General features: G+C 49.6%; 2 protein-coding genes, 1 long non-coding RNA gene and 1 pseudogene across 8 annotated transcripts in view; all 4 read left to right on the forward strand.

Moving 5' to 3' along the window:
• The first annotated feature begins 13,797 nt into the window (after positions 1 to 13,797).
• Positions 13,798 to 75,000, forward strand: MRAS (muscle RAS oncogene homolog). 3 transcript variants are annotated; one of them, XM_082624975.1, is made up of 6 exons: positions 13,798 to 13,898; positions 39,615 to 39,825; positions 63,226 to 63,379; positions 64,730 to 64,829; positions 69,921 to 70,000; positions 71,709 to 75,000. In XM_082624975.1, the coding sequence occupies exons 2-6, from the start codon at positions 39,633 to 39,635 to the stop codon at positions 71,806 to 71,808; spliced, it is 627 nt and encodes a 208-aa protein (XP_082481101.1). In that variant the 5' UTR covers positions 13,798 to 13,898; positions 39,615 to 39,632; the 3' UTR covers positions 71,809 to 75,000. The 3 variants fall into 3 exon arrangements, with proteins under 3 accessions (XP_082481101.1, XP_082481099.1, XP_082481100.1); XM_082624973.1 differs by lacking the exon at positions 13,798 to 13,898 and adding an exon at positions 14,191 to 14,349; XM_082624974.1 differs by lacking the exon at positions 13,798 to 13,898 and adding an exon at positions 14,356 to 14,591.
• LOC309806137 lies at positions 26,909 to 30,802 on the forward strand. Its single transcript, XR_014294354.1, has 3 exons — positions 26,909 to 27,556; positions 30,060 to 30,150; positions 30,490 to 30,802. It is a non-coding gene; the product is annotated as an uncharacterized lncRNA (long non-coding RNA).
• A 24,135-nt stretch (positions 75,001 to 99,135) lies between the features above and the next one.
• Positions 99,136 to 141,491, forward strand: part of ESYT3 (extended synaptotagmin 3) — a 57,292-nt gene continuing 14,936 nt past the window's right edge. For 2 of the 3 annotated variants that reach the window (XM_082625126.1, XM_082625125.1), the window contains exons 1-16: positions 99,136 to 99,648; positions 125,192 to 125,233; positions 126,599 to 126,733; positions 130,138 to 130,214; positions 131,792 to 131,858; positions 132,480 to 132,569; positions 133,051 to 133,106; positions 134,540 to 134,660; positions 136,585 to 136,755; positions 137,447 to 137,529; positions 139,314 to 139,362; positions 139,607 to 139,696; positions 140,122 to 140,184; positions 140,288 to 140,350; positions 140,908 to 140,976; positions 141,487 to 141,491. The exon at positions 141,487 to 141,491 is cut by the window's right edge and continues 82 nt beyond it. In XM_082625126.1, the coding sequence (XP_082481252.1) occupies positions 99,322 to 99,648; positions 125,192 to 125,233; positions 126,599 to 126,733; positions 130,138 to 130,214; positions 131,792 to 131,858; positions 132,480 to 132,569; positions 133,051 to 133,106; positions 134,540 to 134,660; positions 136,585 to 136,755; positions 137,447 to 137,529; positions 139,314 to 139,362; positions 139,607 to 139,696; positions 140,122 to 140,184; positions 140,288 to 140,350; positions 140,908 to 140,976; positions 141,487 to 141,491 (1,508 nt within the window). In that variant the 5' untranslated portion in view covers positions 99,136 to 99,321. The remainder of the gene's footprint in view (positions 99,649 to 125,191; positions 125,234 to 126,598; positions 126,734 to 130,137; positions 130,215 to 131,791; positions 131,859 to 132,479; positions 132,570 to 133,050; positions 133,107 to 134,539; positions 134,661 to 136,584; positions 136,756 to 137,446; positions 137,530 to 139,313; positions 139,363 to 139,606; positions 139,697 to 140,121; positions 140,185 to 140,287; positions 140,351 to 140,907; positions 140,977 to 141,486) is intronic. The other variant, XM_082625127.1, reaches the window with a different exon arrangement.
• Positions 107,086 to 109,164, forward strand: LOC309806358 (elongation factor 1-alpha 1-like; annotated as a pseudogene). The gene is made up of 2 exons: positions 107,086 to 108,073; positions 108,394 to 109,164. The product of its transcript is annotated as an elongation factor 1-alpha 1-like (transcript).

The raw sequence follows: 141,491 nt of genomic DNA on the forward strand, positions 1-141,491 counted from the left end.
GTAAAGGGGAGGAGAAAGCTATGCCATGCTAACACTGATCAAAAGAAAGCTGGAGTAGCTATATTAATTTCAGGCAAAGCAGATTTCAGAACAAGGAAATTTATCAGGGATAGAGAGAGGGCACTACATAATGTTAAAGGGATCAGTTCTCCAGGAAGACATAACAATACTTACTGTGTATGCACCTAACAACAGAGCATCCAAATACGAGGCAAAAACTGTTTGAACTGCCAAGAAAAAACAGATCAACCCACTATTATAATTGAAGACTTCCACACCACATCTTTAGGAATGAGTTGATCCAGCAGGCAGATAATGAGCAAGGATATAGTTGAACTGCGCAAACAGCATCCGCCAACCTGATCTAACTGACATCTGTACAATACTGCCTCTAAACAGCAGAACACAGATTCTTCTCCAGTTCACAGGGAACATTCACCAAGATAGGCCACATGCCAGGTCATAAAAATACCCTCACAAATTCAAAAGAATAGAAATCCTACAGAGTATGTCCTCAGACCACAATGGAATTAAACTAGAAATCAATAATAGCTGGTGAAAGACATCTAAAAGATTTATATAAATGGAGAGATATTCCATGTTTGTGGAGAGGAAGAATCAATATTTTTAGATGTGATCTATAGACTAAACACAGTTTCAGTCAAAATCCCAGCAAGCTATTTTGTAGATAACAACAAACTAACTCTAGATTTTATATGAAAAGATAAGAGACAAAGAATAGTCAACACAACGGTGAAGAATAGCAAAGTTGGAGAACTGACACTATCGGACTTCAAGACTTACCATTAAGCTACAATAAGCAAGACAGCATTTTAGGGAAAGAATAAATCTGTGGAATAGAATAAAAAGTGCAGAAAAAGACTTGTACAAATATAGTCAACTGATCTTTGACAAAGGGGCAAAGGAAAGTGATTGTAGAAAGAATAGTCTTTTCAAAAAATGGTGCTGGAATAATTGGACATCCATTTGCAAAAAAAAAAAAATCTGGACATAGACCTTACACTTTTCACAAAAATTGACTCAAAATGGATCATAGACATAAATATAAAATGGAAAACCATAAAACTTGAGAAGAAAACGTAGGAGAAAATCTAGGTGAACTTGGGTTTGGCAATGACTTTTTAAGACACAACATCAAAAGAATGATCCATGAAAGAAAAAATTTATAAGTTAGATTTTATTAAAATTAAAAACTTGTGCTCTTCAAAAGACTGTTAAGAGAATGGAAAGACAAGGGAGAAAATATTTGCAAAACACATATCTGATAAGGGACTTGTGTCCAAAATATACAAAACTCAACAATACGAAAACAACCCAGGCTTCCCTGGTGGTGCAGTGGTTAAGAATCCGCCAGCCAATGCAGGGGACACAGCTTCGAGCCCTGGTCCGGGAAGATCCCACATGCCACGGAGCGACTAAGCCCCTGCACCACAACTACTGAAGCCCGCGTGCCTAGAGCCTGTGCTCCGCAACAAGAGAAGCCACCGCAATGAGAAACCCGCGCACTGCAAGGAAGAGTAGCCCTCACTCACCGCAACTAGAGAAAGCCTGCGCCCAGTAACGAAGACCCAACACAGCCAAAAATAAATAAATTAAACAAATAAATTTATTTTTTTTAAAGAAAACAACCCAATTTTTAAAATGGGCAAAAGATCTGAACAGATACCTCACCAAAGTAGATATACAGATGAAAAGTAAACAAATGAAAAATATGCTCAACCTCTTTTGTCATTAGGAAATCACAAATTAAAACAATAATGAGAGACTTCTACATACCTATTAGAATGTCTAAAATTTTAAAGAAGACCTGTGTTAAATGCTGGTGGAGATACAGAGCAACAGGCACTCTCCTTTATTGTGGGTGGGAATGCAAAATTGTACAGCCACTTTGGAAGACAGTTTAGCAGCTTCTTACAAAGCTAAGCATAGTCTTACCATATGATCTAGCAATTGTGCTCCTGTATATTTACCCAACTGACTTGAAAACTTATGTGTACACAAAAACCTGCACGTAAATATTTATAGCAACTTTATTCATAATCACCAAAAATTGGAAGCAACCAAGATGTCCTTCAGTAGATGAGTCAGTAGTCTGTGTTACATCCATACAATGGTATCTGTAAGACACAGCATTATTGACTGGGTCTACTAGGTGCAAGTGATGTTTTTTGCCACATGGTGGTGGTTATTCTGGCTCTTGAATCGTTTGAAATCTCCCTTAGATCTTAGTTCCCAAAATAAAATTCAAACCAGGTACTAAACTCCTCCTGCCAGCATGCTGAGAGATAAAGACTTTTTATTCACTTTTAAAAGGTTAGATTTCTCATCACGTGGTCTCTGCTATAAACTGCAGTCACAACTTTGCCAGGCCAAACCACAGAAACAAATATGGGGAACAACATGTCTTTACACCCTGACCTTACTCTTACTGTCCCGTGTAATTATTAATAGCAATGCTTTTTACATTCAAAAGTGTACAGTTTACAGGACTTCCCTGGTGGCACAGTGGTTAAGAATCTGCTTGCCAATGCAGGGGATACGGGTTCGAGTCCTGGTCCGGGAAGATCCCACATGCCGCAGAGCAACTAAGCCCGTGAGCCACAACTACTGAGCCCGCGTGCCACAACTACTGAAGGCTGCGTGCCTAGAGCCTATGCTCTGCAGCAAGAGAAGACACCGCAGTAAGCCCGCACACCACAACGAAGAGTAGCTCCCGCTCGCCACAGCTAGAGAAAAGCCCCCACGCAGCAATGAAGACCCAACACATCCAGAACTAAAAAATTTGTAAAAGATGTGTACAGTTTAAACAATATGGAACCTCCTCAATTTTTCCCCAAATGGATCACTCCAACTTTTAACATCTTGGTTTAATGAAATTTCCATCTGTTACCTATCTTATGACATGGGTCAGTGATTTGATTGCTTTGCCCAGAAGTCAGATACCTTTTTCAAAGACACCTGTTTTAATTAAGCCCATCCTAAGGAAGGTACTTTTTCCGTTTGTTTGTTTTGCTTTGTTTACTGCAAAAACTTCCAACTTAAGTGTTACCGCTGTGTTTTGGAGTTTGAAAGACTGGAAACAAACAAACAGGCAAAAACCCTTCTTTCTCCTGCGAGTTATGTTCATTGCCACAAGGTGGTGGTTTCCTCAAGGGAAACACTTCTGTGATCCAAATTGAACACCAGGAGCATTTTCTCTATTAAAACTCTTCAGAGCCGTGATGTGACTGTGTAAAAGAAGAATGAACCTACTCGCTTTAACAGCAAATCACAAACCAGAGCAAATTATTTCCCCAGATAACTTCCAGTCTTCCATGTTAGATAAGAATGGATACATATAACACATCTTTGTCTAGGCTGACAAATATCTCTGCTTCTGGATATTATGTTTTCTTTTTCCATAAGTACCAGCATGTCCCTACTGTAACTTGGTCTGAGGAAGGCATCCAGGAGTCATAGAACTGGGAACTTTTGAGTCTAATAGGCTTGGGTGGGTCCTGGACCTACCACCGACTGCCCGTGTGAGCTTGGGCAAGTTACTTCAACTTCAACTTCAACTTCCTCAGCCTTGGTTTCCTCATCTTTAAAAGGAGGAGTATAATACCTACCATTCAGGGATGTTGTGGAGAGAGATAATGCCTTTTAAAGTTTCTGGACAGTAAAGTCGTTATTGGTATTGTTGTTAAAGTATCATGTTTGGAGTGTAGGATCATTGCTGGGAGGTAGCTTCCCAGTCAAGGATCAAGGTGACCGCTCCCTCCCTTGCCTACAGATGGAGCCATTGGATTAGTTTTCCTCAGTCAGGGTGGACATGGTTAGTGTTACTGGGGGGGGGGGGGGCCTAAGTGGTGAAGTATCAGATGTAGAATCTTCCACACTCTGCCGCCAGCTGCCAGCTTGATGTTACCAGGATGGCTTTAATGACCAGAAATTTTACATTTTTGATGAGATTTAATTTACCAATTTTTTATTCTGTTTATTGTTTTCTTTGTCTGAAGAGATCTTTTCCTAAGGACTCTTTGCCTACTCCCATGAAGACATACCTTTTATCTTAAAGTTATAATACTATAAATTATTTTTCAATTATAATAAAAGAAGTTATTTAAAATTCACATTTAGACTTATGATCCATCTCAAATTCACTTTTTCATTGAAATTTTTATTGAGATAATTATAGACTCACAACCTTGAGAAAATCATTGTATACTCTGCCGAGTTTCCCCCAATGGTAACATTTTGTAAAACTACAGTATAGTATTGCAACCAGGATATTGACATCAATACAATCCACCCATCTTACTCAGGTTTCCCTAGTTTTAGTTGTACTCATTTGTGTGCGTGTGTGTGTGTGTGTGTGTGTGTGTGTGTATTAGGTTCCTTAAAATGCTGTCATATTTAGGTTCATGTATTCACCACCATAGTCAAGATCCTGAACACAAGGATCCTCTGTGTTGCCCTTTATAGCCATAACCACCTCCCTTCTACATATCTCTCCCCACGTTCCTAACTTCTGGCAATCAGTATTATGCCCTCCATTTCTAAAATTTTGTTATTTAAAAAATATCTAGTATAGCACAGGGAATTCTGCTCAATATTCTGTAATAACGTAAATGGGAAAAGAATTTTAAAAAGAATGGATACATGTATATGTATACCTGAATCACTTTGCTGTACACCTGAAACTAACACATTGTTAATCAACTATACCCTAATATAAGATAAAAATTTTTTAAAATGATATCTAAATCATATCATACAGTATGTAGCCTTTGGGGATTGGCTTTTTGTCACTCAGCATAATTCCCTACAGTTGTTCCATGTATCAATATTTTGTCCCTTTTTAATTGCTGCATATCCCACAGTATGGTTGTACCACTCTTTCAGATTAATTTTTGTGGAGGATATGAGATAGAGGTCAAGGTTCTTTTTTTATTCCATATGGATTTCTGACTGTGCGAACACCATTTGTTGAAAAACTTTCCTTTACTCCATTGGATTGCTTTGGCACCTTTGTCAAATATCAATTGGTTGTTAAGTGTGAGTTTCTTTCAGGACTCTCTAGTCTATTCCACTGATCTATTTGTCTATCCCTACATCAGGACTCCTCTGACTTGATTATTATAGTTGCATAGTGTTACGGGCTGAATGTTTGTGTCCCCTCGGAATTCATATGTTGAAACCCTAATCCTAATGGGATGGTATTTGAAGGTGAGGCTTTTAGGAGGTAATTAGGTTATGAGGGTGATGCCCTCATGAATGGGATTAGCGGCCTTATAAGAAGAGGCCAAAGAGTTAGCTAGCTCTCTTTCTGCCATGTGCCATCCTAAAATTTGTGTGGACATCTAAGGTCTTAATTCTAAATGGCCTCTGAGTTCTCTAAACTTTGCTAATATTTATCTCAAAGATTTGTGTGTGTCTTGGAATACTACCATATCCATATTTGTTTTAATGTAAAAATAATGTTTTAAAATCCTAACCATCAGAGATCTAAAATTCTTCTGTCTTGTTTGTTGACGGAGTGATGCTATTGGATTTCAGAAAATTGGGCTAAATTGAAATGAGCCAACCTTGCATTTTCAGTTTCAAAATCCAAGCAATTTCCCTTTTTCTGACTTGGTATTATAATATTTCAAATACTAAGACATGAAAACACATGGCTACAAATGATGATCATTTTCCAATCATTTTGCAAGCTGGGGCTGGGCATTATTCAGAAGTGGTGCTGAGGATGGTGGTCCCAGCCTCTGAGCTGCAGAATGATGTTGAGGGCTGGCCACATTGTTCATGTGGCAGGGAATGGCTCTCACTCAAGATCAGCTTCTTATCAGCTGCCAGGAAATGGGTTTTTTTCATCAAAGGGTTTTTTTCAATGAAGAAAGATTTCTGACACTTAAAATTTTATTTTTTACCCTGCTGTCAACAATATAACTATGATGAGCCTGCGTGTAGTTTTCTTTGTGTTTATCCTTTTTGGAGTTCATCAAATTCCTTGAATCTATGGATTTATGTCTTTCACCAGTTTTGGAAAATTCTCTGCCATTGTCTCTCTGAATACAGTCATTTTCCACTTTTTGAAAGTTCACCTTGCTTTTATAAAAGACCTACATGAGTACATGTTTTCACTAATAGAAAGAAATCCATAGAGGCTTTTCACTTTTAAGGAAAAAGGCAAAAATCAAAAATAACATTCAGCATTTGTTTTGCAGGGAGCTGTTACAGAGGCAGCAAAGGTAGCATCGCCAGCTCCTTCCCAGGAACTGCATTCAGTGCCTCAGCATCAAGGCACCATAGCTTTGAACGGTGTCTGTGAGCGTGTACGCCTTATTTCAATTTATTCTGTGCATCTGTTAGCACAAAGGTGACTGCTATTTCATTTTATACTATTTCAGATTATGAAAGGTTTCATAAGAACATTCTACTTTCAGATGGTGGGGAAAACCTGTATTGCTTCTGTTCCATTTTCTCTCTCTCCTCTCCTTCTGCGACTCGGGTGATACGAATGTTAGACATTTGAATATGCTCCACATATCTTTTTGATACTATGATCTCTTTTTCTCTCCATCTTTTTTCTCCCTCTGTGCTTTAGTTTCTTTTGACTCATCTTCAAGTTCATTAATTTTGTGCTCAACAGTGTTCAATCTGCTATTAAACTTATCCAATGAGTTCTTGATTTCAGTTATTATACTTTTTAAGTTCTAGAATGTTCACTTTGTTTTTATAGTTTTGTTTTTTTGGTAGATTCCACTTATCTGGTGCCATTTTTCTCCATCTACTCTGTCTACATTTTTCTCCACTTTATTCAACATATTAATCTAAGTGGAGGTATTATGAATTTTTATTTTCTTTTTATTTTCTTTTTTTTGCGGTACGCGGGCCTCTCACTGTTGTGGCCTCTCTCGTTGCGGAGCACAGGCTCTGGACGCGCAGCCTCAGCAGCCATGGCTCACAGGCCTAGCTGCTCTGCGGCCTGTGGGATCTTCCCGGACCGGGACATGAACCCGTGTCCCCTGCATCGGCAGGCGGACTCTCAACCACTGCGCCACCAGGGAAGCCCATGAGTTTTTAAAGTACAGTTTACCCTTGAAAGGCACAGGTTTGAATTGCACTGGTCCACTTTTACATGGGTTTTTTCAATAAATATACAGGCAGGTGGCCCTTGGTATCCACGAATTCCACATCCACAGATCCAACCAATTCAACCAACTGCAAATCGCAAACTGAACACATGCTCTGAGGTTGGTTGAATCTGTGGATGCAGAACCAGCAGATACTGGAGGGCCGACCATGGGGCTTGAGCATCTGTGGATTTCGGTGTCTGCATCGGGTCCTGGAACCAATCCCCTGTGGATACCGAGGGATGACCGTGTAATACACATACAGTGAAATGTGTAAAGTGTGCTAATCATTAATGCACAGCTTATTGAACTTTCACATTGGTATATATTCATAAAACCACCACCCACATCAAGATACATAACATTTCTGGCACTTCTTTCCCACCCAAGCAGTTATCTTCCTCTCCCACAAGAGAAAACCACTGTTCTGACTTCAATCACCATCAGTTAGTTTTACATTTTACTGGACTTCATAAATGTCTTTTGCATGTGGCTTCTTTCACTTAATATAGTATCTGTGAGATTCATTCCTGTTGTTTTTGTATCATTCTTATTATTGCAGTAGAGTATTCCATTGTATGAATAAACTACAATTTATTTATTCATCCTCTAGTTAATAAACATTTGGATTGTCTCCCGTTTAGGGGCTAATTTCTCTTAGATATATACCTAGGAGTAGAAACGTTGAGCCCAAAGGTAGCTGTATGTTTAGTTTTAGTAGATTCTGCTAAAGAGTTTCTCAAAGCCAGTTGTGCCAGTTATCAATTTGTTACCTCTCAGATCCAAATCCATACTTAATTACCTGCCCTGTGCTAATGGAGATGGGCCCTGCAAACATTTCTCCTTTGCCATCTGGCACAGTGTTAAGGTTTGTCAGTAGGGAGCACTGGCAGTCACTGCAGGAGAAAGAGGACTCTCTTCCTGGTTCTGATGTTCTCACTTGGCAGATTCCTGCAGCATGTGGCAACCAGAAATACAAAACACATCTCCATGGGCAGCTTCCTCCACAACCCCAGAGGGTGACCTTCCAATGCATCACTTCTGTGGGAAGTTTTCCAGCAATTTCCACGGTGTGGCACCCTTCCATGGATGGCTTCCCTCAGCACCAGGAGGAATGCTTTCCAATGAATACCATCTGCATAGACCTTCAGCAAACCTCTTCATCATCCAGTGGGTCATGGCTACATAATCTCCGACAAGGTATGGTTCTCAGCCCCCTGGTAGAAGGTGAAGGTTGGGACTCATACAGACTTGTTCCTTCTTTGGGTGGTCTGTCTCAGCCCGAGAGGCTGCTCCCGACATCTGCCATAACTATATTCTTTAGAGTTCTCTTTTCTCCTTAGCAGGCCGTGCCCTCTAATACTTAATAATTCTTTATATTAAAATTTCCTGTCCAAAGTACTGTGTAGTTTCTGTATCCTGCATACACCCTGGCTGATGCATGGATATACCATTTTACACCCCCACCAACAGTGTATGAGAGTTCCAGTTCCTCCACAGTCAACGTTCTGTCTACCGACTCCAATATCTGAATGATCTGGGTGTCTACAATGTTTTCTCTTCCTTATCAATTATATGTTCATGCCTCTTCACAGGACTAGTTATGTTTTACTATACACACACATTGTAAATAAGAGGTAGAGAGACTCCAGATGATGTCGTTTGACCCACAGTGTTCCCTCTTTCCTCTGACAAGCAGGTGGGTTGAGGAGTGATCATCTCAATCCATTGAAGGATTGAGCTGGGTTGGGGCTGGGTTTCAATTTTTACAGGACTCAACGTATCTCCGGTTTACCCCTATTCCTCACATGTGGATTTTGATTGAGAGCCTTGCAGATCTCTGTCTCCTAAGCCATGGAGGGTTATGGAGAGTCAGCTCTGCCCTTCAGAAGTTCCCAGTCCAGCTCTCTGGACACTGTCCCCACGGAGCTTCAGAATCTGGCAAATCTCAGGAAGAGGCAGGAGCTGGCCTTGTTTTTGAGGCAGGCTCTTTCTTCTTGGGAAGGCTTTATTTTCTAAGCACTGTGGGACTTTGGAAGATTTCACTCTGCTTTTTAGATGCATTTAGATTCGTTCCAATACCATGTGACCAGTAAAAGCTTTACTGGTTTCTCTTTATTCCATTAGAAGTCTTCTTTCTGGACAAAGATTGATCATCAGCCAGTGCCCCGAATTAGCAAATGTCCTTGGGGAGGGGAGAGGGAACAGCTGGAGAGCCTCATCTCATTTTGTTGCAATAGGAGAATTGACCAGCCACAACCTACCATGTCCTACTTAGAAGAGGAAATCCCCTGGGCTTATGAAACTCAACTCTTTTCAAACTATTGCCCCTAGCATGTGTTTCAAAATCTTAGACTTTTCTTTCTTGACAAATTTCTATCATGTCACTACCCTGAGGCTATAGGTGTCAAAACACGGTTCACGGGCTTCGCTGGTGGCGCAGTCGTTGAGAGTCTGCCTGCCGATGCAGGGGACACAGGTTCGAGCCCTGGTCTGGGAGAATCCCACATGCCGCGGAGCAACTGGGCCCGTGAGCCACAACTACTGAGCCTGCGCGTCTGGAGCCTGTGCTCCGCAACAACAGAGGCCACGATAGTGAGAGGCTTGTGCACCGTGATGAAGAGTGGCCCCTGCTTGCCACAACTAGAGAAAGCCCATGCACAGAAACGAAGACCCAACACAGCCATAAATAAATAAATAAATAAATATAAAATGGAAAAAAAAAAACCCACGGTTCAGTGTTTTTCAAACTGTAGGTCACAACCCATTAGTGGGGTGTGAAATCAATTTAGTAGGTCTTGCTAGCATTTTCTAATGAAACAGAATAGAATAGAATAGATCAGAGTGCATGGCACATAGTAACAATAAGTATTGTTTCATGAAATTTTTGTTGCACTTGTGTGTGTATGTCTGTGTTCTGGTTTGCAATGTCAAACCTCTTTATTGCTATGGGTTGCAGGCCAAAATGTTTATTTATTTATTTTTTAAAATATTCATTTGGTTGTGCCGGGTCTTAGTTGTGGGTGGTGGCTTCCTTAGTTGCGGCATGCAGGCTCCTTAGTTGTGGCATGCCTGTGGGATCTAGTTCTCTGACCAGGGATCGAACCCGGGCCCCTGCATTGGGAGCATGGAGTCCTATCTACTGTGCCACCAGGGAAGTCCCCCCAAATGTTTAAAAACCACTGGATTTTAGTTTAAACAGAGGAAGGACAAAGTGGAGAAAAATAAATGATCAGAAACAAATGTTAGTTGAGTATGGACAACTCTGGGGAGAAGTTTGGCCATGAGTGGGAAGTCGATTGATTAAAAGCTGCTCTTCTGGGGGCTTCCCTGGTGGCGCAGTGGTTGGGAGTCCGTCTGCCGATGCAGGGGACGCGGGTTTGTGTCCCGGATCGGAAAGATCCCACGTGCCGCGGAGCAGCTGGGTCCGTGAGCCATGGCCACTGAGCCTGTGCGTCTGGAGCCTGTGCTCCGCAACGGGAGAGGCCACAACAGTGAGATGGACCACAAGCATCAGTAACCTTAAGCATCAGAGAAGAAACTCCTTTGAGGCCCAGCTCCTAGTGGGGCTGGGGCAGCTGTGGCAGGTGCAGAGGGGTAGCAGGGGGAGCTGAAGCTGAGAAACGGCTGAACCTGTGTTGGTAAAGACCATGACAGCCCTGAGAGAAGACCATGGAGTTCTTGGTGCCAGATCCCTGGCAAAAGGTCTTGTAGTTGGCACAGAAGAAAGGTCAGCTGAGGGAAAGGACAGGCCTGTGGGTGGGGTGAGGCTCTTCGGCTAACCGCTCGTTGGTGCATCAGGGTCAGCAAAAGATAAATTCCAGCCACAGGCCCGAGGAGACGGGGACTGGAACAAGTGCTAATGTTTTCTTCACCTTCTCCCTGCTTTCCCAACACCACACACACACACAACTGACCAACTGACCTGCCCGCCGAGGCCACCAGACATAGGGGAGAGAGTGGAGGCTCTGTGTTCAGAAGGCCCTGACTTTCAGTCCACTGGCTGGGTTGTATTGGGCTTGTGGTCTCCTATGCCTAAAGCAGGGCCAGTGAGACCTTCTGCCTGGGTCCTTGGGAGGCGTGCAGACCCATCGCTGTGCCCGTGTCTGGCACGCTATGAGTACTCCGGAGCCCAGAGCTGCTTGAACCCCCAGGGGCCGCACTGGGGCAGAGAGTTCTGGAGGAAGGTTGTGCCACAGTGACCTGGCTGGCTCCTGGCCCTGAAGTCCACAGGCCCCCCAGGTTTGCCTACTGAACCCCAAGACAGCAGTGTGGGTCTTCTGTGAGGCATGGCACTCAGCAAAGTTTGGGCAGAGAGGCTGGCATGGGACGCCCTGCAGTGCATCAGGCATGTTTGCTCTTGTCACTGAGCGGGGAAGTTCTACTCTGGGTCACAGCTCCGATCTTTGTCCTATTCCAGGAACTGTCTCCTGGCCTCGGGTCTGGCCTCGGACTTCAGGGCCTGAAATTTGGCCTGAGCCCTGCCTGGGTTCTTGACCTTCTATCATGCCCCATGCACACCTGGTCAGCCATGGGGATCTGCTGGAGTTTGGGGAAAGATTTCAGCTCAGTCATACCTCAGCCTATCAGGTTTTCTCCCTCCCTTCACAGCCTAGCTGATTGGTCTTTGTCCATCAAACCCTGGCTCCATCATCACCTCTCACAGAAAACCTGCCCTGGGCACTTGCCCCTCCCCACACTGGGTTACGTGCCCCTCCTCTGGGCTCCCTCTGCCCCGCTCCCGCCTCTTGATTCCATACCACTTACCCCTCCACTGCTGCTCTGAGTTTGCTTGGAGGTAGGACTCTGCACAGCACCGGCACATAGTAGGTGCTCTGGCAGCATTTACTGAGTGAATGAACCATCAATCCCAGGCCTCAATTTTCTGCTTAGTGGTCCTGTTCTCTAAAGCTCCTATTTGCCAGCAGCTGAGCCCTGCTTTATTTCAGGGCTCAAAGAGCAGAAGTGGCAGCCCAAATGGGATGAACACCCTGTTGTAAGACCCCAGCCATAACCTGCAGGGTCTAATCTCGCCATTAGAGAATCTCAGGTACTTGTGTGTGATTACTAGCTGGCTAAGTTCCATTTCTAAGGGAAACAGGTTCTTAAAGCTTTGTGTATGAAAGGGGTATAAAGACAAACCTTTGACTAGTGTGCAGAGACAAGCAGGACACACAGGCCCCTGCCTGCCTCCGCCAAGGCCTGTGGTAAATGGAAGGGGGAGGAAGATGCAGGTCCCAGGCCAAGACCAGCCAGTCAAGATGAACATCTGTCCCTCAAGGCCCCTCCTCAACCAGTTCTTTTACTCCCTACCGAGATGAGATACTCTTGATGGCACCCAAACCTTCCCCCGAGCCATGGGGACTCGAGGGGTCCACGGGGCCTTCAGAACAGCAGGTGGGAGTGGCTGCAGGGGGCACAATAGCTCTCACCAAATGGCTGCTTGGATGCCTGGGGTGCCAATTGAAACCACCGTGGCATGAATGACTCAGGGTAGCAAAGTTTCCTGAGACCTGGGGTGGTGGGCGAAGCTCTCAAAATGATAAGGGAATGAGTTCCCCAGATGTGTAAAGCTGGTTCCAAGTCATCATCAAGGTCCGTCTACAAAAAAGAACATCCTCAAAAATGACACTGATAATCTAAACTACAGTGAGATACCTGCCCCCCCCCCAGGATGGCTGTAATCAAAAAGAGGTGATAACAAGTGTTGGTGAGGATGTGGAGACATGGAATTCTCATACACTGTTGGTTGGAATATAAAATAGCACAGCTGCTTTGGAAAACAGTTCGGGGGTTCCTCAAAATGTTAAGCATAGCTAGCATATGACCCACAAGTCTACTCCTAGGTATTGCTGTATACCCAAAAGGAATGAAACGTTCATACAAAGACTTGTACACTAATGTTCATAGCAGCTTTATTCATAATAGCCCAAAAGTACAATCTGTCCATCAGCTGATGAAAGATAAACAAAATGTGGTGTGTCCACACAGTGGAATGCTATTCAGTCACGACAAGGAGTGATGTATTTCTACATGCTGCAACGTGGATGAACCTTGAAAACATCCTGCGAAGTGAAGGAAGCTGGGTCACCACATGTATGATTCCACTTTCATGAAATGTCCTGAGTAGGCAAATCCATAGAGACAGAAAGTGGATTAGTGGTTTCCAGGGGCTGGGGGAGGAGCAGGGAATGGGGAGTGACTGCAAATGGGTTCGGCGGTTTTTGTTTGTTTGTTTGTTTGAAGAGGGGGCATGTTATGAAAATGATCTGGAATTAGGTAATAGTGGTGGCTGCCACTGTGTGACTATGCTAAAAACCACTGAATTGTCCACTTTAAAAGCTGGAATTTTATGGTATGTGAATTATATCTCAATTTGTAAAATAAGGAAAAAATGACGCCGATGGAGAGGAGTTAGAGGAACTGAAACAATAAAATGGATCGCGAGTGTCGCCCGTCCGCGTCCGTCGCCTCCATCTGAACGAACTTTAGGCCCAGGAACCGGGCACCGAGAGGGCCTGGGAGAAGCAACGCTGGGGACTGGATCTAGGAAGAAACACGGCCCGGGATTCGAAGGGAACGCGGTTAAGGTGGCGGGCTGGGATCGCCTAGGACGGGGGAGGCGTCTGCAGGCTCAGAAGTTGGCCGGGCGGGAGCGGAGATTTAAAGGCTGGAGCGCAGAGGCTCTTAAAGAGGCCCGGGCGAATTCCCATTCGGCGTCCACTTTAAAGCCAGCTCCGCCGCGCAGAGGGTCGGACCTGGGTAAGTGCGCGAGGCCGCGGCGGGGGGGGGGGGGGCGGCGGCGGCGGGGTTCCGTGGCCGGGTCCGCTCGCCCTGCCGTGTCCGGGGCGCTCAGTGCGGATGGCCTGAGCATCGGGCCGCGCGTCCTGAGAATCTGGGGCCCGCTGGGTGTCAGGGTCGCGGCGCCGGGCCCGGCGCCCCCTGCGCCCACGGCGGCGGCGCTCTATTTTTAGCAGCCGCTGTTGCATTATAAGGAATGCGCGGCGCGCCGGGCGACCAGGGCGCGCGCGGGCTGCGCGGTCGCTTTAAGGAGGCGCCGGGGCGGGGACAGGCCAGAGCGGCCGTCAGGCCGCGGGCCGGGAGCCGTCAGTCCGGCTGCCGCGGGGCCCGGCGGGCGCGGCGCTTCTTTCTCGCCGGCGCGGGCATGGAGGAGGCGGCCTGAGGCCGGAGCCGAGCCGGGCTGGAGCGCGCGGTGAGCGGTCGGGGCAGGCTGGGAAGGGAGGGCACCCGGCCGGGCGCTTTGTTCCGGGCGGGAGGTGTGGCCGCCCCGGGCCCGGCCGCGCTCGCCACAGGCGGACTGCGCTGAGGGGCTGGCGGAGAGTGGCCTTTGCCCCCACGGCAGGCTCCAGCGTGACGGTGTGCGATCGAGAAGTCGGAGACGATCGAGACCCCAGTGAGAAGGGCCTGCCCACCGCGCAGAAAGCCCCTTTCATGGTAACCGCCCTTGGGTTCCTTGTCTGCCCTGGCGAGAACGCGCGGGGAGGTGGGCGGCGGGACTCGGGTGGATGGAGGCGGAGGGGGGGGAATCTTTCCCCTTTTAAAATGGCGTTAACGAGGGCAGGGATCGGCCGAGGGAGTTGTCAGATTCATCTGAAAGATAAAAAGCAGCTGCTGCATGAACCTTTGCTGCGCCGGGGGCTTGGGGCTCTGGTCACAGCCAGGGCCCGGCTCATTCACTGACGGGACCTGCAGGGGCGCCCACCGAGTGTAGGGCACAGTGCCAGTTACCGCGCCGCGAGGAAGGCAGAGGTGCAAACTGAGCGACAGCCCGGCGTGGTCGGTACTGGGGTCAGGGAAGCGCGGGGGCTGTGGGAGCAGACAGCGTGGAAGGGCAGGGAAGGCCTCCTAGGGGAGGTGACGCCTGGCGGGAGCGTGGGCACTGGACACCAATTAGACTTTGTGGCTGGAACTGAGGTCTGTGCTGGCCAGGGCCAGAGCCGAGGCTGGAGAGGTGGAGAAGGGCCACTTCATCCCGGCCCTGATCCCCAAGCTCTGGGATTGCCCCTCCTCCTCCCACCAGCGCCTACTCCGAGCAACCCTCCTTGGGCTTGAATGGTTCTTGCCCCTCCAGAACTCACACTCTATCCTGGACCTGACCAGAGAGGGTGACTGACAAGGCTCAAAATTGTGGCCTCAAAAGAGTGACCTCCCCGGCAGCAGGAATGATAAGGGAATCTGACTTAAAAGCCCTGAAGCTCCACTGTAATAATAGCTGCCGGCAGGGCTGACACAGACCAGGCACTTGACGTGGATATGCTTGCTCATCACTTGACAAGACTCCTGCAGAAGGGTTTTATTATTCCCCCCATATGCAGATGGGGAACAGGGGCTAGAAAGAGTAACTTGCGCAAGATCATATCTAGGGTCCATGATGTAGACCCCGCAGCTCCTCAGGCCCCTCTTGTGAGGGTCTGGCTGACCCGGCCTGAAGGCTCCAGGTGCAGCTTGTGTTAGGCTTTGGCTCTATTGCCTTTCACTGGTGGGGTGAAGTGTGGCGTGGTGAGCTGCTGGTATTAATAACTGACACGTGTCAGGGGCTTTGCAGTGAACAAAGCACTTTCACCAAGACAGTTCTTAGAGTTTCTCCTACTTTTCTTCCCAGGAAAGAAACTTGAGCTGGCTAACATTTTTGTAAGTCTCCTAATTTCCTGTAAATCGCATGTCCCTGCTGACTGGGGCTGAAAATGTTCCATGAAAACATTCATGGTTTTGACCCCCCAGTCTGTTCTCACTCCCAGCAGCCAATTAGCTTTTCTGTCTGTGGTTTAAGGTGTAGTTTGTCCTTTCTCTGCTAGGTCAGGAAGGTTGGAGCTTTAATGCTCTGAGGTTTTCGAGGCGCAGAGTCTGCCAGCCTCTTTGGGGGTGCGGGTGGAGGTTGTGTAAGCCGGGTGCTCTAATAGCAACTGCCCCCCGCCTCAACATTTTCTTATGGGGGTGCAGTGTGGCCCTCTGCTGAACCCTGGTGGGGCAGTGACAGTCTTCCAGGGCTGCCAGCTCTGTTTGTATTTGCCACTACTTATGTTTTCACCTACCTAAGACATCTTTGTGACAGGTATAACTTTTATTAGCTCTAACCACAGGTATTTCACACTTTCAGTTGATCTGAGCTGCTTATAGAGAGGCAAGTCCATTATCCCTGGGGTTGGTTCCTGAGCTTGAGTGATCACCTGGAACCAGGGAGGACTTCTGGGCTCTGATGGACTGAACTAGCTCCTGGGGTGCCTGGTCCTAACATCAGCCTGATTCACATGTTGACCAGCCTGCTGCATCAAGTGACTTCTCGGGGAAATGTGACCTCCCTTTTATATTTCACATCTGGTGTCATCATTGTCTACCAATGAAGTGCCCCCATATGGAGTGTGCCTCCCTGCAAGCGACTGAAAACATACCTGTTCATGAGCATCATGTAGTTTGCACAAACCATACACATGTGAACTAATTGGGAACACGTTCTTGTGCAAAGCTGGGAGTGCACAAGAGTGTGCACTCTTGCACTCAAGTGTCCAAAGAGTGTGCATTGAGTTCCAGAGGCTCTGTGCTTGCCTGGCCCGGGGAAGGTATCTGACTGGCTAGGAGGTAAAGCTACCTTTGTCTAGGGATGGGAGAAAGGAAGGAACTGGGTGAGCTCCCTGTGCCCTGGGCATCTGGCAGCTATGCATGGTCTAGAGGCTGAGCAGAGAGGTTGAGCTTTGAGAGGAATTTTGTTGGTGGTCTCTGAGGCCTTGCCACCCCTCACAGTCTCGGGTGATGCCACTGGGCCCTGTGGTACTGGATCAGTGCGGGTGCTTTTGGCTGCAAATAATGTAACCCAAGTAATAGTGGATTAAGAAGAGCTTAGATCTCCCAACGATGTTCTCAGCTTTTGTGAAGTCTCTGGACACAGGGATGGGGTATTAGTGCCACTTCCGGCAAGTTCTTGCATGGGACAGGCAGCCAAGAGGGCTGAGTGTTCAGAGCCATGATTTTTACCTTCTTGGGCCACTGCCTCTTTAACATGCCAGTGAGAAGCCCAAAGAAAAGTTCCCTGGATGTATGAAGTTGGGCGTTCAGTTTGGGGGATTTGTGGATCTCTGAAAATGAGCCCTGGATCCCAGGGTAGATCCCCTGCTTCTCTGTATTCACTGAGGACCTACCCAGGGGCTCTGCCCTCCCAGCCAGGCCAGCAGCCTGTCGCGGTAGAGCCGGTGTCAAGAGTGGAAGTAGAGCGGGACGGGTGTCAGTTCTCAGCTTGTGGGTGGAAATCCATGCAATCAGCGAGCGGGTCTGTCTTGTGGAACTCTGAGAGGGCAGTGCTGCCACCTCCTGCTTCAGACAGCAGAGGGCGCTGTCGAGGCCGAGGTGACAGCCATGCTGCACTCCTTGGTGTCTGCCATAAATCCCTTGGTGTCCGTCTCCAGTCTTCTAGGTAGCATTCCTGCTGCACATAATGAGGCTGGTCCCGCCTGTTCTGAGACTCCCCCGGCCTTCCACTGAGCCCCACCACTGAGCCAAGGGCGGGTAGCCCATTGGCATGATCCATGGCAGCTTTCTGCAGCCATCCCCCTTGTAGGGGTCATGAAGTAGCAGTGTGTATTTAGCTTTTTAATGTCCGTATCATTGTCCTTTAGTATTTTTTAAATTAATTAATTATATTTATTTATTTTCGGCTGCGTTGGGTCTTCATTGCTGCGCGCGGGCTTTCTCTAGTTGCAGCGAGCGGGGGCTACTCTTCGTTGCGGTGCGCGGGCTTCTCACTGTGGTGGCTTCTCTTGTTGCGGAGCACGGGCTCTAGGCGTGTGGGCTTCAGTACTTGTGGCGGGCGGGCTCAGTAGTTGTGGCGCGCGGGCTCTAGAGTGCAGGCTCAGTAGTTGTGGCGCACGGGCTTAGTGGCTCCGTGGCATGTGGTATCTTCCTGGACCAGGGCTCAAACCCGTGTCCCCTGCATTGGCAGGTGGATTCTTAACCACTGCGCCACCAGGGAAGCCCTCCTTTAGTATTTTTGATAGCTTTACTCGGTGGAGCCTGTTGATGGCCAGATGGCCAAATGACAGTATGGGTCATCATTGGTTATGAAATGACATTCTGGGTCTCAGAGAGGCATATTTTCATCTACAGAGCCTGGCATCTGGCCACCTAAATGGATAAAACATCGTGATTTGGATCTGGGTTGTGTTGCTAATGAGATTTTGGACAGTACCAGGAAGGGATTTGGCTGTGCAGTGTGTGGCGGTAGACGGAGGGAGGGGGTATGGAGAGTTCTGCGCTGTGATTCAGGTCCTCTGTGACCGTTGATAGGGCCTTGGGAGCGTCCTGCGCTGCAGGGGCCCAGGCTCCGTCTGTGACTTCTCTACCCCGCCCTCAGGGTTGTCATGGGGATTAGATGAAACACACAGATGAGGACATGCTTGGGAGACCAGAAAGGGCTGTAAGAATTAAGAGCATTATCAGTATTCAAGCAGCCTTCAGATAACAGAATCATAGACCGAGAAGGGGCCCCTGGAGCATATTTCGTCTCAATTCAGACCCAGGAGAGCACATTTCTCATAGTGACGAGGTAGATGGTTTTAGGTGGGACACATTTTAATAGTTATATATATGTGTGTGTCTATATACACACTTATTTATGTGTAGTGTAAAATACAGGTATGACATCAAACCCTTTTTTTTTTTTTTACTGGCTATTTTACTCAGATTAAGGCTAAGTAAGAATTTTAAGTTAAAAAGTATGGTGATTTTAAGGTAAAGATTAAACCAGTAATAGTTCAGTCGTAGACAAATACAGCCCAAATGGGAAAGTGACCCCTTGAGTGGAGGCTGGGAAACTTTCAGCAGGGGGTCCCTCTGGTGCAGCCTGTGAGGGACGAGTCTTAGCTGGACGCTTTCAGAGGCAGGGAGCTTGACGCCCCTTAAATCAGTTTACCCCATTTGGGGATTCACTTATCCCAGCAAAGTTCTTTTCTTTCTCCCTTTAACCTGTCCCGCTGGATCTGTGCCACGGTGAACCTTGACAATCGTGCTTTTCTCCAGCACAAGCAGCCTGCTTTCTCCAACTGCTCCTCAGATGGCATGGCTTAAAGGCGGCCTCTCTGGAGGTCCACCCTCTCTCCCCACCCTCCTTCCTGTCTCTTCCTTCCCTTCCTGCAGTGAAGACTTGTGGCCTGGGCTGGGGTAGATGCTCCTCATTGGCCGTCTCTAAGCCTCACAACAGTTTTGCTGTTAGCCTTTGACAGACGTGGAAACGGGGGCTCAGGGTGGTTAAGTAGGCATCCCCACGGCCATGGCCTGGGAGGCGCAGAGCCTGGAAGGAGTCTCACCAAGGTCTGTCTGGTCCTGGAGCACATGCTCCGTCTGTTACTCGGTGCTGCTCCCAGGACTGATGACTTTGGTCATTTGATGACACGCCCCTCCTCTCCTGGTGCTCATGGGACATGGCCCACAGGGTTCTGGCCATACATAATCAGTGCTGCAGTGGAGCGAAGGCCTCGTGAGGAGAGGGCACAGAGCAGTATACGCACAGCGACGCTGTGAAGCAGCAGAAGCCATGGAGGTGCAGGCGTGGCTGGTTGGCAAGAAAGGCAGAGGGAGCCTAGATGGAAGTGGTTTTCCCCGACTCATTAATCTCACTGTCAACCAGGAACCCCTCCATCATTTGTGCACTTGGTATATTTTTTAATTTTCAAAAATATAAAAAGATGGGGCTTCCCTGGCGGCGCAGTGGTTGAGAGTCCGCCTACCAATGCAGGGGACGCGGGTTCGTGTCCCGGTCCGGGAAGATCCCACATGCCGCGGAGCGGCTGGGCCTGTGAGCCATGGCCACTGAGCCTGCGCATCCGGAGCCTGTGCTCTGCAACGGGAGAGGCCACAACAGTGAGAGGCCCACGTACCACACACACACACACCAAAAAAAAAAAAAAAAAAAAAAAAAAAAAAAATATATATATATATATATATATATATATATATATATATATGAAGGATAATATATAACAAGCACCATGTACCCGTTACCCCAAATGAGCAGATGCGACCGTTTTGTCTGCACCTGATCCCTTTGGCAGGGCTTCAGCGCATCCCTGGTCAGGAGGCCTGGCTGGCTGGGCCTGCCCTCAGCCTCCGGCCGGCTTTTGGAGCCTCGCTCCCAAGTTTCCATGTCCTGGCTCTTTTACCTCCACGTCCCCAGCAAATTCACTGAAAATGCCACCTGGGTCTCCATCAAGGTTGTCGATAGATCCTTTTGCGGCCTGAACTCACCCCAGGGAGGAATGAGTGTGAATCTTGGGATTTAACCTTTTTCAGAAAGTTCCTCTATCCGAATACATACTTGCCTTGAGCACTGTGGCTTCAGGCCAGGCTGTGGAGCATCATTTAGTCAGAGCTGCCCAAAGCGAACTGTAATTTAAATGGCAAATGTACATATTTGGAAAAGAGAGAAGAAAACCCCATGATTTTCTTTTTACCATTAGATGACACCGATTTGTTAAGCTGCTCATCGTCAACAATCTTGAGCCAAATACATTTCTGGTCTAAAGTGCAGGACTGCTTTACAGGAAGGAAGACCGGAGTGCCATGTAGTACCTTTGTCACCCCTAACATGGCCTTGCCAGCTCTCCCTTTCCTCGGCTCTCACAGAAAGATGGTGACCCAGGTGTGTGGTCCCAGGTCCTCCCGTCTGCCAAGCTCTCCAGCGGCAGAGGGGGAAGCTCTCCTTGACGACAGGAGACAGGAGAAGGCTTCTCCCCCAACTGTTTGCAGCCTCCTGCTTCCCGTCCCGCCCCCGCCTGACTCCACTCCCGAGCTGGAGCCTGACATGGCCCATTTGCAGGTAGCTTGGGCTTGACTTAGGACAGTTAGCAAAGCACCACTTTTAAAGCTGCGCAGAAAAGTTGAAAAACCTTCTGGAAAAGCCTTGCATACCCAGGCAGATTCCATTTTCAAGGAGTCAAGGAGTTCAAACTGGGGGCAGACATTTGAACAAGTTTCGTAATAGAACACGGAGACCTGAGGCGGTCCCCGAGTTTTCTTTACTAAGTGGTGAGAATGAGCTGAAATGTTTTCCGTTCCTGAGTTGCCAACAAAGGCTAACACTGCCTGCGTCCTTTCCCCTGACTCCATGGAGATGCTGCAAAAGCCATCAAAGGCTGGGACCCCAAAGACCTCAGAAGGACCTGCTTTGTTGGGGTTTGTCTTGCAGTAGAAACGGTCAGAGACTGTACCAAGGAAGGCAATTAAGCATATTCTAAAGTCAGTTCCTATTTGTTTATGCAAAAATACACATACATATTATGTTGACGGCCTACTTTTTAAAGAAAAGTTTTGGTTTAAAAAGAATCTGCTCTACATACTATGTGTTAGGCCGCCCCTAGTATCCTAACTACCCAGATTAAAAGTAAAAATATTTGTAGGCATGTGGTGCTGTGTGGAGATTGCTGAAGATGTGCTGGAGTTGGGGAGGCCCACTCTCCCCTTATGGCTGACCATTTTGGGGGGGGCCTGGGGACAGATTCTTCCCTTCCCAAAGCATTATATATTCACTTCAAGAGCAAAATTCATTTTAACTCAGTTCCAGTTTTTTTTCTTCTTCTTCTTCTTTTTAGCCTCTAGAACTTTAACACACCTTGAAAATTCCCCCTTTTAGATGACCGCCAAATTCACCCCTTTATATTTTAATTCCACCGGGAATGGAGGTCCCAAGGCAGAGGCGGAGGCAAATGCATCTTTCCTGGCGAGCACCATTCTCTCACAAGGGCTCAGCAGCCCCAAAATAGCATCCATCATGTTCTTCTTTCAATGCCTGCTTTATTGTAACTGGAGATGATGGAAAAGGGTCGAGCCACGGTCCCAAAGCCTTGGGGGCATATCTTAAATAATAACTTGTAGGAGATATGTCTTCTCAGTGGTCCCTCCGCACCCACATTCCTCAGGTTGAGATTCCCCGGGCGACAGAGTCAAGAAGGCCTAGCAATCCCCATACGCTCCGCACACCCATTCTCTTCCCGCAAAGGAAGTCAGGCCCCGGTGCCCTGCTGGCGGTCCCTGGAGCTAAGGTCAGCTGGCATCAGAGCCTTCCGGGCCACCCCACTCAGTGACCCCCGGCCCTGCCTGCCCGCAGTGGCCCCAGTCCACTTATCTGGGGCTGGGTGGGTGTTTCCTGCATGTTTGAGATTTTAAGCAGGAAATCAAAATAAAGAAACAAAGCCTTTGTTTTACTTCTGGGCTCAAACTGGGGATGGCTGGAGGGATGGAAAAGGGGAGTGGGAGCAGGTCACTTAGCACTTCCATCAAATAACCATTCTAATAAAGCACTCAGCAGGGGCTGTTTTCTCCTTAGGGCTGGTGTGCTTGGATAGGAAAGCTGGGTGGAGGCTGGGAGAGCCTCTGTGTGGAAGGGAGGAAGGAGAGGGCCCCAGGCAGGGTCTGGCACCACCAGCGACTGGCAGCCAGAGGGGCCTCAGGGAACCCCAGTCCTGCCTCCCTTCCTCAGAAGACCCACAGGAGAGTGGGAAGGGGCCCGGCTGCAGGCCAGAGGGTCCCCCTGCTGAGTCTCTGCCCCCCCCCACCTGTCCTCTATGTGACCTTGGGCAAGTCCGCATCTGCCGTGGGCCTCCTTAGCGGTGTCTGTAATAGGGACAGTGCTGCTGTGACACATGTCTCAGGCATCCCCCCCGCCTTTCTCCTCTGGCCCGGTCATGCGGGGCCGGGCCCTCATCCCACATACGTGGAAATGGAGAGGTGCTCGCCCCAACAGATCTTCATTCTTCCCCAAGGATGTTCTCCCTGTGCCGGTTTTCTGAGTGTATCATTTATTTTTCTTTGAAGATTACGCAGTCGTTGATGGAAACCGTCCCCACCAGCAGTGTTTCTGGGGATTGCAGGGTGGGCACCATGCCAGCAGGCCATCTGAGCTCCGGGGTCAGCTGCCACACTTTGCGTGGGTACCATAGGTGTGGCTTCCTCGTTCCCTAAGCCCCGCGGAGCCACGGCTGTTGTACGTAACAGGCTGTCACCAAGGGCCTCTGAGAAAGGGGGCTGCCCGTAGCTTAGAACGGGGCAGAAGTTAAAACTGAGCGTCAGACACCCGTCCCTTGCCTGCTCACGCCCTTGGAGACTTTCTCCCCGGCTCTCCATCTCCTCAAGCCTAGTTGACTGCCATTTTCCAGGGACCAATTTTCCTGGACACTTTCCCCCAGAACTTCTGAAAGCTCCCAATTTCCATTACTTTTGACTATAGAGGAGTAAAGACATGGAGACAAGGCTGGGAGCCTACCCTTTTGCTCCTGAAAAGAGCCAATAAAGAGCTTGTCTGAGCAAGAGGCATGCACCCCAGACCTATACCGTGACCTCCTGCAGGAACCACAGCAGGAGCTGTGGGGTTGTTACTGTCACGGTTCCAAGCCAGGTCAGACTCTTGAGTCAGGCTTTCCCAATGACCAGAGCAAACTCAAGTGTTCATCTTTTTTCCTTTGTGTTAGGACAGTGTTCAGAGTAGCTGTGAGGCTTAGAGCTGATGTAGATCAGGATATTTATTGAGCATCTTCTTGGTGTCAGGCATGCGCTGGGCTCCAGAGATACAGTGGAGAATAAAACGGAGGATGGGCCCTGCCCTCCTGGAGCTGACAGTCTGGTGGGGAAGACACATTACATCATAAACAATTAGGCAACTGAGTGCAGCATGCAAAGTGCCGTCAAGACAGACAGCTGGGTGTCTTGGGAACTAGAGCAGTGACCTCACCTAGTGTGAGGTGCTGGTCAGGGAAGTGTAGCACGTGGTCAGGACGTGATAGACAGGCATTCTAATGACCGGCCCTGGCCACGGCACTCGGCCCGATTCCACCTCCAGCTGGTTGCTGCTACCCATTTACCAAGGATTAGTTTTGCACGGAGAGGTTTATACGTCATTTGTCCGAGGTCACACAGCTAGTAAGTGGCACAACCAGGATTCAACACCGGGTCCGTTGGAGTCATTTCCACGCTCCTGACATCTCTGCCTCCAGCTTTACCCTGCTCGGGCTCGTCCCCCGCCGACGGGATGTCGCTCCACAGTTCCTCCTTTCTCTGCACCCCCGAAGCAAGCCAACACGGACTGTGGGTGGGGATCATTCCTCAGATCATCAGGAATAGAATGTGCTTCCTTGCTGAGCCCTGGGGTGGCCCAGAGGCAGGAGCAGTGATCCTTCATCCCGCTGGGTGGCTGAGGTCTCCCTGTAGAGGAGGCTGCGCTGGGCGCCTCCGCGGGCTGAAGGTGGTGATTCAAAAGCAGCCGCTCGGTGCTTTGTGACCGCCTGGAGGGGTGGGATAGGGAGGGTGGGAGGGAGAGGGACGCAAGAGGGAAGGGATGTGGGAACAGATATATATGTATGACTGATTCACTTTGTTATAAAGCAGAAAGTAAAAAAAAAAAAAAAAACATTAAAAAATAAATAAAAAAAAAATAAAAAAAAAGCAGCCGCTTCCTTCCCCTCCTGCCCCTGTCCTGAGTGCTCTGGGGCAGCCTGGAAAGCAGCCTTGTGTGGCCCAGAAACTCTTCTGTGCAATTTGGTGGAGGGGACGTTGGAGCGAGTTCCCACAACATACTTATGAGGAGGATGAGGAGGAGGACAGTAATAATAACACTTTCTGTGCCGGGCACTGTTCTAAGCACTTGAGTGTACTGGCTCATTCTGTTCGCAGAGAAACGCTGGGAGGTGAGGACGTGGATAACAGATGAGGAAACGGAGGCGCACACCCGGGTCGAGTGGTTTGCCTGACGTCACATTCCCAGCAGAGGGGCAAGTGCTTTGAGTCATGACTTCTTATAAAAGTGCTGTATATAGAAGAAAGAGAGGTGGGCGGCCGGCCCCCTGGCCAATGGCGGCTTCTAGGCGGCTCCTGCCCCTTGGGAACGGAGTAGGTCTGCCCACTCTGCCCTGTGCCCCCCTCTGCATCCAGGGCTCGCTGTCTGGCCTGGCCAGGCTGGGTAGGAGGGCAGGAAAGATGCAGCTACCCTTTAGGGTTTGGGGAGAGAGATGTGAAGAGTGGCCTCCTGCCCTTCCGGAGTGTGGCAGGGTCCCTGAGAAGACATCCCTCCCCACCTCCAGCCTGGTTCAAGCCTCCACGGCCAGGCGGCTGGACCCTCCCCCCCTGGTCCTGCTTCCCTGGACTTTCCCTTTGCTGAGGAAAACCCCACACCTCCCCGGCCGCTCATGGCCTTGCCCGCCTCGTGTTCAGGAAGTTTCCCTTTTGTTTTGCTCCAGCCCTTCTCTCTGCAGTCTGCTTACTCGTTTAGAACGAGGATTGGGTCGCCTCTCCTCACCTCAGGGAAGGGCCTAGATCCTGCTTCTTTCTCCTTTTGGGTCGAACATAAAATTTTTCACGTTTTTCATTTATGATGTTTAACCTTTGGAATACAAACAATGGAAACAAACCAAAGCAGCGGTCATTTTTGAATGTGCCTTTCCGCCCTCCTCCTCCGCGGGCTCTGCCGCGCTCCTGGGGTGGCTGTGTGCTCTCCCCCAGCTAAAGACGGCTAGACCGGAAGGTTTCCAGGCTGAGTAAGCCCTGCAGCTGCTCCGCAGTGTCGCTGTTACCTCCTCTAACCTCACACCTCTTCGCGGCCGAAGCTAGGCCAGGCCAAGGCAGCGCCAAGGGTCGTCTGCCTTGGAGTGGCCACACCACTCAGTGCTGGCATGCTCGAGGTGGCAGGGTAGCAGCAGGTGCCCTTATGGGCTGCCCCCCCACCCCAGGGAGGTGATTTATTTGGCTTATACAATGTGTAAAACTTTTTAATTGGTAGCCAACATGTAAAAAATCAATTTCACATAAAAATTCAGATTTCTGGCTACCCTTTAAAATTTTTGACTGGAAGCCCCGTTGCAGATATGCTTCTGTCATGGCGGTCAGGTGGTGGAAGGTACCAGTGGCCTCCTGTTTACCACAGGCCCCACTGCTCCCTATTGCCTGTGCCTGTCCCCTTCTCTCATTTATCGACCTGGCCTCTGCCTACACATGAGTTTGGGGTGTCCATTTGTCTCCTGAGTCCCTCTTTCTGCTACTGCAGGGTAAAGCAGTTGAGATAGTGGGTCAGGTAGGAGGCGGGGGGCTGGAGTTTAACCATTCAGCCCTGGCAAGAAGCATCCATCTCATAGGCAGGGGGTTGCTGACACAGAGGGAGGCCTGCCCCCGGCATCCAGGCCTTCCCTTTGCTGTCTCTCACCACCCCTGCCCTTTTCCTGGGCTGGGACAGCGCTGAGGGGCAGCCTGTGAAGCTGTGCTCCGGTTACCTCCACTAGGGAGAAAGACAGTATGAGAACCTCTGCCTTGATTCCATCAGGGCGTTCTGGGGGTGGGGTGTGGCATCCCCAGCCCGGAGGCAGGGATGGTCAGGGAACTGGGCCCTGGGAGCTACAGGGGGCTCAGTGTTTGGGAGTGTGGGTGACAGGGAAGGACCCCCTTAGAGTCACCCACTCCTCCTCTGGGCTGGTGCCCTTGTGTGTCCAGTGGGACTGCTCACATGGTATCTCCCTTGTGAGGGCCACCACCCCACTTCTCTATGTGGCCCACAGCACTTCAGCCTACCCGCCACCCAAGCAGAATCCCAGCCAACTCCCAGGGTCACCCCTGCATTTGGGGAATGCAGACAGCAGACACCGGAAGCATTTCTGTGTGGAAAGCTGTGCCAGGGCTCCAGGGTGACCCCGAGATAAGGAAAATGAAGCCCAACCTGTAGCCCCCAGCCCCACCCCTGCAGGGGAAATGTGACAATAAAACAACTCCCAGCCCCTAGATTTGAAGGGAGAAGAGGCAGCGTGGCCGTGTGGCTGAGCTGGGAGCTTGTGGTCACTTGCAGGTGGCGATGCGTGGCTTGGACAACCATGGAACCTTGGGGACCTCAGGGGCTGAACAGAGCCTTCTCCATGAGGTGGCTATGATGAATCAGTGGAATAGTGGCTGCAAAGCACACTGGCTGCCACCTGCCACCTGGTAGCACTTCGTAGACGCAGGCAAGGCGGCTCAGTGGAAGGAGGCCTGGGGAGCAGGAGAGGCCGGGAACGAAGGGGTGGCTTTGGGAGCCTGGGGCGCAGGGCGGCCGTGCCTCCTAGAGGGAATGTTTTCACAGGCCGGGAGAGTGAAGAGGGAGGGCGGGCAGACAGCGTTCCCGGGCAGACTCCGCGAGGCCCGAGGCCCTACGCATTGGGCACCGCCCCTGTCCCCAAGGACGCTGTACTAGGAATCAGTGGGAGAGAGACTCTGGGCGCCGGGGACGTGATGCCGGTCAGCTCAGGGAGGGCCCGTGGGGAGAGCTTCAGGCTCCGGGGTGGTTTCCAGGAGGAGCAGTGCGCCCGGGCTTGGTTGAGGGGTGGCCGCGCTGGAGTGGCGGGAGGGCAGCGCCCGTGAGGGGGGCCCAGGCAGGAGATGTGCCACGAGGCCTTGGCCTGGGATTTGAGGTAAAGGGATGTTGGAGCTGCGGGGGGAGGCCGAGGAGAGAGGGGTGGGGCGGGCTGGCGGGGGTCCCGTGTGCGGGGTTCAGCCTGAGCAGCCCAGGGAGGGGGTGGGGGGAGGGCTCGCAGGAGCCCCTCCTCCAGGCATGGGCCGAGGGAGCAGCCGAATCAGGATGCAGAGCAGCCTGCCAGGCTTTGGGGAGTCTGAGGGCCTCACTTTGGGGAGCCCCAGAGTGTCCAGAAGACGACCCTCTGCACTGGGGTGATGGCCAGGGTGACTTTCCCGATGGTGCGCAGATGCCGGCCTGAGGCTGGGAAGCTCCTCCTCCTCAGCTGCGGGTGAGACTGCCCGGCCCTAGGGAAGTCGGAGTGGCCCCCAGGACTGAGAATAAGAATCCAAGGATAAAGCCACTTCCTCCTCTCTGCCCCTCGAGGAAGCTGCGGGCCGGGCGGCAGCCCCGCCCCTCACCCCTGGACTGAGTGCAGCCCCAGCCTCCCTGTGGTGGCGGGACATGGGGACACAGGGGGCCGGGCATTGGGGTGCGACCTCAGCCCGTGAGGGCCAAGCGGCCAGTTGGCAGCACCTCCGTGGCCCGGGGACGCCAGCGGAGCACGTTGTTCTGAAGGGTCGTGCGGACCCTGAGACGCCGAAGCCCCCAGTAACCCCTCAGCTCGGAGACCCCCGCAGACCCACCCAGCCGCCTGGACTAGCTGGGCGGGGAGGGGGGCAGAATTCTAGTGTTTAGTTGTCAGTCTGGATGCCACACCCCAGCTTCGCCCTTTTCCAAGCTGCGCCCTCGGGCACGTGCCTTAACGCCTCGGACTCTGCTCCCCGCTGGCAAATGGGGAGCCAAATGCCACCCCACACAGCTCTGCCGTTGGGCCTTTGTGGCCAGGCCAGCTCCGCCTGCGTGACCTTCCCGCTCCCACCCGGCCCTGCAGCCCTTTGCCGTCTGCTTCCCCTCTCGTCTCCCCTGAGCTTCTGGAGCCCTCGGTTTGTCCTGTGCACGGTATGCAGCGTCCGCTGGGCTTTTCTGGCTGGTGAACTTCACTGCGGTCATCAGAAAGAGCTGTGGGCCTGCTGGGCCGCGCGGCCTTCCAGCGAGCCTGCATGGCGCGCCTGTGGGGAGGGGAGGGGAGGGGCGGGTCCGGGGGCCTCGGGGTCGTGCGGGGCCCCTGTGCTCCCCACTGCCGCGCCATGCAGCCCCTGCACTTGTCCCTTCATCATTCTGTGCTGATGAGCAGCCACTGCGTGCCAGGCACTGTGCTGAGTGCTCTGGATACAAAGACAAACACCCCCAGTTGTCAGGCAGCCGGCAGGGACTCCTCCCACTCCCCTCCCCACCACCCCGCACCCGTCACACATTCTGCGCTCCAGTCACAGGCGCTGCTTGCAGAACTGAGCACCTTCTTGGTTTTTCACACCTCTGTGCTTTACAGCTTTGCAACTTCTGGTCCTCACCTAGGATATGCTTGTCCCTATCACTTACCTTAGCTGATACCTACTTGGCCTTCAAGACCCCATTTTGTCATTGCCTCAACCGGGAAGCTTTCTGCAATGCCCCCAGGCTGGGTGAGATGCCCCCCGCTGCCCCTGTGCTCCCACTTAGCCTTGTATACTGTAGTCCTCTGTCTGTCTGCCCCTCCCCCCCCCACACACACCCCATGAGCCCCAAAGCCGGGCGCTGGGGCTCATTCATCTCCATCTCCCCAGCTCCGAGGGCCAGGCACATTGGAGGTGCTCTGGGAGTACTGACTGGACGTGCAAGTCTTCCGGATCTGACCCTCTGTGTGCGCTGGGGGAAGGGTGGCCAGCACCGGCGGCCTGTCCACTTTACTCCTCCTGGATCATTCTCCTCTGGGCTCAGGAAAAATGGTCCCTTTCTCATGTCATGTGTCCTTAACAGGTTTTTCTTTCCAAGGATAAATCCACCAGAACAGGAGGAACCCAGAGAGGGGCTAGGTTTTAGGATGGAGAGCACTTCTGGGTTTAAAGACCAGAGGGAGAAACCGTTTCATGCTGACTTCCCAGCAATTTGGTATCTGCTGCGCAGTCTGTTCAGTGAACAAGCAACTCCTGAATATTTGGGGAAATGTCTTTGAGGAGCTTAAATCTCCTTCATCATTGGGTCAGCAGCATGCGGGGGCTTGTTGTCCTCCAGCATGGCTGCGGGAGGCTGCCCCCCAAGGTGGAATGGGGGAGCTGAGACAGCCGGCAGATGGGCGTGAGAGCGCCCCGAGGACGGAGTGGCGAGGGGCTGAGTTCTGTTGAGCTGTCATCTGTGGAACCAGCCAGTTTGCAGGGCATGAGCTCAGGAAGGACTCTGGAGAGGCAGGAGGGCTTCCTGCAGGAGGAGGGACGTGGGATGGACTTCGAAGGATGCTGGTGATGGTAACTCCCTGATGTTTAGTGAACGCTCTCTATGGGCCAGACACTGGACCAAGCAAATAAATGTAGCCTATCATGACCACCACAAGTCACATGCTGCCACTGTCCCCACTTTTACAGGAGAGAAAACCGAGGGACAGAATGTCAGTAACTTGCCTAAGGTTGCAGCTGTGCGAGTTCCTAGCTCAGGCTCCTTGGCGAGGGGTTCCAGGTGAGGCGCGAGCCCCAAGGTGGGCGGGGAGCAGCCGGTGCGTAGGACCACAAGGGGACAGGCTGGGGCAGGGACCAGCACAGTGGAGAGGGCCCCAGACAGGGGTGCTGAAATAGGAGGTCTCAGAACCCCTCCCTGGCGTTCCCACGATGCTGGCCAGCTGCCTGATCCCTCAGCTTTCTCCCTGGTCCTCAGGGCAGGAGCACCTGGCAGTACCAGACCTGTGCCCTCTTTGGCAGACTTTGTCCCAGTTGGGATGGGGGGCGTGTCCGTTCCCAGTGACTAGTATTTACCCTGGGTTCCCCTTGGGCCCTGACCTCTCAGCTGCTTCTCCCGCAGGGGCAGCGGTCCGGCCTTGGAGGCCTCCCTGACTCTGACACCACCTCCCCAGCTCACTGCTGGCCTCTTCCCAGCACTTCTGGATCTCCTGCCTCTGGCCTGGCCCGACTCTGCACCCACCCACCACGCTGCCCGCCACGAGAGGTTGCCTAGCATGACGCACTGGCCACGGGCTCTGGAGCCACACTGTTGTGGTTTTAGATCCTGGCACTGCTGCTTTCTAGCCGGCTGACCTTAGAAAAGTTATTTTACTTCTTTGTGTCTCAAAATTTCTTCAAGTGTAAAATGGGGACAAAGTTATACCTCATAGGGTTGTTACGACAATTAAATGAGTTAATTTGGTAAAATCTTCCAACAGCATCAGACACATCGCCTACGTTAATTAAGTGCTCCTATTATTTTTAACATGATCACCCTTGTAATTATTATAGCAGGTCATTTCTGGGACTCATAGTGCGGGGTTGTAGATGGCTAAGCTCCAGGCTCTGTCAGGAGGTACTCACACACTAGCAAGTAAGACCCTGGTGTTAACAGTTGTGATATACGAAAGCACGTGGTACTTGGGGTTCGTGAGTAAGGTCAAGGGCCTGGCTTACTTCAAGCACTGGCCTTCGTCTGGATCTCAGGACTCCTGTCTGATATTTCTGCCCTGCTGTTAGCAGTCCAGGTGTGATCCTGGCAGAGGAACTTGGATTTAATGGGGTAGAAAAGCAGGGGGCTGATGTATTACCCGGAAGACTTGGGTAACAGAGTTCTCCAGAGATAGCCAGGCAGGCTCCCCGAGAAGGTCCTGAGCCCCTCCCATGGAACAGGATGGCCAGTAGGTGGGATGTTTTGGAGGGAACCTAAAGAGTAGCGGGTTCGATCTGGGACGGCAAACAAGTTTCCTCTCCGGACCAGTCACCCGGTTCTGGCTGCCAAGGGTGCTGCGTTGAAAAGGGTTGTAAGACTGAGCAGGAAAGAGGACCACGATGGACTGTGGTGTCTGCCATGGCTCTGGGAAAGTGGGGGAGGCACCCATGCCACATACCATCCAGACCTGATGATGTTTAAGGGCCTGTACAGCATAAAATAACACACGGTTGGATTGGTGGTTAAATCTTAATAATCCAGTGAGATGAATGCACCGGCTTCCCGGAGGGGTTGAGTGATGCAGTGACAGCGCTGGGCTGGGATTAGCAAAGGTGGGAGACAAAGGGCAGAGCAGAGTCTTAGGGAGGGGAGAGTGGAGCCTTAGGAATGCCAAGTGGCCTAGACCCCTGGCGGGGCTGCACGCCATTTTTGCACGGCCTGCAAATCAGCAGCCCTGGGGAAGCTGCCCATTTCTGGGAATTGTGCAGAAGGGACGGGCAGCTCCTGGAATGCAGAGCCATTTCCTCCACATGGGTTGGGTCACCCCCCAGTGTGTCCTCATCCCCCTGCACTGGGCACACCCAGACGTCACAGAGATGAGATTAGCTTCCCAGGGCTGATTCAGCTCAATGTGAATGAAAGTCCACTCACTCTCCCAAGAGCTGCATTAATACTGAATGTGTCCCCCTCTTCCAGCTTTATTTACCAGACAACTTGTAGTTTGACAGATGGGGTTAGGGGAGGTCTTTAAAATAATTAGTATGGAAACAGAGAAACAAAAAGCAGTGAGAACTAAACCTTCAATTAAGTTGGTAGCATCTTTGGGAGAGGCTCTGGGATGACCACTGCCACAGCGCCTACAGTCAGAGAAGATGAAGAGTGCCCTATGGGTTACGAGTCACAAAGACAGTCAAGGAAAAGTCCTGTGATGCTGCAAAACTAATGACCAAAAGAATTCTAGGCAGTGCAACACGACGGTTCCAAGCCTGACCTTCGGTGTCTGATCCACGCACTGCTGACGCCCACTAAATAGTGGGGGCTGTTACTGCTATGTAGCCTCTCCTGGGCACCTTTTCTTCTGACTAGGACTATGACACCACTTCGGAAGTGGTACTGGGGGGATGGGGAACATGGAGAGGCCAGGAAGCCCGTGAGCCCCTTGACAGTGTCTGCAGCCAAAGCCATTTCTTCTACCATGTGCCCACTTAGAAAAATGGGCAGTGTTCTGGGCTGTTCTTTTGGGAAACAAGCGCTACAGAAGCCCTAGAAACTGGGAACTTGGGGAGAAGGCGGCAGATTTGGTAAGAGATAATAAACACTGGGCACTGCTGTTTGGGGGGGCTGCTGGGGCCCACTGCTGTCCTAGGATTTGTTACTGTGTTGGGTCCTCCAAAAGCCCTGTGCGTTCAGGTGCTCTCAGGGCCATGGATGGGGCAAGCAGGGGTCCAGATCACTAGGCTCTAGCACACTGGAGGGAGCCCAGGGGCCCAGCTGCTTTGCACATCAGTGCAAATATGCCCTCACTGGGGGGCTCTCCAGTTTCCCCCCCGCACTGGGACTGTAATTACACATTCTTGAGGGTCCTGTTCTGTTTTATAGATGGGAAAACTGAGGCTCCCTGAAGTTAAGAAACTCGCTCCACGTCACACAGGGAGTCTGTGTCAGAGACACAAGTGGAACTCAAGCTGCCTGGCTGAAGAGTCCAAGGCTATGACTGACACTCCACCCCAAGCTGCCCCCCTGAGAACAGAGGGGGCTTTGCACAAGGCTTCCCAGGAGGTCTCAGGAACCCCCTCCAAGCACACTTTGAAAATTGCTGGGTGAAAAGGTTATTCTGGGGTCATGGGTCCACCCAGCCCCACCTTCCCCACTTCCTAGGGACACGAGCCTACCCCTGTCCGAAGGGAGGGTGTCACGCTCTGCTTATTGGGCCAGTATGGACTAGTCAGTCAGCGAATACACCCTGAGGTTCCCACATGTTGGGCCCTGCCTGGCCCTGTGAGAGGTCAAGAGAATGAGGAGACGTGGCTGTTGTCCTCTTGGAGCTCCCCAGTTGCTGGGAAGATGAAATCTGCCATTCAGGAAACCACTTCAAACCAAGCAGGCTGGTGCTAATCGTGGGGAGAGAAAGGGAGCAAAAGACAGCCACCGAAAAAGCTTATTTCTCAGCTGAAAGATGCCTAAAGTTTTCGTACACATGTCATTAAAATCGTCGAGGCAGTGATACTGCCTTTTTTTTTTTTTACATCTTTATTGGAGTATAATTGCTTTACAGTGGTGTGTCAGTTTCTGCTTTATAACAAAATGAATCAGTTATACATATACATATGTTCCCATATCTCTTCCCTCTTGCATCTCCCTCCCTCCCACCCTCCCTATCCCACCCCTCCAGGCGGTCACAAAGCACCGAGCTGATCTCCCTGTGCTATGCGGCAGCTTCCCACTAGCTAGCTATTTTACGTTTGGTAGTGTATATGTGTCCATGCCTCTCTCTCACTTTGTCACAGCTTACCCTTCCCCCTCCCCGTATCCTCAAGGCCATTCTGTAGTAGGTCTGTGTCTTTACTCCTGTCTTAGCCCTAGGTTCTTCATGACATTTTTTTTTCTTAAATTCCATATATATGTGTTAGCATACGGTATTTGTCTTTCTCTCTCTGACTTACTTCACTCTGTATGACAGACTCTCGGTCCATCCACTTCATTACAAATACCTCAATTTCGTTTCTTTTTATGGCTGAATAATATTCCATTGTATATATGTGCCACATCATCGTTATCCATTCATCCGATGATGGACACTTAGGTTGTTTCCATGTCCTGGCTATTGTAAATAGAGCTGCAATGAACATTTTGGTACATGTCTCTTGTTGAATTATGGTTTTCTCAGGGTATATGCCCAGTAGTGGGATTGCTGGGTCATATGGTAGTTCTATTTGTAGTTTTTTAAGGAACCTCCATACTGTTCTCCATAGTGGCTGTATCAATTTACATTCCCACCAACAGTGTAAGAGGGTTCCCTTTTCTCCACACCCTCTCCAGCATTTATTGTTTCTAGATTTTTTGATGATGGCCATTCTGACTGGTGTGAGATGATATCTCGTAGTTTTGATTTGCATTTCTCTAATGATTAGTGATGTTGAGCATTCTTTCATGTGTTTGTTGGCAATCTCTATATCTTCTTTGGAGAAATGTCTATTTAGGTCTTCTGCCCATTTTTGTATACTGCCTTTTAGAAAAAAGTTTCCAGTATGAGCCGGGGTTTGGGTTACTCTGGCACTGGGAAGGGCTCTGGGAGCGGTGGTTGCCATGGGAACCAGCGCTCAGCCGCCTCCTCCGCCCAGGGGCTGCGGTTCCAAAAGTCGGTTTCTGAGTTGAGCGGGCTGTCTGGAACCTCAGAGCCATTTCCCATGGAAACAATGTTCTAACCGATGGGTGACGTTGCCACACGGAGCCTGTTTAATCTGACTGCAAGGGAGCTGAGGTGGCAGCGGGCTTCTGATGGGGGCGGGGGAGGAGGCTGGGAACGGTGGAGCCTCAGGGTGGAGGGAGGGAGGGAGACTGGGTCCGCCTCTTCTGGGAACAAAGTAAACAAGGCGAGAGAACAAACATTTGAGCACCTTCTTTAAGCTGGGCTCGTCTCATACATTTTAATTTCCCGCTTAGAGCAATCCTGCAAAGGATGATTCTCTAACCAACTCCATCTTTCAAGTAAAAAAACTGAGGCTGTGTGAAAGGTTAACTCGCCCAAGGTCGCTCAGCTGGTGGGTGGGAGAGTATCAGGCATGGAAAATCGGTGGCGAGACTTGAAAGGGGGCCCCGGGCCCACCTTATTCCACCGTCCCACCTCGAAGGGGCCATCTATGACCCCCAAATGGTGAAGAACCAGCGTTCTAGAATGATCTCCAAGGTGCCGTCTAGTTGAATAGACTGGAGAGGAAAGGGAGGTCGTAAATGGAAACAGTTTGCTCCTTAAGCACCGACCAACTTTTTATCCTGTGGTGACTTTCGTCATAGCCTCTGGTGACTTTAAAAATTCTTTCTCCACACCACGTGAGATCAGCCGATTTTGTAGGAGTGTGGTGCACGCCCCTTGGCATTTTGACTGCCCTCCCTGTTTACAAAGACATCATTTTAGTCAGGGATTATTTCGGGGGAGGTTGAAGACTGGAAAAACATGTGCATCAAGAGAAGATCTGCCCGAGAGCCCTTACAGATTGAGGGGTTTTCTGGACTCATGGTCCCGCCTTTGTAAACCTGGGCTCACACTTGCTTCCAGGAAGGGTCTTACCTGTGTGATCCATCTGACTTGGGAGAAGGAGGGAGACGGTCCCAAGGCCTGGCCGGGAGAGCTGCGCCCGAGCCCTCTGCGTGGGGAGGGGAGGCCAGTGCTGTGGCTGGTGGGTTGTCTGACGGTTGTTCCGAAAGGCCATTGTTGGGCCCCCAGGTCCTCTAGCTGACGTCTGTCCTTGCTGATGTGGTGCCGGGCCTTAGTGATCCAGGGAGGGACGAGATGCATCCCTGCCCTGTTGTGCACAGTAAGTATAGAAGACTTCCAGTGTGGTGGTGGCCTCTGCACAAGGAACTGCGGGGCACGGGGTCGAAGGGGGTGCCTCCCGGGAGGCGATTCCTGGGCCTGACCTGTGAAGAGGTGTGCGCTCTCCCCAGGGCCCCAGTAGGAGGTGGGGCGGGCAGAGGGCTCCAGGGGACCACAGGGCACACTGGGGAACACAGAGTGGCTTGGGAGAGAGTAGTGTGAGCGGCTGCAGCATGGGTCCCACTGGAGAGGTCAGCGATGGCAGCCAGTGACTGCCTTGAATGTCCCGTGAAGGGACGAGGACTTGACCCATCAGCCGTGGGAAGCACTAAAGGGTTTCTCCCCGCGAGGGACCCAGTCCAAGGTTTGTGTTAACTGTGCATTCTAACCCTGTTCCATTGAGTCTGAGGTGGGAGGGAACCCCAAATTGGCCCCCCGTGGTCTCTCAGGGCCCAACTCCTGAGTGCAGGGCACTGTGAAAGGAAATCGGCCCTCATCTGACCACTTCCTGCCAGCTGCCTTGCTTGGCAAGCAGAGGGCGATTTTTTTCAAGTCCCCAGGTGATTCTGCTGTGGGTGGTCTGAGCACGGCCTCAAAGGTTGGTCCTCTATCATATTTACTAGTGTATTTCTCATCTTCTTTCATTTTGAGAAGAAAATCAAGGGAAACGATTTTCCTTCCCGATACCTTCCCACCCACTTAGTATTTTTTTATTCACATTGCTGCCAGCAAGAAGGGAAGAGAGTGTTGATTTTTATTTATTTTAATTTTTTTTATTGAGGTATAGTTGATTTACAATATTATATTAGCTTCATGTGTACAACATAGTGATTCAAATTTTTATCGATTATACTCCATTTAAAATTATTATAAATTATTGGCTATATTCCCTGTGCTATACATCATATCCTTGGAGCTTATTTATTTTATTTATTTATTTTTTAAATTAATTAATTAACTTATTTTTTATTTTTGGCTGTGTTGGGTCTTCGTTTCTGTGCGAGGGCTTTCTCTAGTTGTGGCGAGCAGGGACCACTCTTCATCGTGGTGCGCGGGCCTCTCACTGTCGTGGCCTCTCTCGTTGTGGAGCACAAGCTCCAGACACGCAGGCTCAGTAGTTGTGGCTCACGGGCCTAGTTGCTCCGCGGCATGTGGGATCTTCCCAGACCAGGGCTCGAACCCGTGTCCCCTGCATTGGCAGGCAGATTCTCAACCACTGCGCCACGAGGGAAGCCCCTTATTTATTTTATACATAGTAGTTTATATCTTCTTGGAAGGGAACTTTAAAAACAGCCTCTTTCATAGGCAGACACGTTCACGTGACTTAGTGTCACCATCCTCCCAGGCTAGCTATGAACAGCGGTTCATTTTTGTCTCCCTCACCTCCCCTCTGGCCCCTTTGGACCACCAGCTCTGTCCCGTGGGAGAGCTCAGTGTGTTGAAGGCTCAGCGTAACCCCACTGTCATCCCCACCTAGGGGGGATGGGGGAACCAGATGCTGGGGCTCAGCTGGCACCTGGTCCTTCTATCCCGCAGCAAAGGAGTTTTAAATCTCCACTCGAAGGAGAGGGAATCGCACATTTTCAGGTGGCCCGAACATTTTATTTGGTGGACATATTTCAATACTGTTCAGCTTTTCTGATACACAAGTAGAACACAAGCTTGTTGTAGAAAATTGAAAATCTGAGAAAGTGTCCCAAAATCTCCTGTAGAGACAGCTACGTGCCAATTCTCTCTATGCCTAGAACCACCCTAGACATGTAGGTTCATAGATGGTAGCTTCATGGAAGTATAATCATATGTACTTGCTGTTTTGCAGCCTGGCTTTTGTTTTCATGTATATTATAAACCTTTTCTAGGCTAGGGAATATCGTCCTTCTGAATAGCCGTATAGTATTGCATTGTATGGATAAACTCTTCTTTAACTCGCCCCCCAGTATTTAAGTTATTTCCATTTTTACCCCTGTTCTTAACATCTTTGTACGCTTGTCTGATTACCTCCTTAGACTACATTGTCACATGTGGTATAGCTTTGAGAGAGGATATGTCCGTTTTAAATTTTGATGTATTTATGCAAGTGTATTCTCAGTCCAGTTTGGACAGATTTACATTCTCACCCACAATGTATGAAAGCGCCTACTTCCCCGCCACTGCAGGGAAACCCTAAATGTCAACATCCAGCTTCAGTAACTGCAAAAGATTATGCAGTGACTCTCGCCTATAGCCCCATGAAAATCAGCGTGGCCACATAACCTACAGTTGTGTCTGACGTCCTTTCTGTTGAAATCTAGAATGTAGGACTCTTTTAGAGCTAAGAACAACGTGAAAACCCAGCCCTTTAATCTGTTAGGTAAGGAAACTATGGCTCAGTCAGTGGCCTTCCCGAGCAGCAGTGATTGCACACAGGACATACAGTCCGTTGTCCCCTGGCATGCTGCCCGCCCCCCACCCTTCTGTGAGCCCTGAAGCTACCCAGGAATGGCCCTACCGGAGGTGGTTTGTGCTTTTCCCTAGTTAGCAGCTTAGGTCCCTGGCAACACCCTCAAATTGTTCTTTAGGTGACTCTCCTCCCTCGTCCCCCACCAGTGTTTAGCCTTCGGTGCTGTCAACCTCCTCCTTCTGGAAACTCTGGGCTTCCATCACCGTGACAGATCCTGGTTTCCCTCCTATTTCTCTGCGTGCTCCCTCCATGCTCCCTGCCCGCCTCTCCTCTTTGGTACTTTGTGATGCAGTTTCCAAAGGTCACCCTTCACTTCTCTGCCATCACCTCTACACAGTCAGTCCTTATCTATTCAGGCTCAATTGCTCTTTGGGATCCTGGTCCCATATTTCCAGCCCCTCCTAGTCAGCTAGCTCAACGTTTCTCAACCTTGGCACTATGGACATTTTAGGATGGTTAATTATGTGTTCTGGGGGTGTTTTCCTGGGCATTATAGGATCTTTAGCAGCATCCCTGGCCTCGGCTGACTAGATGCTGGTAGCACCCACTTGGTTTTGGCAACCAAAAATATTTCCAGACATTGCAAATATCCCTGGGGGACAAAATTGCCCCTGGTTGAGAACCACTGCCTTAACTGGACTCAACGTCATCAAAATAAAACTTATCCCTGATCCTCCTCTTCTTCCTCCCCAACTAAAAGAGGGGTTGACCAGATGTCACGAGAGTCTAACACGACTTTCTGCATGATAGAGGGCAAGGAGATCAGAGAACAGAGCCAGGATCACAGAATTCTGAGAGTTGGAAGGGGCTCAGAGACGCTGAGCTCAGCTGTGCTAAGCTGTTGTGACCCTCTTTTCCTTTAAGCTCAGACAGCCTCCCATTCTTCTCAGCACCACAGTCCAATGACCAGAGTTGATGTGAAACGCGAACCTCCTTGCCCTCCCTGCTCAGACTAACGCCCACGTGTTTAACTGTACAGGACTAGGGCAGAATTTGATGGTGGAAAAACTTCGTTGACATGGCCTTTGGCTGGTTAAAGGCCGTGTGGCATTATATCCCCAAGACCGGGCCTGGCACATAGTTGACCTTCAGTAAATGGTTGAATAAATCATTTTAACAGTTACTGTCTCTGGGTGAGGGACCTGGGGTAGCACTTTTCTCTTGCATGTCTTCATTTTCAAAACTTTCTACAACTGGGAGTATTTGTTACTCTGTAAGGAAGGAGGAAACCCCGTGAATATGTTCCCCTGAGTCAGAGAAGCAGCCCCCTGTCTCATTCCACATATCTTGCCTCCCCAGGTCTGACCTACCAGCAACATGGCGACCAGTGCCGTCCCCAGCGACAACCTCCCCACGTACAAGCTGGTGGTGGTGGGAGACGGGGGTGTGGGCAAGAGCGCCCTCACCATCCAGTTTTTCCAGAAGATCTTTGTGCCTGACTATGACCCCACCATCGAAGACTCCTACCTGAAGCATACAGAGATTGACAACCAGTGGGCCATCTTGGACGGTGAGACTGGATGGCAGCCCTGCCTGTGGGTGGGGCGTTACGCGGGGGTCAGGGATAGTCGATAGGCTTCAGCAGGGCATGCCAGTTTCTTCTGTGTTGCCATTATGGGATGATTGGTATAAGGCTGTGTATGTTTTCCAGGGTGAATTCTGAACAACGTTGTGGAAACCAAAATGTGTATTCAACAAAGAGGCAAGGCTAGAATCAAGCCAACTCAGTGATGTCATGTTTGTTATTTCTCTCTCATCAGAAGCTCTGATTAACATTTATAGATGTCTCTAGCTAATTAAAAAGGGGGAAATCAATTTTTTCTCTTAATAAACATAGTTTATTTGATAATTGTCCCTGGGGTGGGGTGGGGAATCTTGCATCTGACATTGTGTTTCTAGTTTAGTCTAAGTTGGTCTGGAGTAGCAGTTCTCAAAGTGTGGTAGCCAGGCCAGCTGCAGGGGCACCAGCAGGAAACTTAATCAGAAATGAAAACCCTCAAGCCCTACCAGTTCAGACATTCTGAGGGTGGGGCCCAGCAACCTGTGTTTTAACAAGCCCTTCAGGTGATGAAGTTAGAGAACCACTGTTCTAGATTCTTACTGATTCTTACTTTATACTGTCTGAGTCTCGAAACAAAGAGCCATTAATCATAGAATGTCATTCTAGGAGGGGAGCTTTGTAAACCACTGGGATACAAGTCCTCTATGAGACATGTGATTTGCAAATGTTTTTTCCCAGTCTTTGGCTTGTTTTTTATTCTCTTAACAGTGTCTTTCAAAGACGAGAGTTTTTAATTTTGATGAAGTTCAGTTTATCAGTTTGTTCTTTTAGGTGACTCTCCACCCCGCTTCTGGTGTTGTGTCTGAGAAATCTTTGCCCGACCCAAGGTCACAAAGGTTTTCTCCTATGTTTTCTTTTAGAAGTTTAATGGTTTTAGGTTTTACATTTAGGTTTATGATCTACCCTGAATTAATTTTTGTATATGGTATGAGGTATGGGACAAAGTTCGTCTTTTTGGTGTATGGATATGCAGTTGTCCCAGCACTATTTGTTGAAAAGATTGTCCTTTCCCCACTGAATTGCCTTTTTTGTACCTTTGATGAAAATTGATTGTCCATATATTCTGTTTGATCTATTGTCTGTCTTAACACTTATAATAAGTCTTGAAATCAGGTACTGTTAAATCTCCAACTTCATTCTTTTTCAAAGTTGTTTTGGCTAGCCTAGGTCCTTTGCATTTCCGTGTGAATTTTAGCATCAGTTAAATTCTAAGATTCTAGATTTTGATTGAGATTGTGTTGATTCATATTCGTATGGGTGAATAGGAGGAGAATTGACATCCTAACAATGTTGAGCCTTCCAACCCATGAACACAGTGTCTCTCTCCATTTATTTAAGTCGTCTTTAATTCGCTTATCAGTTGTTTTGTAGTTTTGAGTGCATAGGCCTTTTACATATTTTGTCAGATTTATACCTACCTCTGTATTATAAATGATACTGTTTTTTTAATTTCAGTTTTCAATTGTTTATTGCTAGTATATAGAAATACAATAGAATTTTATATATTGTAACTTGCAGCCTTGCTAATTACTTATGGGTGCTAGTGGCTTTTTTGTAGATCCTATTGGGTTTTCTGCAGAGGTGATCATGTCTGTGAGTAAAGATAGTTTTACTTCTTCCTTTCCAATCTGGATGACTTCTATTTCTTTTTCTTGCCTTATTTCATTGACTTGAAGACATACTTGTCTTGTTCTTGATCTTCAGGAGAAAGCTTTCAGTCTTTCAGCATTAAGTATAATGTTAGCTATAGGGTTTTTATAGATGCCCTTTATCACGTCAAGGAAGTTGCTTTCTATTCCTAGTTTGCTGAGAGTTTTTATCAGGAATGAATGTTGGATATTGTCAAATGCTTTTTCTGTGTCTATTGAGGTAATCATATGGGTTTTTCTTTTTTAGTCTTTAATATGGTAAATTACATTGATTAGTTTTTCTAATGTTAAACCAAGATTGTATTCCTGGGATAAACCCCACTTGGTCATGATATATTATCTTTTTATATATTATTGGCTTTGATTTGTTAAAAGTTTTTAGAATTGTTGCATCTATGTTCTTTTTTTTAAAATAAATTTATTTTATTTATTTTATTTTTGGCTGCGTTGGGTCCTCATTGCTGTGCACAGGCTTTCCCTAGTTGTGGTGAGCAGGGGCTACTCTTCGCTGCGGTGCACAGGCCTCTCACTGAGGTGCCCTCTCTTTGTCTCGGAGCACAGGCTCCAGGCGTGCAGGCCTCAGCAGTTGTGGCACGTGGGCTCAGTAGCTGCGGCTCGCGGGCTCTAGAGCACAGGCTCAGCAGTTGTGGCGCACGGGCTTAGCTGCTCTGCGGCATGGGGTATCCTCCCGGACCAGGGCTCAAACCCGGGTCCCCTGCATTGGCAGGCCCACTCCCAACCACTGTACTGCCAGTGAAGCCCCATCTGTGTTCTTGAGAGATGTTGGTCTGTAGTTTTCTTGTAATGTCTGAGTAATTCTGGCTTTATAGAATGACTTGGGAAGTATTCTCTTTTTCAATTTTCTGGAAGAATTTCAATGACATTGGTATTACTTCTTCCTTAAATGTTTAGTAAAATTCACCTATGAAGACATCTGGGCTTGGAGTTTTCTTAGTGGGAAGGTTTTTAACTGCAAATTCAATTTCTTTAATAGATATAGGGCTCTTCAGGTTATCTATTTCTTCTCCAGTGAGCTTTTGTGGTTTGTGCCTTTCAGAAACTTGATCGGTTCATCAGAGTTATCAAATTTATTGGCATCAAGTTCATAATATTCTCTTACTATCCTTTTATATTCCATAGGATTTGTAGTGATGTTATATCTCTCTTTTTTTTTTTTTTTTTTTTGGCGGTACGCGGGCCTCTCACTGTTGTGGCCTCTCCCGTTGCGGAGCACAGGGTCCGGACGCGCAGGCTCAGGGGCCATGGCTCATGGGCCCAGCCGCTCCGCAGCATGTGGGATCCTCCCGGACCGGGGCACAAACCCGAGTCCCCTGCATCGGCAGGCGGACTCTCAACCACTGCGCCACCAGGGAAGCCCCCATCTCTCATTTTTGATATTGGTAATTTGTGTCTTCTCTTTTTTCCTAATCAGGCTGGCTAGAGATTTGAAAATCAATGTCATCGATTTTCACAAAGAACCAGTCCATTGATTTTTCCCATTTAATTCTATTGATTTCCATTCTTATGTTTATTGTTTCCTTTTGCCTTCCTACTTTGGATTTAATTTGCTCTACTGTTTCTAACATCTTAAAGTGGAAGCTGATGTCATTGATTTGAACATTTCTTCTTTAATAAGATATTCATTTTGGTGCTATAAATTCCCCCTAACTACTCATTTGGCTGTATCCCACAAATTTTAATATGTTGTGTTTTCATTTTCATTAGGTTAAAAATACTTTCTAAGTTCCCTTTTTATATCTTCTTTGACCCTTAGGTTATTTAGAAGTGTATTATTTAGTTGCAGCTATTTAGGAATTTTCCAGAGATCTTTCTGTCATCGATTGCTATTTTAATTTCATTGTGTCAGAAAACATACAGTGTATTATTTGAATTCTTTAAAACTTATTGAGGCTTGTTTTATGACTCAGGATATGCTCTATCTTGGCAAATATTCCATGTGCACATGAAAAGAATGTGTATTCCACTCTGTTGGGTGGGGTGTTCTATGAATGTCAACCAGCTCAAGCTGGTAGTGTTCTCTAAGTCTTCTGTATCCTTACTGATCTTCTGTCTACTTGTTCTGTCAATTATTGAGAGAGGGGTGTTGACTTTCACAGTTTAATTGTGGACTTGCCTATTTTTTTCCTTTTAGTTCGATCCGTTTTTGCTGCATGTATTTTGACACTCTGTTGTTAAGTGCATAAATGTTTAGGATGGATCATCCTCTTGATGAATTGACCTTTTTATTATTATAAAACGACATTCTTTATCCCTGGGTTTCAACACTGTGGCCTAGAAGCTCTCTCAGGGCAGTAAGCCGGGAAGCTGAACGTTCATAGGTGCCTTTCCCTGTTTTTTGTTTGTTTGTTTTGGCCTCAGCTTGCAGGATCTCAGTTCCCCAACCAGGGATTGAACCCAGGCCACAGCAGTGAAAGCCCAGAATCCTAACCACTAGGCCACCCGGGAACTCCCATGCCTTCCCCTCTTTTGTATCCCATCTCTCAGCGGTCACCATCCTTTGTTGCCTGATGTCCAGTGTCTTGAAATCCAGTTTCGTATATTTTGTCTGTTTTTTGGTTGTTTAGGTGAGAAGGTAAATCTGATCCCCAGTACTTCGTCTTGGCCAGAACCAGAACCAAATCATCACTCTAAAAAAATAGAACAACTTTGTGTATATACTGACTTGTACACTTTAAAAGGGCAAATATTATGGTATTTGAATTTGATTTAATTAATTTTAAAAAGCATCCCTTAGGGTTTGTCTGCCGCCCTGGAACTTGGAGCCGTTCCACCAGGTGCCAAGCACATTCTCCCTCGGGGATTTGTGTCTGGTGTTCTCTCTGTGCTCAGCACGTTCTTCCTTCATTCAGCTCTCCGTTCAAGTGTCCCTTTGTCTGAGAGGTCTTCCCTACCCTAGTACTCACCCCACCCCTGTCACGTCTGTCCCCTTGCCCAACTGTTTTTTTTTATTCTGCCTTTTACTGTTGAACATATATTTATATGTGTTCAATATATTTATTTGTTTGAGTTTTTGTCACTCCCCACTAAAAAGTAAATTTGTGAGAGCAAGGACTTTATTTTATTTACTGCTACGTTCTCAACATCTAGAATACTGCTTGACTCATAGTAGGTCCTCAGTAACTGTCTGTGGAATGAGTGAACGAGTGAGTCCTGAGCAATATATGTGCAATCGTAGGTTTGGTGGGCTAGCTATATGATTTGCCAACTGACATCAAAATAAATATATATAACCATTAAAATTAAAAACATTTATGCACTTTCTAAAATCATCTCATGCATCACCCATTTGAATATATACCACTCTTTGGGATATACTGGGTTAAAGAAATGTAAACAGTTTCTTTACTGCAGGGCTTGAAAGAACCTTCAATATACAAACATACATTATAAGTATATTGGAAGAATATATTGTCCTTAGAGTTTCCCAAAGGACTGCTTTTTTGCACATCATTCTGGGCTAGTTCCACAGAAGACATTCTGAAAAGCATTGCATAATGCATGTAAGAGAGTAACGTCATGCCTGGTTCAATAAATATTATTTCTATCTACTGCCATATTAACTTCTCTAACTTTTTTTTTAATGATGGAGATATTTTTTAATGTTTATTTATTCATTTATTTATTATTTATTTGGCTGCACTGGTTCCTTAGCACATGACTCTGAGTTGCTGCAGGCGGGCTCCTTAGTTGCGGCTCACGGGCTTCTTAGTTGTGGCATGCAGGCTCCTTAGTTGTAGCATGCAAACTCTTAGTTGTGGCATGCATGTGGGATCTAGTTCCCTGACCAGGGATTGAACCCGGGCCCCCTGCATTGGGAGCACGGAGTCTTAACCACTGCGCCACCAGGCAAGTCCCTCTAACATTTTTTAAAAGTAACTTTGGATATTAGATTACCCAAAGTTGTTTCTAGGAAAAATTTTTTTTCCTCAAGGGTGGTTTTAGGAAGATTTGGGGATAACATTTATAGCAGTGGAGGAAGCATGGCCACAGCATTACTTTATAAGTGTGAATTTGCAGAGCTTGTGTTCTGAAGTTCCTGGGCTCCCCTTAGGTGCTATGCCTCTGATCCTGCCCCCAGAATCAGGCCTGATTTAGGGCATTGCCCACCCAGGCCTGACTCAGGAGTAGTTACTGGATTCCCAGATTAGCACACTTCTCTACTCAATTAGGTCTTGTTTTAAGGAAAGAAAGGCTTAAAGCATTACAGCTAAATACTAATTAGTCTGGCATTTAAAAGGATGTCCCATATTTAGGGAACTTTAATCAAAGGCTGGTTGTATTTAGGCTTGGGTGTAACTCTGACCCCTACTGGGGCTGAACTCTTCTGGGGTTGTTGGCTGCCCTGGGATGGACGGGACTATCCCTGACATCCTGCTTCCCTGGAGGCCACAGCATCCTGGGGGAGGTGCTCAGCCTGGGATGCCTGCCAAGCACTCTGAACTCTGGGGTTTCTCTTCTTCCAAATTCAGAAAGAGCAAAACATGGCAGCTTGATAATGCTGAGGAACAGGAGGAGACAATAATGATACCTGTTGGGCGGTTCCCATGTGGAAGGCCCATGCTGTGTACTCTTCGTCCTTACAAACGCTATTGTGGTGGCTACTTTTGTTATCACTATAAAAATAAAGCACGGAGGGAGTCGCACAGCCAGCAATGCTTTCAACTCCCCTTTGTCTCCTGTACTCTCCATCAGTGTGGCTGCGTGGGAAAACCTCTCCCACCTCACACAGCTGGTCCCTGCGCCTCTGGGAGTGGAGCTGAAATCCCAGGGAGAAGGGGGCGTGGCCTGGATTATCAGGGTCGGCAGACACACGCACCTGCCCTTCCAGCTCCTTGCCCAAGGTCTTCAGAGGACCAGGGGCTCCAGTTCTGATCTGAATCTCAGAGCAGAGATGCTCAAGCTTGCTCAGGGGGCCTTCTCTGTGGTTTCCACGCTGAAGAGTCTCAGTCTTCCCACTTACAAACCTATTTCTTTTTTTTTTTTTTTTTTTTTTTTTTGCGGTTCACGGGCCTCTCATTGTTGTGGCCCCTCCCGCCGCGGAGCACAGGCTCCGGACGCGCAGGCTCAGCGGCCATGGCTCACGGGCCCAGCCGCTCCGCGGCACGTGGGATCCTCCCGGACCGGGGCACAAACCCGTGTCCCCTGCATCGGCAGGCGGACTCTCAACCACCGCGCCACCAGGGAAGCCCCAAACCTATTTCTTGTTGTCTTTCAAGGGGTCTCATTGCCCTGGTGCTCGCAGAATCTAAAAGATGAGATGGCCGACCTCAGGGGCCAGCAGCCAGGCTCCCCAGTGTCTGTGGGGCCCCCCAACTTTGGAGCAAGCCTGCTCTGTGTTCTTTCCCACGAGGGCTCGGGACCTTTGTCTCACCTTCCAGTGTTAAGGGCCCAACCCTGGGGACATCATCGCCTCCTCATCATCTGGGTCCCACCTCTGTGCTGTGGGGCTGCATCGGCTCCCCATCTCCCTCTTCGGGGGTCTGTGACTTTGGACCCCCGTCACCCTGTCTGTCAGCTGTATGACTCCCCGTACCCCAGTTCTCCGGCTTCATGAATCAGGAAGACCCGAGCCTTAGTCAAAGTCCTGGAGTTTTGTGTTTGTTTTTGTTTCTGTTTTTATTGTGGTAAAATATACAGAGCGTCAAACTGACCATCTTAAGCATGTTTAAGTGGACAGTTCTGTGGCATTCAGTACCTTCATACTGTTCTGCGACCATCACCCCCATCCATCTTCAGGACATTTGCATTTCCTCCAGCTGAAACCCTGTACCTGCCAAACAATAGCTCCCATTTCCCCATCAGCCCCAGCCCCCGGCAACCCCCATTCTACTTTCTGTCTCTATGGTTTTGACTACTCTAGGGACCTCGTACGGGTGGAATCATACAATATCCGTCTGTGACTGGCTTATTTCACTTACCACATGGTTCACCCGTGTTATAACATGTGCCAGAATTCCCTTCCTTTTGAAGACTGAATAATATTCCATTTTATGCATCTACCACATTTTGTTGAGCCTCTCATCCGGCAATGGACATTTGCGTTTTGGCCCTCGTGAACAATGCCGCTGTGCACGTGGGCGCACAGATATCTGCTCCAGTCCCTGCTCTCACTTCTTTTGTCCTGGAGTGCTTGCCTGCCTGTTCTTCCAGTCTGTTTGGAGCTGGAAGGCGCCTGAGCGCTGTGGTATCGGCCCCCTTTACTTTACACCTGAGGAAGCTGCAGTGCAGATGGAGAAGGGACTGCCGGGCTCAGACCTCTCTAGAGGCAGAGCCAGGCCTAGGGCCCCCTCACTCCGCTAAGGACGTCCCATCCTGTCAGCTGCCTCCCGCTCTGGCCCAAGCCTCAGGCCTGCAGGGTAGGATGTTGATCTCCTGCCCACTTAACAGTCTGGGCCTTCCCACCCACATGGCTGCCAGCCCCGCCCTCTGCCCAGCCAGCCCCTGGAAGCTGGCGTCTTTCTTCCGTCGACAGAAGACGGTGGCCTGCGGACACCCCTTCCCACCTAGGGGCTCTGGGGCCCCGCTCTGCAGCCGCTCCGTCCCCGGCCAGGGCTCAGTCTCTGCAAAGAGCGAAAACCCCGGCTCCCCTCCTGCACCCTCAGAAGCTGGGACGTTTCCACCCTGGCTTCCGCCCAAACCGCAGACACAAGTGCTGTTGTCTTCACGGAGGGGCCTGGACCTGGCTTTTCCCCGAACACTTGAATCCGCATTCTTTCTGGGGAGGTGGGGGGAGGAGGACGCGGGGAGGGCAGCAAGAGGACAGCAACACTTCCTGAGGGTTTTTTCGGAGCCGGGGGCTTTGCATGGTGGGCTCTGTGCTCAGCAGCCCTTAGGCCCGCTTCAGAGAAGACCCCTCCTTGTGGCCCCCGCTAAGAGGGGCGTACGGGCCGAGCTGGCCTTCCTTCCACCCGTCCTCCCCTTTCCCTGCCCACAGTGATGTGGGAGGGATTTCCCTCTTTCCTTTCCTTTCTGAGGGAGCACGGCTGCTGGCCTGGGATTATGCAACTCAGCCCCGCAGGCCTCTCTGCCTGACCCTTTATCTCACCTCCATCAGCCATCACTGCTTGAATGCTTCCAGTGACGCAGAGCTCACTGATCTCCTGGTGCCTGGGGCGGTGCCTGCTGGGAGAAAGCCCTTCCTGACCCTGAAGCCTGGTCGCTGTCGCTTCTTCTGCCCCCAGCAGTGTTAGCAGCTACTGTGGGAGCAGAAGGTCTGCGTTCCCAGGGGGAGGGCTCTGGGGGACACAGGGTAGCAGCGGTGGCAGCAATTTTCCGATGGTACCGAAGTATTTCACCATTTTACCCACGGGTGCAGTAGCACTGGCCGAAGAGCAGCTGTGCTCACCTGTAACGTGAAGACACTAATCTCAACGTAGCAGGATTGCCACAAGGATGAAATAAAGCAATCCCCGTGAAGCACGTAGCACAGGGTGTGGCCAGTACGCAGCAGTACTACCGCACCAGTGGGTAAAATGGTGAAATACTTTGGTACCATTGTAAAATTGCTGCCAGCGCCGCCACCCTGTGTCCCCAAGAGCCCTCCCCCTGGGAACCCAGACCTCCTGCTTCCGCACCTGTCCAGCAGCCCTGATTGGTAGGTCAGGGCCCTGCAGGGGAAGGAACTGAGACTCAGAGAGGTGAAATAACAAGTCCAAGGTCACACAGCTAATTAGCACCCCATTCCCTCTGACCCTGAGGCCAAGGACATCTTGCTCTATGCTCATCTTAGCCCCACTAGCCAGCCTGGGAGCTGAGGGACCGGCCACCAGCCAGTGACCTAGAGTCAGTTCGGCAGGGCTGAGTGATGCAGGTCTGAGTGCAGTGTGCACCCCTCCGCCTTCAAAGTCACAGCACAGCCTGGGGGTCATTCCAAGCTTGTCAGCACCCCAAACCCCAGGTTTTCCTCTTACTCACCTTGCTGACACTCAGGTCCTAGACTCCTGCAGTTAATTTTGGGTTTTGCCCTGGTTTCAGAGCTCCGAGTTAATCCCTGTTAGAAGTCATGTGACTGGTCTGTGCTAAGCGCACCAGCCCAGTCGGTAGATTTGACATCTCACCTGTCTGCCCTTGTGTTGGGTGACGCTGCCAGCTCCAGGCCGCGGCACAGCCGCTGTCAGCCTGTTGTCACCAGGCCCCAGGTCCGAGTGACTGGGGGCTCCTCTTTCCCTTGGGCACAGACAGCCTCTGGGCCAAGACCACCTTCTCTCATCTGTGGGGTCTGTGCCCAAATGGGAGAGAGCCTCATAGGTGTTGACTCCCTAACTATCCCTTGGGGAGTCTGGGATTGACACGTACACGCTGCTATATTTAAAATGGATAACCAGCAAAGACCTACGGTATAGCACAGGGAACTCTGCTCAATATCGTGTAACAACCTAAAGGGGAAAAGAATTTGAAAAAGAAGAGATACATGTATATGTGTAACTGAATCACTTTGCTGGACACCTGAAACTAACGCAACACTGTAAATCAACTGTACTCCAACATAAAATAAAAAGTTAAAAAAAAATGAAACATCACAAATTGTAAGCTCCGCCAGGAGAGAGACTTTGCCCACCATTGTACCTCTGGTGCCAGCAACGCCTATTAGGGGCTTAGTCATTGTCTGTTGAGGGAGGGAGGGGATGAAGCACCTTGTGAAGCTCAGCACATAGAAAGCCCCGGTAATGCTTTTGTTGCCAGGGCTGTTCTAATATGATTTATATTCAGAGAGTGGCTTGGTGCTTTCAAGAATAGGTCCTATCCCATGTGCCGATGAGGGGTCACTGACCCATCTGCCTGCATCTGGGGAGGTCCAGAGTGAGGCTTAAGCCCCTGACTTGGAGCTTCCACCTCTCCCCTTCAGTGTTGTGTGGATCGGTCTCCCAGACTTATGTATGTGGGACTGTTCACTAGTTCATTCTAGAAATACTTCTGGGTGCCTGTTGCTCTCTTTGGGGCGCTTTGCGTGCAGCAGTTGGCAAAGCCAGGGCCCTGCTCTCATGAAGCTTCTGGTAGAATGGGGGAGACAGGGCATGAACAAATATGTACTGTGTCAGGTCGTGATGAATGCTGTGAAGGAGAATGAGGCAAGGTAGGAGGGAGTAGACAGTGGGGAAGGGGTTGCTATCTCATCTGTGCCCATCAGGGAAGGCCTTCCTGATGAGGCGGTATTGGAACAGAGACCTGAAGGGAAAAGCTGTGCCTGTACCTGGGGGGAGAGAATCTTGGACAGAGAATCAGGTGCAAAGGCCCTGAGGCAGGGATGTGTTTGGGGAATAGCTAGGAGGCTAGAGTGCAGAGGAAGTGGGAGAGAAGCTAATAGGAGACATCAGGGAGATAGCTAGGGGGCAGTGATCTTCTAGGGCCTTGTAGGGAAATAAGCCACTGGAGGGTTTTGAGCAGAGGACGGGCACGGTCTGACTGATGTTTAAAAGGCTCACTCTGGCCGTGGTGTGGACAACAGCCCAGAGAGGAACCAAGGCAGAACTAGGAGACCAGTTCAGAGGCTCCAGATGGTAGACTAGGACATCGATAAAGGAGGTGGTGGGAAAGAGTTAGAGTCTGGGTGTATTTCAAGGAGGCAGTAACAGAATTTGTCGATGGACTATGTGGGATGGGGTAGGTGTGTGGAGGGAAGAACCTTTGACCTGGACACCTGGTAGAATAGAGTTACATTTATCAGGATTAGGAAGACGGATAAATCAACTATACTTCAATAAAATAAAATTTAAAAAAAGGTTAGAAAGACGGGTAAAAGCAAATTTGAGGGAAAGATTAAGAGTCTAATTCTGGATGTGTGAAATCTGAGATGCCTTTCACACACACAAATAAAAGTCAAACCAGCACCGGGGGTCTGAGTCTGGAGTAAGGGGAGGTGTGCAGGCTGGAGATGGAAACTTGGGAGTTGCCACATAAAGCCATGAGACAGGAGACCTCTGAGAAAGTGAACGTGTTTAGAGGCGGGGTCTCGGGATTGAGCTCAGGGACCCACTGATGCTCAGAGAGTGATTAGGGTCAGAGAAGAAGCAAGATAGAGTGACATACCAAGGCCAAGTGCAGAAGGCTCTTCAAAAAGGAGGGAACCATCCAGTGCATCAGATGCTGGTGAGTGACCCAGTGGGATGAGGACCACGAAGTGTCCTCTGGATTTAGTGACACGGAGGTCATGGTGACTTGACAAGCTCAGCTTTGATAGAGTGGCCTGATTATGGTGGGTTCAAGAGGGAGTGGGGAGGGGGAGGGAGGGAGACACAAGAGGGAAGAGATATGGGGACATATGTATATGTATAGCTGACTCACTTTGTTATAAAGCAGAAACTAACACACCATTGTAAAGCAATTATACTCCAATAAAGATGTAAAAAAAAAAAAAAGAGAGAGAGAGAGTGGAGGAGAGGAAGGGCAGGCAGTAAAACCAGATCTCTCAAGGAGTGTGGCTGAAAGAGGAGGAGAGAAATGCACAGTAGCTGGAAGGTGTGAGCTCACGGGGAGGGGTTTTTTATTTTTAATTTTTTCTTCTTTATCTTTGTTCATTTTTTTTAAGGTGAAAGAAATTATACCATGTTTACATACTGATGGAAATGAACCAATAGGGAAATGGATGAGGCAGGAGGGGGAGGGGACAAAATAGTAGCAATGTGCTTCCATGGGTGACAGGGGACAGGATCCAGTGGGCAGCTGGAGGGATGATGGTCTTGGACAGGAGTAGGCCGGGGCACCCACCGCAGAGAGGGGAAGGCGGAGCATGCATTTCAGAGAAGGGAGGTGGGTTTTTTCCCTCAAAATTTAGATATAATTCACATGTAAAATCCACCCCCCCCTTTTAAAGTGTACAGTTCAGTGGCTGATAGTATATACACAAAGGTGTGCAATCACCAACTGCTGATAGACTTCAGAGATCAGCGAGCACTGGAATCACCACTGTCTCCTCCTCAACATTTTCATCACCATCCAGAAAACTCACACCCGTTATCCGTCATTCCCCCCCACCCTCCCCTCCCCCCAGTCCCCAAGCCACTCATCTCCTGTCTGTCTTTATGGATTTGCCTATTCTGGACATTTCACATATGTGGAATCATATGACATGTGACCTTTGCGTCTGGTTTCTGTCCCCTAGCACAGTGCTTTCAAGGTTCATCCATGTTGTAGCGTGTCTCAGGATTTCATTCCTTTTTACGTGTGAATAATATTCTAGTACAGTTGATCCTCGAACAGCATGGTGGTTAGGGGTACTGACCTCCCTCGCAGTTGAAAATCTGCTTATAACTTTTGACTCCCCCCAAAACTTAACTACTAATAGCCTGCTGCTGATCAAAGCCTTTACCAATGACATAAACTGTCAATTAGCATGTATTTTATATGTTTTATATATATTATATACTGTATTTTTACAATAAAGTAAGCTAAAGAAAATGTTATTAAGCAAATCATAAGGAAGAGAAAATACATTTACAGTACTGTACTGTATTTATCGATACCATAAGTTTATGTCATCTGTTTATATCTGTCTGTCGGTACCTACATCACTTTTCTCTTATAGGATACAAAGCACTGTAGATATTATATGTGTTACTAACACTAAACATCAAAAATGAAAGGATAATATGAAAAAGAAGTTCATATTTATACACAGGTATAATGATTCATGCATTGATAACAAAGAAGCAGCGACATGAGCACTCTATGGTAGCCTAGTGTAACCGATACAGTTGTTTCCCAGTAGCCTAGCTTTAACACTAATGAATGAATCGTTACAAAGTTTTTACAGCATACAGTATTACAGTCATATTCATAATACAGTACTGGAAACACATTTTTTTAGAAACCACTTACTTGTGATGATAGACGGATATGCAGTTTCTCTAATTACAAGCTGAGGAGGGGAAGAGACATACTGTGCAGTTATGTAATTCTTTGAAAGCAAAGTTATAAAACAATAAGAAAACTAACAGATTAGTAATTTTAAATATCACTCACCTTATGCCTAATGTAAGGACAGGCCATCCACTTCAATACAAGTCTTGCACATGATGTTCTACACATATATTTTTGTATATTTATTGAAAAGAATCCCCATATAAATGGTATAAATAGACCTGCTCAGTTCAAACCCATGCTGTTCAAGGGTCAGCTGTACATGGAGGGACATTTTGTTTATCCATTCATCAGTTGATGGACACTTGGGTTGTTTCCACTTTGGGGCTATGATGAATAATGCTGCTGTGGGCATTGGTGTGCAAGTTTTTGTGTGGACATGTGTTTTCAGTTCTCTTGGGTACACCCCTGGGAGCGGAATTGCCGGGCCGCGTGGTAACTCTGTTTAACATTTTGAGGAACTGCCAAACTGTCTTCTAAAGTGGCTGTGTCATTTTACTTTCCTCACCTGCAGTGTATGAGGCTTCTGCTCTCTCCAAGGCAGGTTGGTTTGGAAACTTGTGGAGTTCAGCTCCTGATAATCTGTTTTTGATCCTCAGCTGGGGGTGGAGGCTTGAGGAAAGAGGAAGCGGTGGGAAATGGTGGCCTGGGAATGGAGGGACTGGATGGGGATGTGTTTAGATCTACTGGGTGTTCTAAGGGTACCCTGCGAGCTGCTCTAAGGGAACCAGGCCGGCTCAGCCGAGCTCTCTCCTCCTGGCTCCACGTGGCTGCCCAGGGGCAGGTGTGGAGTAGGTGAATGGTTTGGGGTGTCCAGGTGGGGGTGTGGGGAGGAGGCATAGCCTCCAGGACTTAGTCTTCCATCCCCACAAGCCTCAGGTGGTCCGTCCTCACCCCTCCTTTTAGGCCTGCCCCTCCTCACAGGCCTTGGGGACACTGCTGCCAGCTCCTCAGCCAGGCCGGGACCCAGACACGCTTGGTTTCAGATCATGCCTCTGCTGTTCATCAGCAGGAGGAACCTGAGCAGGTCCCAGCCCTACCCTGCCTCCGTTTCTTCCCTGGTAACATTCCCCCCGCTCCCCACAGTGGTTGTGAGGTGGAAACGGGGTCTCAGGCCAGTGCTTCGCCTCCCTGTTCCTCTCCATGGCCAGGCCCCTCCTAGGCCCCCATCTGTCTCTGGGATGCTCCTGGGTCCCCGGTTACACAGGTGAGCCCCGCTGCTGCTCTTTCCCCTCTTTCTTCTCTTCCCTCTCTGAGAGTGACATGGAGGTGGCATGCGGGGAGGTCCAGGCTCCTCTAAGAATCCCACAAAGCCACGGATGCCCTCCCTGAAAGGGTGTGCACCCACACATGCAATGTGCCCACCAAGTCCGTGAATCTGTGGGCCTCATGGAAACGTCTCCCAAGACCTCCCCCACTTTACCCCACTCCCGCAGCTGCAGCGGTATGGTCATGAGAACAAGTGTCCCCTGGGGCCGGTGGCCAGCACTTTTCCCCTGGGGTCAGCCAGTCAAGGTTGGGGCCACTGCCAGAGGGAATCTTCTCCCATCGCCAGGGAGCCAGCTGGCGCCTGCCACGGGATTTTAGCTCCCTCCCCTTAGAGCGGCCTGGCTCCCACACTGGGCCAGCACTTTGGAGAAGGAGAAAGCAGCCCTTTTTCTGGAAACAGTGCCTGGTCGATGCATCCAGCCCTCTGCCCGGCACCCAGCCTACCCCATACACACCCTCTCCCAGAAAGGGGAGGCTTCATCACTATTGATCCTCAACTAGGTGGCATTTCTTAATGGGAGTCTTTTCTTAGGAAGAGCATAGGCCTTGCTGCCTGACTGCCCTGTAAAATGGGCACATCCCTCCTGCCTTGCACAGTGGGCCTGTGCATGAGAGGGGTATAGAAAACACCACGCACGGTCCTTGGAGGCATATTATCTCCAGAAATTGTCATCTGTGTTGCTTCATATTCCAGAACCTTTACTTCACCCTGAAGGGTGAATTATAGGACTTTAAAAGTCTGTTTTTAGTGGTTTCCCTTACAGCTGGCGTGAGCTATTTGAACACAATAACTGCATTTCCTGTAGCGTGCGTGCGATTTGTCCAGTCATTCTGTAAATATTTTTTGAGCCCTTCATTGGGTGCTGAAGCTTTTGGGGGACCCAGGGAAATGAAAGCCAGACTCCCACACTGTGGGGCTCCACCACCTGGTGGGGAGCTGAGCCCGGCCTAGAGGCACAGTCTGGGAGGAACCAGAGCCACACACACCAGCAAGGGTTCAAAGATGGAGGTCGGAGGTCGGAGGCCGGTGGGGGCCCTCAGGAGAGGAGGAGGGCTGTAGCCCTTCTGGAGGGCAGCTGGGGGAGCCCCGAGAGGGCATTCTGGTTGGAGGCATGGCTGGGCAAAGGCCTGGAGCCGAGACACAGCCCAGCCAGATCCACACCCTCTGGTTGAAGCCAACAGCCTGGATGAGCTGAGGCATCTGGGCCTTGGGGAGTTGGAGCACCCTCCTCCCCAGCGTGTGGCCTTGAGCAGGTCCCTTTAACTCCCTGGGCCTCAGTTTTCTCATCTGTGCAAGGGGGACAGTAATACCTCCTTTCCAGGGCCATGAAAGGGAGGACTGCAAGGACGTGTGTGTATAAAGCCCCAGCACGGCGCTTGCTGCGTCGGAACAGTGAGCGGGACTACGCTTAGCCAAAGAGCTTGGACTGTACCCTGAGCTGTGGGCCAATGTCAGAGCCACGAGACCCCTTGCCAGGGTTTGCCTCCCTCTGGGAGCCCTGGAGGAGGAGGAGGAGGAAGGAGAGGGAGAGACCTAGGGAGGGGGATGGGGGAGGGTTCAGCAGGGACCCAAGCAGGTGCTGCCTTCATGCTGGCTGCCCGCCTGCCTGGGACCCCGTCCCCGCCAGCATGTGGGCTTGGCTTCTGAATCCACCAGAGCCAAGAACGGCTCCAGGGTTTCCACTTAAATCCTCCCCAGCAGCACTGCAGGGCCCGTCCACCCCCGGGTGGGACGATGGGGGCAGGGCAGGTGGAGATGCACAGCACTGGCCCCCTCTGTGTCTCTCCTCCCTCCTCCTCCAGTCTGTCTGCCTGCCCGTCCGTCCCACTCACACAGGCACACGTTGGCAGAACACCTCTCACGGTGACTCATGCTTTCTGTCTCAGGAGTCCTCCTGCCATCGTGACGTCAGGCATGGGGGATGCAGGCGGAATCATGAGTTTTCTTTGAAGCATCGCTGCCCGCGTTCTGCAGCCTCCCAGAAGCCCAGAGCTGCTGACCGGGGCCTGGGACCAGGCTTTTGCAGGATTGTGGAGGGGAGGGGTGGTCAAGGGGTGGACCCCAAACCAGACAAGGCCCAGCTCGGCCCCCACTCCTCCCTGGTTGAGCCTGCCCTCCTGGGGCCCACGGTTTGGAATTTCCACGGCGCCCTCAACCCTGCTCTCTCCCCTTGGCCCCCATTCCCTGTGTGCCGTGTCCTCGGGGTGCCCCTGGTCATTCTTTCCCCTCCCTCCGAAGCACACTGCCTTTGCTGACACCCTGGTAGCCTCTGCTCGGGGTCCTCCTCCACCTCTTCACAAGCACCCTCCTTCAGCCCCTCACGCTCTGGATGCCAAACTCTCCTCTGACTACATCTCTTTCCTTTCTGGACCTTCAATAGCTCCCCAGTGCCCACCAAGTTCTAACATTTTAGTGTAGGATCCAAGGTCCCAGCCTCTGATCTCCCTGTCTCCTCTTCCCAACACAGACCTTTTCCCCCAGCACACCAGCCTCCTCACTGCTCTCTCCTTTCCAGCCCCCGGGCCCTTGCTCATGCTGTTCCTCTGCCTATGAGGTCCTTCCCCAGGCCCTGTCTTTTTTTTTTTTTTTTTGCGGTACGCGGGCCTCTCACTGTTGTGGCCTCTCCCGTTGCGGAGCACAGGCTCCGGACGCGCAGGCTCAGCGGCCATGGCTCAGGGGCCCAGCTGCTCTGCGGCATGTGGGATCTTCCCGGACCGGGGCACGAACCCGTGTCCCCTGCATCGGCAGGCAGACTCTCAACCATTGCACCACCAGGGAAGCCCCCAGGCCCTGTCTTTTTATGTCAAATTCTATTCTTCGATAAATGTCCTCTCTTTGCTAAAACCTTCCATTATCCCTCCAGGCCGAAGGGACCCACCCCATCTCTAGATCTCCAGTAATATGTATCACTTTCTGTCCTGTGTTGTTATTTTTCTTTAAGTATCAGCCCAACTAGCCTCTAAGTACCTTGAGAGGGAGATGCATCTTATTCTTTAACCACCCAAAGTACCAAGCAGCAGAGGGGTTGGTACCGAGTAAGTGCTCAGAAAATAATTGGATGGTTGTACCTCTTAGGGTCACACCTGCAGGCTGCTCCTGTCCCCCAAAGGTGGGGCGGGCCTGGCGGTCACCACACACCCATGTGCTATTTCTGTCCAGGTTTTTATTAGGATTATGCTAGGCTCTTACAATGAGCTAGAAAGTTCCTATATTTTCCTTGCTCTGGAACAATTTGTAGATTACAAGACTAGCTTTGGGCTCCTCGTGGGGTCATTTTTGTCTCTTCAGTTTCACTGATAATTATTGGCCTATTCAGGTTTTATATAGTTTCTTGAGCCAATTTTGTTCATTTATATTTTCTTAAAACACCCATTTCATCGAGTTGAAAATATGTTGCTATAAAACTGTAGATCGTTTTCTCTAATTAAATATTTATCTATATCCATAGTCATAGGCCTTTTCTCATGCCAAATATCTTTTCTTTTTTTCCTCTGATAGGAATTCCTAAAGGTTTTTTTCTTAAGTGGTCTTTTCAGAGAATCAGCTTTTGATTTTTAGATATCAGCTACTTTTTCCTTCTTCCCATTTTCTTAATTTCTACTTTTGTTGATGATTTCTTCTTTCTTTGGTTTTATTTTATTTTTTCTTTTCTAACCTCTTGGTTTAAAATGCTTAGTTACTTTTTAGTCTTTCTTGTTTTCTGAAGTGCATTTAAAGCTGTAATTTTCCTCTAAGTACCACTTTGACCTCAAACCAGGGGGTTTTATTATTGTCTATTGTTGTACAATTCTAAATTGTTTGTGATCTCTGCTTTGCTCTTCTCTTTTACTGGAGAGTTGTGGAACACTATACCTTTTTAGATTTTCAAGTGGATAGTTTCTTTTATACTCATGTTTCTGTTCATTTCTGATGATCCATATGACTTATGCTTTCTGGAATTTGTTGAAATTTTTATTTATGGCCTAATATATGGCCAATTTTTATGACGATTTCACGTGCGTTTGAAAATACTTATTTATGGTTTTGAATGTAAAGTTCATTCTTTCAGTCTCTCAGATTACATTTGTGAATTGTATTATTTAATGATAAATCATTATTTTGGGAGTCACTTGTTCTATCTCTAAGGGAGGACTGTTCAATTCTCCCACAATGATTGTGGGATTTGTCAATTCCTACTGTTTTAAAAAATTAGTTTTTTATACATATATATATATATTTTTAGGCAACATTCTTATATGCTTCTGACTCATGACTTTGGCATTTCTTGATGCTGGACTTTTTCCTATTATAAATACCCTGGTTTGTTCTGTTTAATTCCTTAGCCTTGAATTCTGTTTTGTGGATGCATGTGGCTGGCATATCTTTTTTTATCTTTTCATTTTTCACGCTTTCTGTGTGATTTTGTTTTATATGTGTCTTTTATAGTAGCAGACAAGTGGATTTTGTACTGAGTATCTGCTTTTAATGGGTGAATTTAACCCATTTGCATTTACTGTCATTCATCATAGATTTATTTCTGCCATCTTATTTCATGTCTACTTTTTAAACTTCCTTATTTTTGTATAGTTTCATTGGATTTGTCCCATTTACTTAGTCCTGTTTTTCTTTCCTCTAATGATTAGGAAGGTTTGAGTTTTATTTCAGGTGGTTATTCTATACACATATGTGTGTATATACTTATGTTTTTCTATCAACATCTGGATGTAATCAATATCTTTAAACTCTTCCCAGATAAGGCAAGCACTTTAGTAACGACTTACTTTTTCCCAGCCCATACCCTCACATATGGATCAGCATAGATTTTAGTTCTAAATTGCCATTCATTTTCTCCAAGTTGTGTTATAATATTTATTTAAATTTAACTCTTAGGTTTTTCTGTTTCCTTTGCATACCATTGGTACCATTGTTTATAATACCACTCGTCTTTCTCTTTCATGGATCTATTTTTCACTTTGCTGGTGTATATCCTCCAAGAATTCTCTTAGAAACTGTGGGTATTGTAATTTCTAAGGCCATCAATGTCTGAAATGACTTTTTCTCTGTTCTAGAGGGTCCATTTTGATTTTCAACTCCCTGTTGAATCATTTTTTTTTAAGTTCTGAATGATCAGATTTTTAAATATCTCAGACCTTTAGTTTTTGTTTTGGATAATATACCCTCAAAATCTATGAGCATATTAATTACAATATTACCTGAATGTCTTTTGCTATTCAATTCAGGCCTCCCCATCCCCACTTCAGCCAAATCCATGCCATTTTCATCTGTTTTGTTGATTGCATTTCTGAGTGGGATTTACTTAGGACCAAAGGCTCCACTCCCTCTGGGTGAAGGTGCAGTCTTCGTTCCCCACCCCCTCCCGAGGAAACTGCGGAAACTGCCTCAGTCACCCCACTGGTTCTCAGCTGTAGATCTTATTTTCTTAGCCCCTTCATTTGATATCCAGACCAAAGAATTCTAGGATGTCAGAACTCAATCCTGAAGACCCAGGAGCCCTGCCCCGCCTTTCGTCCATGAGGAGACCGAGGCTCTTGTGCGTGGGGCACAGACTGGTTCCGTGTGTCCGCCGAGCCTTGCCCCTCTGCCATGCTGAGTGACTCAGGAGGACGTGCAGGGGCGACAGGCTGTGGGGACGAGGTCACTCTCTCAGGCACGAGCTCAAGATATCTCCTGAGGAGACGTGGCTTCCTGGGGGTCCTGGATAGCCCGTCCTGTGGCTTTCCTTGCCATCCACACACATGTAGATGGATATATCCTACATCTGTATCTCTTGCCCCTCTTCTAAGTTTCTGACTGAAGTCTGCAAATGCCTATTTGAAACCCACATAGGTGTCTGAGAGGTTCTGAAGTGTGTGTCAAAAACTCAGCCCTCCCAACCCTCTTTTTCACCGTCTTCCCCACCTCGGGATACGACACCACCATTCATTTGGCTCAGGCCCCAGACAGCCACTGTCCTCAACACTCTTCTCTCCCACTCCCACGTCTGTACATTTCCACCCAGAACGCCCCGCTCCTGTTGGCTCTGTCTTAGAAAGTGGCCTAAACCTGGTCACTTCTCACAGCGTCCACCCCATCCCACCATTGGTCCAGCCCTCCATCCTGTCTTGCTGGTTATGGCATAACCTCCTACCTAGTGCCGCTGCTTCTGCTCTTGGTCTGGGTTTTCCCAACAGCCAGGATAAACTTTTCAAATGTCCTATAGATCATTTCGCTCTTTGGCCCAGTCTCTGCGGTGGCCCGTTTCTTGCTTAGAATGAAGTCAGCCTTACCCCGGTGCAGCAGCCCACCCCCCATCACCTGCCCCCACCTCCTATCCTCCACTCACCAGTCCCTCCGCTTCCCCAGGCCAGCGGGCCTGCCCTTGCACACCTCCACCCACTGTGTTCCCTCTGCCGGGAGTGCTCTTGCCCTCGGCCATGTGGCTCCCCCTCCCCCATCATTTAGTCACTGTTCAAAAGCTTCTCCTAGAGACGCTCTCCTTCCCTATCCAAAACGACACCAACTTCTTCCAGTTTCCTTCAACTGGCACCATTGGTCTTCATAGTATGTACTCACTTTACTAGATATAATATTATCCATTCATTTCTCTGCCTTCCTATTAGAGTATATGTAAGTCCTATGGGAGCAAGGATTTTGCCCCGTTCCCCCTGTATCCATAGTGCCTAGAACACTGCCTGACACGCAGTAGGCTCTCAGATATTTCCTGAAGGAATGAATGGACGCATGAAGCCGAATAGACTTCACACTCATTTATTCATTCAACTACCGTTTGTGCCAGGCTCTGAGTAGATGAGTGACACACAGACCAGCTCCCTGCCTCTGGGAACTGACAGTCCAGCTGGGGGCCTTTTCATGGGCAGTGAGAACAGCGTCATGAAGGGTCTGTATGGGGGCGGTGAGAGTCATGGGGACTCAGGAGCAGAATTCTGTGGGTCAGAGCCTGCTCACCAAGCTAGGGGAGCAGAGAGGAGGGGTGGCTGGGGGAAGGGAGTCCCAGGCCCGGAGGTGGGAGAGGCGCCCCGGGTGAGGACCCAGGCTCACAGCAGACGCTCCCATAGGGCTTCTCTGTGCCAACACTGCTCCGAGGGCCTGAGTACATGCACTCAAAACAGCCCCGACGAGCCCCATTTTAGGAAGAGGAGGCACAGAGAAGTGAGCTTGCCCAGGATCACACTCCAGAGATACGAGGAGCCAGACTCAGCCCCGAACCTGGCTTTGAAATTGGTAACCAGCCGCTCCGCTGCGTGCAGGAGAGGGGAAGTGGGTCTGGGGCAGGGGCTTGCAGGCCGCTGAGGGGTTCAGATTTCACAGCGCCCACAGGGCTGGAGCCGGCCAGGCTTGCAGGTCTAAAGGGAGACACCCCCACCCCCTACGCCGCTGAGGCTGTGACCTCTCTCTGAAACAGTCAGGGAGGGCATTTTATCTCTGGAGAATAGCGGTGCGGGTAGTGGAAGAGATGGATGGGTTGGGGGGAAGAGCCTTTGCGAAGAGGTTCCCCCCGCAGCCTCCGTCTCCCCAGCTACCTCAGCTCCCACAACCCACCACCCTGTAGCAGCCGCATCCTAGGTGGTGAGGGCCCCGGCTCTCAGGGGGCTGCTTCTTCTCCTCGCCCTGCCTGGCGTTTGTCCGCACAGGGACTGAGGACCCTTCCTGACCTGGGGATGGCCTCTTGGGGCTTCCCTCAGGCTTGTCCCAGGGCTCTCCTCCAAAGGAGCTGCAAGGTAGAGGCATTGTGTCCATTTTTAAAAAAATTTATTTATTTTTATGTTTGGCTGTGTTGGGTCTTCGTTGCTGCGCACGGGCTTTCTATAGTTGCGGCAAGCGGGGGCTACTCTTGGTTGCGGTGCACAGGCTTCTCATTGTGGTGGCTTCTCTTGTTGTGGAGCACGGGCTCTAGAGCGCAGGCTCAGTAGTTGTGGCACACGGGCTCAGTAGTTGTGGCACACGGGCTCAGTAGTTATGTCTTGCAGGCTCTAGAGCACAGGCTCAGTAGTTGTGGCTCGCGGGCTCTAGAGTGCAGGCTCAGTAGTTGTGGCACACGGGCTTAGTTGCTCCGCGGTGTGTGGCATCTTCCCGGACCAGGGCTCAAACCCGTGTCCCCTGCACTGGCAGGAGGATTCTTAACCACTGCGCCACCAGGGAAACCCCACTGTGTCCATTTTACAAAGGGGAAAATGGAGGCTCGGAGAGTCAGGTGACTTTCCCAAGAATCAGCTTGTAAGGGCTGCAGCAGGGCTCTAAGCCTAGGTCTGGGGACTCCAGAGGGATTTTGCAGCAGAGTTGATCACTGGCTTTATGAGGCTTTTCTGTAGGCAGAGAATTAAGGCCCAGGGAGCACCGTGGGCTGGAGTCAGTGGGTCCACAAAAGAGTCAGTTAGAGCCTCACACTGAGGTGTCTGAGGCCCTGCTGGACCCTAACCAAGCACAGCCTGGAAGCTCTTGGGGGCAGCTCGATGGAGTCACCCCAGGGGCCGCAGGAGCAGCCTGGGGGTCCACAGGCCCCAGGGGCTCCAGGGTGGGTGGTGACAGTCCCTGAGCAGCCTCATCCCACCCCAGTTCTGGACACAGCCGGACAGGAGGAGTTCAGCGCCATGCGGGAGCAGTACATGCGCACGGGGGACGGCTTCCTCATCGTCTTCTCAGTCACGGACAAGGCCAGCTTCGAGCACGTGGACCGCTTCCACCAGCTCATTCTGCGCGTCAAGGACAGGTGAGGGCGGCCAGGCCGGGACCTCCCCATGCCCGGCTCAGGGTGGGCTCTGTCTGTCTGTCTGTCTTTCTCAGGTCTTCAGGTGAAAGCTGAGGTTCGAGGGGCAGAGCTGAATTCAGACCTTTCCACACAGCCAGAGGAGTCTACACGCAGCCAAGGCCTCGAGGCGTCGGCCCCCTCCCGTCTCTCCTAAGCTGTCCCCACCGATGAGTCAAGGAATCATAAATAACATCTGTTTTTCAGCTCCCATGTAACCAAATTTTATTACAGTCAAAGAAAAAGTGAATTTTCTCTCCAGCGTACCTTGTAACTGGTTACATCACATTTGACTGTGAGATTTCTAAGCCCCTATTAAAGGCTCATGTTTTCCTTAGCATAATATGGCGTAGTTAAATAATTTGGAGTCTGTTTTAAGCCCAACTGGTCTTTTCAGTTAATTGGCTCTTAAAGAGGCCATGTAAAAGTAAAAGGACAAGCTAATAGGAAAAGAGCAAGCTTTGAACAAATCTCGAAAATTCAAAATTTTCGAAAATTTCAAAATTCGAAAAATCCAGTTAACACTTATCTCAAAGGCAAAGTGTTAATAACTTGTCAAGGTAAAGGGACATACACTCACACACACATACACACATATACACATAGAGCTCCAAGAGACAAATGTGGGTTAAGCCCCTGACTATAGGAATCTCTAAAGAGAAAACGTACATGACACAGATACGGGAAAATATTCAACCTTCTTGCTCATCAAAGAAGTGCAAGGAAGAAGGATAAAGTACCACTTTTCACCCATCAAATTATAATTTCTTTATGAAAATACTCGATGCTGACAAAGATTGGCATTTCATTCACTTTGGAACAGCAGTTTGGCCCCGTGTGTCCACGGAAACCTTTAAGGAAGACATGCCTCTTGATCCCCCCCTTCCACTCTTGGGAGCCATCCTGATTTTGCAGCTGCTATTTCTTGAGTGGCAACTGTGTGCCAGCCCTGGCCCTGGTGCTCTTCACAAGTCACTGCTGATGGCCACAGCATGTTGGCCTGCATGGGTGGTGTGTCAGGGTGACTGGGAGATGAGAGGAAGCAGGTCTGGGAACCTGGCCGCTGGCCCAGTCAGTGCAGAGCCAGGGGATTCCCAGGAGGGCCTCCACTCACCTTGCAACAGGCCTGAGGCTTCAAACCAAGGCAGCCAGCAGCCCCCGGGTCCCTCTTCCATTCCAGGAGATGTGGAGGGAAAGACTCTGAAGTTAACCCAGCCCCAGAGGGAGGTGCTGTGTGCTGTGTCAGGCCTGAGGCATGGGTGCCCCGCCTTCACCAAGGGAAGCTCACGAGCTGCTGTTCCTTTTTTTTCCCAGGGAGTCATTCCCAATGATCCTCGTGGCCAACAAGGTCGATTTGATGCATTTGAGGAAAATCACCAGGGAGCAAGGAAAAGAAATGGCCACCAAACACAATGTAGGTGGTGTGTGTGTGTGTGGGGGGGGTGTCGGGGTGAGGGCTCAGGGGATGTCAGTGCCCCCTCACTCCTGCAGTCCTAGTCTACTGGAATGAAACACAGGCCTCCTAGGTAGTGGGCTAGATCCACATAGAGGCACATGTGATGTGGGATGTTTTGTGAAACAAGACAACAGGCCAGAGAGAAAGCACCTTCTTGGCAGTCATTAGAGGCCCTGCTGTTGAGAGCAGGTGCATTCACCTCCTGGCCCCGACGCAGCAGGTTCCTCGCTGGGCAGAGGCTTGGCTTCGTCCCTGTCTCTGAGCCAGTGCCTGACTATGTTCAGAATCGTCAGATCAGCCACCTTCACTGAGCCCTGCTCTGTGCCAGGCATTGTGCTGGGGGAGTATCTACTCCCGGCAACCACACGTTGAGGTAGGCACCACTGTCTTCATCAAGAGATCAAACCGAGGTTTGCCCAGGCCACATGGTGCATGTCAGCAGACATCTTTGCATTGCTTTTTTTTTTCAGTTCACTGGGATGCCCCTTTGCCCACTGGATGGTGGGGTCACTGGGCTTCTTCCCACCCCTCCCCCCGCATAGCACAGCCATGCCCCGGCCTCAGTGGTCAGTTATGTAGAAGTTCACCCAGCCTCCTGGAAAGTCTGCAGGGTTGCCCCTTCCCTCTGCCCGGTGGGCCCAGCTCTGTAAGTAGAGAGAGGGGCTCACTGTGAGTTCGTTTTGCTTGTCTCTGCCTTCTGTGTTTATTCGCGTATTCATTCAACAGTCCTAGGCCCTGGCAAACAAAACTCCTTGCCTCAGGGTGCTTGCTTCTAGAGATGGCAGCAAATTAGAGCGTGTCAGAAGGTGACATGTGCTCTGGGAAAGTAAATCAGGGAAGGGGGTAGGGAACGTGGAGTGGGGGGATGCTTTTACACATAGGTGGTCAGGGAAAGCCTTACTGGAAAGGTGCGTATCAGTGAGGACTGACAGGAGGTGAGGGAGTGGGTCCTCTGGATATCTGGGGAAAGAATGTTCCAGCAGAGGAATAATCAGTGCAAAGGCCCTGAGGTGGGAGTTTGAGGAACAGCAAGGAGGTGAAAGGAGGTCGGAGCGGCCAGAGCAGGAGTAGGAGGGATGAGTAGCAGGAAGTGAGGTCAGAGCGGGGGGTTAAGGCCTTATGGACTTTTGCTCAGAGTGGAGGGGAAACCACTGGAGGGTTTTTGTTTGTTTGTTTTTTTAAAGAAGATGTTGGGGGTAGGAGTTTATTTATTTATTTATTTATTTTTGCTGTGTTGGGTCTTCGTTTCTGTGCGAGGGCTTTCTCTAGTTGTGGCAAGCAGGGGCCACTCTTGTTGCGGAGCACAGGCTCCAGACGCGCAGGCTCTGTAGTTGTGGCTCACAGGCCCAGTTGCTCCATGGCATGTGGGATCCTCCCAGACCAGGGCTCGAACCCGTGTCCCCTGCATTAGCAGGCAGATTCTCAACCACTGCGCCACCAGGGAAGCCCCACTGGAGGGTCTTGAGTGAGGAGTGACATGGCCTGACTCATGGCTGAACAGCTTCCCTCTGGTGCCCGTGTGGAGAAAGGTCTCTGGGGGCTGTACCGTAAGCCGGGTGCCGGCCGACGTGGACCTGCGTGGTGCCCATGGAGGTGGCAAGGAGCGGGTGGATTCTGGTGTCTTTCTGAAAGCCGACAGGATTTGTCCACAGACCGGATGTGGGGTGACAGAGAAAGGATTTGAGGAGGATGCCAAGGTTTGGGGCATGAGGACCTTTCAGAAGACTGGAGTTGCACTAACCGGGCAGGGGGACTAGAGCACCGAGGACGTCGGGAAGACCAGGAGCTTTGTTTTAGACGCTTAGGTTGAGGAGCTGAGGGGAGAGTCAAGGGGAGGTGTCCAGACCGCTGTCAGATACACCATCTGGAGGTAAATACTGGAAATCAGCAGCATGTGGGTAGAATCTAAAGCCATGAAACCAGAGTAAATCTTAAAAGTTCTCATCACGGGCTTCCCTGGTGATGCAGTGGTTGGGAGTACGCCTGCCGATGCAGGGGACACGGGTTCGTGCCCCGGTCCGGGAAGATCCCACATGCCGTGGAGCGGCTGGGCCCGTGAGCCATGGCCGCTGAGCCTGCACGTCCGGAGCCTGTGCTCCGCAACGGGAGAGGCCACAGCGGTGAGAGGCCCGCGTACCGCAAAAAAAAAAAAAAAAGTTCTCATCACAAGAAAAAACAGTTCTGTAACTATATATGATGGATGTAACTAGACTTATTGTGGTGATGATTTTGCAATATATACAAATATCGAATCATTAAGTTGTACACCTGAAACTAGTGTATGTCAGTTCTACCTCAATTTTGTGTGTATATATAATGATGTATTTATGTATACACACACATAGAGATAGAGACAGAGGTATATACACACAAAAAGAAAAAAGCCCTGAAGCCCGGGGGAATGGTTGTCGATAGGGCAGGGGTCCCAGGCTTGAGGCTGGGGACACTTCGGTGCTGTGGGTATATGGGGAAATGAGAGGAAGCAGCAAAAGGGACAGAGAGGTCAGTGATGGGTGAGGCCCAGAGTGGGGTCTTGGGGGCCAAGGGAAGAACATGCCTCAAGGAGGAGGAAGTGATCAACCAAGACAGGTGTGCTCAGAAGTCTCCAGGTGAGCACTTGGAACTAACCTCTGGGTTTAGCATTAGACGCAGGCCTCAGACAGCAGCGTGCCCATGCCCTCCACCGGCCAACATCCTGCACAGAGAGAGGCCAGGAGCCATGGCATCCCACAGCCTCGGGCTCCGCACAGTGAGCTGATGCTAAGAGCCTTCACAGACCCCTGGGTGGGTGCGTGGCTGGCTGGGATGGGGGAAGGGTGCTGCACAGGGGTAGCAGCAGCCCCATTCTGCAGGTAAAAGGGAATGAGCCACAGGGGGCTGAGGGGATTCTGGGGGCTTCACGGCTGGCGAGGAGTACCCAGCCATCCCCACTAGAACCCGGGTCTGCAGTCTCTCAGCTGACGCTCCTACAGCGAACGCTGCTGCTTCATTGATCATTCGACCAAATGACCCTGTGAGCTCCTGTCCTAATTTCAGAGCTCATAAGGCAAGCTCTTCTTTAGCTGACCAAGGCAGGTCGCCCCCATCCAATGCAGAAGGTGGCATTTCCTGGCCCTTTGGTGGAGTCAAATAGTACTACCATTTATTGCAGGGTTTCCCTTAGTTTAAGTCTTGTGACTACAACACCCTAGAATTCTAAGAACCCAGATAATGCACATCCGTGTTTCTTCAGAAGCAGGATCCCTAGAAAGAAAGTGGAGGCGTCTGGGGACCTGGGCGTACTACAGCGGTGTGCCTGTGAGCAGGCAGCGGAAGTCTGAGGCCCCAGGAGCCTGGGACTTACGAGCTGGCAGGATTATAGGATGTGAAGAGCCTCCGGGGAGGTCCCAGCCCCAGCTGCCCTCCCGCTTCCCCGCTGAGTGAGTGTGCACAGGGAAGAGCGCTGTCCTGCCCTCACAAGGTTGCACAGGACTCTGGCTCCCAAGAGCTATTGGGGCGCCTGCCATGCCTAGAAGAGGCTCCGCAGCGGACCTCAGCACCTCTACCTGTCCGTGCAAGGCCCTGTGGGAAGTGCAATGTGCACTTGGTCCAGATCTTGATTCTCTGCTGGCCACCGTGTGGCCTTGGGCAAGTACGTCACCACTCTGAGCTCAGTGTCCCCAGCTGTGAAACGGAGATAACCGCTTGCCTCAGAGGGTTAACGTGAGGATGAGTGAGGTCAGGGACGTTGAGACCTGGGAGGCCAAACAGCCCACAGTCACCTCAGGGAGCAGCCTACAGTCCAACAGCCTACAGTGGGAGGCAGTTTCCTCTCGGGGTTATCAGAGGCTCAAATATTTGCCAAATGAAAATTTCGAAGGTCTGAGCCAAGTCCTTCGTGCTCTGCCCTTTGTGTCTGGGTCAGCTAGAGCAAGCCCCTGCTTGAAGCCACAGCGGTGTGTGAACATCTGATGTCCTGCGATGATCGTTGACGGGAAGATACTTTACGATGTGTTCTGGGCCATCATTTACGACACGCTCCTCTAAGATAACGACTTACCCTGTTACCCCGGACCCCCATGCATTTAAAGTGTTGATCGTTTTTATTTTCTTCGCTGAGCTTTTCCTTTTCAAGTGTGTTATAATGAAATGCCTTAATTTTGTAATCAGGAGAAGGTTGCGAAAAATACCAAAGTTCTTCAGTCTAATCGTGATTGGCTCACCTGCATCTCATCTAGGGGGCCTGTGCGTGTTGTCCGGAGCCCACACGCTCGCCACTTGTTGGGGGAGTGGGGATGAGCCTCCTGACTTTGTGGGGTCCCTATTAAAGGAGAAGACCGTGTCCTGACCTCATGGAGCCTTTGTTTTCCTCCCTGTGCCAGTCCGAGGCTTGGGGTAGACACGGCCCTATAGGGTCCCCTCAGCCACATCTCGCAGTGACTGCTGCCTTCCAGCGGGTAATGATCCTCAGCCTTAAACATGCAGACACAATCCTTCTGCAAACGTGGCTGAGCTCCGGGCTCGTAGATGCAGACCAAGCTCCGGGCTCATAGATGCAGACCAAGCAAGAGCTGGGCCAGGCAGTCGGTTGAGGTCGGGGTGGGGTGCATAGACCACCAGGGTTGCCAGGGTGCAGAGTCCTGCCCAGGGCCAGCCTCACCTCAGCCTTTCCCACCAGCATCCCCTCTGGAGGACCCGAGGAGAGGGGCAGAATCCTCTAAGGTAGAGAAATAGACCTCAGAGAGAAAACTGAATAGAATCCGAACATACATCAGTTTGATAAATGAAACAGTCTTTAGTCTTCAAGTGTCTGAAAAGATCATTTTTATTCTGTTTTTAGGGGGCTCTTAAATATCTCTGTGACTAGAGAACAAGAGAGAATCAGGAAAGCTGTCAGTAAAACTTTCCGACTTTATAGAGTGAGAAACCACTGAGGGCTTGAGGTTGTAGGAGCCGGGGTTCCATGGGGGCTTCGTAGGGTTCCTCGGGACCTCTGAGAATTTGCCTTTTTAGGGAACAGGACTATGTAACGCTGTTACAGGAACTCCGTAACGCTGCTTTCCTTTCCAGATTCCGTACATAGAAACCAGTGCCAAGGACCCACCTCTCAACGTCGACAGAGCCTTCCATGACCTGGTTAGAGTAATTAGGTGAGTGAGGCTCGCCTGCCTGGAAGCAGGGCCTCTGTGGCCAGACGGACACCGGGAAGGCTGGAGGAGCATGGCGCCGTGTCTGAGGCCCAGGCTGGGTGGTTCTGGGCCTGGTTTTCTTTTCTTTTTTTTTTTTTTAATTTAATTTATTTTATTTATTAATTTTTTGGCTGCATTGGGTCTTAGTTGTGGCACGCAGGATCTTTGTTGCAGCAGGCGGGCTCTTCGTTGCAGCGCATGGGCTTCTCTTTAGTTGTGGCACCCACGCTCCAGAGCACATGGGCTCAGCAGTTGCGGCACGTGGGCCTAGTTGCCCTGCGGCATGTGGGATCTTAGTTCCCCGACCAGGGATCGAACCCGCGTCCCCTGCATTAGAAGGCGGATTCTTAACCACTGGACCGCCAGGGAAGTCCCTAGTTTTGGATTTCTTACACTTCTGTCCATCTCTGTCCTTCCCACCTACCTTTGCTCTCCCCGACTCCCTATGGGTGAAGCCACAAGCTAAACAAAGTGCTTTCCTGCGTGAGGTGCCTCCCTGGCCTCCCCTCCACCCTGCAGCTCAGGCTCCCTGAGGGCAGCGCCTCCATCCTGCCCCCACTGTTCTCCCAACACCAAAGCTGCCAACACGGTAAAAAGTAGGCCGTTCTCCTCTTCCCTGATGTCAGAGCACCCCTTGACATTTCACCTGAACAAGCAGCATTCTGATCCCCAGGTTCCAGTCACAGAGGCTTTGTACATGTGTCTCCTTTCCAGCCCCTACCCACTGTCGGTCTCCAGGGAGTGTCAGGAATCCCAGGCTGTAGTCTCTTGTGGATTCCTTTGCATAGTCAGGTCCAAACCTTAATCATCTCATGCTTAGATGACGGAGACAGTGTCCTGGCTGGTCTCACTGTGCCCCCACCTTTCCTGTTGCCAAAATCTTCAACGTACAGAGCGGCCTAACCAGTGGTTCTCAGACCGCATGCATTTGGTATGTTGTCTTATGCTGACCTGTAGGGCTGTTGCTTAGTCATGGAATCGCCGTGCACTTCCCAACCTGCCGCCTCTCAGCCCCCACAGTGCGTGCACACACTCACACCCATACACACACCCAACAACCTCCTTGTCTCATCATTCCCCAGCGTGGACTGTGGTTTGCAGCCTTCACCTTATGCTTTAGCTGGCAGTCCTGCCCTCGGGAAGCGATTTTCTCTTGGGCCTTTGCCTGGAGTTAGGAGATGCTACCACACCAGGAGGGGGTGATGTCTTGGTTATGGACCTCGAGTTCCAAGGGCAGGTTTTAGATGTAGGAAAAATGAACAGGAAACACGTAAAAAGCTTTTGTGCTCAGTTGACCTGTCATTTTATTTAAAATATGAAACACAGACATAGAAGCCAACCCTGTATAACATATAACATAGCTTGTGATTGAAATAAACGTAGCCACAGCGTGGTATCAGGAAGTCTCACCAGTAGCGTGACAGGTTTTGCTCTGCCGTCTCTCCCTTCCCACCTCCTCGCCTTAGAGACACCGTCCAGGCCAGGCTCTCCTCCTCCAGCGTCCAGGACAGCGGCCCCGCCTCCCCTCCCCCTCCCCCTCCCCCAGCCCCTTCCCCTTCCAGAGCCAGAACTGGGCTCCCAGCCGCAGACCCAGGGGCAAGGGAGGAGAAGGCAGGGAGAAGAAAAGCCCTTTCTAACGTTGTTATTCTGACCTTCCTCGTCTCAAAAGGCAACAGATTCCGGAAAAAAGCCAGAAGAAGAAGAAGAAAACCAAATGGCGGGGAGACCGGGCCACTGGCACCCACAAACTGCAGTGCGTGATATTGTGATGGCCCGAGGCCCTGGGCACAGTGACCGGGAACTGGCCAGCCCTTGGGACCCCTCCACTGCCTAATCGCACTGAAGACCATTCTAACCATGACCCTTGGCCTGAGGACAGGGAGAGAGGGAGGCTGGGCAGGGAGGAGAGAGAGTCTGGTTTTGCTGGAAGGGCACGGGCTGCCCTGTGTCTCAGCAGCAACCAAGAGGCAACGGTACACAAAGCAGCATCCAAGTCCCTGCGCTGATGCAACCCGGTCCCTCCGCGCTCTTGATGGCTGTGTTGTTCCTTTGAACCACATAGTGTGGGTTTGATGTGGAAGTGTTTATCCACGTACAAAAACAAGCCATGATCACGCTTCCCCCACCCCAACCCCGGTCCACAGTGTCTGAGCTTGGGTGTCTTTTGTAGATTTTTAAATTATTTTAGGGATTATTATTTTATTAAAGGGGTCTGTGCCCACTGCCTGGTGAAGTTTCAAGTCTTCAGCAGACCTCTTCTATAACATGTCTGGAATATGGTGGTTTTTTAACTGAATTTTCCCAGCCGTGCCAAAACTCAACTCAACTTGAAAGCAGAGTGACCGAGAGACCAGAAGTTCACGGGGACCGTGGCTGGAGGCCCCGGGAGAAACAGACCCTACTCATGGCCTACTATAAACTGGAGAGAAGAGAGATGTGTGTACCCAGAAGGTTTTACTGTGGTTGAGGATGCAGATACTAGGAAACAAATTTTGTTTTGCTGAGGGGAGAGACGGGCACGTCAGTTTTAAAAGGGCTTCTCATTACCCTGGAAATATATAAATTTTAAGTAAGTTTATTGGAGTCGCAAAAGTGTTCGTGTATTTTTCAGGTGGTGTGGGTTAAGTTCTGTGTTCTTCGCAGCCATGGGAGAGGGCTTTCTCCCATCACCTGTGCTGTCTGGTGCCTCTGATACACACACACTGAACAGGCGTGTACGGTCTCTGCGTCAAAGTCAGCTAACATGGACACCATCTGGAAAACTCTAGTTCGTGCTAAATCTTAACCAAAAATGATCCAGTACTGTTCTTACTAAAACAGCACCAAGACCTGAAGCCATTTTCCCTTTGAGTCAACTGACTCACTTCTTAAGCCCAATAAATGAGCAAAACCCCTTGAAGCATTTGCAAACTTAGTATTACAGGTTGCCTTTCTGGCAGGAACTTTTATTAACCTCTTGGATCTTAACTACACTATGTAAGTGGAGGAGAAAGTAAGGTTGGGGTGACGACATGGCTCCCATACACCTGTTTCTACAAGGGGCCAGCCCCGTAGCTTCCTGACCACGCCCACCTGCCTCTCAGGTGCTGCTGGTGTGAGCCAGACTGGGGCGGGATGGATGGACAGCGCACCCTCGAGAGAGAGCCAAAAGATGAGGCGGCCGGCTAGTGACCTTAGTTTCCATCTGTTACAAATCAGGCCACCAAGAAAACTGGGATATCCCTAGTGAGTGGCCTGGCCACCATTTGGAGAAAGAAACCCGGGGAAAGTGAGCACTCAGCTGGACATCGAGGCACCTGGATTCTTCCCTAGTTTTGAAAATATGCTGAGTTCCTAACTCAGCAAGATCACCAGCAACGTGGTGGAAGGGGAACGCAGCCAAAGAGTGATTCTGATGCCGGAAAAAACAGTTGGGACTTCTGTTTGTTGGAAAATCAAACTTCTTTGTCTAAATGGCCCTTTTTTTCTGACCCTAAAAGGAAAGATAACGAAGAATATTCCAGATCAGGCACTTCAGAGCTTCCCAAGATCCTCTAATGTTAATGGGCCTTCTAAACACTAACAGGACGAGGCTGTTTCCAACCGATACGCTCCTCTGAGCCACACCCTAGCAGCCCGGGTGCAGTTCGGTGGTGCAAACTGGAGATGAGGAAGAGGCAAGACAGCGGGAAGAAGGAAGGATGGAGATGCGGTGATGGAGCGACTTGGAGGAGCAGGACAGGAAGCCCTGCACACGGGGCAGCGTCCACTTCAGAAAGGTCCCGGGCACGGACCACCACCAGCACCCCTGCCCACTGTGGAGCCTGCAGCTCCCTGACGGCACTGGACGGGGAGTCTTGTTAGAAACAGATCAGTTGACTGAGAACGAAGCCCTTAGCTGTGAATGTAACCAGACAAAGGGATTCCAGCTGCTTCTAGGCCCTCCACCCAACAGGGCAGCACATCTGCCCCACCCCCGGCCCCATCTGCCATCTCTCCTGCACTCAGCCCACAATGCCAGAGGGAGAAACTGGGTACGGGATGGCCTTCTGCAGCCTCCTTGTTGAGCTAATGGTCAGCCTTCGTCTCCCGTGACCTCATTTTCCCCATAGGTGAGATGGGTGGATAACACTTTTAAAAGGCGGTTCTTTGCGTTTTAGAGAACTGTGGACGCTTGTGGCAGTGGCGGCTTCTGGATAGGCCTGAGTGGAGCATACCCAAGGGCATCCCCGGTACACGGTCACCTGGCGGGGTCAGTCTGGAAAACCAGTTGGCCATGCTACTTCCTGACTGTGGAGCCCAATGGGACTTGTGTCTTTGGTGGTATTCTGGTGTTGCCATTGGTTTTCCATCTGAATAGTGCTCCCTTCATGCCCGCTGGAGCACACCCTTCCTGAAATCCTCTCACCCCATGCCTTTGCCACTGTGTGCCCTCAGATTTCCTTTGAACATTCTTCTGCCCCTCCCCCACTTAGAGGGCTCTTTTCTCCCCAGCAAGTAAGGCTAGCCATCCTCTCCACCCCCAGCCTGGGGCGATGGCCACTGACTTTCCCTCACAGGGGACACTTGGATGGCTTCTGTTAGGACTTTGCCCCCCCTCTTCTTGTGGAGAATGCCTGTCAGCCTGGTGTGGTCTGCCTCATGTTCCTAGGAGGAGTGACCCGCTAACACGTGGCAGCTCTAACCCAAAGGCCCCTCGGACGTGTTACAGAAAATCCGGAGCCAGAGACAGTTTCCCTCCATTCGCAGCCCATTGGATTAGAAAGTCCATGTCGGGTTTACTTAGAATGAAAGATACTTGAATTACTGAGCGCCCGTGAGCACCCAGCTTCTGTTACACAGTGTTAGCCATTGTCTACACAGGTGGCCATTGTCGTGAAATGAGAGTGATGCCTGAGGGTCTCAATGATGCTCGAGCCTTTTATGTAACTTTTATTAAGTCTTTGTGTATCCCAGCTCATTAATAAAGAAAAGAAGAGGAACACTTGTCTGTCTGATTTCCTCTTACTCAAATATTCCTGACGTTTCGCTGAGAACATTAAACGTTCAGTGTCTGGCCCAGAACACCGCCCTCTTGCGGACAAGCCAGCTGGTGACTATGAGGGTTGTCCCCGTCCTGCCGATCTCCTGACGTCCAGCAGCGCTGGATAAGGGCTCTGCCTCTGACTTTTATGTGCCTTTGAGCAAGTTACCTGCTTTAATCTTCAGCTGCCCCGCCTGTGAATGGGACCGTGGTGTGCGCTTCCTAAGCAGAGGAGGGCTAAAGCTAAGTGTGGGCGTTCGTGGTACAGATCCCAGAAATGATGCTCTTTGTAAAGGACACCGATTGGATTGTCTGATGTTGCTTTTCATGAAAACTGCCCCCTGCCCCCATCCGCGAGATCACAGTCTTTCCTATAATGTGATTACATTTCTCTTTTGATTGAAACTGATGGATCGTTGGCCAAGCTGAGCCTCTTTGGGTCTTTTTCCCAGGGAATAGAGGACCAAAGCCCTCTCTTGGTACTTCTTTGGGTGATGACAGCTGAAGCATGTAAACTTGGAGGCTAGGGGTGCTTCTCACAACCTCCGCGCTGGGGGCAGAGAAGGCCGGACTGCAGACTAGAGTAGGGAGGGGTGGTGTGGCTGCCTGCCCATTCATCCCTCCCATGCAGATTTCCTGGGCACCAGCACGTGCCAGGCACTGGGCTGGGTGCTGGGTGGTGATGAGCAGAGCAAAGCGTCTTCTGATAGATCTCCTTTAGTCCCGTCCTGACCTACTCAACCAAAACCTGCAGTTTCACAAGATGCCCAGGTAATTCACATGTGCAGTAAAATCTGAGTATCACTGCCCTACAACATCAACCCAGCACTGGAATGAAATCTAGCCTGGACCTGAGGCAGGAGATGGATGGGCCGCAGGCTGAGCCTCTGGAGTTGGTCCCCTGTGGACAGACACTCCACGATGAAGACAATAGCAAGAGGGAAGAGGAGCTGAGCCCTGCCCAGGTAAGAGACAAAGAGGCCACGTGTCCCTCATTCTGAGGTCAAGGAGAACTTCCTGACTACACATGCGCAGAAAGGCTCCTCGGGGACCAAAAGGGGAGGGGGCATCATCCCGTAGTAGGTGATGTCAACCTACCCATAGGCCTCTTCACTAGAATCCATCTTGGCTAAGAGATGCGCACGCACACAGGGGAGGACGCTGAGTTACACCAGATATACCGGATACGGACTCAGAGCCAGGCAAAGCAAGATGATTGGCCAGAGGAAACCCAGAAGAAATGCCCCGTACAAGTGATTCAAGGGCTTCCCTGGTGGCACAGTGGTTGGGAGTCCGCCTGCCGATGCAGGGGACACGGGTTCGTGTCCCGGTCCGGGAAGATCCCACATGCCGCGGAGCGGCTGGGCCCGTGAGCCATGGCTGTGGAGCCTGCGCGTCCGGAGCCTGTGCTCCGCAATGGGAGAGGCCACAACAGTGAGAGGCCCGCGTACCGCAAAAAAAAAAAAAAAAGTGATTCAAACTACCACGAGGGCACGACTCTCCCTCTGAGCCCGCCCATGTGAGTCTATTCACACGTACTCTTTTTACTCCTAATAAACACTTCATTTGTTTCACTACTTTCCATCTCTGTGGAAATCCATTTCTGTCTCTGGTGGTCTAGTGTCTGGGATTCAGCGCTCTCACTGCTGCTGCCTGACTTCAGTCTCTGGCCGGGGAACTGAAATCCCACTTCAAGCCACTGCAGGCCGAGGCCACCCGAGATCAGACTCACTGTGCCTCAAGACCCAGTTCAGCCACGTTCACCCAGGCACAGCCTCATCTGCTTTCAACTCAGCAATTAGAGTTTGTTCCTCTGCCTGGAACAACCGCAAGATTCTGCCTGGCCAGGCAGCGAACTCAGAAGAATCCCCACAGCCAGCAAGTGGTTTCCTTAATTAAGGGAAGTGTTTACACAAAGGCAAATTGGATCCCAGTTTGCTTCTCAAACTCTCTAGCATTTTTCTGAAAATGTGGACAACCACGTTCAATGCACGGAGCTCCGAATCCGGGCTGAGAACACATAAAGGCTCTGTGTTCTTGGAGCTGTCACTAAAGGTGGGTGTTCTGTGCCAGCTGGGGATACTCTCATCCCCCAAGACTTTCACTGTGCAGAGCTCCACCACGGTGCCAAATAGCGCATTATCATGCTAATGTGAAATTTTAAACCTAAGAAAAGATAACTGGGTGGTGGCACAGTGGTTGAGAGTCCGCCTGGCCTTCCGATGCAGGGGACACGGGTTCGTGCCCCGGTCCGGGAAGATCCCACATGCCGCTCCCATGGCCGCTGAGCCTGCGCGTCCGGAGCCTGTGCTCCGCAACGGGAGAGGCCACAACAGTGAGAGGCCCGCGAGCCGCAAAAAAAAAAAAAAAAAAAGAAAAGAAAACTGAGTTCCTACCAGCCAATAACTGATGGATGCTTTCAGTAGAACGTACATCCTGGCGATGATGTGGGAAACCACAAACTCTGACTCAAACCAGCTTCCCACTCAGTCATGGGACCCGCACCTGGGGTGATAAAATAATCGGGCAGGTGGTTCTCAAAGTTGGGTCCCCAGACCGGCAGCTTCAGCATCACGTGGGAACTTGTTAGAAACGCAAATGATCCGGGCCCATCTCAGACCTACTGAGTCAGAAATTCTGAAGTGAGGCCCAGCCCTGTGTGCTTTAACAAGCTCACCAGTGATTCTGGTGCTCCCTAAAGTTTGAGAACCACTGAATTAATACCTGTAGGTAAAAATGAAAATTCCTACCACGTGGAGGTAAACGGCAGCTTGTTTTGTTCTCATCTGCAAGACAGCAGCCGGCTCTCTGGGCGAACTTGCCCAGATCCTTCCCCTCTCCTTCCTGTGTCTGATTAACAAGGGTCCCTTAAGGTCTGGAGCCAAGGGACACTAGTACAGAGGTTAGTAACCTTGGCCCCGCGAGGTGACAGGTGGGGTAGCTGACCCCCTCTCGACCCCTCTTCAAAATCATATGCAAAATTGTATGTACACGTGCATTCTTCTGGGGAGACAATCGTTTTTTATCAGATTCCCACCGTACCACCACGTTACCCAGTGAGAAAATGAACCGGCCCCTTGAACCTCTTTTTCTGTCTGCGGACCCTTCTGCTAATTTCAAGGCCACTGAGAGTGGGGAGAGGAAATGAAATGAGCAAAGGTCCATCTTCTAAGCAGCTCTGACAGCATCCCTCACACGTCCCTGCATTGCTCCCACAACATCCTGAGGGAGGGGGCGGCCTCAGCCCTTCTCCCCGTCCCCCACATGACTAAGTGTGTGACCCACACACAGGATTCTCCCACCTCCTCCCACCGGGGTTACCACCACCTGCTGCTCAGGCCCCAGCACCCTGGGCCAGAATTGGCAAAGGGGAGAGGAAATTCAGGATGCAGTGATGGCCTGGCAGCACTTAGCCACCCACGCCGGGCGGGAGTGGGGGCCTGGGAGCCAGGTGCAGAGGAGGGAGGCGAGGCGTGTAGCAAAGGCACTTGATGTCCGATGCCATCATCTCAAATTTGTAACCAGTGCTTTGCAAAGGGCTGTGTATTAGTGTTAGCATCACTTCGGGAGTTTTGGAAGGAATCTCGCTGCCCAGGCCACACCCCCAGAGGATCTGGTGCAGTTGGCTTGGGTCAGAGCTCCCCAGGGGATTCGGCTGTATGGCCAGGGCTGAGCCAACCAGCTGGGTTACATTGTATGATGGTCCCTTGAATCCTATGGCTTCTCAGTGAAAACTGGTTAATAAAAGAAACAACTGCGTGGAGAGCCCAGCCCTTTGTAAATGAACACTTGACTACAAGCCTCTGGGAGCCTGGCTTAACTTGTTGACTGATCTGGTCCAATCTACAATGATGTGTATGTCCCCAGGTCCAGGGGAGGGCCTGGTGCTACAATGTTAATGCTGAATGTTTATTAAATGGATTAATAGTTATTACAGATATCAGCAGATATCCATGCCTTCAAACCTAAGTCAGATAGGTTCCTACTTCCCTCCTTTGCCCCCAGTCCCCGGCCTATGGCAGCCCCAGGACAGCTACAGACTCAGATAGTTCCTGAGGGTCGGGGTCCCGCAGAGGCTTCTGCCTCTGACTCCGTCCCACAGACTCCCCACTCTGAAGTTCAGCCTCTGCCTCAGTTTCCACAAAGGAAGCCCACTCTCAGTAGCCATCCCTGAGCTTCACGGAGGAATTGGGGTGCCAGGGATGGCCCCTCTGCTGTCAGGGCCTCTCAGCTGGCCTTCAACCCACACCTCGCCAGACCCCCTCCCACCCACGCTTCCCCCAGTCAGCTGAACACCCACCCCTCAGGTTATCTCCCCCCTTGCCTGGTTCACTTTCTTTCACCACAATCCCATAACCCCTTCCTAGGGTACAATGTGGTTCCAACTGGGGGACCAAGGTTCCCGATTGCCTGTGACAGAGGAGTTTCCTGGGATGTGAGACTTACAGTTCTAACCCAGGACAGACCCGGGCACACCGGGACAGCTGGTTTCCCCTATTAGTAAGAATGAAAATTTTCACCTTGCTCTATAACAACAATACTAATAATTATCAATTAGGTGGCCGTTCTCAAACGTTAGCATCCATCAGAGTCGCCTGGGAGGCTGGGTAAGACACAGGATTTTCTGATTCAGCAGGTCTGGGATAGGGCCCGAGCTTCCCAGCTTCCCTGGGAAGTGATGCTGAGAACCCTGAATTAGCTGATCCATGTTACTTGGTCCGCACACGGTACTTGGACCGCACACGCTAGTTACCAGCGAACGTTTCGTGGAGCTTACGGTAAGCCAGGCGCTGAGTTACTTGTGCATATTATCTCAGCCCGTGAGGTAGGTGGTAGGGCACTTGTTTCACAGAAAGGGAAACCGAGGCCCAGGGACAGCCAGGGCTGACAGGGCCTGGCCTTGCATGCAGATCTCTCTGGCTCCCAAGACTGTGCTCTGTCTACCACCACCCCTGCCTTGCTGAGGCTGAGCGGGTCCCACCAGCCACCCCACCCTTTTTTAATTTTAACCTGTTTGAGGCAAATCTCTCACTGCATCTCCCACATCCCCGCCTTCTTCCAAGTGAGCTGAATGCAGATCAGCTTCCCCCGAGTGACTCAGCAGAGGCATTTTGAACCTAGAGCACTGTCCTTTTCCAGAGCTTCTGCAGTGGGCCTCCTCCCAGGGGCACCGCCTAGTCCATCTGCTGCCTTTTTCCAGCCTAGTTTTTCTGAGCAAGGCCGGCCAGCCAGCCAGCACTTAGCAGAGCGGGTGAAACCCCAGGGGCCTCCAGTGTAGTCTGGGACCTCTGGCCTCCAGCCCGTGGAAGCAGCCTGCAGCCAGGGGCCCCCTGGGACCCCTCCTCAGCCCTACTTGGAGGCAGCCTGGAGGAGCCCTTGATGCAGGCACCAGAACAACTCCTCCCCTGCCCCCACCAGCCCCCCAAGAGTCCAGATTTTTGTTCCTTCTCTGCAGTTGCCATTATTGGTGCGCAGAGCTGCGTGAGGTGGTGCCCAGAGCACGGCTGCCCAGGTCCAGTCCAGCTGTGCCACAGGCCGGTGACTTAGACGAGGTGCCTGGCCACTCTATGCCTCGATTTCCTCATTTGTCAAATTTTTAGGTTTGAATTAGATATATACACTTTTCAGAATAATGGCTGGCACATAGAAGCTCTTATTTAAATGTTAGCCAAGGGCTTCCCTGGTGGTGCAGTGGTTGAGAGTCCGCCTGCCGATGCAGGGGACATGGGTTCGTGCCCCGGTCCGGGAAGAGCCCACGTGCCGCGGAGCGGCTGGGCCCGTGAACCATGGCCGCTGAGCCTGAGCATCCGGAGCCTGTGCTCCGCAACGGAAGAGGCCACAACAGTGAGAGGCCCACATACCGCAAAAAAAAAAAAAAAAAAAAAAAATCCCCTACCCTAAAAATTCCACTCCTGGAATCCTTTCCTAAAGAAATCATCAAAGTTGAAATGCATGATGAACAAAGATGATCTTTGCATTCATAGGACAAAAAAATTGGAAATGATCTAAGTGAACAATAATTAGGAATGATTAAATAAATAATGCTATACCCACATAATGGAGTATTACCCAGCTATTAAAGAGAAAATGTGTGAACCAGCATAAGAAATGTACATTTCCTTTATTTTCACCATCCCTGGATGTTATCATCTTTTTTGAAATCTTTGCTTAATGGAAACGTGAAGAAAATGGCATCCGATCTCTATTTTATTTTCATTTCTTTGACCACCAGTAAGACTGGATGTTTTAAAGCTTGTCAAGTTTTATTCTTTATAAATTGTCTATTTATGCCATCTCTTTGATTTCCTATTGGAAATTTCATTTTTCTTATTTATTAGTTTTTATGTATTATTGACCACTTCTGTCATATTTACTGCAGAAATTTTCCTAGCATCTAATTAATCTTTTAAACTTATTTATGATTTGTTTTTACACTATAGATATTTTTAATTTTAAATGTTTAGAACTATCATTTTCCCCTTTATGGTTTTCTGCCTTTGGTGTAAGACTAACAGGGTCCTTTCTCATCCAAATATTATTTTCTTCTAATACCTTTATATTTACACCTTTTTTCCAGATGACTTCCTATGCATTAAATAATAAAATGGAATCACCCATACCTCACACCATTGGAGTGAAGATCAAATGAGCGAATTCATGCAAAGCTCTAGAATCGGTAACTGGCACATAGTAGGTGCTCTATCATCGTTAGCTATTACAACTTAAACTTTACTTCATTGGAAATGTACTCTGGGGTGACACGTAAAATAGGTTTCAGCTTTGTGTTAAGCCAGTTGTCCCAACAAAAAACCTGTGTCTGAAAGGTAATCTTTTTGTTGACCCCAGAGTTCCGGAGGGAATTTCCTTTACAGGGCAGTGAGCCGGGAGGGCGTGAGGCTGCTCCGAAGCTCCCTGTGCCCCTCTCACTCAGGACTTTCCCCCGTGCTAAGTTCAGGACCTCTGCCACAACAGGTTTCCTAAGGATAGGGGATAGAACCAAGACACGCTCAGCCTGACCGCCATCTCCTTTCCCAGCCCAGCTTCAGGGCCTCCTAGCCTCAGTGGTTCCACAAACCCTCCCTTCACTAGGGCCTCCGGGGCCAATGAGATCCGTGTTTTCTCTGACCACATCCCTCCTACAGCCCATTCAGTGGGCTTGGCCAAGGTCACCAGTGGCCCCCAACCTAGACAGCAAGTCCGGGCAGGAGCCAGGGGAAGGACAGGCCCTTTGTCCTGCACTGGGTGGCAGTGAGGGGGTGAGGGATGCTCTACCCCTGGGCGAGGGAGGGGGTGTCACCCGGCCAGGCTCTCTGGCCACTGCTGATTCCTGGGTCCAATAAGGGCCAGATGTCCTCTGTCTGAAGCTGAAACAGGGTTAATCCCTCTCCCTTGTCATTCACCTCTGCAAGGAAGTTCTTCAGAAGTGACACATTTTCGCTGGGGTGCAGGGGAGAGGTGGGGTAGGTGTAAGTAGCATCAAAGTTTGGGGAAGGGGCTTCCCTGGTGGCGCAGTGGTTGAGAGTCCGCCTGCCGATGCAGGGGACACGGGTTCGTGCCCCGGTCCGGGAAGATCCCACATGCCGCGGAGCGGCTGGGCCCGTGAGCCATGGCCACTGAGCCTGCGTGTCCGGAGCCTGTGCTCCGCAACGGGAGAGGCCACAACAGTGAGAGGCCCGCGTACCGCAAAAAAAAAAAAAAAGTCTGGGGAAGGAGGTGGGGTTTATTGACAGATGCCACTTTCTGTCAGGCAAAGAGCTGAAAGGCCACATGATGAAGGCTTGCTCTGTGCCGGGCAGGGCCGGGGCTACCCAGTGTGAGGCAACGCTGCCATGGCATTTGTGTGAATGGTGCCCCCGGGCTGCACAGAGCTGAGCGCTTTCACCACACCACCCCTCACTGCATCCCCAGGAGGAGGACACGCAACTCCCCTCAGGAGAGGAACCTGAGCTTCAGCGATGTTAAACAACTCTCTCCAGTTCTCACAGGCCTGAGTGGCAAAGCCAGGACCTCAAGTGTGTCCTCCATGCGAACTCCAAACTGAGATCAGAGGACACCGCCTCACTGACGACGTGGCCTCGCAAGTTATTCCAGCTCTCTGGGACTGGGTTCCGTCATCTGAAAAACAGGCCCATATGAGTATTTACCTCTATTGTCGTGAGGATTGAATGAGTCAATGCATTCTAAGAGCTTGGAATGCTGTGTCTGGCGTATACAGAGAATGTTCTGGATACTTCACAGCTGCTGTTCTTGGCACACCAGCGTTATTTTCGTCGTAGGTAGCAGCGCTGCTACCAAGTGGGTGAGTGTTCTCCGCATTTGAGGTTCCCCAGGCCTGCTCCGAGAACGCCAGGGAAGCCGGGCCAGTGTCCCTGTTGTCCACCAGGTGGCACCATCGCAGAGAGGATGGGTCTCTTTCCAGCCTCACGGGGTTTGTACCGGAAGGCCTCCGGCTCAGCTCCCTGTAGGAGTCCTAGGATATCAAAAGTCAGACCCCTCTACCGCCGGCCCCAGCTCTCACCCTGCCCTCTGGGACTTCCTGCCCTCTAGAAGGCCTGCTTGTATGCAGCTTAACGTACACCCTGGGGACCCCGGGTCTGGCGTGCAGCAAGTTCACCGTACATTTGGCAAATGGTTCACACAGGTCTAGGCTGGAGGACCCTCTTAGGAGCTGTTAGATGAACCCCTCTGTGTCTAAACACCCACCACCTTGGGAGACCCCAAGTCCCTGGCCTCTGGCCTGTTCACTCTGCAACCAGCACTTACCAAAACGTTGTGTGAGGGTCTCCGCCTCAGTCAGTCACAGCTGGGGCTTATTAACAGGGCAGATTCCAAAGCCCCACTTGGGCCAGTGGTTCTCAACAACTACACATCACCTGGGAACTTGTAAGAAATGCAAATTCTCCCCGCTCCAGGCCCACTGAATCAGAGACTCTGGGGTGGGGTCAGCAACCCGTGGTTATCAAGCCCTCCAGGTGATTCTGCTGCATTGGGAAATTTGAGACACGCTGGCCGGCATGCTCTCCTCTTCTACCGCAGCAGGAATCCCTCTCTCCAGAGCTCCGGTAGGTCTACGTTATGATTGCCAACGGGCTGAAATGTTTTGTCAGTGGTGTGGTTAGTGGTTTGTGCGGTGTGCCACCTGACAGGGTTGTGATAGGTACTTCCCCGTATGATGGTGCTCAAAGCTATTGTGGTTTTCGTTTTTTAATCTTGATGAAAATGTGTAATGTTTTCATGACGGTTGCTTAGCAAATAGAACCCTGACGCGTGACAGCTGACGTCACAGATGATCAGATTTCATGATTTCTCTTGATCCTAGCAACTACACTACTTTTAAGTTCCGTCCCCTCCCCCCATGATGTTATGAGAGCCCCGACCCTCGGGAAGTGCCAGGCCTGGGAACGGAACAGCGTGGGACCCAGAGGAATGGGTCTGTACCTAGCATTCCCCCATTCTTTAGGAAGCTCACAAACTCAAATAGACAAACTTTTCGCAGAAAGTGTGAACAGTTCATTTCTTTCCCTCTTGGTCACCTCTAAGAGAGGAATTTCACAGAACTCAGCGTTGCCATCCAAATCCCCCACGTGTATGGTGAGAGAGAAGAGAGAGACTTATTTCCTGTGAAAATGGACCTGGTGGCATCATGTAAACAAGGCTCTCTTACTGATGCTGGAAGGCAACGGAAAATAAAGATTTTAAAATTTTAATTACAAATAAATGTGTTTGTTTCTCAGAAACCCTCAACCCAGTTCTCATGATTCTATAAATAGAAGAGTAGTGGGTTGAATAGTGGCCCAAAAAAGATATGCCCAAGGCTTAAACCCCAGTACCCGTGAATGTGACTTTATTTGAAATTAGGGTCTTTGCAGATGTATTAAGTGAAAGCTATAGTGATGAGATTATCCTGGGTTTCGGGTGACCCCTAAATTCAATATCTGGTGTCCTCATAAGGAAAAGGAGACACGATCAGAGACACACAGGGGAGGCCATGTTAAGACGAAGGCAGAGGTTGGAGGGATGCAGCTACAAGCCTAGCAATGCCATGGATTTCTGAGAGCCTCCAGAAGCTAGAAGGCATGGAACAGACTCTCCCTCAGAGCCTCCAGAGGAACCAATCCCATCAACACCTTAATTTCAGACTTCTGGCCTCCAGAACTAGGAGAGAATGAATTTCTGTTGTTTTAAGCCACCCAGTTTGTGGTAATTTGTTAGCACAGCCCTAGGAAACTAACAGAAGAACATTATGTGCTACTTTATGGCAATAAATGTGAAAGCCTGCAAAGAAAAGGAATGATTTTCTAACACAGAGTATATTGCCAAATACGACCCAGAGAGAGGTAGAAAATGTGAAGAAAATAGTAACGATAGAAAAACTTGGAAACACTGTTAAAGATTTATCACTTTTTAAAAGGCACCATGGGACTTCCCTGGTGGTCCAGTGGTTAACACACCACACTTCCATTTCATGGGGCGTGGGTTCGATCCCTGGTCAGGGAACTAAGATCACGCATGCCGCATGGCACAGCCGAAAACAAAAAAAAACGGCACCTGGGACTTCCCTGGTGGCACAGTGGTTAAGAATCCGCCTGCTAATGCAGGGGGCGTGGGTTCGAGCCCTGGTCCGGGAAGATCCCACATGCCACGGAGCAACAAAGCCCGTGTGCCACAACTACTGAGCCTGCACTCTAGAGCCCGCGAGTCACAACTACTGAGCCTGTGTGCCACAACTACTGAAGCCTGCGTGCCTAGAGCCTGTGCTCCGCAACGAGAGAAGCCACCATGATGAGAAGCCCGCGCATCACAACGAAGAGTCGCCCCTGCTCACCTCAACTAAAGAAAGCCCGCGAGCAGCAACGAAGACCCAATGCAGCCAAATATTAATTAATTAATTAAAAACAACAATAAAAACGGCACCATGCCAAGACTGTTTTACAGCTAAGTTTACTTAACCAAAAGAAACAATTTCCTTGTTACTCAAACTATGCAAAACTATATGGAAAAGCCCCTGAGTAATTTCGTAAAGCTAGAAATACCTTCATGTCAAAGTCTGGTAAAGCACGTAGAAAACAATAAATGATAAATTTCGTGTATGAAATAAGGGCAGACGTTAAAGTATACTAATAAATCAGGCCATGTATGAAAAGCACACTGTGCCGTGATCAGGAGGCTTTAGTCCAGTGTGCGGGGCTGTAAAGGCAGCGCTTCCTGATGTCTGAGTTTTGGCAGAACCCGGCAGGCCAAGAGCAAGAGCAGAGCTGGCAAGCACCTCCCTTTCTTGAGGGAGTCACCTGACCTCTGCCAGCCCATGAGAACCTCCATGAGGTTACTTGAGGGGCTGAGGAGGAGGAGGAGTGAGGAAGTATTCGGAAAGCAAGAGTCACCAATGAGCGTGCCCTCCCTCACCCTGGCCTTCCACCTCAAGTCAGAGGAGGGGCTCCTGAAACCTGAGGCACACAGGACCCAATAAGGACTCAAGGTCAGAGACTGGCTGCAGCTGCCCTTGTCTGATAGCAGATTATGGGTGAGGACTGTCTTAAGAAAGACGAATGGATAAAGAAGATGTGGTACATATATACAATGGAATATTACTCAGCCATAAAAAGGAACGAAATTGGGTCATTTGTAGAGACGTGGGTGTATCTAGAGACTGTCATACAGAGTGAAGTAAGTCAGAGAAAAACAAATATCGTATATTAACACATATATGTGGAATCTAGAAAAATGGTACAGATGAACCGGTTTGCAGGGCAGAAATAGAGACACAGATGTAGAGAACAAACGTATGGACACCAAGGGGGAAAGTGGAGGGGGAGTGGTGGTGGTGTGATGAATTGGGAGATTGGGATTGACATATATACACCAATATGTATAAAATGGATAACAAATAAGAGCCTGCTGTATAAATAAATTTAATTTAATTTAAAAATTCAGAAAAAGGGCTTCCCTGGTGGCGCAGTGGTTGAGAGTCTGCCTGCCGATGCAGGGGACACGGGTTCGTGCCCCGGTCCAGGAAGGTCCCACATGCCACCGAGCGGCTGGGCCCGTGAGCCATGGCCGCTGAGCCTGTGCATCCGGAGCCTGTGCTCCGCAATGGGAGAGGCCACAACAGTGAGAGGCCCGCGTACCACAAAAAAAAAAAAAAAAAAAAAAAAATCAAAAAAAAAAAGGCCTGCACTTCAGACCTTCAGGCCTTCAGCAGTGGCATGTGCATATTTCCTGTGGGCCAGAGGTGGACCCTAGGTAAAGAGTGGTACTTAGTAGAGATTCCCCATACTGGGCAAAAGGACGGCCAGGGGACTGAGGGAAGAGGTTGACACTGCCAACTCGAAGAGGCATTGCCTGGATCAAAGTCTCCACAGGAGACAGCCTCAGTGCTGGGGAAGCAAAGCCCTCCTCAGTAACTGCAAGAGCAACACACCCCAAGGCGAGGTGACAAAGTACCAAACTAGTAGGACCTTCTCACTCCTCAACTCTGCTCTTTCCCAGAGGGCCCCTGTGATGGTTAACTCTACATGTCAACTTGACTGGACCATGGGGTACCCAGATATTTGGTTCAACATGATTCTGGGGGTGTATGTGAGCATGTTTGTGGTTGAGATCAGCACTTGGGTTGGTGTACTGAGTAAAGAGGATGGCCCTCCCCAGTGTGGGTGGGCATCAGCCAATCCGCTGAGGACCTGAATAGAAAAAGATAGAGGAAGGGAGAATTCACTCTCTCTGCCTGATTGCTGAGCTGAGATGATGTCTTCTCCTGGCCTCAGATTAGGAATGACACCATCGGTTCCCCTGCTTCTCAGGTCTTTGGACCCAGACTGAGTCATGCCACCAGCTCTCCTGGGTTTCCAGCTTACAGACCCAGATGCAGGGACTTCTCAGCTTCCAGAATCATGTGAGCCAATTCGTTATAAAAACTTATTTTGATATAGATGTAGATATTCTATTGGTTCTGTTTTTCTGAAGAACCCAGAGTAATACAGCTCCCAAAACAGCACTTAGGAAAGAGGTGAAACCCCTGTCCCCATCTCAGATTTCCCAGTCAGAGATAGAGCTAAAGGAGAGGAGAAATTTAAATTAGATAAAAGGTTGGAGTTTTAAATATTGGATTGAACAGGGCTTTTTTATTACTAAAATGAAACTGTTCTTAGACTAAAAATAATTAGAAAAATTGAAAGCTGTACAAGATTTCATCCAGAGCAAGGAGGAGCACACCCAGAGAGTGGGCTTGAAGGATGGTAGAAAAAGTTTGCTTTCTGCTTGTACCTTACTAAGTAGACATTTATACAATAAGCTGGTTCCACACTGCAAGTGTGGCTCAGTAAGAGGATAATTTAAAAATCATGTGGTCATATCTGTAGATGCCAGGAAGACATTTGATAAAATTCAATGCACTTTCCCAACAGAAAACACTGGATAAATTAAGAATAGAAAGAAACCACCTAAAATTTTAAAAACTGTGTACTGAGAACCAAAAACTAGTATCTATTTTTATTTTAAAAATTCAGAAAAGTACAAAGAAAACCACAAATCATTCATATTCCCATAATCTGAACTAATAATAGAACATATTTGCTTACTGTTTTTTAAAAAGAATAATTATTTCACTGCATAATCATGTTTGTTAAAACAAATTCAAACAATGCAGAAAAGCACAACCACACAATTTTTCTTTAACCACCAACCAGAAACAATCATCATTAATATTAGGTAAACATCATCCCAAGTATCTTTCAATACATATTTACAGTTAGAAGGTTAGAGATACATACATACATACATGAGTATTAAATTTAATTTTACTTAAATTTGCATCTATATTCATGAGGAATATTGGCCTTTTTAAATAATATCTTCATCTGGTTTTGGAATTAAGGTAATACTGGCTTTGTAAAATGAATTGGGAAGTATTCCATACTTCCCTATTTTTTAAAGGAGTTTGTATAGGATTGGTTTTTATTTGTAAAATGTTTCATAGAATCCATAAGTGAAGCCTTCTAGGCCTGGAGTTTCCTTCGTGGCAAATTTTAAATTACAAATTCAATTTTTGAAATTAATATAGGGCTATCCAAACTTCCTGTTTCTTTTTGTACCAGTTTAGGTAGTTTTTGTCTTTGAGAGAACTGGTCCATTTCATCTAGATTGTCCAATTTTTTGGCATAAGGTTGTTCATAATATTCTCTTCCCTTACTATTCTTTTAATAACTGTACAGACTATTGTGATGTCCCCTTTTTCATTCCTAATATTAATATTTTATGTCTTCTTTCTTTTTTTTACCTTTGTCAGTTTAGCTAAAAGCTTATCAATTTTACTGACATTTTAAAAGAACCAGTTTTTGGTTTCACTGATTTTTCACTATTGTTGGTCTATGTTCTCTTTCATTAATTACTACACTTGTCTTTACGATTTCCTTCCTTCTACTTACTTTATGTTCCACTTTGTACTTCGTTATACAATTTCTTGAGGTAGGGACACAGATCATTGGCTTTAGATCTTTCTTCTTTCTAATATAAGCATTTAAAGCTATGAATTTTTCTCTTATTTAGCTGCATCTCACAAAATTTTATGTGTTTTATTTTCTTTATCATTAGATTAAAATATTTTCCAATTTCCTTTGTGATTTTTTTCTTTGACTCATGGATTATATAGAAGTGTTTTATAATTTCCAAATATTACAGGTTTTTCTAGTTATTGTTATTTAGCTCTGATTTAATTCCACTGTGGCCAGAGAATATACTCTGTATAATTTCAATCCTTTTAATTTTATTGCTTAGCACCTGGTGTACCACATACACTTGAAAGTAGTCAGCTATTTTGTGGTGCAGCATCTTGCAAAAATCAGTTAAGTCAAAGTGTAATAGTGTTGTTCTTCTATATCTTTGTTGATTTTATGTCTAGTTCTATCAATTGGTGATGGAGGAATGTTAAAACCTCCAATTATGATTGAAGCATTGTCAATTCTCCCTTTGCTTAATTTTTTTAATGGTGAAAAAGGAGGAAAAGGGAATAAACACCAGATGGAACAAATAGAAAGCAAAAGGCAATTCAACAGACTTAAACCCAAACTTGTCAGTTATCACCTAAATACAAAAGGACTGAACACTACAGTAAAAACAGAGATTTCTGATTAGTTTGTTTAAATGACCCAACTTTACATACATAAGAGAAACACTTTATTTATTTGTTTATCTATCTATCTATTTATTGGCTGTGTTGGGTCTTCGTTGCTGCATGCGGGCTTTCTCTAGTTGCAGCGATCGGGGGCTACTCCGTTGCGGTGCACAGGTTTCTCATTGCAGTGGCTTCTCTTGTTGCGGAGTACAGGCTCTAGGCATGTGGGCTTCAGTAGTTGTGGCACGTGGGCTCAGTAGTTGTGGTTTGCGGGCTCTACAGCACAGGCTCAGTAGTTGTGGCGCACGGGCTTAGTTGATCCGTGGCATGTGGGATCTTCCCGGACCAGGACTCGAACCCGTGTCCCCTGCATTGGCAGGCAGATTCTTAAACATTGCGCCACCAGGGAAGCCCAAGAGACACACTTTAAATATAAGAGCACAGATAAGTTGAAAGTAAAAGGATGAAAAGAGATATATCACACAAACAGTAAGAAACAGTAAGGACAGAAAGCTGGACAGGTTATATTCATATTCAAGACAAGGAGAACTATCAGAGATAAACAGTGACATTTTATTATAATGAATTCATTAAGAGACAATTATAAATGTGTATGTACCTAATATCAGAGCTTTAAAATCCATGAAACAATACTTGACAGAACTAAAAGAAGGAAGAGACAAACCAACTATCACAGTTGGAGATTTTAACACTCCTCTCAATAACTTAAGAATAGAAAGACAAAAAATTAGTAAGGATAAGGAAATTCTGAACTATACTATTAATCCTTTTGATCTAAATGCCGTATACAGAATATGATACTTAACAACTGCAGAATACAACTTCCTTGCAAGCACACATGGAACTAAGAGTATATGCTGGACCATAAAACAAAACAGCATATTTCTGAGGATTAAAATCATACAAAAGATGTTCTGTAACCATAATGGAATTGAATTAAAAAATCAATAATGAAAAAGTAAAAATTTCCAACTATTTAAAAATTAAATAGGAACTTCTAAATAATCAATGGATCAAAGAGGAAATTACAGTGGAAAATAGAATAGTTTTTAACTGAACAAATAAAATACTATATCATATTGAACCTAAACCTGACATAAGAGTAAATAAAATACCTGAATAGTCATAAGTGTTAGTGAAATTAAATTAATAATTAAGAACCTTCCCACAAAGAAAATTCTAGGCCCAGATGATTTCATTGGTAAATTCTACCAAACATCAAAGGAAGATATAATATAAACCACATACAAACTCTTTCAAAAATAAAGGAAAAAGGAAACTTCTCACCTCATTGAAGAGGCCAGCATAATCCTGATATCAAAAACTGACAAGGAAAGAAAATTACAAGAATGGAACATTTCAGACCTATATCTTTCATGAATACAGATGCCAACATTCTATTAGCAAAATATTTGCAAAGCAAATACACTATTAAATTAAAAGGATAATACCTTTTATGGGTTTTATTCTAGGCATGCAGGGTCAAATGTATACATCCATTTAATTTAATAACCATAAATCAATCACCATACTTTGCTGTGTTAACAGAATAAGGGGGGAAAACTGTATGATCATCCCCACGATTCACAAGAAGCATTTAATCAAATTCAACATCAAATTCAGCAAACTAATATAAAAGGGGAAGTTTCTTAATCTGATGAAGGACATCCTTAAAGAGTTACAGTTAAATCATGCATAATGAGAAAATATTGAATGCTTTCCCTCTAACAACAGGAACAAAACAAGGATTTTTCTCTCATTCTATTCAGCATTGTACTGGAGGTCCTAGCTGTTCCAAAAAGGCAATGAAAAGAAACTAAAGATATAAAGATTGAAAAGGAAGAAGTAAAAATGTGCTAATTGGCAGATAACATGATTGTATTTTTGATTGTATTTTTAGAATATCTAAAAGAATCTACAAGCAAACTAGTAGGTTAAGTTAATGAACACAGAGTCAATATACAGAAATCAATTGTATTTCTACATGCTAGCCACTAGAACTAGAAAATGAAATTTAAAAATCAACACCACTTACCATAGCATCAAAAATGTTTAAAACCTAGGAGTAACTCTTACAGAAATTGTGCAAGTCTTCTATTCTGAAAGCTACAAACATTGTCCTAAACGAATGAACAAATAAAACGAAGCCTCAAACTATAGAAGTCCTTACTAAATGAATGGATATAACATGTTCATATGTTCATGGTTGGAAAACTCGATATTGTTAAGATGTTATAGGCAAGATTCTAAAATGGGCCCATGATTGCTGTCCTCTGATATTAAGTCTTGTATAATCTGATCTGTCCCCCTTGCGTGAGAGCAAGACCAGTGGCTTGCTTCTAGCCAACAGAACATGGCAAAGGTAACAGGCTATCACTCTTGTGATTATGTTATGATAAATACAGGCAGTCTTCACTTTGCACAGTAGTGTAGGACAAGCTGAAACCCTTCAAAGTGAGCTTAATAATCTTAATCTGATTAGTTTAAGAGAAAACTTAATGGGAAAAATTCTGATTAGTTCCTGACCTTTAAAAATGCTTGACAAAACATTAAAATCTCCCATACTGTTAATTATAAATATGTCAGGAAATGAGAAAAATAGTAAAACTAATATTTATTTAGTACACTGTAATTTAAAATATTGGAAACATTGGCAGTAACTATTAAGACTAAAAATTCACATATCCTATTACCACGCAATTCCACACAAGCCCAAGAGAGTATATGTCCACCTAAAAATATGTGCAAGAATTTTCATAGCAGTTTTATTTATTATAGCCAATAACTTTTTTAGAACCCACTAAATTTCTGTCTTCAGGAAAATGAATCAATACATTATAGTATATCCATACAATGGAATATTACACAGCATTTTCCAAAAAAAACCATACATATAATAACACAGATTAATGTCTAAAACATTGAGTTGAGCAAAACAGCCAGACACAAAGATGTACATACTATTGGGCTACTGTTGGATTTGATTTATATGAAGGTCAAGAACAGGCACATCTAATCAATGGTAATAGAAATCAGAAGAGTGTTTACCTTTGGACATGGGTAATAACTAGGAAGAAGAAAGAGGAAAATTTCTGAAGTGATAAAGATGATCCATATCTGGATCTGGTGATAATACTGATGTATAATTGGTAAAGATTTGTTAAACTATACCTTTAAGATCTGTGAATTTTACTATATGTAAATTGTGTTCAATAAAAATATACAAAATTTAAAGAGAATGTTTGTAAAGGTTTCAATACAGTGCTTTGCACACAGTATGACCTGAATAAATGTTAGCAATTTGTTGTTTTAAAAACTTGTAGGATGCAGTTGTAGCGGGTGCTTAGAGGGAAATCTATAGCTCTAAATGCACAGACTATAAGAGAAAACAGGTTGAAATTATTATCTTAATTTATATCTCAGGAAGCTAGCTAAAAGAAAAAAAAACCAAGCAAAGTAAATGCAGAGAAAGTAGAACAGAAATAATTAAGAAAGAAGCAGAATCATTGAAATAAGAAGCAGACATAAAATAAAGAAATTAATTGAAGCCAAAAGTTGGTTATTAGAAAAGATTAATAAAATCAATAAACCCCTAACAAGACTGATTAAGGGGACAAAAAGAGAAAACACAAAGTACCTATAACAAGAATTTAAAAGGAACATTACTACAGATCCTACAGACATTTAAAAAAATAATATTATAAACACTTGTATGCCAGTACATTTTAAAATTTAAGTTAGATTGGAAAATTCCTTGAAACTACCTCACAATTAGTTTTGAAAACACAACTGATTAAGAAAAGAAAGAAAAAGTTAAGGTCCTATAATTATTAAGGCAATTTAACATGAAATATAGAATCACTGGGTTGAAGCTGAGGGTCTGGAGGTAGAACTGCTGCCAGTGTGGATCTGTGCAATTGGACAGCCCGCTAGTTTTCAAGACGGACAGTGAGGACCGAGGGGACTGCCCGTCTCTCACTTGGTCCCTGTTCCTGCAGAGCCAGGTTTGCACCTTGGCCAGCACTGGCATGCATTACATAGTAGTGATTGCAGGAGCCGTGACACACCTCCAAGTGGGGTTGAGCTGCAGTGTCAGTGTGGATTACCTGAGAGACCAGTGACCTTCCACAGCGGGCACTCCTGTCACCCCTGCACTTCCGCCACTCCTGTATCTGCCAGTCCTGGGAGGATCTGTGGGTCACGATCCTCTATGGTAGGTGTCACCCAGGCAGGCACTTGAGGACCAATCTCCGGGTGAGTAACAGGACTGTAACTGACAACAGATCCCAGATCAAAGAAACACAAACCATGTGTGAAACAGAATAATTGGTTTCTGACAACGCTGTGTGGGAGAAGATGCTAGACAGAGATTCTCTGCTGAAAACTAGGACTGCTGTCTGAGGTCAGGGGAGTGCTTTTGCCTGCTTCTAGTCACAGGAAGAAGAAGCTCAAAATTATATCAGGTCCCTAAAGAGTAGAGTGGAGTACATTAGTAAAAAATATATGTTAGCTAGCCAATCAAGCCAGAAGAATAAAATTAGAACATAAGCTTCCCAAGGCAAGAGTTTTGTCTGTTTTATTCAATGCTTTATCTCCTGTGTTCTATACAATGTCTGGCACATAGAAGACCCTCAGTGAATACTTACTGAATAAGTGAATGAAAGAGCCAAAGATGAAGGTGGAATTAAACACCAGATTGGAGGATCTAGGCCTGTTTTTGGAAAATGAGAGGAAATCAAGTTTTCACAGGTTACAAGATAAAGGAAAGGATATTGGGCAAAAATCAAATAAAAATACTAATATCAAAACTTTCAGATCATGTTTCCACACTAAAAAAATCCACTAATGGATTATAAGTACAGTCAGAATTTGAATTATTGACAGATATTGAATGATTATCTACCACAACAGGTATAAACATCTAATATGACCCAGCAGCCTACTCTTTTCAATTGAGGAATGATCGTTGCAGGTTTCCTTCATAATAGTAGGGCCTAAAGAAACATTACCAACACACTTAAGGCAGATCTAATAATTCTAAAGTATGTATATGTGCTTCTGGAAAGATAAAACTTTTTTGTAATCAAAAAGACTTACTTATTCTGCAAGTGACAACATTCATGGATTTATTTCAGCCAGGTGCTGTTAGTGGGAAGTAGAAGTGGGAGACAAGTGTGAATAGAATAAGGGGCTGGGGGTCTTGGATCCTCTTCCTGGAGATGGGAAGAGGCCATCCACACAATAGGCTGGATGCTGGAGAATTCAAACAAGAGATCAAGAAAGCCTCACTGCAGTGGTCACTGTACCATACTTCTTTTGCTAAAAGTAAGTCCTATTCTCACATTTCCTGGCATTTTTCATTTGATAATTTGAGTGGCAGATCTCATGTCTACTTTTACTTTTGCAGAAAAAAACCTGAGAACTTTGTTTTCTGCTGGCCTCACTTAAAATGCATTTACCATCTGCAGAGTAACATACTATGAATGATGAGCTACCTGGAAAACTATTTTGGGTTCTGACTTTTTTTCCCGATTTTTCTCTGATTTTTTTTTTTTTTTGGCCTTGTCTGGCTCCAACAGTTCTAGTGGTTGTTTCCTCCCCCACCTACTGCTACCACTTTAATGAGCAAATGGATGTTATTTTGATCTCTTTGTTTTATAACCAACTATAAAATAATTTCCATATTTAATACAGACCTCATAGAGATTTTGTGGGAGTGACACTGGAGAGCTTTTGAGTTTATATTATCCCCATTTTGGAGGAAAGAAAGAAAAAAAAGAACCACAATCAAAACTAGCTCTGCTTGGGCTTCCCTGGGGGCGCAGTGGTTGAGAGTCCGCCTGTCGATGCAGGGGATACGGGTTCGTGCCTCGGTCTGGGAAGATCCCACATGCCGCGGAGCGGCTGGGCCCGTGAGCCATGGCCGCTGAGCCTGCGCGTCCAGAGCCTGTGCTCCGCAAAAGGGAGAGGCCACAACAGTGAGAGGCCCGCGTACCACAAACACACACACAACCCCCCCCCCCAAAAACAGCCCTCTGCCCCTTGCCAGTCACTCTCTCTCAGACACCTGACTGCCTTTCCTCACAGCGTTCTCCCTTACCTGCTATTTTCTGTTCTTTATTCACTTGTTTGTTCTCTGTGTTCCCCACTAGAATGGCAGCTCTGTGAGAGCAGGGATCTTGTCCATTCTGTTTACACTGAATCTCCTGTGGCTAGAACAGTGCCTGGCTCTTAGTCAGTGGCTGTATTAGTTTCCAATGGCTGCCATATCAAAGTACCACAAACTGGGTGGCTTAAAACAACAGAAATTTATTCTTTCACTGCCCTGGAGATTAGCAGTCCGAAATCAAGGTGTTGGCATGACCAAGCTCTCTCCAAAGGCTCTCGGGAAGAATCCTTCCTTGTCTCTTCCTAGCTCTGGTGGTTGCCAGCAATCTTTGGCCCTTGGTTTTGTACTGCATCACTCCAGTTTCTGCTTCTTTCTTCACATGGCCTTCCTCCCTTTGTATATGTCCTCTGTGTCTCTGTTTCCAAATCTCTCTCTTTATCAGGACACCAGTCGTTGGATTTAGGACCCACCCTAAGCCAGAATGATCGCATCTTAACTTGATTACATCTACCAAGACTCTATTTCCAAATAAGACCCCATCCACAGGTACCAGGGGTTAGGACTTCAACATATTTTTTTGGGGGGGGGGACACAATTCAACCCACAATAGCAGCCAGTAAGTATACTGAACAAATGAGCTAGCGTTCTCTGGAAAAGTGGTATAATATGATGAATTCTCAAATGGGTTCAGGCAAAGGGTCTGGAAGGCATCATTTCCCCCAGGCTTTGCTGTGATCAAACAGAACATAACATGTCTTTTGCTGGCTGTAGTAACCAAAGTAGCACGTCCAGGTCAAGGAGAATAATGGCTCCAGTGTTCTAGGCACAGATTTGACCTCAGGTGGGATATCGAGTTTTAGATGCCACATTCTCAATGTTCTTATATATTTAACTTATGAGAGTAACGTAATGATATTATAAATAAATTTAGAAAAGAGAGAAAAGAAAATCAACCATAATCCCACTTCCCTAATGTACCTTAGAGGAAATTTATGTGGGGATCATTCCGGTTAGAGGGAACAGCAAAGTACACAAGCCTTGAGGCATACATGAGCTTGGTGTGTTCGAGGAGCAGAGAAGGCAGTGCAGCTGGGGTAGCCACGTCCCCCCAGGTGTTCCAGGTCTCATTCTGGACATCAGCTCCCAAATCAACAACCTTCCTTGTCCGGTAATCCTCCCCAAATACACTAACCCAGGAGGGGGCTGTGGTGTTAGACCTGGTGTGTGTTAAGAGGGAAGGGGATAATAGATACAGTTGGGTCCTCTCTCCAAGGCATTTGGAATTGGGAAGGATAAGGGTCAAGCAGTCTCTCTGTGAAGCTCTGTGACCCTGGAAGCTGTGAGGAAGGTGCTGTGTTCTCCACTTCAGCCAAAGGCAAAGGAGGCAGGTCAGTGAGGAGAGCAGCAGGGTTGCTGAGCCGAGTCCAGCCAGTTAACTTCCCGGTCCATCCATCATGGGAGTCAGCTGCATTCCTGCCTCAGGTTCCAGGGGCCTTCCCTAGAATCCCTGTCATTCTTTCTCATTCCTTTAGCTCAAGCTGACCTGGGTCAACCACTAGAGGAGTGTTTTGAGAACGGAGTTCTGTGGTCAAATAATTTGGGAAACAGTGGGTTAAATCAAATATAATAGCTTGTTATCTGCAGGACTTCTCAGAGCCTTTAATAGGATTAGGTACATTCAAAAAGGAACTCCCCAAAAAGGAACTCGAGTGAGATGCATTTCCTACATTGACTTCCTAGGTTACTCTGGGAAATGTAGTGTAACAGGATGTTAAGCTGGAAGGTTTCAGCTTCTGTTTTGGCCAGCCCTGGAAGACCAAGAACAACAGAGGAGGGTCCAGCTATTCTGACCACTAGGAACACACGTGTTGCTGAAAAAACTCATCACAGCCAGTAATTTTATCCAGGAAAGAGGAAGGAAAAAGCCAGAAAGACAGACAGACAGAGAGATACCTGAAGGACAGAGGAAAAGAGAATTCAGTTACATTGTGCTTGCTGTCCATTGGGTCTGGTCCTTCAGTAAAACTACTGAAAGAGTGTAGAATAATTCCAAATCATTTGTCAACTCCAAAATCACATTCCAGTAATCGACGTGCCCACTCAGGTGAGCCGCCTAAAATGTATGTTATCCACAAGACCTTCACCTGCTCTGATCATTCAGAAAGGATTAGGTAGGAACCTTGGGTTTCACAACTGGCCGCCAAGCACCCCAGGGCTTGCTTATTATTTCGCTTGTTAGTCACCATCGCTTGCCGTACTGGGCGCCCCCAAATGAGGAGGACTGGCCCGGCCCGGGAAACTCCCGATCTGATTGATGCAAAGAATGATGTTCCAAACTGACACCCAGCACAGAGGGTGGGAGTGCAGGGTAGAGAGTGCTGTGGGGCAGAGGAAGGGCCCTGAGCTCGACCAGGTGGGGCGCGGTGCTAGGTCTACGCTTTATAGGTGCAAGAGGAGGGGCAGCGATACAGGGCTCTGAGGTCCACCCAGGGAGCTCAGACACAGGGCGGGGCCCACCTGGGGCTGGGAGGCCCTCGAATGCCCAGGTAAGAGCCTACTACACTCGCCTGCATATTGCAGACTGGGTGTAGGAAACAGGTTTTAGGTGATGTTTATCCATGACAAGCCATTTGTCCACATGCCTCGGTGAGTCATCAACTGCCTGGGGTAGGACCTGGGTGTGGCAACTGCAACCTCTTCGGACTCCTGCGCGGGACATTGGGTCTGAAGGCTGCGTCAACACAAGGTTTCTTTTTACACCTCCGCGGCGCCCGCTGAGCAGCCTGACCCCGCCCCCTTCCTCCTGGGCCCGCCCCCGGGGGCGGAGACATCCGGAGCTGCGGGCTGGGCGAGGAAGGGAGCGCGACGGCGGCTCAGCGCATTCCCAGTTTAGAGCTCGGGAGTTCTGGGCGCGGAAACTGCGCGGGCGAGTCAGCCAGGGAGTCAGCCAGCCTCCCCCTTGGAGGACAGATGTGACCGGGCGTCGCGGCTCGCGGACCTGACCTCAGGTGAAGCTCTCGGAAAGGGCAGAGAGAGACGAAGAGATGCCAGAGGAGGAGCCCTGCGCCCCCGGCGCCCCTGGTGCCCGGGGGACCGAGCGCGCGCCGGGCCCCGAGCCGCGCCTGTCCAGCCAGCTGCTGCCCGAGCTCTACAACTTCGCGGCGCGCGTGCTGTTCTACCTGACGCCCGTCTATCTCGCCGGCTACCTGGGGATCAGCTTCACCTGGCTGCTGCTCGGCGCCCTAGGGTGGATGTGCTGGCGCAGGAACCGCCTCGGGAAGCTCGGGCGTCTGGCGGCCGCCTTCGAATTCCTAAACAACGAACGCCAGTTCATCAGCCGCGAGCTGCGGGGCCAGCACCTACCCGCCTGGGTGAGCCGGGCCGAGCCGGGCGGGGGTCGGAGGTGGGGCGGATGCCCTTGAAGGTTCGGAAGGAACCTGGGGTCTTCCGGGGAGCTGGGGCGCACAGACCCGAGGGAGGGAGGGAGCCTGGAGACCCGTACACCTGGTCCCCCGCGGATCGCGGCGCAGAGACCCTGGGGGCGGTGGCCGTGTCCCTCGCCGCGGCGCCCCTCGGCTTCATTGCCACTTCTGGTCCGGCTGTGCTGGCAGCGGGAACCTGGGTTTCACCTGAGGGCCCAGAACCTGGGAGAAAAATTACGGGCGGGCCACACCCAGGAGAAAAACAAGGGCGTCTGGGACTCTGCAAAGTTAACTCGTGAGGGAAGCAGAAGACACTTCTTCCACTCGCCTGTTGAGTGAAAGAAGAAACGCAGGGCACAGCACTGACAAATACAGCTGTGACAGAAGCTGCAGACTGGTTGCCTTTGGCAGAGGCCCGGTCAGAGGGAGGGGCTAGAGATGGGAGTGCTGGGATGGGGTTGCCAGGCGGGAGGGGAGAGGCCGGCGGCCGCCGCGCTGGCTCCCGGGCTTCCCTCGCTCCCTCGCCTGGTAGAGATGCTCACACGCACCGAGACACACCACACACACACTCACACTCTACAGGTACAAAACCATCTCCTGGTGTGGAATGGCCTGGACTATTATGGCTTCTCAAAGGCTTCTGGGTCCTGAGAATCACGTGGCCCACTTAATAGAAACAAGTTTTAGGCCTCACCTCACAGCCCCCAGGTGGGACTGGGAAACCTCAGTGAGTCTTATGATCAGGTGAGTTTGGGAAACAGCTGCAAGAGGGGCATTCAGTCTAAGACTTGGTCTGCAGCAAACCCCCTTCTCTGGGTGATGAACTGGTGCTGGTTGTTCCAGAAACATTCAGGCACACAGGGAGAGGTGTCCAGAGGCCACCAGACCCCTCATTTCCCCTGGCTTGAGGCCTGTACTCTAAAATCCAGCCAGGCTCTAGGTTCCTCACACGTGCCCATGACGGTAGCATCTGACGTGGGTTGAGAAGGTATTAGAAAGGCCAGATCTCTTTTCTCTGTTAAAAGAGAAATTAAGCCTTATTGCATTAGTTTTCCAGGGTTGCCATAAAGTACTACGGAGTGGGTGGCTTAAACAACAGACATGTATCGAGATCAAGGCGTCAGCAGGGTTGGTTTCTTCTGAGACCTCTCCTTGGCTTGTAGTTGGCTATCTTCCCCTGTGGCTTCACATGGTCTTCCCTCTGTACTCACCTGTGTCTAAATTTCCTCTTCTTATAAGGTCATCAGTCAGGTTAGATTAGGGTCCACCCTAATGGCCTCATTTTAACTTACTCACCTCTATAAAGACCCTATTTCTAAATACAGTCATATTCTAAGGGACTAGGGGTTAGGACTTCAACACATAAATTTGGGGAAACACAATTTAGCCCATAATACTAACATATGGATTGAGAGTAAAGCTTTGCAAATAGGTTTACGTATATATTGGGTAGCAGCCATGGAGACAGTGTTTGGGGCCTGTCTCGCCCAGACCTTGGTTTTCTTGCATGAGAGAGATTGATGGCTTGTGATCGTGGAAAATGTGGACCCAGAGAGCAGGCTTGGACCTGTTCACACTCCTTGTTCACTGTTGAGGGAGCCCAGGCTGCCTGTCATACCTCTGTTGTGACCCCCATGGGCCCGTGAAACCTCACCAAGTGACATTCCTTTCTTTCTGCCCCTCCCAGTGTTAGGGAGGCCTCCAGACACTTAGCTGTATGCAAAGGCCACGTTTCTGAAATTGGGGTAAGAATCAGATCCTGTAGGGGCCTTGACACCCCCAATCCCCCAACACCCCCCGCCCACAAATGCCATAGAAACCGTTCTGGCTCCTCTTGGGGGAGGGGTCCCCGGAACTACGTGGACGTAGCCAACAGGGAGCTCAGCCTGATGGATGAGACGAGCACAGGACAGTACCTCCTGGTTCTCACCCCATAAACCACACGCCAGGCCTGACCCAGCTGGGTGCAGGGACACACCGAGGAAGGCGATGGTGTCTCACCTCCCAAGAGGGCAGCCTGGGGCGGGAGGCAGATGCGTAACAGGTAGTCGCCATAGAGGTCTCAGGGAAGCTGGAAGCTGGAGTCTGAACAGGGTCCAGTCCAGGGTCAGAGGCCTGGGGGGAAGGGCACCCTACCTGGTTTCCACATCAGATTGTCCCCAGACCACGGCCTCCTGCCTCCTCCCTCCTTGGCAGGGTCCTGGGAAGGGCCTGGCCTCCGCCTATGTTCTCCAGACCCTCTGGCAGGCTTGGCTGGCCAGTTTGCAGGGCCAGGGCCTGGATAACCTTTTGGATTGAGGCACTGGTACCGCAAAGGGCAGTCCAAGCAGAAGGGGGCTTGCGAGCACAGCAAGGAGGCGCCGTGTGGCTGGTATCCAAGGGCTACTGTGTGGTGTGGCCTGGCTGGCGTGTGCGGTGTAGGCTGAGGGACAGGGGCCAAATTGAGGCTGGTCTGATGGAGGTTGGGGCTGATCCTGAAGGCTGAAAGGAGTCTGGGCAAGGTTTTGGAAAGGCCCTGGAACAAGCAGCATGCAGGGAGGAGTGAAGCTGGAGGAAAGAGACCAGTTGAGAAAGTGATTTGAGCCAAGGTGGCCATAGTGGAGACTAAGAGCTGAGGGTGAGAGCTGTGCGGAGGGGGGACTCCAGGTGCTTGGCGGCCTCTAGAGTGCAGTGAGGGAGGGATCAGGGTCTTCTGCTTTCTGATTTGGGGAGCTGGGTGCCCATCACTGGGACTGGGAATCCAAAATGTGAAGCAGGTCTGGGGAAGTTGGTTGTCTGTGTGAACCCCTGAGAAGAGCACGCACATAGACGTAAATGTGGGCTTTTGGACCCGCCTCGTGAGGGTTTCCAAGCCCAAGGATGATGTGGAAAATCTGGAACCTACTTGGTTGAATATCCTTCTTCTGGCTTCTCCCTGCCTCCTGAGGACACACAGTGTTTATGAAGACAGACAGACGTGGCTCCCGTGTGTTAGGGACAGAGAGACCCTTGTCCACAGTTTCAGAGCACGGTGTCTCTATCTTACACGTGGACCTTTCAACACACCTTCTTCCTGTCTTGAGAACTGGTGTTCTTGCATGAATGGGGATTGATGGCTTCTGACCTCCTTTGAGAAGTATTTTTACTAATTAACAGATGGCAAACCAGTAGTCGGGGGGTTGAAGAAAAGGTCTTGAGGGCCTTGCAGCCATGCAAGTCATCACCCAGCAGCCAGTGAGTGAGGGTGGATCCCAGCCTCCCCTGCTGCCTGCCCGGCTGTGTGTGCACCTTGCTCTGATTTGCACCAAGACCCTGTGAGGGGACGGAGGCCAAGGCCAGGCTGAGCCAGAGCCCAGAGGCCATCGCTGCCCCCTGCCAGGCCACGGCGGCCCGCTCTCAACGGAGCCGTCCAGCCCAGCCCCATGAGACTCCTTCTCAACACTTCGCTCCAAGCTGCTGCCGCCGGCTGATCTGAGAAGTTGCTTTTCCTCACTGGGTCTCATTGTCCCCACCTGTAAAAACCTGTTAGAGGAGGTTGTTTCTGGTCCAACTTCAGAGAGACCTGCTCCTCCTCGAGTTCGCTTCCATGGAACATACAGCTCAAGGAAAGGGTTCTCCTGCTTTAGAAGGGGTCATGAGTGAAAATGCCGGGGAGCCTCTTGGCTTGTGGACGTGGCCCGGCCACATGGAGAGAAGGCAGTTCGTCTTCTGAACAGGGGAGCGGCTGCTGCCTGCTGTTTACATGCGAATGTTCCTCCCACTCAGTTTTTAGATATATTTTTCAAGAAATAAGGAGCCTCAGGCTTCCCTGGTGGCGCAGTGGTTGAGATTCCGCCTGCCGATGCAGGGGACACAGGTTCGTGCCCCGGTCCGGGAAGATCCCACATGCCGCGGAGCAGCTGGGCCCGTGAGCCATGGCCGCTGAGCCTGCGCGTCCGGAGCCTGTGCTCCACAGCGGGAGAGGCTACAACAGTGAGAGGCCCGCGCACCGCAAAAAAAAAAAAAAAAAAAAGAAATAAGGAGCCTCTTCAATCAGCCCACCTTGCCAGAGCTGGGGGCTGTGGACAGCACAGTGACAAAACTGGAGCCCTTGATCCCACAGAGCTGGTGACACCCCAGCTCCACCACTCACCTAGCTGTCGGCCTCGAAGGCTCAGTTTCTACACGCGTTTGTGATGAGTTGAGTCTGAAAAGCTGCTTGTTCGAAGCCTGGCACGAGTACGTGCTCAGGGGGGCTGTCACTGTATCCTCCTCAATTTCCCAGGCCTCCTAACTCCCTTTTTCTAATATGAAACTCATTACCAAGTGGCCCAGCCGTCCAGGGATGGACGGCTGCCGGGGTTGGCGCCCGTCGGAGACCCCAGCCTGGCCCTCAGCCCTTCCTGGGGTTCCGTTCATGGGATTCCAGCTCTAGTGCTCCAGAAACTTCCCGTCTGGTCTTCAGAGTCAGTCCTTCATGCTCTGGGCTCTTCAGGATGCTTCCTGGGGTAACTTTTGCTGCTTGATGCCTCCCCGCCCCCGAGGCCTGGGCCCTGGCTGGAGCTCCGAAGGCTGCCTCCCGGGTCTGGGCACGATCTCCCCTTCCCCGCCCCATGTTTATGGGTTGCTCGTCGAGCCCGAGACACAGGCAGAGCTGGCCCCTCTGTGGGAAAGTCCCCAGTGACCTTGGGGGAGCCACTGGGAGGTGTGAGCTGCGCCCCGATGACCCGTGAAGGCCGCCACCCGGCTACACAGAGGAGCAGGGGGCTGGGGCCCTCCCTTCTGCCTGCTCCCCCCACCCTGCCGTGCAGAGTTACTTCTCCTGGCGGAGTCCCAAGGATTTTTAAATCTCAGGAAACCTAGAGCTCATAGCCCAGAAGTGTCCCCATGTGCTGGAGGAAAGGGCTTCCCCACTCCCCCTCCTCTATGGCAAATAGTGAACAGACAGTTAAGATGTTTTCTGCCCCAGTGGGAACTATTAAAGGGACAAAACCCCGTTCTCTTTACACACCCTGTCACTTCAAGTCAAGGGGATGAGACTTGAGTCCCTCGGGCCACACTGGGAGCCAGGGCTCAGCTCCAGTGTACCCTCTTTCTGTAGGATGCCAGGTGGGACTGAGAAGTCCCATCCCAGTGTGCCCGGGGTCACTAGTCCTTGAAATGCTCACAGTGAAAAGCCAAGGAACTCCTCCAGGACATGGGGTGTTTCAAGACCCCAGATTCACCCACTCCATTCTTTTGCCCATACTGTGTTTACTTTTTAAAGTAACTGGTTAAAAATCTCACTTTTCTGGTTATAAAAGTGCAAATATTCCCATGTTAGAAAATTTGGAAATGGTCTACAAGTAAATATTAGAGTAAGCATTTACATTCCTGCCACCCGGAGATACACCCTATGTTTGGGTGCACTTCCTTTGTATAAAAGGTCTATGAAAAGTTTTTTGAAAACTTGTACCTTTGAAAATTTTTTTTTTATATCCTTAACATTGTCTTACAAACATTCTTCAAAAACATTCTTAAGGATTATGATATCCTTAATACAAATAGACCAGAAGTTGCCTGACCATTTCTCTAACATCACTATTTTGGTTATGTCCCAGTTTGCCCTGTTTCTGTGGCAGGCCGAGGTGGGTGGTGTTTCCTCATCTGTCTGGAATTTCTCCCTTGATCTGTCAGTCTGACTCCCTTGACTCCTCCTTCAAGTCCAAGCTCAGGCACCGGCACTGGGACCCTTCTCTCACACCCACTCCACTTCCCATGTTGATTTGCACTTACCTATTTTTATGTCCAACTTTTCCTCCAGATCGAATGTTCTTTTCAGGTGTGTTTCTTGTTCCTGTCTGTACACTCAGCTCCTTGCTCAGTGCCCGGTTCACATAGGCATTCAATAAAAATCTGTGGGGCTTCCCTGGTGGCACAGGGAAGTTAAGAATCTGCCTGCCAATATGGGGGATATGGGTTCAAGCCCTGGTCCGGGAAGATCCCACATGCCGCGGAGCAACTAAGCCCATGCGCCACAACTACTGAGCCTGCGCTCTAGAGCCCACGAGCCACAACTACTGAGCCCACATGCCGCATCTACTGAAGCCCGTGTGCCTAGAGCCCATGCTCCACAACAAGGGAAGCCACCGCAATGAGAAGCTCATGCACCGCAACGTAGAGTAGCCCCTGCTCGCCTCAACTAGAGAAAGTCTGCGCGCAGCAACGAATACCCAACACAGCCAAAAATAATAAATACAAATAAAATAAATTTATTAAAAAAAATCTGTGGCATAAATGCCACAGTGAATGTCTGCAATGTAAATCTCAGTCCCTGTTTCTCCAGTTCTTTACACAGATTACACATAAACCGACCTGTCAAAACTTAAGGACTTTAAAGATCCTCATTCCCATCTCACCTTGGCCTTATCAGGATGGAGGAGGAGGAGGAAGCAGATGATGATGTTTTGCCTTTTACTAGTTTTATAAGTAAGAGGATAAATTTTTTATTTTTTATTTATTTATTTATTTATTTTTTTCCGGTACACGGGCCTCTCACTGTTGTGGCCTCTCCCGTTGTGGAGCACAGGCTCCGGACGTGCAGGCTCAGTGGCCATGGTTCACGGGCCCAGCCGCTCCGCGGCATGTGGGATCTTCCCGGACCGGGGCACGAACCCGTGTCCCCTGCATCGGTAGGCGGACTCTCAACCACTGCGCCACCAGGGAAGCCCAGAGGATAAATTTTTTACCCTCCAGGCTGTACCAGACCTAACTGGATCCCTGAACTCTCTGCCGACTTAGGATTACACTCAGGTCTCCTCGAAACGACTCTGCAGCTAGCTCAGGGCAGTCCGTCTCTGCTCCGAGCCCTTATTCCTCAGCAAGGGTGACAGGCTCCTGGCACCTGCATTCTCCTCACCGATGACTCTCTTTGGAGTTTTATCTGCTCTGTCATCCTGCTGGGTCCAGCCGACTTAGGCCAGTTCTCAGGCTGGGTGTGCTGTTAAGGAATCTGTGGATTCTAGAACATTGCTAGACAGAATTCCAAGCTGGCAAAGCAGTTGTTTCCCTTAAGGCACTTTTAGCAGGGTGACGTTAAGCAGAAGAGTTGGGCAGATTTAAAAGCAGTTTTCGTGGTTAAATGTTTACCTCCCAAGAACGGAGAAAAAGGGATAAAAGTCAGTGCTTCATCAGGAGAAAAGCGAATGAAATGAGGGGCCGTTCTTTGGTGGAGGAGAAACCACTGCAGAGGCAGCCACAGAGCAGGGCCTGTCTCAGGAGGACGACAGCCCAGCGCGGCCACCTTGTGTCCCATCCCTGCGGGACACCCGGAAAAGGGTCTTCTCTCTTCTTTGCGGGTGGGGAGGGGGTCGGCAACATCAGTTGAGTCAGCAGGAGTGCGTGTATAAGAATGCCCTTTGGGCTTTTTTGCAACGGGTTTGCCACCAGGACACAGGTGTCGTGAAAACCACCGCTCAACCTAAGCAAAAATGGGAAAGGAGAAGACCCACATCAACATCGTTGTCATTGGACACGTAGATTCAGAGAAGTCTGCCACTGCTGGCCATCTGATCTACAAATGTGGTGGCATCGACAAGAGAAGCATTGAAAAGTTCGAGAAGGAGGCTGCCGAGACGGGAAAGGGCTCCTTCAAGTATGCCTGGGTCTTGGACAAACTGAAAGCTGAACGCGAGCATGGTATCACCATGGATATCTCCCTATGGGAATTCGAGACCAGCACGTACTATGTGACCATCACTGATGCCCCAGGACACAGAGACTTCATCAAAAACATGATCACAGGCACATCCCAGGCTGACTGTGCTGTCCTGATGGTTGCTGCTGGTGTTGGTGAATTTGAAGCAGGTATTTCCAAGCATGGGCAGACAGACCCCTGAGCATGCCCTTCTGGCCTACACTCTGGGTGTGAAACAACTAATTGTTGGAGTTAACAAAATGGATTCCACCGAGCCACCCTACAGCCGGAAGAGATATGAGGAAATTGTTAAGGAAGTCAGCACCTACATTAAGAAACTTGGCTATAACCCTGACACAGCAGCATTTGTGCCAGTTTCTGGCTGGAATGGTGACAACATGCTGGAGCCAAGTGCTAACATGCCGTGGTTCAAGGGATGGAAAGTCACCCGTAAAGATGGCAATGCCAGCGGAACCAGCCACTCTGCTTGAAGCTCTGGATTGCATCCTCCTACCAACTCGCCCAACTGACAAGCCCTTGTGTCTGCCCCTCCCGGACGTCTACGAAATTGGTGGTATTGGCACTGTCCCTGTGGGTCGAGTGGAGACTGGTGTCCTCAAACCTGGCATGGTGGTCACCTTTGCTCCAGTCAACGTGACAACTGAAGTGAAGTCTGCTGAAATGCACCATGAAGCTTTGAGTGAAGCCCTTCCTGGGGACAATGTGGGCTTCAGTGTCAAGAACGTGTCTGTCTGTTTGAGGATATGGGAGGGGGAAGGGTAAGGTGTGACAAAGTGAGAGAGCGGCATGGACATATATCCACTACCAAACGTAAAATAGATAGCTAGTGGGAAGCAGCCTCATAGCACAGGGAGATCAGCTTGGTGCTTTGTGACCTCCTAGAGGGGTGGGATAGGGAGGGTGGGAGGGAGGGAGATGCAAGAGGGAAGAGATATGGGGACATATGTATTTGTATAACTGATTCACTTTGTTATAAAGCAGAAACGAACACACCATTGTAAAGCAATTATACTCCAATAAAGATGTAAAAAAAAAAAAAGAACGTGTCTGTCAAAGATGTTCATCGTGGCAATGTGGCTGGTGAGAGCGAAAATGACCCACTGACGGAAGCAGATGGCTTCACAACTCAGGTGATTATCTTGAACCATCCAGGCCAAATCAGTGCCGGCTGTGCACCTGTGCCGGATTGTCACACAGCTCACATTGCTTGCAAGTCTTCTAAGCCGAAGGAGGAGATTGATCGTCGTTCTGGGAAAAAGCTGGAAGGTGGCCCCGAATCCTTGAAATCTGGCGATGCTGCCGTCGTTGATATGGTTCCTGGAAAACCCATGCGTGTTGAGAGCTTCTCTGACTATCCTCCTCTGGGCCTTTTTGCTGTTCATGACATGAGACAGACAGCTGCAGTGGGTGTCATCAAAGCAGTGGACAAGAAGGTAGCTGGAGCTGGCAAGGTCACCAAGTCTGCCCAGAAAGCTCAGAAGGCTAAATGAATGTTATCCCCAACACCTGCCACCCCAGTCTTAATCAGTGGTGGAAGAATGGCCCCAGAATTGTTTGTCTCAATGGGCCATTTAAGTTTAATAGCAAAAGACTGGTTAATGATAACAAGGCATCGTAAAACCTTCAGAAGGAAAGGAGAATGTGTTGTGGACCGTTGGTTTTGTGTGTGGCAGTTTTAAGGTATTAGTTTTTAAAATCAGTACTTTTTAATGGAAACAACTTGACCAAAAATCTATCACAGAATTTGAGACCCATTAAAAAAGTTTAATGAGAAAAAAAAAAAAAAAAAAAAAGAATGTCCTTTGCGGGACTTCCCTGGTGGTCCAGTGGTTAGGACTCCACGCCTCCAGTGCAGGAGGTGTGGGTTCGATCCCAGGTCTGGGAGCTAAGATCCCACATGCCTCATGGTCAAAAAACCGAAACATAAAACAGAAGCAATATTGTAACAAATTCAATAAAGACTTCAAAAACGGTCCACATCAAAAAAAAATCTTAAAAAAAAAAAAAAGCCCTTTGGAGCAAAGGCGTGAGGCTTTCTTTTTTTTTTTTCCCTAGCAAAGAGGGTGTGTACCTGGGTCTTTGTACATGTGTACATGTGATTCTGTGGATGGGTCTGTAGTTCTGCGTGTGTGTGCGTCTATGTGTGTACATGTGTCTTTGTGTGTGTATATCTTGGTGTGTATGTCTGCCTGTGTGTGTCCACCCACCTCTGTATGTCTGTGTGTCTCTCTGTGTCCATACACACCTGCTTCCACGGGAGGAGCCACCGTCCCTGTGTGAGGGAACGAGCAGGAGTCACCTAGTGACAGGGAGGCTCTGTAAGTGAAGCTCTCCAATCCCCCTGCCTCCTGAGAGGGTCTGGTGGCCAGAAGCTCCTGTCCAGGCCTCTCAAACCCCAGCCCATCTGTGGACCCCACCCCGCAATGGGATGCAGCCGTCACTCTAGCTCCATTTCCTCAACTGCTATGAAATCATGTTTCCTAAAGATTTTAAGAAATAAAGCACGTGACCACCTAAAGGGAAGCACCGATGTGGGCCATTTTGGTGGCCTCTGCTAGTCTGGAATTCTTAGACTCGGTTTGATTTCCAGTCTTTCTCTCCTCTCTAAGCTGTCATTACCACCACTCTCTTGACACTGTCTGAAAACGCCGTCCTTAAATTATTAGCCCACTTTGCCTGGAAAGCTTTGGCCCACGTACAGTACAAGCAACATGACTGTGTTGGTTTAGGGAGGCCTTCCATGCGGGCTGAGGCCCCTTCTTGCTGAAACTCCCCGAGGGCTCCTGCAGGCGGAATAGCAAGCATCTGAGATCCTGGAGACTTGACCACGGCCCGACAACTTCCGAATTTTCCAGGCCTGCTTTGGGGAAATGCTCATACCTGTACTACGTCAGTCAGAAGAGTGTTCATGTTTCTATGGAGACGAACCTTCCAGAGCTCCGTCTCCATGTAGAAGTAGATTTTTGTCCATTATCTCCTTGATTTTAGATCCTGTGGGCAGCACAGGAATGAGCAGCTTCACTCTTCTCGGTCAGGAGACACCTGAGGCTGCGGGAAGGGACTGAGGACACCTTCTAGGGGCAAGGGCAGCGCCTCAAGCCAGGCAGGATTGTGATAGTGTGGTTTTCACCTGTTAGCTTTGCCTCCCTTTGCTCTTTGTGGTCCAAAAGATTTGTAAAAGAATCGAGGGCCATAGGCTGCTGGTAGGAATTTGATGTTCTCCTAGGAGTGACAGCTGGAAACATGGGCTGTGACTCTCTAGCCCTGGTCAGGACCCCCAGGGAGCAGAAAAGCCACCTAGTTCCAGGGCTGGAACAGGTCCTCTAGCCTGGGGGGCCCTGTGTGCTCATGCTTCCACAGCCTCCACCACCAGGATCAGGACAAGCTGGTGAGCTTGTTAAAGATGCATGTTTCCAGGCCCCAACCAAGAATCCACATTTTCACCAGCTCTCCAGGTGGTGTTTTTATACCGAAAAGTTTGAGAATCGCTCAGACTCAGAGTCGAGCCCTTTGCATTGCCTGGTGGTGTGAGTGTCTCTCTTCCTAGCTGTTCCCAAGGACTCCCGGCTACCCCCAGCCTCATGGGAATTGGTACAAAAGTGACTTTAGGACTCAGTCTGACAGTGAGCCATGTGGCTTCTTTTTCTGCCTTCCCTTTGTTTACCTGGCAAGGGAAAGTCACCGACAGAGGCTCTGACCGGGCCGCTTCGCCCCACCTCACTGTGGAGCTCCTGCATTGGGCAGAGTTTCCCGTGGAGCCTCGCAGGCGCTGGGCCCAGCCTATCTGTGGCTCATTATCTGGGGGCACAGATCTCTCAGCCAAGCAGCGGAGGCCAGAGAAACAGGAATCTACGTGGTCCTTCCCCCTCCGCCGCAACCACTTGCGCTGTGTTATCCTCTTGTCATCTTCCGTTCCGCCTTCTCAGTGGTCTCCCAAAGTGCAGAGCAGCAGGCGCTAGGAGACCCAGGGAATTTGCCGGGCTTTGGGTCAGGCAGAACTGGACACACAGCCCACGTGATCTTGTTCTTGGCTGTACCTGAGGTCAGAAGTGTCAGTGTTCGTACCTGTGACATCTGTACAACTTCCATCAAGAATCACCATTTCTGGAGCATTTACTCTGAGTCAGGAAGGGTACTGAGCACCTTACATGCATTGTTTTATTTAGTTTTCTCAGGAACTTTGTGAAGTTGGTAGTATTGTACCCGTCTTGTGGTTGAGAAAGCTGAGGTTTAAAGCGATGGAATTTTAAATGCAAAAGGGATAGGTTAGAAAAACACTGAGAAATGGACTTCAAATGTTGACGTTTCAGATGGCTTAAGGGGAGGGGAAACAGATGAGGAAAAGATTTGAAGGCTGGGCTCAGGTGAGAAAATCTGAGTTCTGGTCGCCTGATTGATCTTGGCAAGTGCTAGTCTCTGAGCCTCTCCTCATATGTAAAACGGGGATAATTGCATCTTTGCTGTTCACTTTATACAGCATGAGGAGGATCAAATGAAAGTGTCTGTGGAAACCGTAGCTAGAAAGCATGGCCTACCGGTGAAGGCTCAGGTCCCATGAGGGCAGTCCTCTGTCCAGTTAGACGTTCTGTAAGAGAGGAAAACAGTGGTATGTAATGTTTTCTTAAAAGGAGTGAGTGGTGGAGTGGAAAAGCACAGACAGACCTAGATCTGGGTCACAGCTGTAGCACTCCACAGCTGGTGATTCTAAGTAACCTCTCAGGCTTAGTTTCCTTATCTGGAAAATGGGTCTAATAAGGGATTAAGATGAGTATTAAACAACATGAGATAACATCGGGGCTTCCCTGGTGGCGCAGTGGTTGAGAGTCCACCTGCCAATGCAGGGAATACGGGTTCGTGCCCCGGTCTGGGAAGATCCCACATGCTGCGGAGCGGCTGGGCCCGTGAGCCATGGCCGCTGAGCCTGCACGTCCAGAGCCTGTGCTCCTTAACGGGAGAGGCCACAACAGTGAGAGGCCCGCGTACCAAAAAATAAAATAAAAATAAAATAAAAATAATAAAAAAATAAATAAACAACATGAGATAACATGAACTCAAAAAGGCTGAAAATAGGATAAAAAAAATACAACTGGATAACTTTGAAGCAAAAGAAAGCTGTAGTAGCAATTTTCATCTTAGACAAGATAGACTGTAACTTGGATATATCTTTAAGACAAAGAAAGATGTTATATGCTCGTAAAAGGAGCCATAATTAAGAAATAATCATCATGGCCATATATGTACTGCATAATATAAACCTGAAATATAAACCAACAGCTAACAGAATTGCATAGAGAAGTAGATAAATCAGCAGTTTGGCTTGAAAGTTTTCATATATTCCTCTTTGAACATGGAAAATCAAGTAGACAAAAAGTAAGCAAGGAGAAAGACTATTAAAAGGAAATGATTAATAACTTGATCATACATGGAACAACCATAGACATTAATCATGTACCAGGCCACCAAGGAATTATCACTATATTCCAGTGAATTGCCATCCTACAGACTGTTCAGATCATAAAGAAGTTAAATTAGGAAACAAAAATAGGTAATAGATATCTCGTGCATCTAGATATTTTAAAATACTACTATTTTAAAAAATCATTGTTTAAGAGGAAGTCATAATGGAAATTACAAAAACTGAGAGCTGAATAATGATGAATAATGATGAAAAAACTGTTAAAAATTGTAAGGGAATTTATAACTTTGAATTTATCATGAAACAAGAAAAACTGAAAATAAATGATTCAACTCTAAAACTCATAGAGTTGACCCTAAGAACATAAAAGAACAACAGATTTAGATCAAAGAAATAAGAAGGAAGGAAGGAAATGATAAATATAGGGATGAAAATGAACAAAAAATTTTAAAATGTAAAGGGGAAAGAAAATTATTAACAACTGAAGTTCATTCTCTCAAAAGATTAATATAATAGGCAAAACTTTGTCAAGCTTGATCATGAAAAAAATAGAAAATAAAATATAGAATGAAAAAAGGCAGAAATAACTACAGATATAACAGATTAAAATAGTAAAATATCGTAAATGACTATATATCAAGACATTTGAAAACCTGGATGAACTAGACACATTTCTAGAAAAATAGAAATGCCAAGATTACCAGACTAAGATCAGTAGACCTTGAATACACCATTAACCTCTAAAGAGAGACATGGTAATTTACCACCCACAAAAGTCTCAGGCGAAGATGGTTTCAGAGGTAAGATATACTAAATTCTATCGATCAGATAATTCCTATATTTATAAGTTGTTTCAGGAAATAGGAGGATAAGGACAGCTGTCCCACTCATTTTACAATTTATCATAAAATCTTTATACCAAAACCAGATAGGAATTGTACAAGAACAAAAGCTGTAGGTATCACTTTGGATCATTAGTGTATAAAGCCTAAATGAAATATCAGGCCAGCTAAATATTTCAAGTAGGGTTTATCCCGGGAACTAGTGATGGTTCTGTTTTAGAAAGAAATATCAGTTAAGTTGACCACATTAATGGATGAAAGGGAAAAAAATAACATCATTATCTCAATAGATATGAGAAAGTATTGAATATAGTTCAATACCCATTTATAATGAGAGCTCTTGGAAATTTAGGAATTAAAAAGAATTTCCTCAGTCTGATAGAGGCTGTCCTCCAAAATCTATAGCAAAAATTGTGCTTAATGGAGAAACTTTCTTTTGTGGTCAGGAACCATACAGAGCTGCTTGCTATCACCAGTGTGCCTGCTTAGTACCAGAGGACTGGCCAAGAGAAACAAGTAAGGATAAGGATGGGGAGTGGAAAGAAAAAAATTGTTATTATTTGGAGATTATAATTGTTTGTAAGTTACCTATGAGAATTAACAAACAATTAGAACTAGTAACAAATTTCAACAAAAGTTGCCCAGAAAATGAAATACCATTTTTAATAACTATAAAACCCACAAAGTAATCTAACAAAAAATGTACAGGACTTTGGTAGAAAAAAGGTTATGATCCTAAATGTGAATACAATAAAATGTGAATAAATAAAGGGAAATATTCTGTTCATGGATGCAAAATGTAGTAAAGAGATCAGTCCTCCCACAAATTAATCTATATATTCAGGAATACAACAATCAAAATCTCAGGAGGATTTTGGCAGGGAGACTGATGAGATGATTCTAAAATTCATATGGAAGTATAAATACCTACTATTATCTAAATCAGTTTAAAAAAGAAAAGCAAAAAGAGGGGAATCACCCTACCCAGATCATATTGTGAAGCCATAGAGATTAAAACAGTGTGGTACTGATGCAGAAACAGGCAAACAGACCGTGGAGGTCAATGCCAAGTCCTGAAACACACCAAAGTACACATGGGAAGCTGACGTGTGAGGGAAGTAGCTTCACTAGTTAGGAGGAAACATGGGCTTCTTTCTTTTCCTCCCTCCCTCCCTCCCTTCCTTCCTTTTATGTATGTTATTATAAAATTGCCTTAGTGAAAATAGAACTACCATACAACCCAGCAATCCCACTACTGGGCATATATCCTGAGAAAACCATAATTCAAAAAGAGTCATGTACCACAGTGTTCATTGCAGCTCTATTTACAATAGCCAGGACATGGAAGCAACCTAAGTGTCCATCGACAGATGAATGGATAAAGAAGATGTGGCACATATATACAATGGAATATTACTCAGCCATAAAAAGAAACGAAATTGAGTCATTTGTAGTGAGGTGGATGGACCTAGAGTCTGTCATACAGAGTGAAGTAAGTCAGAAAGAGAAAAACAAATACCGTTATGCTAACACCTATATATGGAATCTAAAAAAAAAAAAAAAAGGTTCTGAAGAACCTAGGGGCAGGACAGGAATAAAGACGCAGACATAGAGAATGGACTAGAGGACATGGGGAGGCGGAAGGGTAAGCTGGGACGAAGTGAGAGAGTGGCATGGACTTATATATACTACCAAATGTAAAATAGAGAGCTAGTGGGAAGCAGCTGCATAGCACAGGGAGATCAGTTTGGTGCTTTGTGACCACCTAGCGGGGTGGGATAGGGAGGGTGGGAGGGAGACACAAGAGGGAGGAGATATGGGGATGTATGTATATGTATAGCTGATTCACTTTGTTATACAGCAGAAACTAACACACCATTGTAAAGCAATTATACTCCAATAAGGATGTTAAAAAAAAATATTGCCTTAGTGAGAGTGTGGAGAGAAATTATACACCTATCTCACTTGCTATAAAAGAAATTCCAGGCAGATTTTAAATGCGAAAGCTAAAACACAAAACCAGTAGATAAAAACATAGAATAACTTTGAGAATTTGGAGTAGGGAAAGGTCCAGATTATATTGGGAGAACAGACTCATTTGTCTTCATGGAATTGAGGAAGCACTGGGTGTGAGCAGTTGCTCCATGAATGTCAGCCTGTCTCATTTCCTTCCCTGGTCCAGAACTTACTCAGGGGCAGTCACAAAGAAGGTGGCCCGGCTCTTGTGTTGGCTCCCTGGGGAGGGATGACATGGCTGAGATTCGGACCCAGGGAGGCCCTACAGGTGCCTAAGGCAGAATAAGCTGTCTTTTTTTTTTTTAACAAATTTAATCAGTTATACATATACATATGTTCCCATATCCTCTCCCTTTTGCGTCTCCCTCCCGCCCTCCCTATCCCACCCCTCCAGGCGGTCACAGATCACCGAGCTGATCTCCCTGTGCTATGCGGCTGCTTCCCACTATCTATCTACCTTACGTTTGGTAGTGTATATATGTCCATGCCGCTCTTTCGCTTTGTCACAGCTTACCCTTCCCCCTCCCCATATCCTCAAGTCCATTCTCTAGTAGATCTGTGTCTTTATTCCTGTCTTACCCCTAGGTTCTTCATGACATTTTTTTTTCTTAGATTCCATATATATGTGTCAGCATACAGTATTTGTCTTTCTCTTTCTGACTTACTTCACTCTGTATGACAGACTCTAGGTCCATCCACCTCATTACAAATAGCTCAATTTCGTTTCTTTTTATGGCTGATAATATTCCATTGTATATATGTGCCACATCTTCTTTATCCATTCATCCGATGATGGACACTTAGGTTGCTTCCATCTCCGGGCTATTGTAAATAGGGCTGCTATGAACATTTTGGTACATGACTCTTTTTGAATTATGGTTTTCTCAGGGTATATGCCCAGTAGTGGGATTGCTGGGTCATATGGTAGTTCTATTTGTAGTTTTTTAAGGAACCTCCATACCGTTCTCCATAGTGGCTGTACCAATTCACATTCCCACCAACAGTGCAAGAGTGTTCCCTTATTTCCACACCCTCTCCAGCATTTACTGTTTCTAGATTTTTTGATGATGGCCATTCTGACTGGTGTGAGATGATATCTCATTGTAGTTTTGATTTGCATTTCTCTAATGAGTAAAGATGTCGAGCATCCTTTCATGTGTTTGTTGGCAGTCTGTATATCTTCTGTGGAGAAATGTCTATTTAGGTCTTCTGCCCATTTTTGGATTGGGTTGTTTGTTTTTTTGTTATTGAGCTGCATGAGCTGCTTATAAATTTTGGAGATTAATCCTTTGTCAGTTGCTTCATTTGCAAATATTTTCTCCCATTCTGAGGGTTGTCTTTTGGTCTTGTTTATGGTTTCCTTTGCTGTGCAAAAGCTTTGAAGTTTCATTAGGTCCCATGTGTTTATTTTTGTCTTTATTTCCATTACTCTAGGAGGTGGATCAAAAAGGATCTTGCTGTGATTTATGTCATAGAGTGTTCTGCCTATGTTTTCCTCTAAGAGTTTGATAGTGTCTGGCCTTACATTTAGGTCTTTAATCCATTTTGAGCTTATTTTTGTGTATGGTGTTAGGGAGTGTTCTAATCTCATACTTTTACATGTCCCTGTCCAGTTTTCCCAGCACCACTTATTGAAGAGACTGTCCTTTCTCCACTGTACATTCCTGCCTCCTTTATCAAAGATAAGGTGACCATATGTGCGTGGATTTATCTCTGGGCTTTCTATCCTGTTCCATTGATCTATCTTGCTGTTTTTGTGCCAGTACCACACTGTCTTGATTACTGTAGCTTTGTAGTATAGTCTGAAGTCAGGGAGCCTGATTCCTCCAGCTCCATTTTTCGTTCTCAAGATTGCTTTGGCTATTCGGGGTCTTTTGTGTTTCCATACAAATTGTGAAATTTTTTGTTCTAGTTCTGTGAAAAATGCCAGTGGTAGTTTGATAGGGATTGCATTGAATCTGTAGATTGCTTTGGGTAGTAGAGTCATTTTCACAATGTTGATTCTTCCAATCCAAGAACATGGTACATCTCTCCATCTATTTGTATCATCTTTAATTTCTTTCATCAGTGTCTTATAATTTTCTGCATACAGGTCTTTTGTCTCCTTAGGTAGGTTTATTCCTAAATATTTTATTCTTTTTGTTGCAATGGTAAATGGGAGTGTTTCCTTGATTTCACTTTCAGATTTTTCATCATTAGTATATAGGAATGCCAGAGATTTCTGTGCATTAATTTTGTATCCTGCTACTTTACCAAATTCATTGATTAGCTCTAGTAGTTTTCTGGTAGCATCTTTAGGATTCTCTATGTATAGTATCATGTCATCTGCAAACAGTGACAGCTTTACTTCTTCTTTTCCGATTTGGATTCCTTTTAGTTCCTTTTCTTCTCTGATTGCTGTGGCTAAAACTTCCAAAACTATGTTGAATAAGAGTGGTGAGAGTGGGCAACCTTGTCTTGTTCCTGATCTTAGTGGAAATGGTTTCAGTTTTTCACCATTGAGGACGATGCTGGCTGTGGGTTTGTCATATATGGCCTTTATTATGTTGAGGAAAGTTCCCTCTATGCCTACTTTCTGCAGGGTTTTTATCATAAATGGGTGTTGAATTTTGTCGAAAGCTTTCTCTGCATCTATTGAGATGATCATATGGCTTTTCTCCTTCAATTTGTTAATATGGTGTATCACGTTGATTGATTTGCATGTATTGAAGAATCCTTGCATTCCTGGAATAAACCCCACTTGATCATGGTGTATGATCCTTTTAATGTGCTGTTGGATTCTGTTTGCTAGTATTTTGTTGAGGATTTTTGCATCTATGTTCATCAGTGATATTGGCCTGTAGTTTTCTTTCTTTGTGACATCCTTGCCTGGTTTTGGTATCAAGGTGATGGTGGCCTCGTAGAATGAGTTTGGGAGTGTTCCTCCCTCTGCTATATTTTGGAAGAGTTTGAGAAGGATAGGTGTTAGCTCTTCTCTAAATGCTTGATAGAATTCGCCTGTGAAGCCATCTGGTCCTGGGCTTTTGTTTGTTGGAAGATTTTTTTATCACAGTTTCAATTTCAGTGCTTGTGATTGGTCTGTTCATATTTTCTATTTCTTCCTGATTCAGTCTTGGCAGGTTGTGCATTTCTAAGAATTTGTCCATTTCTTCCAGGTTGTCCATTTTATTGGCATAGAGTTGCTTGTAGCAATCTCTCATGATCCTTTGTATTTCTGCAGTGTCAGCTGTTACTTCTCCTTTTTCATTTCTAATTATGTTGATTTGAGTCCTCTCCCTTTTTTTCTTGATGAGTCTGGCTAATGGTTTATCAATTTTGTTTATCTTCTCAAAGAACCAGCTTTTAGTTTTATTGATCTTTGCTATTGTTTCCTTCTTTTCTTTTTCATTTATTTCCGATCTGATTTTTATGATTTCTTTCCTTCTGCTAACTTTGGGATGTTTTTGTTCTTCTTTCTCTAATTGCTTTAGGTGCAAGGTTAGGTTGTTTATTCGAGATGTTTCCTGTTTCTTAAGGTAGGATTTGATTGCTATAAACTTCCCTCTTAGAACTGCTTTTGCTGCATCCCATAGGTTTTGGGTCGTTGTGACTCCATTGTCATTTGTTTCTAGGTATTTTTTGATTTCCTCTTTGATTTCTTCAGTGATCACTTCATTATTAAGTAGTGTATTGTTTAGCCTCCATGTGTTTGTATTTTTTACAGCTCTTTTCCTGTAATTGATATCTAGTCTCATAGCATTGTGGTCAGAAAAGATACTTGATACAATTTCAATTTTCTTAAATTTACCAAGGCTTGATTTGTGACCCAAGATATGATCTATCCTGGAGAATGTTCCATGAGCACTTGAGAAAAATGTGTATTCTGTTGTTTTTGGATGGAATGTCCTATAAATATCAATTAAGTCCATCTTGTTTAATGTATCATTTAAAGCTTGTGTTTCCTTATTTATTTTCATTTTGGATGATCTGTCCATTGGTGAAAGTGGGGTGTTAAAGTCCCCTACTATGATTGTGTTACTGTCAATTTGCCCTTTTATGGGTGTTAGTATTTGCCTTATGTATTGAGATGCTCCTATGTTGGGTGCATAAATATTTACAATTGTTATATCTTCTTCTTGGATCGATCCCTTGATCATTATGTAGTGTCCTTCTATGTCTCTTCTAATAGTCTTTATTTTAAAGTCTATTTTGTCTGATATGAGAATTGCTACTCCAGCTTTCTTTTGGTTTCCATTTGCATGGAATATCTTTTTCCATCCCCTTACTTTCAGTCTGTATGTGTCTCTAGGTCTGAAGTGGGTTTCTTGTAGACAGCATATATATGGGTCTTGTTTTTGTATCCATTCAGCCAATCTGTGTCTTTTGGTGGGAGCATTTAGTCCATTTACATTTAAGGTAATTATTGATATGTATGTTCCTATTCCCATTTTCTTAATTGTTTTGGGTTCGTTATTGTAGGTCTTTTCCTTCTGTTGTGTTTCTTGCCTAGAGAAGTTCCTTTAGCATTTGTTGTAAAGCTGGTTTGGTGGTGCTGAACTCTCTCAGCTTTTGCTTGTCTGTAAACGTTTTAATTTCTCCATCAAATCTGAATGCGATCCTTGCTGGGTAGAGTAATCTTGGTTGCAGGTTTTTCTCCTTCATCACTTTAATTATGTCCTGCCACTCCCTTCTGGCTTGTAGAGTTTCTGCTGAGAGATCAGCTGTTATCCTGATGGGGATTCCCTTGTGTGTTATTTGTTGTTTTTCCCTTGCTGCTTTTAATATGATTTCTTTGTGTTTAATTTTTGACAGTTTGATTAATATGTGTCTTGGCGTATTTCTCCTTGGATTTATTCTGTGTGGGACTCTCTGTGCCTCCTGGACTTGATTAACTATTTCCTTTCCCATATTAGGGAAGTTTTCAACTATAATCTCTTCAAATATTTTCTCAGTCCCTTTCTTTTTCTCTTCTTCTTCTGGAACCCCTATAATTCGAATGTTGGTGCGTTTAATGTTGTCCCAGAGGTCTCTGATACTGTCCTCTGTTCTTTCCATTCTTTTTTCTTTATTTTGCTCTGCAGCAGTTATTTCCACTATTTTATCTTCCACCTCACTTATCCGTTCTTCTGCCTCAGTTATTCTGCTATTGATCCCTTCTAGAGTATTTTTCATTTCATTTATTGTGTTTTTAATTGATGCTTGATTCATCTTTAGTTCTTCTAGGTCCTTGTTAACTGTTTCTTGCATTTTGTCTATTCTATTTCCAAGATTTTGGATCTTGGAAATAGAATCTTGGATCATCTTTACTATCATTATTCTGAATTCTTTTTCAGGTAGACTGCCTATTACCTCTTCATTTGTTAGGTCTGGTGGGTTTTTATCTTGCTCCTTCTCCTGCTGTGTGTTTTTCTGTCTTCTCATTTTGCTTATGTTACTGTGTTTGGGGTCTCCTTTTTGCAGGCTGCAGGTTCGTAGTTTCTGTTGTTTTTGGTGTCTGTCCCCAGTGGCTAAGGTTGGTTTAGTGGGTTGTGTAGGCTTCCTGGTGGAGGGGACTAGTGCCTGTGTTCTGGTGGATGAGGCTGGATCTTGTCTTTCTGGTGGGCAGGTCCACGTCTGGTGGTGTGTTTTGGGGTGTCTGTGGACTTTTTATGATTTTAGGCCACCTCTCTGCTAATGGGTGGTGTTGTGTTCCTGTCTTGCTAGTTGTTTGGCATAGGGTGTCCAGCACTGTAGCTTGCTGGTCGTTGAGTGAAGCTGGGTGCTGGTGTTGAGATGGAGATCTCTGGAAGATTTTTGTCGTTTGATATTATGTGGAGCTGGGAGGTCTCTTGTGGACCAGTGTCCTGAAGTTGGCTCCCCCACCTCAGAGGCACAGCACTGACTCCGGGCTCCTCAATTTGGGATGATGTGTTGTCTATTCATGTATTCCACAGATGCAGGGTACATCAAGTTGATTGTGGAGCTTTAATCCGCTGCTTCTGAGGCTGCTGGGAGAGGTTTCCCTTTCTCTTCTTTGTTCTCACAGCTCCTGGGTCTCAGCTTTGGATTTGGCCCCGCCTCTGCGTGTAGGTCGCCGGAGGGCGTCTGTTCTTCGCTCAAACAGGACAGGGTTAAAGGAGCAGCCGCTTCGGGGACTCTGGCTCACTCAGGCCGGGCGGGAGGGAGGGGCACGGAGTGCGGGGCGAGCCTGCAGCGGCAGAGGTCGGCGTGACGTTGCACCAGCCCGAGGCGCGCCGTGCGTTCTCCCAGGGAAGCCGCCCCTGGATCCCGGGACCCCGGCAGTGGCGGGCTGCACAGGCTCCCGGAAGGGCGGTGTGGACAGTGACCTGCGCTCGCACACAGGCTTCTTGGCGGCGGCAGCAGCAGCCCCAGCGTCCCACGCCCGTCACTGGGCTCCGCGCTTTCAGTCGCGACTCGCGCCCGTCTGTGGAGCCCCTTTAAGCAGCGCTCTTAATCCCCTCTCCTCGCGCACCAGGAAACCAAGAGGGAAGAAAAACTCTCTTGCCTCTTCGGCAGCTCCAGAGTTTTCCCGGACTCCCTGCCGGCTAGCTGTGGCACATTAGCCCCCTTCAGGCTGAGTTCTCGCCGCCAGCCCCAGTCCTCTCCCTGCGCTCTGACCGAAGCCCGAGCCTCAGCTTCCAGCGCTGCGCGCCCCGGCGGGCGAGCAGACAAGCCTCTCGGGCTGGTGAGTGCCGCTCGGCACCGATCCTCTGTGCGGGAATCTCTCCGCTTTGCCCTACCCAGGTATGTGGGGAGTTTCTTGCCTTTTGGGAGGTCTGGGGTCTTCTGCCAGCGTTCAGTAGGTGTTCTGTAGGAGTTGTTCCACGTGTAGCTATCAGAATAAGCTGTCTTGATGGTCTCTTATTTTGTTTGTCTGAATCGCTGCTCTGGTCAGGGGTTCAGACTCACTCTCTGGGGGAATCTCTTAGACAGGAGCCTCAAATACAGGCATGGGTGGCCAGGAGAGACCATGACAACGTCCTTAGAGTGGGCCCTGGGCATTCCATTGCTGTCCTCGATGTCAGGGTGAGTGTGGGTCACTCTGATGCAGGGCTGAGCAGGTCATTGGTACCTCACATCAACCCTGACTGAACTTCAAGATCACGCCAGGAACTTGTTAAAAATAAATCGGAAGGCCCCGCCCAGGTACACCCTGATTCAGTAGGCATGAGGCAGTGCAGGAATCTTCGTCTGACTAGATACCAAGTGTGGGCGAAGGTTGGACCCACCAAGCTGGGTCACCTTTCCAGGGTTCAGCAGATCAGAGCTTCTCAGCTTCCAGGGGTGAGAATCACCTGGACGGGGGTGCAGGACGTTGGAAGGGGTATGCACATAGGGTGTGCGGGGACGGGATGGGAAGTGCAGTGTTAGGACAGCAGGAAGGGTGTGAGGGGTCCAGCCAGTAGGCTTGGGCACAAGAGGAGCGGAGGCTCCAGTGACAGCCCCACTGTAACCGAACTCCCCCCTTTGTGGCGGTCCCCCTCCCCCTGCCTTGGTGCTGATCCTGTACTGGAATAGCCTGTTAATTGCATGCTTCCTTCACCAGCCTGAGAGCTCCTTGAGGACAAGAACCTTGCATTCATTCATTCATACATTCATTCATTCCACAAATAGTTATTAAGACATTCATACACCAGGGACGGGCGCTAACAGGAAGCACAGCTGAGTCAGCCCACCGGAGCTTGTGGTCTGGTAAGGAGGCAGGTGGAAGGCCAAGCGGCTCTAATAAGGTGTGTTGAAAGCTGTGATGGAGAAGCAGCAACACATACTAGGGACACCTAGCCCCAGCTTGAGCGATCTGGAAAGGCTGCCTGGAAGAACGGAAGTCTAAGAGGGTGGTGAATGGAGCAATCCACGGGGAAGCAAGGGGTCTTTTCAGACCCACGTGCAGGAGTTTTTACTTCAGTGCTGGGCAGTGAGTGTAATAGGGAGAAATGGAAGGGTCTCACCCTACACTTGGCTGGAACCCAGCTTGGGACCTGACCCAGGGCCGCAGCAGGGCATGTGTGGTGAACTGGCCAGGCTGGCCCTGGCTCCTGGCCCCCTGCTCCCCCGACGATTCCCTTCTGTTCCTGGGCTGGGCTGACTCCCCTTCTGGCAACCAGGCAGTATTTTTCTGGCAGCACCTGGGAATGTTAGACGCTTCTCCAAGTTGGTATGGGCCACTGCCCAGAGGTGGGGAAACTGAGGCTGGAAGAATGGCGTGATGTCCCAGGAGTCTCAGAAGCACTGAGCTCCTCTGAACTGTCAAGCCTGTTAAAAACTGCTCCTGAGAGAAGGAAATCTCTCTCCGTCTCCTCCTGGGCGAGTGGCCTAGGCCTAGGTCTGCGTTTGGGCCCCCGGGACTAGCTCAGGGCCTGGCCCTTGGCAGGGCTGCACCAGGTGTGTGAACTGCATGGACGCGTTTACTCAGCCCCTGGACAGTGCGCCTTCCGAGCCCCCAGGTGGGAAGGACAGGCCCTTTCTCCACCGTCGGGGGTCCCAGGCCCACCGTGAGTCTGATCCGGAGTTGGCCTCGTCCTCCGGGGACTTGCGGCAGGGTGACAGTGATGGCCGTCCCTTCCGTTTTATCGACTGTGTTTTGCGCCAGGCACCCGTACACTGTTACTCTGTCCGTCCCAGAAAACCCTGGTGCTGGTGCGGGGGCGGCCCTCGCGGGGGGTGGCTAGTGCACTCAGTAGACATATTCCGAGGCTGAGACTTGTGGGGAGGGGGTTCAGCACCCTCAGAATCAGGTTAGGCGACAGGATTGTCAATTCCCCTCAGGGACTTCCCCCCACCCCACCCAAGGGATGTGGCAGGACTCACCCAGCAGGCCCTGGAGGGAGCTATGCTGTGACCATAGGATCTGGCCCAGGGGCCTCCCTGCCGGGGACGGGGTGGGTTTGGGGAGGGGGCCCCGAGAGCCGAGGAGGGGCACGTCCACTCCCCAGTTGCCCCTGGAAACAACACGGTGCCCTTTTTGGCCTTTTATATTGGCACCAGTTACCTCTGGAGTCAGCACAATCACAGTATATTAAGTGAAAAAAGCAGCCTGCAAAAAAGCACTGTGACCTCAATTTCTGTGAAAACTACACGTACTTGTTTCTGGAAAAGACTGGAAGGAAACACATCAACCTGGTAATGACAGTTATCACTGGGCGGCATTCTCTCATAAAATAGTTTCCCTTTCGTTTAGCTGTATTTTCTAATTTTTCCTACAGGGGCTATGATTACTTGTGTCATTAAAGGGAATAAGGGGGACAGAATCTGCAAGAAGCAAACTCGGGTGTCACCCTGGGGAAGGTCCAGGTTGGGGTTCTGCACTTCCACTGGGAAGGTGGGCTAGGGGCGAGGGGAGGGTGGACGGTCGCCGCAGAACTGCCCCTCTGTGCCTCCTGAGCCAGGAGCTGGTGGCCAAGGTCAGGTCAGTGTCAGGCCGCACGTGAGCGCCTTCGGCCTGGTTGCCCCCCGCCTGGCCGCGGGCCGGCTTCCAGTTTCCAGGGTAGGTCAGTGCAGCTCTGTGCTTGGGAGTGGGAACCCGCCTGGTCCCGCAGGGCAGGCAGGTCTCACGTCTAACTTCCCCTCGGGGCTTCTGTTCCCTAGATGCACTTCCCGGACGTGGAGCGGGTCGAGTGGGCCAACAAGGTAAGGCCAGGGCGGGCCTGGGGGCACCGGCCTCCTCCAGGCTTCGTCCTCCCCTGCAGCCCTGGCTGAGTCACCCGAAGCCTGGATGGGGCAGGCAGCGCGTGGACAAGGCGGTCCTGGCGGGAGCCCTGCCCGGGGAGGAGCGGAGCTGGCCCTTGGTCGCTGGGGTGGGGCCTTCTGCCTGTCGCTTGCTCTTCCCATCCTCCGGGTTCTTCTCATCACCAATGACTCTCTTTTCTAAAAAGAAAATATTTTCATTGTGAAATTAATGCATGGCCACAGCAGAAAACTTAAGAGTACGGAGAAGCACAGAGCACAGTGCAGGCCTCCAGTGGCCCACCAGGCCGAGACCAGTGCATCCTGGGGAGAGGAAGGCAGTGATTCGGGATTTGACAGCAGCTCCTAATCACCGAAGCACCCTGGTGATTAGGGAACCGGGGTTTCGCCTGGTTCCCAGCCCGGATCTGGCAGCACTGGCTGCCACCTCGAGCAGGTTGCCTGATGTCTCAGAGCGGGTCCCCTCCTTTGCGTGATGGGAATAATGATGGTCCCTGCCTCCCGGGGCTGTCGTGAGTCTTAATGCGGTACTTAAAACACCACAGTGCCTGGCTCATCGAGGCCGGAGAGGGGTAGGGGCGTTAAACCCTGAAACCGCACTTCCTCTAGGCTCCTCTGATTAGGATTTGTAAAGGGGGAGCTGCATCTTTAAACTAAGGCCCAAGTCCCAGAGGTGGAAGAGGCCTTTGCCCCAAACAGAACATATGGGCTGCTCTCCCCCCCTCCACATCCCCTCCCCGCTCCTTGCCCCTCTCTGCTCACCATCTTCTGCCACCAGGTTCCATCTCTCCACCACCTTCCCTCTCCCCAGGTCCTACACTTGGTTCCCAGCACTGAGTCATCCTGCTGCAGAAATCAGCTACAGGCAGCCTTTCCCGATTGCTAGGAAAAAAATTACATCCACAGGAAACAATTTAAATTTCTCTTTTGTGGCTTTTTTTTCTTTCTTTCTTTTCTTTTCTTCTTAAACCTCTGGCACCTGCTACTTCTTGTTTAATACCACAGTGTTGTTCAGGTAGCTTATGTTTTAGCACAGAACTACAGGGCCTCATCATATTAAGTTTAGTGAGTGACTATTTCATGGTGGGCTGCAAAATGGCAGCAAATCTTGGGATCTAACTGTAAGAGTGAGAACCACGGCTGTAGTTATCTGATGTCTGATGGACAGATGGACGGATAGGTGGGTAGATGGGATGAGGGTCAGGCAGGCAGATGGGTGCTGCAGCATAAGGGCCACCCCTGGGCAGCCACGGGTCTGGGGCAGGGGGCACAGACCTGACGACCAAAGGCCCCTTCCTGTCCTCCCAGATCATCTCCCAGATCTGGCCCTACCTAAGCATGATCATGGAAAACAAGTTCCGGGAGAAACTCGAGCCCAAGATCCGGGAGAAGAACGTGCACCTGAGGACCTTCACCTTCACCAAGCTCTACTTCGGGCAGAAGGTCAGTGCTGTCTCGGGCAGGGCAGCCGGACCTACAGTGCAGGCTCTTCCCCAGCCCCTGCCAGGGGTCACTCCCAGGGGGCCCATTCCCCTCCTGCACTTCCCAGCCTCTCGGCCTCAGGATAAACCCCTCAGCCCCTCGTCCCATCACCACCACCTCTACAGGTTCTGGGGAAGCCTGGCTCAGGGAAAAGGAAAAGGAGAGGTGGGCAATACTTCCACTCTTCTTAAGCAAAATTTGGAGAACGTGCCATGTGGTGGTGGAAGCCAGCCTGACACAAAGACGTACGAGTCACTCTTCCTAACCTCAGCATCAGCTGGGGAGAACTCACCATCATGGAGTGGGATCGTCAGTGCCTCAAAGCAGTGACTAATTCTCTACCGATTGGTTGATGCTGGCTATCCGTGTTAGAAGCCCAGGCTAGTTCTGTGAAGATACTTGGTGACCCAGGGTAAAAGTGTGTGTATTGAACACACCTAATGTCATGTCCCTATTCTAGGCTGCATTTCCTGTTCCAGCCTCTTGCCCCACTCTTTCTGCCCCTCAGTGCCCCACTGATGTAAAAGTCTTATTTTGATCATCAGAAAATGCATACCCCAGGCAGAGCCGCTGTGAGCTCCATCACCCCGTAAATCAGAGGCACTGGCATCTGGTCAGCTCCAGGAGAAGCAGATGTAGCGGGCAGGCCAGCCTGATGAGAGCTGTCGGCCAGCCCCAGGGTGGGTGCCCCGCCAGCCTCCCGAGTGGGGGCGGATCAGGCTTACCTGAGCCCTGGAGGTTCTGGCTGAAGCCACTCAGACTCTGCCAGGACTCGCTTGTCCCAGCATCTGTTGGCTCATTTGTTCTTTCCCTGTTTCACTCACGTATGACTTCCTGAGCACGGCCGTGTGCAAGGCACTGTAGACAGAGATGGTGTGGCTGCGCCCCTGCCTTCAGGAAGGTCCCTGTCCTGTCGTGGAGACAGACGTATAAGCTGGGGGGTGACGGACACCGACATGGCAGTGCATGCACGACGTGGAGGAACGCGTGGCTTCAGCAGTGTCGGGGCGTGGGAGTGTGGTAGTCAGGGAGGACTTCTGGGAGGGGTGATGTCTGAGTCGGCGTTTGAAGAACTCAGCAGGCAAAGAGTCAGGAAGCTTGCGGACCGCTGTGTTCATAGCAGAGCCTGCCCGGCCAGGCTGCTTGTTGGGTGGTGATGCCTGTGGGACAGCGGGCCCTTGCTGGTGGCGGAAGCAGGCAGGCCTAGTGATGTCAGAGAGACCGCAGTGAGCGGTCCTGAAGCGAGATCTTAGTTCCCTGCTCAGGAATTGGACCTGGGGAGCCTGGATGAAAACCAGGAATCCTAACCGCTAGACCACCACCGGGGGCTAGAGGCTAGAAGCAAAGTGGCCCTGACTCTTGCCCCCATTTGAAAGCAAGAATGTTTCAAGGAGGCAAAAACTGTAAAAACAGGTACAGAGTTTATTATCAGAGACACAGCACAACATGTGAGAGGGCACATGGAGAAATTGTTTGTTTAAGGCAGAATCAAGGCAGAAATACACACCCAGAGAAAGGGGGTGGGCATCCTCCCTAATGAGGAGGAGTGCCGTAAAGAGGCGGTTAAATCGTCTTATGTAGGGCAGTTCTTCCGGGTCTTTGTTTACACTTGGCCAGTGTTCTCATTTCTTTTCCCACATCTGACTGGTCGTAGGACCCTCCCCAAGATGCGTGCGCCACTTTTTGCTAAGATGGATCCCACCGCAAAGGACTGTGGGTGCATGTCCACACTTATTATAGGGGGGCGCCCCTCCCTTTTTGACACCCAAGGAGCCTTCCTGCGCATGTGCAGACAGAAGTTTTCCTTGACCTCAGGACGGTCATCTTATCTCTACTTCAGCAGAGCTCAGCTCTTGCCACCAACTTTGTCCTTGGAGTGTCTGGGGAAAAACAAAACTTCAAATTTACTCTGCTTGACAAACACCAGCTGTCCAGCCAGGGGCCCATCCATCTCCCATCTCACTAGGAGTGGCTGATCCTGAGAGATGATTTTCACCCTGTCACGAAAACCTGGCGGGGGCGGGGGGACCTGCAAGGTGACCAGATGCCCCAGCCCCGCAGAAGAAATAGCTGGCTCCTGGTCCTGGCATTCAAAGCCCTTCATGTCCTGGCTCCTCCCACCCCTCTTAACTCTCCCATCCCCCTCCTTTCCACTTGGGGGAAGGCGGGGACCTCACAGAGGACTTCCTCACATGACCTTCCTGGGCTTGGCCAGGCTCAGTGCGCTCACTACACCCACTCCCTTCACGCCAATGAGTGTTTCCTGCTTCCTCTGATTCCCACATCCATGCCCAACTCTGCTCACTGCTGTGATGACCTTGGGCCAGTGACTTAACCTCTCTGAGCTCCAGTTTCCTCTTCTGTAAAAGGAAAGGGTTCACTTATAAGGGTGGTTGTGAAGCGTGACTAACAGGCCTGGCGTCAGGGCCACTCTGCGTGGGTGGGTGAGCGGTGCTCCACATGGGGCACCTGACCAGCCTGGTGCCCCGCGCTCACTGTGAGCCCTGAGCCAGGGCCGCCCTGCCTGGCACAGAGGAGATGCTCACAGTGGTTAGCCCTCCTCTCTGTGGCAAGGCCTCCAGGTAGGCAGCCTTCTCCAGGGCTGGTCTCTGCAGATGGGGGTCTTGGGGCTGGCTGAGCTTCCACGGGTGCCTGCAAACCAGCCCCCAGCCCAGGAGCAGACTTCAGGCTGGGGCAGGTCCGTGACAGGCCCCTTCCTCCTCCCGAGGCTTCTGCTGCTTTCGCTGGGTCTTCTACATCAAGCCAGGTGCTGTGTGGCCTGAAGCTTCTACAATTCTGGGGGCCCTCTTAAAAAAAAAGAATTTTAAAAAGTGTAAAACCAGCACAAAAATGAATGTTGAATAAATATGAGAACGAATGAGAAAATAAATCACAACAAGTTGTACTTTTTAAAAAGCTGACATATCACACATACCACAAACTCTGGGAAAAGTTACATGATCATTTAAATGAACTGTTCAAGATATCCCTGTAATACTTTTGTTCCCGCAGTTTTGGCTCCATACTCTTTGATAACCTTTGCATGTGACAATGCATTTGTAAGCATCACTTTCCATGGAGAGAATAGAAGGATAATAGAATCTTTCCTCTAGTGTGGTCGACTGAATTTTTTTCTCCAACATTTTATTATGAAAAATTTTTGTTTGTTTGGAGAGGGAGGTATCAGGGTGCCAAGGATGGGCAGGGACTGCACGGTGGATTTCTGCTTTCATGCCTCATCCCGGGAGTGCAGTGGTCACGTTGGTGGTTGTGGACGAAGCCCAGCTCTGGGCAGGGAGCCAGCAGCCCCCCGCCCCCCTGCCTGCAAGACCCCTGCTGACCCAGTCCTCTGGCATCTCTTCCAGTGCCCCAGGATCAACGGCATCAAGGTGCATACTAACCAGTGCAACCGGAAACAGGTGGTCCTGGACCTGCAGATCTGGTGAGCCCTCGTGCCCCTGGGGCCAGGTGTGGAGGGCGGGGTAACACTGTGGGAACAGCCAGGTTGAAGCTGGAGTCTCAGGGAAACACTCATTTGGGGTGTGAAAGCCCCTCACAGCACATTTGCCCCTTCATCCCCCTGGGCTGGAGCACAAGGTCCCTGCTGGGACGGGGAGGAGTGGCAAGAGAACGGATGGTCCCAGGGGAGCCACTACTGTCTGAGCCCTCGGCCCAGTCCTGGCTTCTCCCAGAGACCAGGCACCAGGCATGTTTTGGGTACCAAGGCCTGGGCAACAGAGCTTTCTTGGAGGCCAGGTCACCTGGAGGGTCAGACCAGCCGTCTCAGAGAGGATGTAGCAAGAGAAAGCAAGTGTGACAAGAAAATGTGGGGACTTGTGATGCAACCCAGGGAGCTCCGAGCACAGGCTGTGAAAGGCCAGCAGGAGAACTGGGCTCTGTGGTACCTCAGAAAAACTAAAGGATGCAAATACACACAGGTGACTTGTTCAGTGGGTCGGGCAGGGGCACCCCTTTTGAATGAGGTTTGTAATAGGCTGGAGTCAGAGAGAATGGAGATTCAATCCAGGAAGTCTTCCTGGTGGTGGTGGGATTTGAACTGTGCTTAAAGGATCAAGGATCAACTCCTGAGGTTCCAGAAGGTTGCCATTCATTTCCAGTGCCTCTGTATTTCCTGTCCATAGCCCAGAGGCTGGCTCTGAGAACACCTTGGGAAGACAGGAGGCAACTCCAGAACACCCATCACTGTATGGGGGTTGGTCTCAAGTGTGTTGGGATGCTAATGGCAATTGGGCCCTCCCGGCCCCAAGGCTCTGCCACAAGATCCTTGTGTGAATAGCTGGGGCACGTCAAGGTCATCTAGCCCACACACCCAGCCTTCCAGTCATCTCAGGGAGCCCCTGGGGTCCCTGAGTTCCCCCTGCCCTTCCAGGGGACACTCAGCATTTCGGTGACGTCTGGCTCCCCTGCCTGTGCCCTGCAGATATTGGATGGCCACCCTCTCCCTCCGCATCTCCTTCAGTCTTTTGATGGGGTCTCTGCTCTCTACTTTCAAGGGCACCCATTCTGGGCTTCCTGTGCCCATCGCGTGGCAGGAGCTGCCAGCTGAACTCAGGCTTCTGAGAACTTGTTACTGTGCCCACCTCACCACCCCCAGCAAAGCCTGCATGAATGGCGGATGGGGGCTGCGGGCTGCTCTGTGTCCCTGGGGAGAGACGGGGCAGAGGCGTAGCAGTGTGTGCACCCAGAGCCCCTCCTCCACATCTGCGGGGTGTCGTGGGGCGAAGTGGTGCCCAGAGGTCTCTGCCCTCGTGGCAGAGGTGGGGATGCACGTGGGACCCCTGGGTGCAGGGGCCCCAGGGGCTGCCTTGAGGGGTCTGGGCGGTGTCTGCGCAGAGCTGAGAAAAGCCGAAGCTGTCAAGGAGTCCACATCCAGGTGATGCAGGGCTCGGGCTTGGCCAGCTGGGCTTGGGCTGGGCTGCACTGGGCGAGTCTCCCAACCTGTCTTGAGTCGTGGACCTGCGCCTCCTCTCTGCCTTCCTTCTCCCTCCCCACTTTCAGCTACATCGGGGACTGTGAGATCAGCGTGGCGCTGCAAAAGATACAGGCTGGTGTGAACGGGATCCAGGTGGGTGGAGCCCGGCGTGACTGCCTCTAGGTTGGGGGTCAGGGCAGGGGAAGCGGGCTTATGCTGGAGGGGGCTGCAGCGGGGGTGTTGACACCGAGCACAGAGGCTGGTACCAGTCAAGGGACTCCAGGCCTGAGATCACAGGGCCAGGAAGCGGTGGCTGGGCTTCACCACCCCGCTGCTCAGGACAGCCCCACGCCTGCCTCTGTTCATCAAATCCCCCTGCCAGAGAGGCTCCGACTGCCCTGGGAAGTGAGAGGCTCTCTTTATGACGCGATGCGGAGCCGGTGCTGAGAAACTGAGGCGGATGGAGGAGATAGAGCTGTTTTATGGTACGAGTAGAGGCGCTGAGCTGGAGCTGGACAGCACTCCTGGGTCCCGGCCACGGTCAAGGCTGCAGCCCCCAGGCAGCAAGGCAGTGGGGAGCAGTGAGGGCCAGCTTGTGGCCCTTGGGAACCGGCAAAGGGGTGGCAGCTGCACCCTGGCTTCTTTTCCCCGAGTGTGGTCCCTGCTGTGATGGCAGGTGGCCCTGACATCTGGGGATGGCTCGGGCATGCATGAGCAGAGCAGGTACGGGAAGGAGGGTGGCTGAGGTCCCCCCCGGCCCTCTGTGCCATCCAGCTGCAGGGCACGCTGCGGCTCATCCTGGAGCCCCTCCTGGTGGACAAGCCCTTCGTGGGAGCTGTGACCATGTTATTCCTTCAGAAGCCGGTGAGTCCCCAGGACGAGGCGGGCCGGCCGCTCCCTGTGGGCCGGTGCTCGCCCACTGGGCCCAGGTACTGGGTTTGAGCCCAAGAACAGACGCTGCCGAAGCCCACCTGGACCCCCCATCTCACGTGCTCCCTAAGGCGGCCTGAGGGGCTCAACTCTGCTCTTCCCGAGCCCGGGAAACAGCCTGGAGAAGTGGCTGAGGTCACAGAGAGGAGGCTGTAACTCAGAGCCCTCGGGTGCCAGGCTGGCCTGTGGCCGTGCCCTCGGGCCGCTCCTGTGGTCCCGGCAGAAGCAGCCTGCCTGACAGCCCTGGTCCTGAGCAGCACTGGGAGGCGCCCTCACCCGCCTCGCCCCCCGCAGAGGGCACCCCCCCCCAGTTGGCTGAATTCTCCGTGGGGGCGGGGGCGGGGCCCTTGGCACAGGGTCCGCAGCCTGGGCTTCCGGTTCCTTCCAGCCTAACGGCCTCCTCCTGCCCCTGCAGCACCTGCAGATCAACTGGACAGGCCTGACCAACCTGCTGGACGTGCCAGGAATCAAGTAAGTGCCTGTGTGAACCGCCAGGCAGGCCCGAGGTGGGGCCCTCCCGGCCGTGCAGCCAGTGACGGGAGCCACACCGTGGCTGTGCCCTCCCTCTGTCTGCACAAGGAGAGGGGTGGGCAGCTGCTCCCTCCAGAGGGATAGCGTGGGTGTGTTTGGAGCGACGCCATCAGGTGAGATGTCCTAGAGGAGGCCGCGTGGGCTAATGAGGGGCGAGCGCAGGCTCTGGAACCAGGCCAGCCAGACCAGGCTCCTGGCCCCCCCCTCAGCCACTGTGTGCCTTTGGACAAGTTACTTCACCTCTCTGGGCTCTTCCTCAGTAAATGGGGAGCCTGGTTCCTCTGTCTTGAGGCCCCTGGGAGAACAGTCAGGTATGTGCGGTGCTGGCACAGTGGGTGTGGATACACATGAGTGTCCTCCTTGTCCACATCCACTCCCTCCCCTACCCAAGTGTGTGTGAGAAGCCCAAGTGGCTCCCACCCGGACACAGACACTGGCATGGGACGGGGCAGCTGTCACAGCAGAGGCCAGTGAGGAGGAGCTGGTCTGGGCAACCCACCTTCCTGGGGCCGGTGTGGTGCTGCGCTCAGAGCCTCAGGCCCCTGAGACGAGCAGAGAAGGGCTCCAGCCCCGTGTGGACACGCCTCCCAGGGGGGAGGGACAGTGGACCATCCAGGGTAGCCCCTGGCTGGCTCGCCAGGCCCAGCAGCTGTCCCCACCTGCGGGGAGGACCACTCACTCCCTCACTGGGGATATTCCCACTGATCTTCGCCCCCTGGGCGCAGAGAATCCAGTCATGCATTCTTTCACTTAGAAGATATTTCCTGAGCACCTACTGCGTGCCGGCCCTGTTCTGGGCACTGCCCCTGGCTCCCTCTACTGGCGAGATGGAGTCAGGCAATAAAGAAGGAGGATTTCAAGGTGATGTCAGAGAGTAGAAGGGCTACAACAGTGGACACGTACCTGGCATTTACCGGGCACTGAGCACTGTTCTCAGCACTTCACACGTATTAACTCATCCTTGTAACAACCCCAGGAAGTAGGCATAATTAGCCCCATTTTAGAGATGAGGAAACTAAGGTCTGGAGAGAGCAGCAACTTTCCAAGGTCACACAGCTTATGGGTGACGGAGCCAAGATTCTAACCCAGGATCCATGTCCTCGCTCTTGGCTACCATGCTGTGATGCCTCAGAGGACAAAGCAGGATTGGGGTGGGGGGGCCCAGGGGCGGTCAAAATGTACACCCTACATCCTCCCCCTGACCCCCCATCCAGGCAGGCTGGGGTCAGGGCTGCTCCGTCCCGAGATGGGCCCACCTGCCCCCAGACTCTGCTCCTGGTTCCAGCTCCAGGGATGGGCGGGCGGGCGGGCAGGCAGGCGGCCTAGGGGAGGTGGTGCCACCCTCCACAGCTGTGCGTGCCCACTGTCCCCAGTGACGTGTCAGACAGCCTGCTGGAGGACCTCATCGCTGCCCACATGGTGCTGCCCAACCGTGTGACTGTGCCCGTGAAGAAAGGGCTGGACCTGACTGCCCTGTGCTTCCCTCTGCCCCGCGTGAGTACCTGCGCGGGCCACTAGGGCACTGGGCCCAGAGCACAGGGACAGACGGGCCAGGGAGACGCACCCTCGGAGGGCGATGCTCATGTCCGCCCTGGGAGGGCCTGGCATCCTATTTTATGGGGCGAAGACTGAGTCTCAGGAAGGTTGAATGACTTGCCCAAAGTCACCTGTCTTGGGAGGGAAAAAGCCCAGGGAGCATTCCTTCCTGGATCCTGGTCCCCCCATGTGGCCTGTGTTGGGGACTGTGGGCAGTCACGCTCGCTCCCGGGAAACTCCAGGGGCCTTCAGGGACAGGAGGCTCCCATTCCATCCTTTGGTGGCAGGAAGAAGGCTTCCGTCTTCTGGGAAGGAGCCAGGACGGGGGGCTTCCTTGGGTGCTCAGCGCCACCGCCCCCGCCCGCCCTGGGAGCTCAGGGGGCCCCTGAGGAGGGGGCCAGCCCTCAGGGCTGTCCTCAGGAGGACAGCCACATGGCCTCCCTGCAGAAGGTGCCCTGGCCGTGGGGCTGGGAGTCAGGGCCTCAGGAGAGGGGAAAGTGCCTATTTGTACCATCAGAGCCAGGTGTGAGGCATCAGGCCACGCAGGGGTGACGCGTGGCCCTTACCCCACACTGTGCGTTTAGCAGTCTCAGTACAGCACTGTCACCTACATCATAGCTACTGCAGACCTTCTGTCCTTAGGGCATATCCCACTAGAGATGTACTGTCAAGTGGCTACAATTTAAACTCACTTGGAATAGTTCCTCTCTGTGTGTCTGTGACAACTGGCCGTGAATGTTTACATTAATTTGTTTCCTTCCATTTTCTGTTTCTAGAGTTTAATTTTTACCTTAACTTGCTTTCACAATCATGTAAAATATTTGCACACTTCTAAAGGCCAGTGTGAAAAACAAATTGTGCTTTAAGGAGTCTAGCTTCTACCACCTAGTCCCTCCTCCTCCAGTATTTTTCATTATTTGTTTTCTAATATGAGCACATACACGCGTGATGGCTGTGGGTACGCATCTGATTACACGCATAGTCCCCCTTTCTTGGATGGACGGCAGCGGGCCACAGCTCTCCTCACCTTGCTGTTATCATGCACGTGTCATGAGGGTCACCCCATGACAGTGTGGTACGTGGTACTCCACCACGTGAATGTACCGCATCTGTTCAACCCGTTCTCTACTGATGGATGGCTGAGCTGTGTCTGGTTTTCTGTTATTTCCAATAGTGCTGTCGTGAAGAGCCTTGTCCATATCTTTTCGTATGTTTGCCAGTATGTCTTTAGGATAGATTTCTAGACGCGGGATTGCTGGGTCAAAGGGCAAATGCATATGTATTTACTGATATTTAAAAGAAATAGTTCTAGGCCAGAGGCCTACTGGCCCCCTGGACTGTGTTTTTCCTGGTTCTTGTGCTCTGTTCTGACTTGAGACATAGCCTAGGGTGTTGGGAGTGGGGTGACTCAGTGCTGGGGCCTTTACGAGCCCAGGGACCCACCGCCAGCAGCAGGCAGCGGCCACAGGGGTGTGTACGCCTGGGTAGTGGGAAGAAATGACAGCGGGCCTCAGTCTACGTGTAAGCTAGAGAGGGGCTGGAACGCTGGAGGAAAGCCGCTTGGGTGGCGTGTCAGTTGGCACAGGACGAGGAAGTGGCCACAGTGGAACGAGCCCTTCACGGGGCAGGCTGGAGGTACGGAGGGGCGGGAGGGCCGGGAATGTGGCCGGGCATCGTGGTGCAGTGGACAGAGCCCTGGGCCCTGCCGTCCCTTGCTGCGTGGCCCTGGCCGAGAGGTTGTCATCTCTGGCTTCTGTCTCCCTGTCCAGACATGGGGAGGGTAAGGTGGGGCTAGGGTGATAGCTGATGGCTTGGGCTCTGATGTCGGGGGCTTTGAGGGCCCTAGAAACAGCTGTGAGGCCTGGGCTGGGGCATTTTCCAGGGAGTGATCAGAGCCCACTTGCTGGAGGCAGAAAAGCTGGCCCAGAAGGACAACTTCCTAGGACTCGGAGGCAAGTCAGACCCCTATGCCAAGGTGAGCATCGGCCTGCAGCACTTCCGGAGCAGGACCATCTATAAGAACCTGAACCCCACCTGGAACGAGGTGTTTGAGGTAAGCGTCTCCTCAGCGGCTCCCAGCTGCTCTCCATGCCCTCCAGGGCTCCACTCTGGGTGGTCCTGTCCCAAACAGGGAGGGCCCTACCTTCACGATCCTCACACACCCACGGGCAACACTGGGCCACAGGCGTGGCCCTTGGGGACAGGCTTCCAGAGGTGGGCCGCTCTGGCCCCTGATGGAGGGCCAGCCTATTGACAGATTCCTACGTCCCTTCCCAACCAGAGCCGGCTTTGTTGGAAGTTTTCAAATCAAATCACAGAACCTCAGGGGCAGCTCTGGCCCAGTCCTCTTAGCCCTCCCTCCCAGAGCCAGACACCAGGAGCCTGACGTTCTGCCTTAAGTTCAGCCACAGTCCTTACCGTGTGAAGCGCAGGCCCACAGCCTGTGTGAGTGCTGCAGTTTGGAAGCGGCAAGCCCCGGGCAGAAAACACAGCAGCCAGCATCCCGAGCACCCACCCTGCCCACAGGCTTGCACAAGCTGCCTCTAATCCTCCGCACCCACAGGAGAGGGCGTCACTCCCTCTTACAGGTGGGGTTCTCCAGGCACTGAGAAGGGCAGGAACCTGCCCGGGGCTCCAAGCTGGCAGGCGGCGGAGCTGGCCCTTGGCTCGCCTGGGGTCATGCTTGAGGTCTGCTGCATCAGCCGCTGTGGCCTGCAGGTCAAGTCACCTCTCTCTCCTTCCAGTTCATAGTGTATGAAGTCCCTGGGCAGGACCTGGTGGTGGACCTGTACGATGAGGATCCTGACAAGGATGACTTCTTGGGCAGGTGAGGAGGAGGGCCAAGCTGGGCCTGGGGGCGCAGGGCTCTAGGCCTTGAGGCCCAGGTACCCCTGCTTCCAGCGCCCAGGGCCCTGCAACCCTCGCTGCACTCTGACGTGGTGACGTCAGTACCAGGCAACCAGTCCCATCGTTCTGCACCGCTGCCACAAACCTCCCCCCAGATGCCTCCCGAGTGCCCAGCCCTGAGCGCCAGCCCTCTAGGGTACAGGGAGGGCCCCGACGTTTGTGTACCGTGGGCTCTGCTTTCTGTGCTCCTCATAATGCACCCAGAGTCCCCGTTTGGAGCAGTGGGCAGGGCCAAGGCTGGCACGGATGGCCAGGCCCCCGGTACCCAGGAACCATCTGCTCACTCTGAGCTGGGGTCATGCTTGAGGTCCGCTGCATCAGCCGCTGTGGCCTGCAGGTCAAGTCACCTCTCTCTCCTTCCAGTTCAGAGGAACACAGAGCCTCAGGGCTGAGAGAGGATTGAAATGACCGGCGTGGGGCTGGCTATCAAAACTCTAAATTTACATGTGTTTTGGTCCAGCCATCCCAATTCCAGGAATCTCCTATAAGAGCATTATACCTGAAATGTTTATTGCAGACCTATCTGTGGTGACAAACCAAAAAAGCTGGAAACGTGAATGTCCAGAGTCAGAGGATATTGCCTGAACGTTTCAACAAATTTGTCACTGCCAAACTACAGAATAGCCCGCAGCTTTTAAAAGTGATGAGTAGGATCTATGTATGTTGACCTCGAGGATATTCATTTCTATCTAGGGAAGTAGGGGAAGCAGTTGGGAGTGACCTGAGCAGTTGATACATCTTTCCAGGGAGGATGGACGTGTACGTGTGTCTGCATGTGCTCGTGCGGACGCTACACCGCTGCTCATCTCAGAGGCTGGGGTTAGGAGGGAGCAGAGAAGAGACTTTTACCCACATCCTCTGACTCCTAAATTGTTTAACTTGGTTCCGTGAACAGGTGATGTTAAAAAATAGAAACAAAACAAAATGGGAGGGGAACAATCTGACCACCGAGAAATAGCTCACCACCATGTTACTTATCATTTTTAATTTCTCATCTTAATGAAAGGAGTTGTGATTTTTGTAATGTTGCAGGTTAGAAGTGTGTCTTGTGGTTTGTGGTTTAGGTAACTGATTTCAGGTGTGTTTTGAGCTCAAGCACATTTCTAACAGTTACATGGAATGAATTTCCCCTCTGGCTCTCAGGACCCTCCAGTTGGGCTCGGGCCGGGCAAGGCGGGCGGCGCGCCGTGAATGTGTTACTGCCTCTCACACACATGCCAACTATTCATAGCCCCTGGAGGGCATCTGGGCCAGTTTTGGAAAGGGAGGGGCATTTCTGGTTATGACAATGACTGCGGGAGGTGGGGCCACTGGCATTTAGAGGACACACGACAGGGAGGCTAAATTCCTGCAATGCACGGGCAGCTCTGCACAGTGAAGACTCGTCCCAGCCCGAATACCAATAGCACCCTCACTGGGCAATCCAGAGCCAGTGTGTCCAGCAGTGTCTGCTTATTCCCCTCTGGGGTCAGAGCCGCCTGCCTGCCCGGGCAGCATGCCCAGTGGGAGCAGCCCCGATGGTTAGACAGTCCTTCCTTTGCTTGAGCTCAAAGTGGTCTCCCATTCATTCTTGGGATGAGTGAGGTCCTCTGTCTTGAGGGTCCCACTCAGATATTTCAAAATAGGTTTCCGGGTGGGCCTCCACGCCCGCCGCTTGTCGCTGCCTCCGGGCTGGGCTGACCTCCCGCTCCCTGTGTATTCTAGCCTGCAGATCTGCCTCGGGGACGTCGTGACCGACAGAGTGGTGGACGAGGTAGGGTTGGTGCCTGCAACCCCCCCTCGCGGACAGCATCGTTTCCATCCCGAAGTGTAGTACTTCTGCTCTTCCATAACCGCCTCTCCTAGTCCAGAGCCTACCCTGTCTGCGCTGGTTCGCCTCTTCCCTGAAGCCCCTATTAGGGCCCTACTGGGTCCCAGAACTGAGCTGCCTGAAGAGAGTCAGCAGCGTCCCACTGGCCCTTTCCCCAAGCTCTCCTCCCCTCCCCCTCCCCCTGCAGTGGTTTGCCCTGAAAGACACAACGAGCGGGCAGCTGCACCTGAGGCTGGAGTGGCTTTCACTGATCACAGACCCGGAAGCTGTGACGGAGGTGAGTGCGGGCTGTCGTGGAGCGGGGGAGCTCGTGGCAGGTCTGGTCCCTGTGAGAGCTGTGCGGGGAGGCAGGGAGGGAGCTAGCGAGCTGAAGCCACACACCTCGCCCCCAGAGTCCTCCAGCCAGCCCCACCTTCTGGGGAGCACGTCCCTCAGCCCTCATCTCCACACAGGGCGGATGGGATCCTTAAAAGCTGTGTTAGTGCCCATCAGCCCAGTTCATAGGGAAGTCCACCGGTTCTGACTTGAGTCTGTCACGCTGCAGTTGTATTTTCAGGCTCAGCAAAGAGCTAGGTTGTGAGGGAAGGTATGGCCAGCCTGGAGGGCAAGGGCTGGCTCTTCAGGCATGAAGAGGCTTCTCCTAAACCAGTCTGTGTCTCCTGATGCTGGGGGCACCTAGTGAGGGTCTGTGTCTGCTTGTAGGACCATGGTAGTTTTTCCACTGCCATTCTCATGGTCTTCTTGGAGAGCGCCTGCAACCTGCCGGTGAGTGGTGACACAGCCAGAGTGTCACACACACCCTGCCGTGTGCCTGCCACTTTCAAATATCCACGTGTTGCTCATTCACCCTGTTCTTCTCGTGCTGCAGAGAAACCCTTTTGACTACGTAAATGGTGAATATCAAGCCAAAAGGCTCTCCAGATGTGCCAAGGTAAGTGTGGGTGTGAAAGCAAGTCACACAGCTCCTTTTCCCCAGAGTAACCACAGCCCCGCGTCTGCTGGGCGGCGCCGTGCACACACAGCTGGGGCCAATGAGCGCCGCCGTTCACTGAGCCTGCAGCGAGCCTGGCACCGGGCTTGGCAGCTCATCCCCACATCTGCTATGCCTGAGTCCCACGGTGGCCGTGCATCCATTTTATTGCCATTTTAAAAACAGGACCCGGAAAGCTAAGTGCTTGTGCCACACAGCTAAGGGGGAGCCAGAACTCAACTGCACCCTGTCTGTCTCCACAGCTCTAGGGAACAAGGGCCTGTGCCCAGCCAGGCCTCCCATCTCTAACTCGGAAGCTACCCCTGGGGTCAACCCCGTCTAGGTGCTGGCACAGTGATGGCAGCCCGGGGCTCCTGGGAGCACCAAGGGAGCCTTCTCTCAAAGGGAAGTGGTTGGGTGGCCTCAGGTCCCACCGATGCTCCTGAGGGTTGAGAGGCAGGGTCTCCAGTTGGCACTGGCGGGTGCCACCTCCACTTTATGGATTTGTCCCCTCACAGAATAAAGTCAGCAGAGACCCTTCTTCCTATGTCAAGCTGTCTGTAGGCAAGAAGACACACGTGAGCAAGGTAAGGCAGCTTGGCGTGTAGCCGAGGACTAAGGAAAATGGGCGGGTGCCCCAACACTTCAGGGAGAGAAGCAAAAGGGAATTCGCTCACACTGAATGCCTAGTAGGTGCTGGCACACGAGAGGCACTTTATATGACTCTTGTCTTCAAAGTAACCTCACAAGATAGTTTCACGGTTCAAGAATCTGGAGGCCAGAGATCAGTGACTCGCCTAAGGGCTAGAAAGCAGAAGAACCAGGGTTCGAGCTTTGGCATGGCTCTACGCCTGTGTCCTTTCCCCCACCCCCAGCAGCAGAAGTCCCCCTGGAAGTGAGCTCTAATGCTGGTAGGATTCAGCCCCGTGAGACTTCCTGGCAAATGCTCCTTGCCTTTGAGTCTGACGGCCCTGCCCGAGTGCCTCCCACGAGAAGGCTCCCAATGGCACCAAGGGGCCAGGATGAGAGCAGAGGGTGCTGGTATCCTGCTCTGCCCAACTTGACCCTTCAGTGATCTCTCCCTCTCCTGTCCCCAGACCTG

The sequence above is a fragment of the Mesoplodon mirus genome (assembly GCF_964341445.2).
Source record: "Mesoplodon mirus genome assembly, chromosome: 6".
Taxonomy (NCBI): Eukaryota; Metazoa; Chordata; class Mammalia; order Artiodactyla; family Ziphiidae; genus Mesoplodon; species Mesoplodon mirus.

Coding starts and splice junctions, on each gene's coding strand:
- MRAS (XM_082624975.1), top strand. CDS start 39,633: ATGGCGACCAGTGCCGTCCCCAGCGACAACCTCCCCACGTACAAGCTG. Junction 39,826..63,225: donor CCAGTGGGCCATCTTGGACG/GTGAGACTGGAT, acceptor ATCCCACCCCAG/TTCTGGACACAGCCGGACAG. Junction 70,001..71,708: donor GACCTGGTTAGAGTAATTAG/GTGAGTGAGGCT, acceptor TCGTCTCAAAAG/GCAACAGATTCCGGAAAAAA.